The 144,179-nt window shown below is 37.0% G+C and overlaps 1 protein-coding gene across 1 annotated transcript; it reads left to right on the top strand.

Moving 5' to 3' along the window:
• The first annotated feature begins 106,165 nt into the window (after window positions 1-106,165).
• On the top strand, window positions 106,166-107,829 carry sna (snail). The gene has a single exon (XM_067770134.1). The coding sequence runs from the start codon at window positions 106,296-106,298 to the stop codon at window positions 107,622-107,624; it is 1,329 nt and encodes a 442-aa protein (XP_067626235.1). The 5' UTR covers window positions 106,166-106,295; the 3' UTR covers window positions 107,625-107,829.
• Window positions 107,830-144,179: the final 36,350 nt, after the last annotated feature.

The following is a 144,179-nucleotide window of genomic DNA, read 5'->3' as shown; positions in this document are numbered from 1 at the left end:
AAGGTGTTAATGAGTATTTTAAAAGGGAGTGGGCCTTAGTTCTATATGTGGACGCCTTTTCGAGATTTCGCCATAAACGTGGACCGGGGGTGACTCTAGAATGTGTTTGTACAATATGAGTATCAAATGAAAGGTGTTAATGAGTATTTTAAAAGGGAGTGGCCTTAGTTCTATATGTGGACGGCTTTTCGAGATATCGCCATAAAGGTGGACCAGGGGTGACTCTAGAATTTGTTTGTACGATATGGGTATCAAATGAAAGGTGTTAATGAGTATTTTAAAAGGGAGTGGCCTTAGTTCTATAGGTGGACTCCTTTTCGAGATATCGCCATAAAGGTGGACCAGGGGTGACTCTAGAATTTGTTTGTACGATATGGGTATTAAATTAAAGGTATTAGGGAGGGTTTTAAAAGGCAGTGGTTGTAGTTGTATATGTGAAGGCGTTTTCCAAATATCGACCAAAATGTGGACCAGGGTGACCCAGAACATCATCTGTCGGGTACCGCTAATTTATTTATATATGTAATACCACGAACAGTATTCCTTCCAAGATTCCAAGGGCTTTTGATTTCGCCCTGCAAAACTTTCTCATTTTCTTCTACTTAATATGGTAGGTGTCACACCCATTTTACCAAGTTTTTTTCTAAAGTTATATTATGCGTCAATAGACCAATACAACTACAATGTTTCATCCCTTTTTTCGTATTTGGTATATAATTATGGCATTTTTTTCATTTTTGGTAATTTTCGATATCGAAAAAGTGGGCGTGGTCATAGTCGGATTTCGGCCATTTTTTACATTACAAAGTAAGTTCAGATAAGTACGTGAACTACGTTTAGTAAAGATACATCGATTCTTGCTCAAGTTATCGTGTTAACGGCCGAGCGGAAGGACAGACGGTCGACTGTGTATAAAAACTGGGCGTGGCTTCAACCGATTTCGCCCTCTTTCACAGAAAACAGTTATCATCCTAGAATCTAAGCCTCTACCAAATTTCACAAGGATTGGTAAATTTTTGTTCGACTTATGGCATTAAAAGTATCCTAAACAAATTAAATGAAAAAGGGCGGGCCACGCCTATTTTGAAATTGTCTTTTATTTTTGTATTTTGTTGCACCATATTATTACTGGAGTTAAATGTCGACATAATTTACTTATATACTGTAAAGGTATTAACTTTTCTTTTAAAATTTGACTTTAAAAAAATTGTTTTTTAAAAGTGGACGTGGTCGTTCTCCGATTTTGATAATTTTTATTAAGCATACATATAGTAACAAGAGTAACGTTCCTGCCAAATTTCATTCTGATATCTTCAACGACTGCCAAATTACAGCTTGCAAAACTTCTAAATTACCTTCTTTTAAAAGTGGGCGGTGCCACGCCCATTGTCCAAAATTTTACTAGTTTTCTATTCTGCGTCACATGTTAAACTCAACTACCAAGTTTCATCGCTTAATCCGTATTTGTTAATGAATTATCGCACTTTTTCGATTTTTCGAGATTTCCGATATCGAAAAAGTGGGCGTGGTTATAGTCCGATATCGTTCATTTTAAACAGCGATCTGAGATGAGTGCCCAGGAACCTACATACCAAATTTCATCAAGTTATCGTGTTAACGGACATACGGACGGACAGACGGACGGACGGACGGACGTGGCTCAATCGAATTTTTTTTCGATAGTGATGATTTTTATATATGGAAGTCTATATCTATCTCGATTCCTTTATACCTGTACAACCAGCCGTTATCCAATCAAAGTTAATATACTCTGTGAGCTCTACTCAACTGAGTATAAAAACGATCTGATTTGAGTGCCCAAGAACTTACATACCAAATTTCATTAAGATACCTCAATATTTACTCAAGCTATCGTGTTTACGGACAGAAGGGCGGAATAGGTAGGTACTTTGTGTGGGGATACAAAGCTTCACGTTTATTGTGGTCTGCATGTAAAAACTACGACCACGAATCACTTATCTCAACAATATATGACGTAAGCGTAAGTATTTGATGAAATTTGAAGCTTCTAGCCGTAAAAAGAGGGCAGAAATGACAGTTTTATTGGGTATATATTACCTATATATACAACCGATCTCTCTAATTTTTTTCAGATAACAATGAATGCTTTATTCGAAAGTATATGGTGAAGTTTGAAGCTTTAATCTGATACGACATAAATCCTCTTTCTGAAAAATCGGTTGTATGGGGGATATATGTTATAGTGGTCCGATCCGGCCGGCTCCCACAAATGTATAATCGGACACCTAAACATACCCGATCACCAAATTTTATCAAGACATCTGAAAAATTGAGGGACTAGTTTGCATACAAACAGACAGACGGACAGACGGACACGGCTAAATCAACTCAGCTCGTCATCCTGATCATTTCGGTATACTTATTGGTGGATCTATCTTTTATCCTTTAATGACTTACAATTTTGAGCTTCTTGACAAAATTAATATGCCATTTCATTTTCATGAAAGGTATAAAAATTGAATATTTTTCGTCCATTGCCTTACAAAAACGGTAAGTTTCTTTTTCTGAACTCTTTTGCTGAGAAGTGAATCACATTTATGAATGATGTAAGACCTGCACATCCGAAGGCGATTCTGCTCTTACTTGTTTTATTTTCCGGTTGTTTTTTGTTTCCGCAAACAAGTTTGACGTAATTCATACTAATTGTGGGAGCACTTTAGAACTAGTTGGTTCGACTGCTGGTGAGAGGCACGTTAGATGCAATTACATGTATTATATTGTATGTAAATGTGTTTTTGTGGTGTAGAGTATTTGAAACTTTTGTTCACTTGTTGCATGCAACTTTCAAAGTAAAGGCTACTTTGGACGCGGTATATTATTTGCACTTTATTATCACGTTAGTAAAATTAAGGAAACGTGCAAAAATAATCAACTGACAAAGAGCCGAAACTTAAGCAAATGTTGAATCCATCTATGCATACACACAAACATAAATCGATACATATATATATTTTTGCTGAAACCGAAAAATAGCTGTGAAAATGCTGGTAAGAATGTGAGGGAGTTAAGTTTTCTTTGCATATTTTCAAAATTTATTCACAACAACAATCGGCTCAACTGAACTCAGCAACTAAGTATGTTGTAATCTATTAAATTTTGGCTCGCTGCAGGTATAGATATTTGGGCATACTAATACAGAATACATATAATGCAGATCATATTCATATTATCTCAGTTTCAAATAGTTATTTATTGTATATGTAGTAAATATGTATATTAAGCCATTGGTAACACCCAAACTTCTTGGTTGGGCGGATATAAATGGTTCAACCTTGATGATGATTGCTTATGCCGTTCATGACTTCAACTACTGTTATAGCTTTTATGTTATGTATGAATGTATTTGTGTATAATTGTTGTTGTACATTATTCACTGATCAATCTCATTACTAGCAACATTTTTTACCTTTAACCTCACCGCATTAGTATCTAAGCGATTTGTTCGTTTTGAAATTTTGATTCTAAATTAATTAGTTAGTTTGCTTTTGGTGCATAGCAATTTTTTTATGCTATTGTAATAAAGATCATTCAAGCATAAATTTTATTGTCAAAACTTGTATGATTTTGGATAATTGGATAATTGGATTCGTTATCAAACATAAGAGCTTAGCAAGCCAATTATATATTGGCGAACCTTAACTTTTACTTCTATCCCCTGCTCCCCTCTCCTCCACTCGATCTTCCCTCTTCTCTACAATTTTTCTTCCTTTCGCAATCAATCTTTCTCCCTTTTTCCATCACCACCTTTCTCTTTATTTCTCGCCCCTTCCACTCGCTCTTTCAATCCTATTCCAGAATTTGTTTTATAAATTTCCTATCTCAGCTGAAATGCGTACAATTTATATTGAGATACCGTTTGTTTTTTAACAATTCGGCGAATCTGGTACTAGTACTTTTGCTACAAGATTATTGCCTCGGGAACGATCACTCTTATCGTGAAAAAAATTCTCAGACGATTAATTCACTGGGGTCTTTACTCGTGTCTATTATAATTCTTTCGCTAATTGCTGTTCTGACGCCGTTAAAATCCACCTTTCTATCACAATCATAAAATATGCGTAACAAGTTACTAAAAGTTAGGCGTAACTGGCTAGATTCGAAAAAAGGCGGAGATGTCCACTTATCACCAAAGACCGGTCTTGAGTTAGAGTTTAAACTTTCCTCTGCCTGAGCAAGGAGAACTATTCAAACTCGCACGCAAAATCTGAGCCTAAAAGTTAAGTAAGAAGTCAACTATGTACTTAAGTGATACAACATACAGGGCCCATATTACGTTTTACAATCAGTGACTGAAAACTATTCTTGTTCCAATGTTACTAAGCTCTTGAGAGCGCGCCTATAAGTATTCCACACAATTAGGATTCAAAACATATAGAAATAGTATGTATTTAATGGTGTATAAAGAAATAGCAACAAAAAGGCAATACTTAGAAAACAATTGCAAAGCGAGCAGGGGGCATTCATATGGCTGAGTCGATAAGAGCATTTGCTCTTACATTAGTATAAAGTATGAATGTTGGATCTAATGCGTACTAATTGTCGTTAGTTATCATATGTATATCATTAATCTGATTCACTATTTTAAAACCATTGTGATTTAAAAAATCAGTCTCAATCACGTATCGTAAACCGTAATACGGGGTCAGTATATCTATGTATATAAAAACATCAACTTATACCCAGAGTTCAAAAAGTTCATGGCAGTCAAATTCATTCTCCCTTTATTACAGTTTTACAATCCAAGGTTGCTTTAAATTTGGCATAATTTTATTGCATCAAAATAAGCATTTAAATATACACATACATATTAGGCCGGGTCGATTTGTGGGGAGGCAAAAAAATCGCCCATTGCTCTGTGAAAATCATATTCTAGGGATCAAAATAAGAAACTTTCCCGAAGGAATCATACCTATAAAACGAATTCTGATGTCCCCCCCTTTGGGTCGTAGGGCAAATTTTGAAAAATCCCACTTTGAAATGCCTATCTTTTTTCTTTTTGGAGTTTATTTTTCTCTTTAGAAATTTATTTAGTCAGAACATATGTAAATGAAAAAATGAATTTAACTTAGTGATAGAAAAGAAATTAAAAAAAATTATTAGAAATTAGCGTTTTTACAAACCCCTTTTAAAACCAAGGCATCAATGTGATGCATTTGCATGTTGTAAACATAGTTGTGTGGGTTTTTTATTCAACCGTTTTAAAAAATGAAGGTATCACTGTGACACAATTGCAGATTGTAAAATTGCTTGTGTTGTTTTTTTAAGCCACCACAAGACACAGCAGGTAGAATTGAAATTGCTCCTACCCAAAAGTTGGACCCAAAGGGGGGACATCAGAATTCGTTTTAGAGGTATGGTTCCTTCGGTAAAGTTTCTTATTTGGATCCCTAGAATACGATTTTCACAGAGCAATGAGCGATTTTTAAATCGACCCGCCCTAATACATATGTATTTATGCAGTTAATTTGAGAACCGAAAAAAGCAACAATAACTTACACATTCACTGACCCATAATTAACCAGTAAGCAAAACAAGTTGTAAATTTAGCCAACAGGTACACCCACCGTACAACCCACAATCACCAAACAAAACAAGGAAACAAAGCCAAAAGGCACATGCAATGCCACAACTATACTTACTTACATATTTACGATTATAAATAGACACATATGCAGTTGTAATTGCTTGCAACATTTTGCTACCAAATATAATCGATATGTTTTTTCTAGCGCATAATTTCGCAATTAGCCATTGAGCAAATTAACCCAAAAACGAACAAAACCAAATTACCGAAATTAACTTAAAAACATTTGTCTGCGCATTTACAAACGAAGTCAAAAACAAAGAAACATTAAAAAATCACATTTGCAATCACAACTTGCAACAAAAAACAGCAACAAAGCAATCATACTTTGCAAGCTTTTACTTTGACCATTTAATCGGTCAATTACGATCATAACATTTATAAGTTTGTACTTACTTACTTACTTACAACTTGCCTTGATGCAATTGATATGACATACATACATACATATGTACGTACATATGTATATCCATGGTGCATAATATGTAGGTGATATCGCATTAAAATAAAGCGAATTTAGAGCAATTTAATAAATACAATCTACATACGTACAAGTGATATGAGCTCAAGTGCTGTGCACTTATGGAAATTTTCAGCGAAAAGTTTGGCAAATTTGTGCTAAAGTCTCCGAAAATATTGAATATTTTATAAACAATTTTTGTTTTTTTCAAAGTGAACGCAAGTCATATAATTCTTTAAATTGCTTGCCATTTGATCCCGGATATCAAAGCAATAAAGGCAAAATAAACTTTTTCATTCAGTTAAAATCAAGGTGGAGCCTAGTGCTAATCGCACATTTGGCATCAAATTGCAGGAATTCATTGACTATGGGTACAATAATTACGTAATAATAATAAACCCAACGGATTACCCACCAAAGCCCGCCCAACCGACACGAGGGGCGCATATGCACGACGCACGGATTTGTTATTTTTGATTGCCGAGTCGTTGAAAGGCGGAGGTTTGTTAAGCGTCGGGATCTAAAACTACTCAGCTACAGAGAAAGACTCATCAGCTAAGCAAAATATTTGTAAGACTTATAGATAAATATGAAAACATTGTAAAATGAAGAACAGTTAAGTATTGGAATAGTTATGTGTATGACTCCGAAGACTACTAATTATAAAGCGAGGAAAGAACCCCCAGCGGGTTAGAGGGCTTAGAATATACCCGCGGCAGGTATGCCTGTCGTAAAAGTAGAATAAAATACCAAATTGTTTCAAGGAGTTGTGTAGCGCAATATATAGCTTCTCCAACCCAACTGGCAAACTCACCTATTAGTGGCGAATCATGTTTATTTAACAGCCGAGGCTCTGGCGACCCCAAGTTCCTTATGGATCTAGGGGGTGGGAGGGCGGAATGGCCTAGAAGGTTTGAAGTAGTAATTTCAAATTGTTCTCGAGATAGTGGGGCTAGTAACTTAATGCTGCTTGTTACCGGAACGTACCGCATCTGCATCCGGCAAAGTACCTTGAACATCGATAAAACTCCCCAAGGCCTTCGGGGAGTGTCCTTATCGCTACAACAACAACCACAATGGAGGAAAGAACAGTTTTCTTAATTATGAAAAGAGAGTCCGAAATATCAAATCTGGCGTAGTGAGAGTTATAATTCTGACACAAACAGCGGAAAAGCTCATTTAATTCAAAATTAGTTCGACAGTGCTTTAGAAAAGAGGTTTGAATTATCTTCATGGGCGGGAGGGAACGTTAAAGTTCACTTCGCTCAGGAGAAATGAGCTAAAAATCAAACCGCTAAGTAACTTGATAATAAAAAAATTTCAAGCATTTCCCTTCAGATTAGTAAAAGTAAGAATTGTCTCTGGACTGATTCAATTCGATCTGTATGGAACTGGTACTTTGGGTTTCAAATTATTGAACCGTGACAAACGCTAGAACACCTCCTCTGCTTTATTGAGTGTTGCATAAATATGAAGGTTGAAACTAAGATTGCAGTCCATAGTAACTCCCAGGATAAAAAAATCAATCACTTGTTCAAAACAGTGGTTACTAATGAAATTATCTACGTGAAAAAAATATAAATTTACGTATTTTAAGATTCAGAGGCGTATATTTTGTGTCACACCAAGTATCCATTGGGTCTATCGTCGATCGATTTGTAAGAAATACAAATTTTTATGTCATCAGCATACATTAAAATATTTGAAAATTTTATTGAAGTAGAGATATCGCTTATGAATAGCAAAAACAGAATCGGACCGAGATGGATGCCTTGAGGAACTCCAGAACTCCAGACCTCAATGATATAAGATAAAGCATTTTTAAAAACCACTCTTTGTTTCTGTCAAGAAGGTAAGAAGAGTAACATAGGATTAGGTCCGGCGGAAAACCCAGCAAATCAAGCTTGTGAATGAGTAGCGAGTGACATATTTTGTCGAATACTTTACTGAAATCGGTGTATACAACATCGGTGCACATATTTTCTCTAAACCCATTTGTAACATGAGTTGTAAATTCAAGTAAGTTCGTAATAGTTGATAGTTGTAGAAAGTGGAAAGTGTATGCGACAAAAAAGGAGTAGGAGGGAAGAGTTAAATGAGGAGGAGAGGAAAATAAAAGACAAAATCAACTGAAGAAAGTAATGACGATTACTAAGAAATAGTAAAACACGTCGACGAAAGCACGAACGAAGCCGAAATCCATATATAAGGGGCTGTATAGTGTAACGCTTTAGAAGTGTTGCAAGCGCAATTTTTCCTTATCGAACTCAGTTGTTAGCCACGCCTACCTCTGATGAATCCTGTTTATTTAGCAGTCGTGGCTCTATTAACCCCAAGTTCCTGACGAAAGGAGGGGGTCCTATGACTCAGAAGGTTCTATGTATTCATATAAAAACGTTCCCGCGATGGTCGGACTAGTACCTTAGTGATGCTATTTCCCGTAACGTCTCTGATCAATATCCTGCAAAAGACTATTAACATCGATATAATTTCCCCAACCTTCGGGGATTCTCCTTAAAAGGATAAGCCGAAATCCAAAAATTAAACATGTTACCCTTAAATCTAAAAGGTACTGGGCTTAGGCTTTGGTTATGGTTGGGGTTGCGGTGATGACTATGGTTGTGGTATGATTATGGTCTGGTTTTGTTACGGTTATGGTTATGGTGATGGTAATGGTTTAAGTTATGGTTATCGCTGTAGCTATAATTTGGTTATGGTCATGTTTATGGTTATGGTTACGGTTATGGTTATGGTCATATTTATGGTTATGGTTACAGTTATGGTTATGGCTATAGTTGTGGCTATCGTTAGGTTGTTTTTATGGTTATGGTTGTTGTTGGAGCGTGATCCGCTTACCAAACCGAAGATCCTGCCCTCGGCAGTGATTTGGCAAGCACTTCAAGTGTATTTCTGCCATGAAAAGCTTTCCAGTGAAAATTCATCTGCCTTGCAAACTCCATTCTTAGTCGGTGTAAAACATGTAGGTCCCCTCCCGCCGATTTGTACGAAAAATAAAAGGAGTAAAACACAAATTGGAAGAGAAGCTCGGCTAAAATATCTTAGGAGGTTATCGCTCCTTGCATTATTTTATGGTCATAAGGAAGCATACAAAGTATCACAAAATTTCGATGCCTTAAAAGTTTTGGAGATATAGAGCAAAGTATGGACCCAGATAGGGCAACAATTTTGTTTGTCCAAAATGGGTATCGAAGAAAAGGTCACAAAGGGCATTGTGAGCGGTGGCTTTTACTTGGCTATCTTAAACGATTTCTGAGGTGGCCAAAATATGGACCCACAGAAGGTCAAATCTAGTTTTGCAATGTGAAAGTTAGAAACTCCCCAGTATTTTCTACAGAAAGCTAAGAGTTGTTTGGGTATTTCATCCTGTTTCGAAGATCATTAAAGTATTAAAAATTATTGAACAACGAAAATTGGGTACATTTTTGCAAAATTAGGGTAGTCGAATGCTATGACGCCATGAAATTCATTGTCACTGTAGAAGATTGTTTGAAATCATATAGCCTTAGCTTATAATCACACACCACGACTACGGAATACCATTACTTCAACTGGCAATATAAATACGTATACAGATACACATATGTTTGAATATGTGTATATATGTATGAATATGTGTATATGTATGCACAAAAAACGGCCATCAATCATTATATTTGTCTCTGAAATCAAAAGCAAAAAGCATCTAAGTAATTAGGCAAACAGCAAAAGCAGCAAAGTGCAAAAATGTCAAAGTTCAAGTAGACTAAAATATTTTCAACTTCAAAACAAGCAGCGAAGCGAATAATTGCATGCGTTTATATGCAAGTGTGTATGTGTGTATGAATAGAATTAAGAAAAGAGCAAAAATAAAACACCAACAACTCAGTCATGGCTTAGAAAGGATAAAGTTCACGATAGAAAGATTTTGGCAGCGAGCCAAAAAGTCCGCGGCGCGAAGATTACGTAACGCAACTCCATACAGCAACAAAAACCGAATTGAAGTGAAAGGTATATATAGGCGACAAGGTCGCGAATGAGTATAAGAAATAAAAAAAAAAGAAAGGTGGAACTGCGTGTGGAATATGGGTTACAGATGCAATGTGTATCCAGAGTTGGTGTACATACAATTAGATGAGTTTTAGATACTACAGACCACAGGAAGGTAATACAAAAGTGTTACGTATACGCCATGTACAACCAGGGAGGCAATTGTGTGCTAACAATATTTGAGTGCATTATTTGTGTGTATCTCTTAAGAGCGTGCAAGGGATGCTGCGTGTTACAGAGAAATAGAGCACGCGCAGATGAATGTAGGGAAGCAGCTCTGTATGACGTGCTACTTTGGAGAGGGGTGGTAATGGCAGCGATAGCTAATTTTCACCCCCTAATAGTTGGTATCTACTCACAAATATGTATACAAAACTACAGTACGCCCTCGGTAATGGCAACCAGTAATAATTTGGCCAGTTAGGTTGATTGAGGTTGTGAAATAGCTAAGTAAAAAATTTAATTTGATCATTTAATTCTAAAACAGGAAAATTACATAGTTACACAAAGAAAAAAGTGGCGGATGTTACGGCGCGACACATGTACTCGCATGCATTTTGATGTCTTAAATCCATATTCGCTATGGAAATTCACCTAAAAAGGCCAGACTCGCCCCTTACCACATAAAAATTGGGAAACCACTAGTGAATGGGCTTAAATTGAGGTAAGAGAAGAAGCAGTACCTATTCTGATAGTGGACTAGGATTCAGCGCCACCTATCTTAGTGCTTTTGCCACTTACAAAGCGTTATCAAGGTGCTAATCGAAAGTGATACTGAAAAAGTAAATAAAGTGAGAATCGAGACCGAAAGCAAGTTCGTTATCAAAATGTGGATCAAGATTGAAAGAGAAGTAAAAATTTGATTATGATTTGGTTTGATTTGATTGAAACTGGACCGATTTCGAAAAGGTAACCAAAATGTGAATGGCGAAGGAAACCGAAACCGTAAACTTAACGTGAAACGATTGAATTTGGAATGAAGAAGTTCGACAAAGCCGAAATCGATATCGAAACCAGAACTTAAATATGAATTGAGATCGAAATATGAACTACAATTTTAACCAAAGCCGAAAAGAATTATCGAATCAGAAATCATACACAAAATGTCGAGTCGATACGGAAACCAAAATATAAATCACGATTGAGCATAAAACCAAACTTAAGATTAAAATGAAGGACAAAACCGAATTCGAAAACAACCGACGAACAAATAAACGAAACTGCTAACCAAAACTCGATTCGTGACTCATTCCAAAACAGATACAAACATTTTAATCAATAACGAGCCCCAAACCGATTTTAGGAGCAAAACATCAAAAATTGATTCCATGTCGAAAATGACCACAGATCAAATATTAAATCTTCTTGTACTTCTTCTTGTAACGATAAAGACACTAACCGAAATATTTGGGGAGCGTTATCGATGTTGATAGATATATAGATAGGACATAGATCCGGTACGTTCTGGTGACAAGCATCAAAAAGTAGTCCGACCATCTCGGTTACGAATTTATATTACCAAATTGAACCTACTTGGCTATCCCGCTCTCCACCTCCTAGATCCATGAGGATTCAAAGCTTCGCCAGGCTACAAGTTAAAATTGCTAAAAGGATTCGGCTCTGGAAGGTGAGTTCGGAAACTGGGTTGGGAAGCTGTAAGACTATAAAGCTTTGGATTGCGCTTGGCAACCCTTTAAATTTTTTCTTAAATAAAATCGAAATCGAAGCTAAATCTAGTAACTAAACCGAAAACGGGATTGAAAATAGAAACCAAGATTAGAATCAGTGGAACAATTCGCGTTCCTTAAAGTAATAAAATGAAAGAAAAAAAAAAAAAAAATTTATTCAAACAAAAATTTTTTTTTGCGTGGATAACCATTATTTTTCATTTTAGTACTTCACACAACGTGAATAGGGGCCTACAAGAAATTGTTCAAAAGTACGAAAATTCGTTTTCATTTTATCACTTCACTGAACGTGAATTCGACCCCACGATCGCAATCGAAACAAAAACTTCAATTAAGACTGAAACTGAAACCATAATTTAGAGTGGAGTCCAGACAATGACTGACATCGGAAACAATATTTAAATCGAGGTACAAATTGCCACCAGATTCAAACAATTTAGCTCAAAATGAAAATAAAGCTAAAATCTATATCAGAATTGGAATCAAAAAAAAAACCTGAGGGAACAAAAAACTGGAGTCAATGCCAAACTTTAAACTGAGAGCAGAACTACAACTGGAATAAAGACCGAAATAAAAGTTTTAGCCCGAACCGTAGCTGAGGGGAAAAACTGGATTGGCAATCAATATCTACACCAACACGAGAGTAAAATGTAACAGCTACTACCGGTCAAGGCCAGCGTCGCCTCTGCGTCGATTCCAAAACCTAAGCTATCAACTAACCAGAAATGGCATACAACTGGAATCGCCACCGAGTCGGAAACCGCATTTATTGAATGTTGTTTTAATCGAGGGCGTACTGTACTTAGATATACCTAAGTAATTTTATGTGATACACACAGCGCGCTCAGCTGAAGCAAATGCGAAAACGAATACCGCATACCAACAGAAAATGTGCTCATCGTGAGTCATGTGACTCTTCCTCGATAAACAAATAACGCACTACAGCTGCATATTGCCGGCGCATGGCCAATGCAACAAACCTCAAAGGATGCGTTAGTTCAGCTACAAAAATGTTTGTGCGCCTGGTAGTTGAAGGCGCCAAAAATTCAACATTTTCACTTGTGAATGTTTCACGATTATACTTATTTGTGAGGATGCACGATGATATGGCAAGTATTGTGCCAGCAGGCTGAGAGAATGAAGAAAAGGTGAAACAAGTTGCTGAAGCTAAGGGTGGTGGTTGTTCGTATGGTATGCAAGTTTGTGTGTGTGTGTGAGTTATGAAAATTATGAAAAAATAAAAATGGCTTTTCGATATCTGGAAGCTGACTTAACGTGGTACTTCAGCTACAAATTATTATGTAGAAAATAAAATTAGATAAGCGAGTGGAAGCATATAAATGTAAGTGAATGGGAGTGTGTGTATGTTTGCATTCGGGCCGCCATATGCAGAGGTGAGTGGGTTCTACTACTTTTGCGATAATTTCAAGTTGATTTTCAATGCATGTAAGTAAGTTTGCGGATAATCTCTTGTTTACATGATTTAACTCAATTTGTGGCCTTTCCTTTTTTTCAGTGTCACTCAAGTGGCTCAACGTAGATTTCTCTTCTCAATTGTAGCAGGCGACCAGTAGCCTAAAGAGGTAGTACCAGCTGTGGTGAGTGAGTCACACAACATTCAAGTATGATTTTCGTTAGTGCAATGACCTATGTTTAGTGTTCGTATGAATAGTGGCGGCAAAAATTGCGACGAAACATTGGATGGTGGTCATGGTATTGTCGTAAGTGTTTTGATTTTATATGGCGCGATGGCGCGATTGCTATAGTTAGCAAATCCGCTACTATGGAATGCGGAAGTATGGTTTGAAGCATTTTTTCGTTGAAAATATTATGCCCAGACCTGCTAAATTTGAATTAGCATTAGTAATACATTAATTAGATGCCTATTTTAATGGACAACGATTATTTCAATGGTTTTCCGAAAAAAGCAATTACTAATTGATTACCATTAGAAAAAAAAAACGATTTTTTCCGATTATTGAAAAAAATCAAAAAAAAAAAAAATATCAAAAATAATCAAAAGTTTTTGATTACTTTTGATTATTTTTGATTTTTTCGATTTTTTTTTGATTTTTTGTTGATTATTTTTGATTATTTTTCGGCTTTGTTGAAAGAAAAGTTCTCGTTTGTTGCATGCACGATATAGTGGCGATGATATGAAACCAATATTACTAAAATAAAGCGAACAATATGATAAACTTTATTACAAAACAATCAGTGCATAGCCATAACTTAATCCAAAATAGCGGATATATTAATTTTGGATACAAAACAAAATTGGGTTGACTTAAGGATGAAACAATTATTATTTTATATAATGATTTTAACAAATAATGCACATGTGTATGTACTTACCTTGGAATATGTTTGAATCAACGCTCATATACTATTCGCCCTATATGTTGCATGTATATATTCGCTTCGATAAGCGCTAACGACTTACTATTCCATCCTAAAATGTACTTGTATGTATGCAACAAACGAGAATTTTTCTTTCAAAAAAGCGGAAAATAATCAAAAAAAAAATTAAAAAAAAAACCAAAAAAAAAAAACAATTACTTTTGATTATTTTTTATTTATTTTTTTTTTATTTTTGATTACTATTGATTATTTCTGATCTTTTTTTGATTTTTTAAATAATCGTAAAAAATCATGATTTTTTTGATTATTATTTTAATGAATTGAAAAGTAATCATTAAAAATAGAAAATAATGGCAAGTAATTATTAAATGGTGTTTAAAGAAAATAATCAAAGGAACGACTAAGCATTACCATTGGTAATCATTATTTAACAGGTCTGATTATGCGCCATGCTTGATTTTTGAAAATACATAATTTATTACACATTTGTAGAACAATTCGGTTAAGTTGTTTGTTTTAGGGTTTCTAAAACCTTGACCTTAACTACCCTCTTTAGGGTATGCTGACGGTGATGTATCATGGTCTGAAAAGCACGATGTATCAAGGCCTCTGCAGAGGGGTAAAGAACTCAGCGTGATACGAAACAATTGACTTGATGTCGGCCCCGCATTCTCTGATGGGGATACGTCATATAGTAGGACCTTTGGAGGGGACCTTTTTTTTTACGCGCTAGATGGCCACAACTAATTTCTCAGTGCTGAAATTGGACTACATCAATGAGTAGAGGTGCTTCGTATAAAATAAAACAAAATAAAATGAAATAAAATAAAGTAAAATAAAATAAAGTAAAATAAAATAAAATAAAATAAAATAAAACAAAATTAAAATAAATAAAATAAAAAAAATGAAATAAAAGAAAATAAAATAAAATAATATAAAATAATTGATGTTGTTTTTATTTTTATTTATTTTTATATATTATTTTTTTATATTTAAATAAATACAACATATATGGTATAATTAATTGCATTTTTATTATTAATATATATGTGTGGCCTAGAGCTCGGAAATTCTTCTTGATATAATATAAAATAAAATAAAATAAATTAAAATAAAATAAAATAAAATAAAATAAAATAAAACAAAATAAAATAAAATAAAATTGAATTAAATAAAATAAACTAAAATTAAACAAAATTAAATAAAATGAAGTAAAAAAATGGAACCAAATAAAATAAAATAAATCAAAAAATAATGAAATGACACAAAATTTAACAAAAAATTTAATAATAGAAAATAGAATAGAATAACATAAAATTTAATAAAAATATAAAATAAAGTCAAATAAAATAAAAGCCGAATCGTCTTGCGCTGAGACCAAAAACCTAAACCCCTAGATAAGAGCTATGGCTCCTGGATGTGCCACGTCAAATGAACTTTCCGCAAAAGTTGGAAAGAGCTCACTCAACGGCACTTTACTGTGTTAAAGGTTTATTAGTATGATCTGCGAAATCCGTTTGGTGTTTGTGTCCAATACTTCGTCGTTAGTCATATGCCTTCGTATAATGGAATTGATTTCAGGTTTTCAATTTTTCTTACTTCGCCAGATTCTAGCGGGCTATGATTGTTACATTTACTTTTTAATTTTACTTTTCTATTCGTGATGCGCATGCCCAGGGTAGATTCCCTTTAATGTACAACATATCTTTCGAATGCTAACTTATTCGGAGAACTTAGTACTAGCCCTCTTCCGTCGATTGAGATACACGAAGTACCTTTCGGAGAGGATTACAAATATAAATCTAGCAGCATGCGGGCTCTGACGATCCTGGAACTAGAGGGTGAAAAATATCCCGCCAAGAAGGTTCATACCAAATCGTTACATAGATGGGGTTGGTCCAATAATGTTGCTTGTTACTGGAGCGTACCGGGTCTATATCCGGAAAAGTTCCGTCAACTTCGATAAACTTCTCCAAACCATCGGCTAGTGTCTTTATCGCTACAAGAAGCAGAAAGGCTGCGTTGCTTAAACCTTGAATTTATAGCATTCATATTTTGGGATCCAAACCTTAAACCGTGCTCCTCTTTACCTTTACAAGTTTGAAATTACTCCATTTAGCCATCTCAATGTTGCAATATTGTAGTACTCTTTTTTATATTACTGCGTTCATCGAAGGATTACAGCCGTTTACTCGGTTCGTCCCGTAACATCTTGATAATAAAGATAAGTGTTTTTTTCTACATATCTCCATATTTCGATGTATGTTTGCACTTCGGGACTACGACGATAAATTTTCGTACAGGACAAGAACTATTTCGCAGCGTTAATCACAATCGGATTTAAGGGGTTACCTCACATTGACTTCTTCGAGAAAGCCGGAGTTATTTTAGCTTATCAAGGACTTCCTCCTGCTCTCTATTTTGGATATATTGTCATTATGTTTCAACTATCTGCTTTGCAGCTGTCGAAAGAGCTGCTTCCGCTAACCTCCAATTTTAGATCTTATCTAGCTTAGCTCACGGACCACTGCCCTTTATTCACTTCTACCGATTCACGGACCCACGCCAAGCACTTTTGTGGTCGACTGAGACGACCACACCTTCCAAGCGCTGGACAATTTTTATTGTTACCTGATACTAGTAGAGGTCCCTCTTATTCGCCTTTCTTCGTATCATACCCATGTACCCTCACAATTTACACGTTGGGTATAAGAAACGTATAGTCGAAAAAATACAAACTTTCACGTTTTAGTAGGGGGTCTTGTTATCTTTTTTTTTATTCTCATTGTTTGCTTCTAAATTTTTTCTAAACCCGTGCAAATCACATTACAAATTATCAGTTATCAATTCCCAGAAACCTGGCTTACCCCTCCTCGCCTTTATTCCTGTTACGCGTATGTATGCGTACAAATCAACGTGACCACACACAATGACGCGTTTATCACACTGACACGCATTCATTGGGAACAGGATTACAAAATGATGTGAAAGTGTTTTGTTAGATAAAAAAATGTGAAATAGAAAATAAAATTCGCTATTCCCTAGTTTTCTGCGCGGAAAACCGCGAATACTCGTGGGTAATAGGATACACACCAGCAAAACACAATAACAATGTGCAATGAGAACGAAACTGTAAAATGGGGAAAAAAACAAAAACTAATAAAAGGAGAAATGCATCATGATAAACTACAACAACAATTCTTACATATATGCGAAGGCACACAAGCGAAAAAACCACCACTTACTAAGTTACAATTTCTTTATGCATACTAACGAGAATGTACAAAGTAATCAATATGTTGTTTAATTGTACATTGCGATATGGTGGGTAGAGTTCTTCGCATGCTAGCCAAAGAACTTAACGTTCAAAAGGGGCATCGGAATTATATGACATAAGCTGCGCCTAAAAGTATATTATATTAAAAAAAACATCGATAATAGTCTGATATGCGCTCTTATTTTGCCAGGACCAAAGAGGGCAAATATAATAAGAGCCACCAGTCTGCTACGAGTGGCGAGTAACTCCTGGAAATTAAAAAAATTGATGCGTAATATTTTCTATGAGGGACATTTTTAATTATCTTGCATTTATCCATGTCGTGCAGGCACCTTATGCAAATGTGATTTTTGGAAAGAGAATTAATTAATTAATTAAATACAGTCGAAAAAATAAACACAAATGCTCCACGAAAATGTATAAAGACATTTATGCACATCTCGCCCAAAAAAAAAACCTGCGATTACCCTAACTAAAAACATTATGCAGAGTAACGAGTGACGTCTCTTGTTATATTTATCCTCTTTGTCAGGACCACATTAATATAATATTCTAACGAATTTAGGGAAATTCCGCTTATTCCAAATCCTCGACTAACGTTCGAATCATTAAACTGTTGAATAAATAACTCCCCTATTCAATAATTCAAAATGGCCTTTATTAAAGTACTTCACAATAAAACTTAGCGTGCTTAAATCAAACTGAATACTGCTTACTCAGCTTTAACTCCTATTATACTCTGTGATGTCTCGTTTGCATACTTCTAGGCATTTCTATTTCTAGAATTTACTACTCGTTTACCAGCTATACATTTCTTAGCTATAACTACAGATGCACGATTATTACAGCTCCTCGCATAGCCATATGCGCGTGTATATGTGAGTGATACTTCCACAGATGATTGCCTCCTTTTGGGAGTATCTCAGATATATGCATGTGTTTGCGTACTTGGCGCGATATCATTCTGAGGAGGCATGGACCGAGCTTCTCTTCGTGATACCACCTTCTAATTGTTTCCTACAAATTGGCAGGCAGAACGGAACCTACATACTTTTTGCCGACTCCAAACTGTTTCTGCAAGTAGATGAATTTTCGCTGAGAAGCATTTTTTTGACAGAAATACACCCGGAGTGTTTGCAAATTATTGCCAAGAGGACACCTCCTTTGTAAAGTATTTCGAGGTTGCTGGCATGGGACTTGAATTCCTGACCTTTCGTGCGGTAGACGAGCATGCTGCCATCATTATTTCATCAATTACATTCACCATAACTCACATACAACGTATAAAAATCGAACTGATCTTCTCCCTCGCATTAAAGCTGACTTTTGTAGTCTGTCAGTGCACCGGTTTCTGAAGCAAAAAGTCTTTGGTTGTGATCTTATTATCCTTTTTATTACAATCGTTAACTGTATTGGTGTCGCATTTGGGTGACGAAGTAGCTAGCGCGCCAAATCGTTCAGTACAATTATTCCTGTCTAAAAGTGTTCTCTCTGATTTATCGACAAACAATATTTCAGGAGCACTTGATCCAAGCTTCGACGATCCGACACGCACAACGTGTTCCAATCAAACACACTCCCTTAATCGCCTGAAAATAGTCTGCTAGTACCACAGTTTAAGCTCCAAGCAGTCTCTACACTTCGCTTGAATCTTTGGACGTGTGGTCAAAGAGGATAAATATAATAAGAGCCATCAGTCTACTACGAGTGGCGAGTAACTCGCTGAAAATCAAAAAATTGATGCCGAATGTTTTCTAAGAAGAACTTTTTTGAATTGTCTCGCATTTATCCATGCGGTGTAGGTACCTTGTGCAACTGTGCATTTTGGAAATAGAATTAATTAGTTAATTAAATACAGTCGGAAAAATAAACGCAAATACTCTACGAAAATGTATAGAAGACATTTTAGGCACATCTCGCCCAAAAAAACCAGCGCCTACCTCTTAGAAAACATTGAGCAAATGTAACGAGTGACGTCTCTTATCACAATCTATGCTCTTTGGCGTGGTTATTAAATTAAATATGGTCATTTAAATTGAGGTGGAAATTGAAATCACATCATAATCTTTCTTTCTATTCTCTACCATTATATCTTGTTAATCTCTGCATGGCCTTTTCTCCGAGGAGTGGCAGTGGAACCCGCACCCTTAAGGATATATTGTAATTTGCTTTGATTGGTATAAAGAGTATTAAAATTGAATCTAACCGTTTACAGTCTCCTCCTCTCAAAGTTCCTCTCTTAAAATAATCAGTTTCTGAGATAGGAATAGTTTGAAGAAAACAAAAATGGCAAAAGTTTCGTTTGATTCAAAAAAGTTATTTGATTCGAATAAAGTTTTATTTGATTTCAGAAAAATTACATTTTTGAAAAAAGTTTTATTTTAGTTTAACGAAATTTAATTTGAAATGGAAAAAAGTTTCATTTTATTTGACAAAAGTTTCATTTGATTCGAATAAAGTTTTATTTGATTTTAGAAAAATTTCATTTTTGAAAAAAGTTTTATTTTATTTAAACGAAGTTTAATTTGAAATGAAAAAAAGTTTCATTTGATTTGATAAAATTTTCATTTGTTTCAAATAGAGTTTTATTTGATTTGAGAAAAATTATATTTTTTAAAAAAGTTTTATTTTATTTAAACGAAGTTTAATTTGAAATGGAAAAGAGTTTCATTTGATATGACAAAATTTTCATTTGACTCGAATAAAGAATTACATTTTCGAACGAAATTTAACTTGAAGAGGGAAAAAGTTTTATTTGATTTGACAAAGGTTTCATTTGATTCCAATAAAGTTTTATTTGATTTGAGAAAAATTATATTTTTTAAAAAAGTTTATTTTACTTCAACGAAGTTTAATTAGAAATGGAAAAAAGTTTCATTTGATTTGAAAAAAATTTTTTTTTAATCTGAAAATTCTGTTTCAACTCCGTTTATCGAAAAATGTACCATGCAAATTACCCTACCCTAATGTATGTAGATATTCGTATCATATTAATCACTTTATATAATTACAGTTTGTTCTTTGCCTCTTTTCAACAGGTTTTTGTTTTAATTCCTGCAAATATATTTACCAAAACGTGCGCGTTCCTTCCAGTTCTCCCATGAAATTTCTATACCAACGTCCATACACCAAAGTAATTCTGTGTAGCTAGAAGTTTGCATTAAAAACGATAAGAATGTTTTATGTTTCAGGCTGGCATAATTTTAGGGAAGCTGTGTGTTTTGGTGGCCTAGTGCCCGACTGATTTTAGATATCAATATTTCGTTTCACGTGTACCGACCTATGTATGGATATATGTATGAAGGTGTATATTTGTGGGTATATGCAAGTTTTTCTTTTCCTTTCCTTTTTAAAAGAAAATCAATGAAAATTGTTTACACAAAAAACAAAAAAATTGATAAGGATAATTGACTGTTTTTTGTTGTTCTCTACATTGCTTTTGTAGTTGGTATTTGAAGCTAAAGAACTGTTAAATGAATGTTTGTATACATAATTGGGGAAACAATGTCACGGTTTCCTGGTTGAATAAAAAAAAGGTAGATATGTTTGACTAAATTGACATGTACATGAATGTATGTATGTTGGTATATGTATGCTGTGTAGCAACATTATTTGCTGATAAATAAATATAAAAGTACATATGTAGATATGTATGTATTCCAAGTTCACTTGCTGCTGCTGGGAGTATGAGTGTTTTTTTATTCTTCCCTTAAAAGAAAAGTATCGAGTGGATTAGAAATGTTTTGATAGCATTGGTGTCTGGAATAGGGTAACAAATGATATAACAAGTTGCGTTTCTAAATATTATCGTGAGTTTGAAGAGAATATTTGTTTTAATTTTGTGCCTGTGCATATGTATATACATATATAAATAACCTTTATTATAAATTTTTTTATATATAAGCCATTTTAAAGAAGCTACATTCGTTTTAATAAATATTCAAACTGTATCGTGAATAACACAGGTGGACGAAATTTGGAAAGATTCTTTTTATGGTCGCCAAGCGTAAAGGTTACTTACTGGAAGAAAATATAGGCCAGCCAAAGCACTACCCTCAAAACCGTTACGTGATGTATTCTTATGTCCCCACAACACAACCCACTCAATGAAGCGAGAGTACTCCCCATTAGAGAGAGAAATGAAATACTGAACAAACACATGACACCAACCAAATCTTCAATTGTAATTCGGAACCAACGCCTCTAACACCCCTCTCATTATGGTGCACTCCTGTTGAAACTGCATGTTTCCTTGGACTCCCGTTAGAGGATATTTATGACAATTTGTCATCGGTCGCGCCTATTGGATGGGGCGAAGCACTGCTACAAGAACAACGAAGTTTGGTAAAGTAAATACCTTGAAATAACCTAAAACATTTCGTCTTCGTTCGCTAAATCCTAATCCCAAATCAACTACACCTTCTAGCGGATGGGATTTCTTGTAAAACTTGTGCTGCCGCTCATCTTTGGAACACCCACACATATAAAGAAGGACTGATTCACAACTTATTGTTTAAATAAATATGACAGCTGCGTCTAGTAACCAAAGGTCGATTAGCGTTATAGCAGCTTTTGCAAAAGTGTGTGAGTCCTTGATGGTGGCACTAGTTTCAGTATGTTTAAAGAAAACAATCTGTTGAGTGCATTGCGTGTTTGGTAATTAGGTAGCCTCAGGACTACCTATAAGAAGAAATCGTATTTACAGTTCGTGCTGTGCAGGAACGGAAATAAGAGATAGAGGGAAAGGGAGAGTAGGAGGAAGAATGGGAGTGAGAGCGAAAGGGAGAGGGTGAAGAGGAGGTGGAAGGGTTGAATATGAAAAGCTCGAGGAATAGTAGTACATTCAGGAAAGAGAAATAGGAAGAACTTTCTGAAACTATTTTCAAATATGCAAGTAAACCCAAGTTGAGCCAGGGTAATTAATACTTTATTTCAAGGAAAGCAATGCCAGAAGAAAAGGGAAAAGGAAAGGAGACCGATAGGGATAGAAAAGTGAGATGTAGGTAAACGGAAATGGAGGGTGCGATTTGGCGAGATTAGGAGATAGAAGAATAGAAAAAAGAAAGAATAAAGTGAGGGAAACAAGAAGGAGAGAGTAATATACGATAAGGAAAGTAGCTTAGTAGTTTTCTCGGCGACAGAACTGAAAAAAGAACCCCGTTCTCGTGGCAAATCCAAGAAGCTTTCTAAGGTCAATGCTACTTGCTGCTTCTAGATCTGATAGCTTTGCTACTCCTAAGGGAGTGGAAGTAAAAAATGCAAGTTCTCATCACAAGATATAACTACACAAAATGACCTTTTTCATATTAGATTAACAGGCAGCACATTTTTTTCTTTACACTGTTTGGGTCATCACTTTCGCACAGCACATATTTTCATATTTTCGGAAGCAATTACAATTTTGCGATCAGATATTATTTAAACAAACAAATTTCATAAAATTTTATATTCCTTTTTTGCACTGCCTTCAAATTCTGCAATGTTTCTCAATTCGGGTCGTTTTTGATGTTGCTCAAAATAAAGCCCACTTGTTCAGGAGGAAATAGGCAAATTTCGAAATTTTCCGTTCATATTTCGATACCTCCTTTAGTGTACCCTACAATAACAACTGCACCACCAACTTGCGTGGGTATTGGAGATATTAAGTTTTTCATATAGGTACACTTCACGTGTAAAGACCTATATTTTGTATTATTATATAGCATTTGTCTGGATTGTGTCTTGTAAGGATTCTGAGCTTTCAGTGTTTGGCTTTGTTGGAATATTGTTATACTCAGCTGAGCAGAGCTCACAGAGTATATTAACTTTGTTCGCATAACGGTAATCCGTAACGGCATAAACTAATAGAGATAGATATAGACTTCTATATATCAAAATGATCTGGGTGAAAAAAGAAATTCATTTAGCCATGTCCGTCCGTCTGTAAACACGATAACTTGAGTAAATTTTGAGGTGTCTTGATGAAATTTGGTGTGTAGGTTCCTGGGCGCTCATCTCAGATCACTATTTAAAATGAACGAAATCGGACTACAACCACGCCCACTTTTTCGATATCGAAAATTTCGAAAAACCAAAAAAGTGCGATAATTCATTACCAAAGACGGATAAAGCGATAAAACTTGGTACGTACGTTGACCTTATGACGCAAAATAGAAAATTAGAAAAATTTTGGACAATGGGCGTAGCACCGCCCACTTTTAAAAGATGGTAATTTAAAAGTTTTGCAAGTTGTAATTTGGCAGTTGTTGAATATATCACGATGAAATTTGGTAGGAACGTTACTCCTATTACTATATGTGTACTAAATCAAAATTAGCGAAATCGGATGACGAACACGCCCACTTTAAAAAAAAATTTTTTTTAAAGTCAAATTTACATACAAAATTTAACATCTTTACAGTATAAAAGTAAATATGTCAACATTCGACTCCAGTAATGATATGGTGCACCAAATACAAAGATAAAAGAAAATTTTAAAATGGGCGTAACTCCGCCCTTTTTCATTCAATTCGTCTAGAACACTTTTAATGCCATAAGTCGAACAAAAATTTACCAATTCTTGTGAAATTTGTTAGGTGCATAGATTCTATGACGTTAACTGCTTTCAGTGAAAATGGGCGAAATCGGTTGAAGCCACGCCCAGTTTTTATACACAGTCGACCGTCTGTCCTTCCGCTCGGCCGTTAACACGACAACTTGAGCAAAAATTGATATATCTTTACTAAACTCAGTTCACGTACTTATCTGAAGTCACTTTATCTTGGTATAAAATATGGCCGAAACCGACTATGACCATGCCCACTTTTCCGGTATCGAAAATTACGAAAATGAAAAAAATGCCATAATTCTGTACCAAGTATGAAAAAAGAGATGAAACATGGTAATTGGATTGGTTTATTGACGCAAAATATAACTTTAGAAAAAACTTTGTAAAATGAGTGTGACACCTACCATATTAAGTAGAAGAAAATGAAAAAGTTCTGCAAGGCGAAATCAAAAGCCCTTGGAATCTTGGCAGGAATACTGTTCGTGGTATGACATATACAAATAAATTAGCGGTACTGGACAGAAGATGTTCTGGGTCACCCTGGTCCACATTTTGGTCGATATTTCGAAAACGCCTTCACATATACAACTAAGGGCTACTCCTTTTTAAACCCTGATTAATACTTTTAATTTGATACCCATATCGTACAAACACATTCCAGAGTCACCCCTGGTCCAACCTTATTGCCATATCTCGAAAAGGCGTCCACCTATAGAACTAAGGTCCACTACGTTTTAAATAATCATTAACACCTTTCATTTTATACACATGTCATACAAACACATTCCAGGGTTCCCTCGGTTCATTTTGCTAAATGGTGACTTTCCCTTATTTGTCTCCAAAGCTCTCAGCTGAGTATGTAATATTCGGTTACACCCGAACTTAGCCTTCCTTACTTGTTATCACTTTACTTTGAATAGTCTGAATATTGTCTTAGAGGGATTTCTACGAATTTTCTAGATTATATCTCTTGGCGAATCTGAAAAATGGAACCATGACCAGGGATTTAATTTCATGGCAAATATAAACTTTTAAGTAGTTATTCACTTTCATCCCATGGTTGCTCAGTTACCACGAGTCATTTGAAAAAGCGCAATAGCTTCCACCAGCACTTTTATATGCCGGCAATGCAAAGTCCAATGCCCTTACAGATATAAGAGTGAGTGCATATGAATTTATATGTAAATAGAAAAATGTATATAAAAAAAAACAATTGTACGTACATATACATATATATATTAATATTTTATGTAAATAAATATGTAAACTTATAGCAGAATGTGGCATGCAACGGTTGCTTGAAGAAAATGTTTACAAAAGCCAGCCACTTGAGCCTTTTTACTAAAGTTTAATGCTTCCTCTATTTTATTGTTACCTTTGCTATTGTTGTTGCTCATGCTCTTGTAACTACACCTCGGAATCGTGACAACCCATCAAAATTTTGTCATTAAAATATTTCGACAATAATCTGTGCATTTGGATGTTGCTGTTGTTGTTGTTGTCGTTGCTGATATTGTTATTGTGCTGATATTGTTTGTTAATATTAATATTGTTAATGTTGCTCTCATTGTTTGTGTAATTTTTTCATTATTATTTTTATATACTAGCAATTGTAGCTGTAACTGGAGACTACTGGCGAGCTACTTGCCGCAGCGTATTAAAAATGAAGGTTTTTTTGTGGATAAAAAATAAAATAAATGGTTTCGAAAGCGGAACTTGTTCGTGTCGAAGAAAATTAGATTATGCAAATATTGCCTGTGATTTTGCCGCAGCGACTGAAAGTTCCATGTACATTGCAGCAAGAAGTAAGAAAAAATCACCGTGATTGACTGACAAGCCGTTCGCAATCATGCTTACAAATAATGGCAAAATGTCTTATCCAATAACAGCTCCCGGTACAGTCAGCACTAATTATAGTAATAACTTACCGTGACATGCCTCCTAGGAGATCAAAAATTCTCATAAATTGGCGGAAATGACTCCTAACGGCATCTGCCGAAACTGAAAAGCTTTTTGTTGCCGAAATACCCTCGAAAGGCTTGTCAAACCAGCGTCGAATGTGACCACGTTCTAGAAGAATGTTTGATAGCATCTTTGATGGTAGTTGTACCGTCACCACGGTGACCGCAGTCAAAACTAGCTTCGATTATATGATAAAAACAAATAGGCGTGTGATTCGTGCTTCAACTACGTAGCAGAAGATGTCGCAACACACTGCAACTATGCCATGTACTACCAAATTTAGGAGATAGCAGCGAACTATGGTATCTAGAAATATCCATTTTGTCGCAGTTAATTGCTCTGCTGTGACAAGAGCTGTGATTAGATTCATGACTGTGTGTATTAGTAAACGTGATTGTGAAATACAATTTAGATCATAGTGCTATTATATCCCTGCTCAGTCAAAGTTACCGATAAAAATCGCTGCGACTAAGAAGTCACAAGTGCAAATGACGTTCTTCCTTAAAAATGACGGGATAAGCTAACTGTAAAAAAATATCCGAGAATTACTCTTAAAAGAGATGAGCCTCAAACTTTGACCGGATATTAGTATTTGCCTATTTAACTACATGCACACACGGGCACGGGTGCGATTTCACCAACAAAATCAACGTAATTTGGTCACAGAAACCCACATATGTATGTCTCCAGGTAAACCTGTGGCAAGAATTAGATTAAAGTACCAAATGACAGTACTCAACAGCTCAAAAATTAATATTCGATTGCCTTTTACTGATATGTTATGGTGTGATAATGATGTGATTTGACCGAATTCCACATAAACCAATTTAGAGCATAGAGTTAAGCAAGTTTTCAGAATCTGATCATACTTTACTTTGATATAAATTGATATGATTTTATTCGATACAAGCCTATACCAAACCAATTTGTATCCGACTCGAGTCTTAAATTAAAAGTAGCTGAGGTGATGATACTAAGAAGTAAATTCAGATATGGTAAAATTTTGTGATAAGATGTGATGTGATATCTGCTTGATCTGACATGTTTGCGATATGATATGATGCGTCGATATGATATTTTCGAGTTACATCATTGATCCTTCGAATACTTTAACGTAGTTACAATGACAGCATTGAACAAAGCTGGGCTCCGAACCCTTGACGAAACCTGAAATATTTCCTGCCGACATGTCGTTATTTGGAGAAGGTTGGTATATACAAATTATGAAATTTACAGAAACAATGGCTACTTGTGATCCATGATTTTCTTTATTTACAATTACAAAATGATTCATAATTTCAAGAGAACAAAAACACAACCCAAATATTAAGTTAATAATGCAAAACTACAAGAAGTCGTTCTTATCATAAAAAAGTCAGATGGCGATCTTCCCCAGCATGGCAACTAACCCTGACCTGCTTACAGTGCAATAGCGGCTACTCATCAGAACATCGATTAGCTCAACAGCCAACATAAAGTCAAATGCATGAAAAACAACAACCGTTAAGAAAACAACAACCGTTGTCTAGGCAATAATACAACTGAGTGCAAAAGATTTCCGCTCCAACTGGTTAGTTGAACGTCAAACGATGATGTACAAATCAATAAAAAATATAAACTAACAATAAAACTAACAGCAGTTGGGCCGCCTGTATTGTTATATGCGGGACTATAAAACGAACACCCACATTTGCAGACGTTACAGCCACCAAAGAGTAAAAAAGGTTTGGAGGCCTACATATTTGCCATTAATTAGCCATCATGCCATCAAAGCCAACACAATCGTAATCAGATGCTGCTTCAGCTCCGGCTTTGGTTGCATCTGCAGTTGCTGGCAATCACGAAAGCTTGCCAACTGGTCGTCCGTTATCTTATCAGCAGTCATCATCGGTGGCGTGGCAGTGGCCATCAGACGCTTACAGTAATATCAAACGATTTGGCTTATTCAATACGCTCAAGTACATACTTATTTGAACAATGGATTTGTATTAGCAGCAGCAAGGAAGCTGTCGAAATGAGGCAAATGTTGTTGTCGCCGCCGGTGGTTTGGAAGCAGCAGCAGCAGCAGCTGTTATTGTTGCAGCAATAGTTGTACTTTTTTTGGCTTTCCATCTTTTGCGTCTCTATTAGCCTGACAGTGAGTAATTTGCTATTTGGCCGGATTTCACTACGATTGGCCGCCGACTGACAATTGCATGAGTCAGGCAATCAAAAAGTACTGACTGACGGCTATGATTTGTGAGGGAAATTAACATTTTTCAGTAAAAAATTTCGTTCACCATGATTTGTCATTTGTAGATGTTAATAAACATAAATATTTTGATATTGTTTGACAAGTTGTGCTCGGGCTTGGTAAGATTGAATCACACTGATTGTTCCTTCTCTGCGCTTAAGTGACAAGAGCGGCAGTATATTTCAATACAAACCATCGAGAATACAGTAGAGATATTATATTGCGGGGCTTTCTAATTTGGTGCCAAGGTTACTAAATCTCCCTCTATATCTATCTCCTCGTCTACCACTTTTTTAAATTTAATCGGCACGGCCCATGTGAGCCATTTCTCTGTGCTCTATTTCAGCATGCATCAATCGTGTCATAACTTCAAACGCCATTTTGCTCACAGGAGTTCAACAAACTTTGTGTCTACCGATATGAAACAAGGATCGTAAAACACCATCGAATAAGCAGTTGCTATTCGCAAACTGTAAGGCGGTAGGCTGCTAGTATACATAAATTTTTGTTGGGTCAGTTTAGAACCAAGCCACACTGGTGCAGTGTATAATATTACCTTACGATGGACCATAGCTGACGGGTAGCTTCGTTTGGGTTGGCAGTAATGGGCGCTATGGGCATAAAGACTCCACTAACTTCAGAAACTTTCTTTTCCACCGCCCTGAAGTGCTCCCTAAAAAATGTTTTGTGTCAACTTTTAGTAAGGCTTTGAATTTATTTGATTTTCCAAGATGGTAAGAACTATTTCGTGCACAGTCCGTTTTAAGCTCACCAAAATCACTTCTGCCTAATTGTTAGCTATCTCCAACCCCATATTCGTCCGCCATTCCTTTATTCTTCCTACAGCGTCATTACGTAACGCTTGAAGCAGATCAAGTTTCTTGGTCACTTCGACGAAGTACGAGAATATTATCGGCATAGACGAAAATTTGCGTGTCTACGGAAAAATCGGTCTGAGGCATACCCTCATTGCATTCAATAGCGTTGGTCCTAGAAGCGATCCTTGAGGGAAGCCGCCGGTGAGGTTGTGCTTAATTTGTACCTCATCCGTATCAAAGTGAAGTACTCTGTCGCTAAAACTGCTACCAGTGACTTTTCGCTGGTAAGCAGCTGTGCCAAAGTTTCGTAGCGCTGTCATTATCTGCAACCAGTGCGCAATGTTAGAAGCATTTCCAATATATAATGCAATCAGTGCATTTTGAACTTCAGTCATGGCTTCATGGACTACATTGACAACTGTTTGTACTACATCTATCATAGAGCATGAGTTTCGAAATCGAAAATAATTATTTAAACTTCCACCTGAGCTTTCCAGGGTTTGCTATAGGCGCTCACTAATAACAACTCGAGGATCTTTTCTAGCCCATTTTTTGTGGTTTCAATGAGCGGACGAAGGCGCCTTCTTGCATATGGGTATTGATGACATACGTAAATAATGATGTTCTAGATCTTATCGCTGCTTTAAGAGCACTCCAATTGCCAAATCTGTGTTGCATTCAGTACCTCCTGCTCTGTTATTCGTGGGATTCTCATACTTTCGAGGTCCTTGGTTTGATAACTTCAGTAATCATGTAGTAGACAAAAAGTTTCTTCTTATAAGTATCGGATATATAGGTTGCTCTGATGTCTTCATTTTACCAAACGCTGTTTTATACGCTAACCCTAAAGGATTTAGGTCGATAATATCCATTAGTTCTTTCTTTCCTGCTCTTATTCATAGCATTTCTAAATGGTTTTATTTAGCTTGACTTGAGCGGCGGTCCGAACAGAATTTTTTAATTAAAATTTAAGTAACTTACCGATAAGCTACAAGCTTGAAACTTGGAATATAGTTTAGAGCCCGATGATAATGCATAATAAGAAAAAAATTCCGATAGGTGGCGCATGGATCGAAATATTTCAAAAAATCGTATTTGTGATCCGATTTGGCTCATATTTGGAACAAATATTACATACAGTCCGGTAGAAGTCACATGAAAATAGTTTGAAGTTCGAGGAGAGACAAGCATACGTGGCGCTGAGTCGAGTAAAGTCTTTGGAAGCATTATGTATTGAGGACTTAGATTGTAACACATTGTCAGGAAAGAGTCCTTGTAATAATGAGTTACTAAATGAAATAAATATAATGTAAAAATAAATAAAAAAAATAAATAAATGTAAGGCGCGATAACCTCCGAAGAGATCCAAGGCCGAGCTACCCTTCCAATTTGCGTCGTGCTCTTCTTGATTTTCCCTACAAATTGGCCAGACGGGACCTACATGTTTTATGCTGACTCCGAACGGCATCTGCAAGGCAGGTGAGTTTTCAATTAGAGCTTTTCGTGGCAGAAATACACCCGGAGCGCTTGCCAAACTCTGCCGACGGGCGATCCCGCTTAGAAAAATTGTCTTCTAATTGAAAAATTTTATTTCTAAACTTTTGATGTTGCTTTGCCCGGGGTGTGAGCCCAGGGCATACGGTGTGATAGGTGGAGCACGCTACCATCACACCACGATGGCCCCTGTGAGAAATAATAGGCAATTAAATAAAGACTAAAAACTTGAAAAAAAAAATTAAAAAAAATGTGTTAAACGGTTACTCTGAAGTAATAATAATACTAAAAGCTAGAAAATAATTATGTAGGTCCTAAGTACTAGTCATCAACCCCTCATCAATCTAGGGCGTTGATCAGAAAATTAAAGCGTCGGGCGCTGTGTAGCTCATCATTGCGTGATTTCTAGGCATGACAGCATCACACGCTTTACTTCTACATCTACCTCTCTCTCCCCCCTTCTTCCTCCTTGAAGTAAGAACCATGTCTTATCATATTTGGTCGTTGTGGCTTGTTGTGTGATAATATTTTACCAAATTAAAAACTTCTCTTTTATTTGCATTCCATTGAATGAGCAAAGCAATTAAATATTTAAAATTGCAGTTATCAGATAAACCTTTGTATTCCTACCACTAGTATCAATTTAGCGAAGTAGTCAAAATATTTGAGTAAATCCCAAGTAAAGTACACATTGACGTTTAAATCCGCCTTAGAATCAAAGGCACACACAATACAACCTTAGCAGATCTTCAAGCAAGGGATTTTCCTCAACTAAATAACAACAAACTTGGTCCATCGAGTAAACAAAATTTACGGAAACTTAAACATAGCAGAGGCTCTTCAGTGTTAATGCAATTTACCCAGCTTAAACAATCAACAACTCATACTCAGTCATAGTAAAATAAGTAGAAACACGAATAACAATCCTACTAAATACCCACATATGAATGACAAACTCTCACATATGTTATTAGTTTTGTGTTAAGGCATTTTTACTAAAAACAAAGTGTGATTTTGACGTTAAGTCAAAGGGAAATCCTGTTTAGCGCCATGTGTTCTGTGATATTTCTATATATATGTATATGTTCGTATATATGTACATATTTGCCTTCATGGAAACAGTCATCCAGAGTTATCAGTTCTTTTTGTTTGACAGCGCTTGTTGTTTTTTCATGGCATGGTCTATTTGAAAATGTTGTTTGCACGTTAAGGCCATACAGTGGGAAAATTCGTTAAGTCTAAGGCGCGCATGTTATGAAATAATTTGTTTAAGATTCATTTATATGTATGTACATGTTTACATTTATGCACGTTTACGCATGCGCACATGTGGTTTTTTTTTTGGTAGCCTTGCTGACACGTGCTGAAATCTGTCAATAAAAGTGGGAAATGTTGACACCGAATATGGTTGGCAGAAGGTGCGAAAAATACTCACAAGAATATAAGCAACATGTCGGGTAGTGATGGAAAAAAGTAGAATTGGAGAGAACACTATTAATTACAAGCGTTCTTGGGCTTATATGACACTTTGTTTCAAATTTTCTCAAGTAATCTCGGTATCTGCTCAAGTTATCATTTGTTTGGATAGATGGACAACATAAAAACGAATATTAAAAAAAAAAGCCAAATAAAGCTGCTCACTCATACATCCACCATACGCTCAGTTTTTGCAATTGCTACTCTAGAGTAGTTGTAGCAACGGAAAGTACTGCAACTTCTCCGAATATAACAGAGCATAGAGCGGAACCGAGCCTAAAAAATATAAATATAGTTTAAAAACACTAAAAAAACTGATAGCACCGTAACACAGAGATTCGTGTCTCCGCTATTAAGCACAACTTATGTAACGTTATGTTACTTAATCACTGCTGCGAGTCTTCAATAATTGCCGCTAGATGGGTCTAACTTTCCTTTGCGCGCCTAGCCTAGAGAGTTACAAACAAGCATATATACAAGTGAAGCTAATATAAGCGTGTTAAAAAACAGAAAGCATTTCTTAGGATTTACCAGAAACTACGTCGCGTTTCTGAGCGAAGCAAATAGCAAGACCGATATGCTATATGTACTAGAGCTACAGCAAAATAAAACTTGATTGCTGCTTACTGTTATTAGCTTCGTTAAACTTTGTCGTTTCTCTTGTTTATGTTACTAGAGCTGATAAAGCGTTGTGAAGTTGTTGTTTTTGTACAAGTGGTTCTAAACCAGTGGCTACGAAAATTGAAACTGTGGTCGTGTTGGTGAGAGTAATATCAGCCGTGTTTTTTTTACACGCGTATACGTTTCGTTTGCGCGTGAAAAAAACGCCTATCCTCGCTTAGATAATGCTTAGAAGACCCATCTAGCGGCAACTAGCTACAGCACAGGGTGTACCGAAAAGCGGAGACACAACCCTCTGTTGTATTTCTGTGTATAACATATAGCTGAGTCAGTTGTGATTAATAGTGGACGCGCATAGAATACATCGATTTAGTGCAGAGGGTGAAACATGGACACATATTTCAGTTACATGTGAGCATAATGCGTATTGAAATTTTGTAGTACTAATTTTATGTGTAGCAATTTCAGAGGTGTATTTAAAGTTTGTCGCTTAGCAGTCTATATTAAGTTTAATACTGTTTTCACACAGAAACTTAATGATCTCATTTCACCTGCTAATGAAATCGTAAATTTTTTGCTTTCACACAGAAGTAACTGCTCGATTAGTATGAAGGATGAGACAGACAATCATGGCGGAACGATACAAGGTGGGAGCATGGTGACATACCTACAAACAAAAAAAATTCCATGTACTTGTAAATTCGATGGACAAATGTCAAAATCGTACTGCGCCGGTAGTTGATGTATCAAATCAAATAAAAAAGGTTATAATCAGCTGTTCGATGCGGCCACCTTGTATCGTTCCGCCATGCAGACAATGACATTTGCTTTGAAAACTAAGAAACGGAAACGGAAGCGGAACGCTGCCAACAGAGTTGCATTGTGCTTTTGACTTTATTAGGCATTCGATTAGCTACTAATGAAATAATAATAGATTCGAATTTTGTAGGGAAGATTGAGCTCAATAAGCGTCTTAATGTAGAAAATTGCCTTTATTATTCAATAAGGGAAAGTGAAATTAGTATAAGCGTAAACGTATATAGAATTGAAAAAAAACACAGCTATCATCATACTGGTTTAGTCGTTGATTTACGAGCAAAGAGGCAGGACGAATGCACGGCTTTTTTTTTAACACTCAAAAAATAATTCGTAAATGTGCTACACAAATATTACTTTAATGCTTTTTTTTAAATATTGCTAACATTAAACAATTAAAACGTTTTGCACATGAGGGCTTGTTCGCAAAATATGTTTTTCAATTGCCCAAATAATGGCGGAACCATACAGGGTCACAGGACGGTGACATACATACAAACATAAATAAAAATTGCATGTACTTTGCTTTCGTATATGGAAATACTAATGCCAAAATCATACTGCGCTGGAAGTTGAAGTGTCAAATGCTATTAAAAAAGAACTAATCAGCTGATTTCCGGCACCTGTTCGTGACTGCGCCATAGTTCGAATAAACAGTGGCCCCGCTCGATGCTGCTACCCTGCTTGTTCAGCGACTAGGCCTGATCAATTCTGATCAAATTTCGTAACAGTCTGTTATTTAGTCTATAGAATAGTTTTTATCTCATTTTGACCAAAATAAGCATTGCCTCCGGGGAGTGTCTTCAACGCTAATACAACAACAAGACGGAGCTTCAATTTGCCATTAGTCCGGGTCTGTTGGATTCAAAGTATTATAACTGTAAAGCATTCATGAAAAGCAAAAATCTATATGTCTCCTACTAGAAAAAACTTAGCTTGCGAAATGTTCAAGATTTTACTCAAAAAAGTAAAATATTTAAATTATACTAAGAATTTTTTTTAGAATTTTTCTGAGTATTTTGTTTTGTATATCATTGAATTTGAGTAAAAAAAGTGTTAATCTTAATCGCCTAAAAAAAATTTCTGATTTTTAGAAATTTTTTTTTTGTCAACCGAGTTGAGCATTTACTTCCTTTTAAAAAGATTACTATCAAAAGCTTATACGAAAGAAAACGCTCAACTTAAGCAAAACGAGGGGAAAATTGCGAAAAGTCTTTGTGCCAATAATTTTTCCGTGAGTGTATGCGTGCGATTTAAATAAATTTTTTCATAAGTTTGGGATCCCGCCACAGCTTCTCCGGCCACAAAATTCTAAATGTTATGCCTGGTCTGCAAAATTTAAGCGGATAACTTTCTTTTATCGTTGTGGAACCATGAAACGTAGCCATGGGCGAAACTGCATATTTAAAATTAAAAAACGGCAGCTCATCCGTTAGGAAAGTTCCTATTATTCGCTTAATAAATAAACATTAGCAGAGTTTTTGTTTACATGTATATATATATACAGTTAAACTTTATATGGACTGGTAAGTGTATAGCTTTATCGACACTTATGAAATTGTTGCGCAGAAAATTAGTACTGCTATATTTCATTATGCATTATACTCAGTTTCAACTGAAATGTGTCACCATTTTATCTCTCCACTATTCTCCACTTCTATGACCGAATGTGTGTTTCTACGATTCATCGCAATTGATTCAGCTATAGGTTATACACTATGACGAGCTTGTCTCCGCGCTATTAAGCAAAACCTGTTTTGTAGCGAGCTATTTAACCACTTCCGCGAGTCTTCAATAATTGCCACTAGATGGGTCTCCTAAACATTATCTAAGTGACGATAGGCGTTTTTTTAACCGCAAATGTAGATGTATATACATGTAAAAAAAACACGGTTTTAATAATTTCTTTGTAGGACATGGAGTACCTATGGCCAACAGCAGTATAAGTACAAATTCGGACCAAAATACGCCACATTCGAATATCGAAGCTATTGTCCTGCAGAACTAAGGATGGGTTAATTTAAAGCTTTGTGTAAACAAGAAAGTAAGTAAAGATACAAATTCTAAGTCCTACGCTTGTTTTTTTTCTTATTCGCCTTATGTTGCTAATTCTGACACGCTCCAATTGTAACACTCTATACATAAAATACATTGTTTCTCCAGACTATTTTTTGTTGCTTTCACAATCACCTGACCAACTCTACAATCCATTCCTGGATCATCCATAATAAATTCATCAAATAAACAAAAAGATTCCACAAGAGTCTGATGCAGTATTTAACCCTCTGCAACTGACGCCGTAGTCTGATTGATACCGCAAATCAAAACTCAGAGCATGTTTTTGAAAAAATTTAACCTATGCTCTCTATACTCTTTTTACCTTTCGTATTCATATTTCTACCTCGTTCAGTACGAAAAGAGCTATCGAAGGCGCAACACGTGTGTAGCTACGCGAAAAAGTGTATGTGATACCTCCACGTCAGTATTTGTGTAAGGATTTGGCAGACCACCAGGTCAGTATAATTGTGATATTTAATAGTGTCCTACAGACCTCATATCAGCTACATCGTAAAATTATCATAGTGTCTCTGAGACCTCTCGACAGTAAAATTGTAAAAAATGCGGATATATCATCGTTTTTAATTTTTCAGTCAATAAGTTCAGACGCAATGAGTTCCTTCAAAAGAACTTCAGGCGTAACGTTTAAAAGCAGCGAGGAGCAAATAACTGCGTGACTCGAGCAGATACATGAAGAAGAGGAATTTATCGAGGACAATGATATACAAGATCGAAACAGAACAAGTAACATTTTATGACGACGCAATTTCTTAGGAAGCAGAAACTCAAGAAGAATCTAATGAATTAACGGAAGAATCTATGGGAGATCATTGCATATATTTGTATATTACAGTATATTCGTGCAGTCGCAAAACTCGACATGGACCGATGGAAATTTCCAATAGAATGTTGGATATCATAAGGATTAAGTGTTATGTTGCATACCAAGCTTGTGAAAACATGGATCCCAAAATGCGGAGTGAATTTTTATTAAATATGGCTCGAAAAATGGTGCCAGATCACTTATTATTTATTCGCGCGTGTATAACGACAGACTACCAAAGGAATTGCGAATGACTATAAGTCGAGCCTTGGGAAAAGATTTGCCCTCTCCACCTCCAAAAATTCATCAGTGGTAGGAAATTATGCCATATATGTATACCCACCTAAAATTAAAAAGAAAACGAAATACAGCTGCTGTTATTGCGTAAACCCTATTTGTTTGCAGTGTTCTAGTCCTTTCTGAGAAAATTGCCAACAAAAAATATAAAATTTCCAGACTGCATAAAAGGAAATCTAACCACAACATTTGGCTAAAATGGAGCCTGAATTTATTTAATAAGTATTTTTAAAGAGACGGGGAATAGTTTCTCAATTTTTTGAGAACTTTGTTTTTGTTGAGTGCATTGTATTGTTTTGTTGTTTTTATGAAACTGAATGAAATATGTAAATCGCATTTGTTAAAATAATTGATAAAACGCCGATTTTTAGACTTAGATTTAGAGTATACAACCAAGTATTTTATTTTAGATTAAAAAATTGAATGAAAAAATCATAATTCAGATAGCAAATAGCTCAAATACTCAGAGATAGATAAGTTTAAAATTAACAAGTTACAAAAGTTACAGTTCAACAATATTCATTAAAATCATGTTTTTATAGTTGAACTGCTTTGATGCTTTAAAGTAGTGAGACTATATGTCCTTGTTGAATTGATTTCCAATACCGACACCTAATGCTGCTCTGCACTTAGTATGTTTTATTTGTTGTACACACTTTGTGAGAAAATCTGCTGGTATATCTGCAGTTGGCATATAGCATAGTGACACTGTACCACGTAGCTGACACTCTCGTATATAATGATGACGAACGTCAATGTGTTTATTGCGTGAACGATAACGAATGCATTGAATAAGTTTTTGTGCACTTTGGCTGTCGTTATATAACTGCACGTATTCACATGAAACACTTAATCGCCTAGAATACCACGAAGGTATATTGGCTTCTTTGGTACTCTCGGTTATTGCCATATATTCAGCTTCAGTATTAGATAATGCCACGGTACGTTGCTTTCGTGCTTTCCAACTACCCTGCAAAAATTGTTGGATTACGTGTTCCATTTTCTTCATGTTAGAGTACTCTAACAATACTCCTTTACAATGCGTTTGCGGACCACCATCAGCCGATCATTGCTCGTGTTTTAACGACAGTGATCACGACACGATGACGATCGAACAGAGTTGCAAAAAGAAAAATATTGCATGCAAATAACTAATAATAAAATTTTACTTTGGCAACTCTGATAAAATGCAACAGCGCACTGGTTTTATGTATACATACTATAGTATGTATAGAGAAATATTAGTTTCTTTATTCACGCAAATCTAAATAATATAAGAATATTCGTAGTATAAAATATAAAAGTTGTATGACCCCTCTTCATTTACTTTCATTTTAAATAAAATTCACTTCGATAATTCTTTCCGACACAATTCCTCTTTAGTACTTTGGCATATGATCCTCTGTGGGTGCTCCATAGAGTACTACAGTGAAAGTACTTTGGAAAGTACTCTCACGTATGTACTCTATGGAATACTCACAAACAAAGCGAGAGTGGGATCACCTACTCCTCTCCTAGGACGTCGCAATGTTAATTGGAACACATTTTTTGTATGAATACAGATTAGATTTGGAGCAGTTCTATACTCCCAAAGGAGTATTCCTTACATTATTTATAGAGTACTCGCGTTTTTTGAAGGGTAATTGCTGCACCAGCTAGTAAAAATGCATAATAACCACTGTATGAACGCCTATCGGTAAGATTTGCACCCCAATCGGCGTCAGCAACTTCAAATAACTTTTTACCACTTTTAGTATAGATAAGACCAAAATCCTTCTTTCCATTCAAATAACGTAAAATTCGTTTTGCAGCCTTCCAATGCTCTTTATTATAATTAGTATTAAATTGACTTAAACAGTTTAGAGCAAATGCAATATATGGACGGGTTGTTACTGCAAGAAACATAAGCACTCCGATCAAACTTCGATGAGGATACATTGTCATTACTTTTTCGTCAGCCTTGTCAGGTTTCATAAACTTGATGTTACTTTCCATTGGTGTCGAGGCAGGCTTACATTGCGCCATATTAAAACGTTCCCATAGTGCCTCAGTATAATGTTGCTGTGTTAGGAACACTTGACGGGTATTTAAATTTTGTTTAAAATTAACTCCTACACAGCGTTTAACAATACCCATATCCTTCATTTCAAAAGAATCAGCCAAAGCCCGCTTGACAGTTTTTATCCACGTACTGTCGTTCGATGCTAATAAAATGTCATCTACATAAATAGATAATAATAAAAACTGCTTACCCTTTCGCTTTGAAAATAGACATGGATCATATTTAGATGCATTTAATCCAAGCCCGTTAAGCATTTTTCTAAGCCTGTTATACCACATTAATCCAGATTGGCGGAGACTATACAACGCCATCTTTAGCATACATACGGGGTTTTTGATATGTTGAAGTTGTTTAAGCCATCGACCAACTGTCTCCTCAACTTGTTGACTACGTTTTGTTAACTCTTTTCTACCGATTGGCTCACCTGATTTAATTTTTTCAAGAACTGCAGTTAGTTTTTCTGGAATCTCCATGTAGATAGTCTCTTTGAGCTCTCCATTAAGATAAGCCGTAACTACATCCATTTGATGTATCTCGAGATCCATTTCTGCTGATAAAGCTGATAGAAGCCGTATAGATGTCGAATGCACCACTGGTGCATATGTTTCGTGAAAGTCCTCCCCTTTACCTTGTGCAAACCCCTTAGCCACTAACAGAGCTTTCTTCTTTCCGTCATCTTTAACACGAAGCAATAAACGGTTTCTAATAACTTTACGTTCAGTAGGACGTTCACAGATTTCCCAAGTATTGTTTTTAATTTGCGCCAGGTATTCGTCTTCTATTGCTTTCTTACATACCTCAGCATTTGGTGCATAATCGGCTTCAAGCCAAGTTAATGGATCAAAACTTCCTACAAAGTTAGCCATCTCACATTCTTCAAACACATCTTCTTCTGAATTCACTTCATACAGCTCGTCACTCTGTGACGAATCATCTGGAATCTCAGCTTGCGAATACATTTTTCGGTCTTCCGCGTTGACCATGTTGCAACTGTGGTCGACCTCGTCCACGTTTTACGTTTACAATAGATGTGTTACTGCCACTGCGTATTTCACTATCGCTTGTAATTACTACTTGCGAATAACTTAAATTCACTGGGATTTCGACCTTATTGTCATTTTCAAAAGTATATATTTCTTCATATTCGTTATAAAAACCGGGTTCATTAATAAATTTAACATCGCGACTTATTAAAACATTTCGTTTTTCTTTCGACCACAACCGATAATCCTTTGATTCGTCTGAATAGCCTACCATTACGCATGGGAAAGAACGGGACTGCATTTTGTCTTTCGACTTGTCCTTATTCAGTTCATATACTTTTGACCCAAAAATTCTTAAATGTGTCACAGTTGGAGTTTTATTTGACCACATTTTATACGGCACTTCAAATGTTGCTTTTGTTATACACCTATTTCGCAAATAACATGCCGTATTAATGGCTTCAGCCCAAAAACTTGGAGGTACACCTGCCTGCTTCATCATACACCTGGCCATCTCGACGAGTGTTCGATTTTTACGTTCGGCCTTACCATTTTGTTGTGGTGTATACGGCGTAGACAAACGACGCTTTATGCCGAACTTTTGTAGAAGCTCACCAAACTCGCTATTGCAATATTCTCGACCATTGTCCGATTGCAGCGCTTTAATTTTCCGACCCGTAAATGTCTCCGCTGCCACTTTAAACTTTTTGAATGCCTCAAACACATCCGATTTGGTTTTCAATGAAATGCATTTCGCACCACCTCAAGTATTCATCAATAAAACTTACGAAATACTTTGCACCTGAATTTGATGCACAACGCACCGGACCACACACATCGCTATGGACAATTTCGAGAACAACATTTGTACGATTCGTTATACTTTTAGAGATAGCCGTGCGCGTTTGCTTTTCACTTACACATACTTCGCATATTGAACAATTTTGCTTGAGTTCTATATCAAGACCGTAAACGGAGTTGCTCTTTACCATCTCCTTCAAATCGCGCTCATTTAAATGACCCATTCGATGATGCCACAAATCAATATTGCCCTTCGGTTGAACTATGGACGAATTATTTTCGATCTGATTTTTCATAAAATATAGATTTACATCTCTTTTCGCGGTAAAAAGTAGACTTTTGTTTTTGTCAATTACCACAGCATCACATTTACGAAAGTGGACTTCATAACCTTTATCCACTTTCTTAGATACAGATAATAAATTTGTACGTAGACCAGACACATACAGCACATCATTAAGTGTTATACATATGTTTCTCGCAACCATTTTCGTCTACAACCACTTTCACATCACCGATACCTGTTATTTTTGTAGAGTTATTGTTGGCTAAGTTAAGCAATTGATTTAATTCAGACAATTGCTCAAAACTATTTTTATCTGCACTCATATGAGAAGTACAACCACTATCCAAGTGGTGCTTTCCACCAGGGCACAAGAAACCCGGATTCAGCTGCATTTAAAGATGCATTTTGCATTTCACGGCACTTATTTTCGTCCTTCTTTACACTTTGTTTACATTGGTGTTTTTTTTTTTGCAAGCGAGCTTGAAAAAATGCTTCAACTAGCTAAACAGTTTCATTATGGCAAAACCATACAGATGGTTACTTTTTTTTACCTGCTTTGACATTTCTACTTCTAGCGCAGTATGTTTTTAACACTCAACCAGAGAATTACAAAAACAAAATACATGAAATGCGTGTGTTTGTTTGTATGTATGTTACCCTGCCGCCATGCTGTTATTTTGTTATTTTTGTTTATCTGCACATTCGTATGTTCATTTCATTCGCTCGTTCATAATAGTGCCCTATTTTTGAATATGCAACACTAAACAACACTATCAATCAGGTCGACAATTACATAATGAAACCGCTTAGCCAACTCAACTCGATTACTTTTTATTGTTGCTTTCCATGCAATTCGGTAAGCTAGCTAGTGTTTTAATTGTAATAGTTTGCAACGAACAACAGCTAATGTTCTATTTTCGTTTTACAGTCTCTCGCTTAATGACCAAAACTCCCACATCGATAATATTTTATTCGCTTTTGACCACGTTTCGCGTCAGAATTATTGTAATTTTTTTTATTACAAATATTTCTTTTTGATTCTGATTTCTTTTGACATATAATGCATCATTTTCGTTTCTTTCCTGTTTCACTTTTCGCGATTCCGATTCTTCTAAAACCTTTACGCAAAGTATTTCGGGCTTAGGCAAACCATCACGCGTCTCTAGAGCACAACGAAACGTCTCGTAAGAGTCTGACAAATTATAAGGAAGCAAAATTGCTAACAGCTCATCGCCTATTTCAACTTTAATGTCTTTTAGTTTCGCGACTGCATTAAAAAAATCGTTTAAATTCTTTCTCACGTTTTCACCATCTTTCATACGGACAAAGGAAACTTTCTTTAATAAAGTCGCTTTCCGAGCAGGCCCTTTCGACTGATATGTAGCCTCAAGCTTTGCTCATATTTTCTGTGCATTTTCACATTCTACCACTAGTCCCAGCTCAGATGGACTCATAGCTGGCATAATGACCGCACATGCTTTCTGGTCATTTATTTTCCACAAAACTGCTTCTTCAGCAGCCATAGAACATTCCTTGCTACCTTCCGTATAGGACCACAAATCGTTTTTGACCAAAATCGAACGCATTTGCATTTTCCACGTATCGTAGTTTTCCGCGTTTAGCGGCTCGATACGAAAATTTGACATATTGCACGAACTTGCAAAATTCTTTAAGATCCCGTTACCGCAAAAGAAACTAAATAATATTTAATTCGCGTATTCGCGTGGCTCTGGGCCCATAACTTGATAAAACGCCGATTTTATAGTATACGACCAAGTATTTTATTTTACAGTAAAATACTGAATGAAAAAATTATAATTCAGTAGTTGAGTTCACTAATTTTTAACGATGCGATTTGTCGAGATTTTAATTAACGATTTTGTCGCTTGCCTTATCGATTGTACTATTCACTTACTTAGTTTTACCGACTCGAAATAAATGATATTTAAATTTCGTTTTAATAGTATAATGGTGGCAGCACAGCTTTACGAAACCTAAAAAATGCGAAAATCACAAAAGGAATGCCAAAAATAAATAAATTCCGTATACTAACTGCTTTTAAAAGTTATTATTGTGAAGTTTTAACCTATTTTAACAAAAGGTAAGTAAATGCGGTATATTTTTGTACCCCTTAATTGACCATCAAGTTGAGAAATAATATCATGAGCCAAGTATGGGGTTAGTCGGTATAGCTTTCGATACTCCGTTGCATTCAATTGGAATGGATTATCTACTTCTCTAAGAAGGTGTCTGTCCACTGGCGATGGACTTGGTAATTCTTCATCTTGTGACAAAACGTACGCCAAGTACTCAACTGCCATTTGATTTATAAATAAAGCAGCTTTTCCTGTTCCGATTTTCTCTTTTTAACTAAAATTGCAAGAAATATTAAATTCGTGATTTTTAACGCAGCCAATTTATTTGCCGTTTAATTAACAACAGAGCTGATCGTCGATAAACAAATATCGATACAAAATAGTTACTGAATAACGAAATCGTTAATAAAGCGATGACAAATGTTGTTAAAAAAGTTAGTGAATTCCACTACAGATGGCAAATAGCTCAAATACTCAGAGGTAGATAAGTTTAAAATTAACAAGTTACAAAGGTTACAGTTGAAAAATATTCATTAAAATCATGTTTTTATAGTTGAACTGCTTTGATGCTTTAACAATAATTATTTTCTTTAAAAATTTAATATTAGGTTGGATTAACAAATATTTTTTGTTCAAGAAAATATAACCATGAAAACTGCCAACAGAATTTTTAATAAATGCAAACATTTTAAAGTTGAGGTTTGATGGACCTCACGTCAGTTAAATTGTTAAAATTTGATCACGTCAGCTGCAGAGGGTTAAGTCAATCCGATCATTCCAATTTTTCAGGATGAAACCAGCTCAACTTTGTGTGCATAAATGCATGAAGCCAAAAACGCAAAAATTAGCTGAGCTCGTGTTCGTGCAAGTGTCAATGTCAAGCATTGAACCCAAAAACGTGTTGAATATGTGAATTGCGCCGTCTCTATGGCACCTCGCAACGCATTTTGGCGCCAATGAAGCGAAATTTGCCGGCCAGTCGCCAGTGCGACAAACGCATACAAAAAATCATCACATCAAAGTCAAATGCTAAAACATAACCTCATTTGCACTTGAAAATATTTGCAATTTTTGGCGCAATTTTTATTTGTTTTTGGTTTTAAAAACGCGACTGTCACAGCATGTAGTAGCGTGTGGTGAGTGGGAAGAGGTCGCATGATAGCCGTTATCTGTGGATATAAAATTCGTTAGCGAAAATATTTATCATTGCATACAATCGTGTTTATTATATTTTTTTTCTAATCTTGGGTGCTATGGCCCGTACGATTTGGATGGTTAGCTTCAGCAGCACTGAGAATATTTAAGTCGATTTAAAATTGTATGTTTAAAGGTAATTTTGTAGTATGCAGTCGATCCAAAAGATTTTAAATTTTGCCGATATATGGATCCATGGAATTTGCGCATCACATTTTACATTTTAGCATTTTTTATGAGAGCATTCACATATGTATGTATGCATTTTAGAATGTTGTATGCTAATAAAAAGTTGAGATGTACTTTTCTCATAGGTTCAAGGTGACGTTCTAGAATTATTTTACTTTGACTCATAAAACGATAATATTCTTAGAATTAGATACAGGGTGCTCAAAACGTTTTCTGGAATTCAAAATTGTTTTCCTAAAATGGGATCGATTTCTGCATTGAAACACTTCTGAGCAATAATCAAACATATATGCACAACTTTAAATACTTCCTTTATGTAAATGGATCAAAATGCAGCGGAAAATTTGTTCTTAAATACAGAGATAATGTTGATGAGTATATTTTAACAATACCAGTTGTCAATGCCTTATTAGAGACAAAGGTAGAGCGCAATTATCTAATTAAGTGAGCAGTTACTTAAAGCCCATATAGATTGGAAACTTCGCTGTAACGAAGTTATTGAACGTCTATAAACTGTGTCTTTACCCAGCAAACACAGTTTCTAACGTTAGAGAAATATTGCAATTTTACATTAGAATTCTAATGTAGTTCTCAAATGCATTTCGAATCGTAAACTAGGTTAGAGAACTAGGTTAGAATTCGACTGTGAAACGATTCGAATAATACTAGAAATGCGATGCTATGATTATTGTCACAGTTATCGATTATTTGCACGACATGATCACCCATCCTTCGTGTTATACAAACAAAATAAAAATAGTGAAAAGTCGTGTGGAAGTATTATAATTTGCGAAATAAGTTTTTTTTTATATAATAATAAATACTAGTAAGTGGAAATGAATAAAAAAAAGTTAAACAAGGGAAGCGAGCAGATTACTGAAGTGCTATTTGAATGGCAACGCTCAGATCAATCTTTAAGTACGGTTTTAATTTATTATAATTGAAATATGTTCATTTTTTATACATAAGCTTATAACCAAATAAAAGTATTTGATATAATGAAACAAATGTCGCTGATTTTAAATAATTGAACTTAATTGCGCATCACTTCAAAATTCTCATTAGAAGCTCATTAGAAATTTACGTTAGAATTCGATTAGAATTCGATTAGAATTCTAACCCTTTTCTCAATATCGAGAACGAATTCCCCTTTATGTCGAGAAGGCTATACGTATTTCGCTACAGTTTCGCAAATCGTCCTCTAACCTTCTACCTTAGAGGAATTCATTAGAATTCGAGTCGTCTTCTAATCGTTTTGTGACTTAAATGTTTGTTGGTTAACTGCATAATTCATCAACATTATATTTGTATTTAAAAGAAAATTTATAGTTTTGATCCATTTATACAAACTTATGGTTTAAGTTTTCCGCCAGCGGGTTAGAATATACCCGTACGGTAGGTATGTCTGTCGTAAGAGGCGACTAAAATACCAAATTGATTCAAGGGGTTGTGTAGCGTAATCCTCTCAAGGGGTTGCCAGCGCAATATATAGCTTCTCCAACCCTTCTCACGGAAGTAGGGGGTGGGGAGGGCGGGATGGCGTGATGGCCTAGAAGGTTTAATGTGCTGATATAAATCGTTCCCGAGAGGGTCGGGCTAGTACCTTAATGGTGCTTTGTAGAGTTGGGTCGTTTCGTTCTGAACTTGTTCAATTGACCGGGTCTCTCAACTGAATAAGTGAACTAGATCTTCGATTTCGGTTCTATTTGTACTTTTATTTCGTTTTATCTAATGTTATTATTGCTCTCTTCTCGTTCGCGAACATTGTAAATTCATACATATGTACCATAGTGGAATAACCAGGTGAAGTAAGCCGTCAATTGTATCGCTCTAAATTCTTCTTTGTTCTGTCATTCGGCTATCTGAAAATTTTTCACCAATGTTGTCCCCGAAAAGTGTTGCTTTTTGCATTTTTCAAGAGTAAAATATGCCACATTTAGTACTTTTTTGACATAAACTATGAGGTGAATATCGATGGACCTTTACTGGATTTAATTACAAAAATTCATCAGTTAGGTTATCTTTGGTGTTCTCTTCCATAAGTAGGGCCGTGCTAAACTAATACTTCCATATTTTTGATATTATCATTATATACATATGTTTAATTTGTTCCCAAAAAAACACATTTCATAACACATTTAAATATACCTACACAAAGCATTGCTGCATACACACCCCTATCTATACTTGTTGACTTTTTTCGTGGGTGTGAGCAGCAGTGAACAAATTTGCTTGAAAAAAGGAACAGATGAACAAAAAGAACAACTTGTTCGTTCATTAGAAACAAAATGAAAGAACCGAATCTCTGAAATGAACGAAAAAGCACAACTCTAGTGCTTTGTTACCGGAACGTACCGGAACTATATCCAGCAAGGAACCATCAACATCGATAACACTCCCCAAAGCTTCGGCGAGTGTCTTTATCGTTAATACAACAACAACAGCAACAAGGGTTTAAGCTTTTTTTTCTCTTTTTGTTGCATTGTTTCATTGTGGAGTTTCAAGTTTCTTACTCAACGGCAAGTCTCTTGAAAATTGATCGGAAGTTTTTTCCCCTCGATCAGACCGTCCCCTAGCAGTACATTTTGTGATAGGCATTATCCTCCCTTTGGTTCCTGAAATACGTTTCAAATAAATATAATTAAAATATCAGTTTCTAGCTTACAGGTAATTTATTTAAAAATAGATTGCAAGATTAGAACTAATACATACGAATTTTCTGATTGTTTTACCTATGCGCCACCAAGAGGATTTTTTTTTTGTTTTGTTGCATTACCTTTTTGCTCTTAACTATGTGTGAAGTTTCAAGTTTTAAGCTCAAACGCAAAACTCTTAAATTGTATCGTAAGAATCCCTCTGACTCCCATTCCGTACAATTTTTCTAAATAACTCGAACTTGTCGCCTCCTAGTGGAACGTTTTTGAAAAGTATTGCAGTCACTTGACCCTTGAAATTAGTTTAAAATCTCAAGTCTTTGGCTTTTCTGGCAGCTACATAAAATTCAACCGAAAGATTTCAAATCTTGTATGATTTTTTTTGTTCTCTCGACCGTAATTGTTTGCTTACTTTTGTTGCACTGTCTTGGTATACGGAACTATGAATGAAGCTTAAATTTCGCAGCTAACTGGCATTTTTAAAGCTTTATCGCAAAACTCTCCCGTTTGGTACGAAATTTCTAAATACCTCCTATCGGAATTTCCCTCTCTTTAATGAATTGTCATCGGGCTCTCAACCGCGTATCAGGTACTTAGTTTGTAGGTCAAAGTTTCTCAAAAATTGATCGCAAGGTTCAATCCCATACGTACGATTTTCCGACATATCTAGAAACCTAACGAACCGTTTTTGTCACGTGTTACGATTTAAACTTCAGGTCTCTGGTTCACCGGGAAGTTACTCATTTGACTTTTTAAATTTTCTCGACTCGTGTGCCATCTGGCGGAATTTCCTGAACAAAGTGCAATGTTTCATGTTTCTAACTCAATTAAAAGTGACTTGGAACTTGATTGCAAAGTTCCATATGCACCAAATGATGTTAATTTTCACTATCCTTGCGAGACCAGACGAAAATTTGTTACTTATGTTGCATTCTAATCGGGTTCTGAAGTATGCTCCGGGTTTCAAGACTCCAGCTGCACGGGATGCTCCTCAGAAAGTACAATATTCTCCAATTTTGTACTGCAAATTTTGCGGAAAAACATAAAACAAACTTAATAAGAAGTAAGTAATACAAATCATCTCCAGAGTAGACATAGGCATGTAAATACGCTAGTTTTTAGGAAAAATTAAGAAATAGTGCAATCAAAATTGCAGAGAAGCTCATACTTATACTCCTCATAGAAATATTGCTATTCATTGCTAGAAAATTCAAAACAAGTTAAACAATGATGAAGTTTTCACAATCATATAGCCATTATCGTATATGAGTCGATATATATCAAAACTGTCTAAGTCCACATATGACATTTTTCGAGATTTTTACTGCGGTATATACTAACAGGACAAATCTCTATACTGAAATAAACAAATATGAAGAAGTCATATTGACTAGACAAAAAATGCATTCTAGTTTAGCCCTTTTTTTTCAAAACTGACTAAGTCCTACTATACCTGTAAATCAAAATTACTTAAGTTCATTTCAGCCAATCATAGTGCGCTCTGCTATTGTATTTTCAGATATAATTTACGAATTTTTTAAGCTGAACGGTTAACAGGTGAGTATGTTTAAAGAAAAATGGATGAAAATAGCGAGTGTATTCAAATTTGCCATTGAATAAAGCAAAAAGGAAAATAATATTAATATGCTACTTCACTTATAAACCCGACGTTTCGCCAAGCTCCTTGGCATCCTCAGGGGCTGGACATCTTTATTTAAAAACAATAACAATAACAAAGACAAATTTGTAAAAACAAGTTGGAACATAAACATTGTAAAATCATGACACAAACATTAAATGCGGAAAAAAAGAAACTCACATGAAATAATAATTAAAATAAAATATCACAAAACTCATAGGAGTATATAATACCATGCATGTTTGGTATATTTGTCAAAACTAAGTTCAAATCATAAGCATAATAGATATGCTGCCGCAATTTGATCAGTATCTTCTCGTCTATTTACTGTTTTCTCTCTATTTTTTAGTATGTGAAGACTCTCTAGTGTGTACCGCTTTTTCTCTTTCCTCTCTTTGTCTATTATTTTTGTATTTTGTAAATCAGCGGTGTGTCCATGTGTTAGAATATGTTGAGCAAGTGCCGTGCCGCTTTTCTTTTTGTTTATGTCCGCTTCGTGCTCTGCTAGTCGAACTCCCAATTTTCTTTTCATCGTCCCTATGTATATTTTGTCGTATTGTGTGTTTTCTCCACCTTTGCATTGTACTTGGTAGATTACATTGTTTTGTTGGTGTGGTTCTACTGGGCTTTTTGTCTTGGTAAATATAGTGGAGAGAGTGCAGTTGGATTTGTATGCTAGAGAAATATTTCGTTTTTGTTCTCTTATGTTTGCGTGAGCTTTTTCTGTGAACTTTGGTATGTAGGTGATGCTGTGGTATTGTTTTGTTTCGGTAGGTGTTTGTGTGGTTGTTGTATGATGTTGCTTTTTGTTAGTCTCTTTAAGGAGCTTGGCGAAACGTCGGGTTTATAAGTGAAGTTTAATCTTGCACTGAAGTTTTATCTGACCATCCAAGCCTATAATAATTCTGAATTTAATAAAATCAAATTGGTCAGCAAAAATCGATCACACATTAATATGCTACCTTTCAATTAATAATACCATTTTCAAAACTGCTTAAGTCCATACCAATTTTCTTTTAAAACCAACTAAGCCCATACGGTTTATTTCAAACGCACTAAAGGCCAACGTTAAAACTGCTTTATTTCAAACACGGATTAATTGTTCATTGTTTTTTCTTCGCTAAATGGTTCTAATATTTATTAAGTAAACATTTAAACAATTTTGCAATAGCTACATAAATTATATTACGCAGAAAGAAAGAACCGTCGTTTTCCACAATTGGCTTATGGTGGACTTAGGCAGGTTCAATATGTATCGACTCACATGTAATACACCTATATTGTTAATACCATATGCTCGCAATGAGTTTTGAATTCGAAATCAGAAAAGACAGCCTAAAAATTTTTGTGATTGTAGCAGCATAAGTGTGACAAAAAAAATTTTAATTTAGATACATTCGATCAGGGATGTGTTTAATTACATTGAAGTGCAAATGACAAAACATATACAAAATTATTTTAAATGCTTAAAGAACTTTGATGGTCTCCTTAATGAATAAATTTTGAATTAAAATTTTTCTCAGTGCTACAATGTTTTTGAAAAATTTTTTGTTGTAAATTTTTTAGTGGAAATTGTAATATCATACCGAAGTGCCTTCGCTTCATATAGAAGTGCTTTTTCTTTGCACTTTCATATGGAACTCAGGCACTTTCATATGAATCGAATTGAGTGGGCATATGGGATTGCTATGAATTTTTTTTATGTTCAAATTGTGAATTTTTAACTGTGCCAAGGCGAATTCATACAAGCTGATGGCAAAGCAAATTCAACAATTCGCCGCGCAGAAAAATGTCAAGTCAAAGGAAAATTTTCATTCATTTCGATTAACTGACTTATTGTTGTACAAGGCGTTGTATAGAAAATAAGCAAGAATAAGCAATCAGCTGTTGAGATAACAACACTTGGTACTGAGTTCGCCTTGATCTGTGCCAGAGAACTGCATAAATCACAATTTTCTTGATATAATCAAACACTAAAACTTGCATTCACATTCAATCATGCGAATAAACTCATAATTGAATAAACATCAGCATCTGTCTTTACTAGACTCCGTTAGCATGATTGCGATCGAATGACCGAACAGGTTTTGCGTGCGATTGTATTGATCAAACGAAGGCAAGCGGAGAATAAAATCAAAGCACGAGAATTAGTATTAAATAAACAGAATCGTAAGCAATGTTTATATGTACCTTGTCGCCATGACGTAAGGGCAGAAGAATCATGCAAATATTCAGACGCATTGAACTTTCATATTTGCCTCGCTTTTGAGGCAAATGAGTAAACGCCTGCATTGATTATATCCACGCATGCAATAAGTTGGTTGATTTTAAATCAATGTCGATTATGTTCGTTTAAGCAAGTTGGATCATTGAGCACGATCATGTTGCGGAATGTAATCGAACGTTGTTGTGTTCGATTTTTTCTGTTCTCTGATCTGTGCCTATTCTTCAGGGCAAAGTGCACTTAAAGCACTTTTGAGCATCTCTGCATTCGTTTATTGAATACAAAAACAAAATTATTTAAACAGCAATATATCGGCACTCTGATATTTGTGCGTGCATCTAGCCTGTAGTAGCAACAATATACATAGGAGTATTACATATACGACCATTACAGATCTATCCATATGCTCTAACTTAGTTATACCATATATTTGTTTTGAGTGCCAAATTCTCAGTATACCAATGACTCCAAATAGTTAACTCAATTTGATTTCCTTTCACTTTTGGATTTAGACCTCGTAGTGCGTACTTTTTATTTTTATTTTACAGTATAAAACTTTCTTAAATTTTTTTTTTAACTTTTTCTGATATCTATCCTTAGAATAAGATTGCTCATTTAATAAGTACCCCTGTTAAATTTATCAATGACCGTGAAATAACTAAATGGCCATTGCACTGAAAATTGTGCAAAATAGGAAACAACACGAGTATACTCAACTAGTAGAAATTGCATTAGATTTGCATGAAATTTGATTATTTTTAAAAACTATGCTTTATTGAAATACACATTTATTTAGATTTGCATTTAGCATAGCAAAAATGTATAGGAAATTCGGCTCATCGACATTTGAGGAATATGCTGCATAAAGACGATGCATGTACATAAATACATATCATTAATATAAATAGATTAACTTAATATATATGTAAATATTCGCATATATAAAAACTGGAATGAGTGAATTTTAAGTTAAGATTTATATTAATTTGAAGCATGCAAAATTTATTCTGTCTTCCTCCAGTTGCTGACAAAGATGAATTCAAGCGATCAATACGATTACCAAACACTCAAACTTAGGACCGAGCCGAATCCGAATAACGATTTTGCACAGACCTTTATACTTTCAACGATGTGACTTGCGGAAATTTTAATTAAAATTTTTATTTTGCTCTATTATAGCTAATGCGATATTTGGTGATCACTCGGTAAAATGCAGACGTGCATGTAAAATAATCAGCGATCATAACGGTTACGACAATAGACGTTCTAATCCGTTAGAGAGAAAGCAAAAGAAGACAGGAGCTGCATATGATCCATCAAGCAGGAAAGGTGTGGATAAAAGCGCGGGGTTGCAAAATTTCTAAGATCGTGTGCAAAGCTTACGATATTAGACTCACAAATTGGCGCATATCACTGAAGAGATAGGTAAGTCTTCTCTGGCACACGATAGGCATACTAACTGGACACAGACTTCTGGCGTCACATGCTTATAAGTTTGGTCTCGTCAGTAACAGCAGTTGTAGGAAGTCCGAGCTGCAAGCAGAAACGGTTGAGCACGTTCTGTGTTCATGTCCTGCGCTCCCCAGGTCAAGGCTCCAGTTATTAGGGGCGGCAGAGTTGCCAGATATCGAGGCAGAAATTAAGTTAGGTCCGAAAAAACTTCTGGTATTTGCAAACTACAAAAAAATTTTTAAATCAAGTTACCGGTGGGCAAGTAACATACAGTTGTCGGTGCGTACAATCACGGAAAACTCCTCACATGTACTTGAAATTGGATCTTTGCATAGGAGTATGTTTATGCCTCTTATAAGGACTCAACAACGTTTACTTCTATGACAATATATCGCAGTTTTGTCCATTTAAGACTTGTACCATTGCGTAAAATACCTCATCTGTATAAACTTTTTCCGTCGTACTATAGATCATACTAGCGTAGGTATAGCTCGCTGACACAACCAAGACATTTTGTTGCGCTAATCATAAAAAGAAGAAATAAGGTTTGGAACTGAAGGAATAATTTTACGTTGAGTATATGGTAGAGATGGGTACTAACTAGTTTAACTCTAAACCCTGACAGATTCCAAGCAGAACTTCCTAAGACTTTCACACATAATGCACATATAAAAGTTGTGCACTGCTTATGGTATATATCTACATTAGACTGGGTCGATTTATTAACCAATATCGCGCCATCGATTTTTCGATAGGACTTGGGCTCAGGAAAAAAAGTTCCATTACGCATACCCAAAAAAGGGTAGGTGAACTGCCCGGTCCATGAGGACCTCACATAGACTGATTGAGTCCGTAGTGTTATCAGAAGTTTGTTTTAACGACCAAACTGTAAAACCCTATCAAAAACCAGGGCCTATGTTATAAAATAACTCCGTCCTCTTGGCAAATACTAGAAGCTTCCTAGGACTTAAGCCACTTGCTGCTTCTAGATCTGACAGCTGTATCACTCCTCATAGCTGGAGTCTTAGCCTGGCAAGTACAGGGCACGAGCACAGAACGTGCTCGATCGTTTCCTCCTCCAACCCGCACTTCCTACATCTGCTATCACTGACCAAGCCTAATTTAAAGGCATGTGACGCCAGAAGGCAATGTCCAGTTAGAATACCCGTCATGAGTCTACAGTCCTCTCTTTTTAATGATAGAAGCAACTGTGTTAGTCTAATGTTGTAAGACCTACACATAATCTTCGACACTTTACAGCCCGCGCTTGAACCTACGCCTTTCCCGCTTGGTCGATCATTTCCACCTCTCGCATTCGCTTAATCTCGCCCAATCTAATTGGGACATCTACGGAGCAAGCTTCAAGGGATGCGCTCTTTTTAGCTAGTTCGTCCGCTTTTTCATTCCCATCTATTCCCATATGCCCTGGGACCCAATATAGATGTATGCTTCTCCCTGTCCCGATTCTCTCCAGAGACTGTTTACACTCTAAGAAGCACTTAGATGCTGTGCTATGTGATATTATTGCCTTAATTGCTGCTTGACTGCCAATATAAAAGTTAACACGGTTGCAGCTTAAGCTATTCTCTTCCAGAGTTTCTACTGCTTTGGTTACGGCTAATATTTCCGCTTGGAAAACGCTACTCTATCCCGGAAGCCTGTAGGATCTGTTTATTTCCACTACTTTGGAACCATCGGTGTACACATGTATCGCCTCGTCCGCCATTTGCGCACCCTTGCGCCAACCGTCCACCTCTATTGTGGCCTTAAGATCTCCCTCGAAGCGCAGATAGGGAATCATGTAGTCTGTTCGTCTTGTGATTGATGACGCTATACTACTATGGCCATATGTTCGGCGCTCAAGCTGCCCCGAAGCACCGAGCCTGGATGCGGTCGTTAACGCTTTGTTCTTTGCTACCAGGTCTACAGGTGGGATGTGCAAAATGGCATACAGTGCAGCCGTCGGGATTGTTTTCAGGGCTCCCGTAATGCTAAGCATCGATAGTCTGCATACCCCCTCTAATTTTTTTATGTATGTTGTTTTTTGTGTGGCTTTCCACCAAACAAGAACTCCATAGTATAGAATAGGGCTTACAATCGCTGTAAAAACCCAATGAGAAAGAGAGGGCGATAGGCCCCATGTACACTCCAGCATTCTTTTATATGCATAGAGTGCCGTTGAGGCTTTCTTGACCCTCTCCTCCACGTTGAGCTTCCATGACAGGATGATTCCTAGATACTTTGTACAAGGTTTCTCCTGTAAGGTTACCCCTCCTAACTTAGGCCTGGTCCAATTTGGGACCTTGTACCTCTTTGTAAACAAGACCATATCCGTGTTCTCCGCATTGACTTTCAACCCGATTTTAAATGCCCAGGTATGAATATCCCGAAGCGCCCGATCCATCAAAGAACTAATCGTTGGAAGGCACTTTCCACTTATGACAATTGCAACGTCATCTGCGTAAGCCGTAAGTTTTACGGGTCCCTCATCGAATTGTCTGAGCAGTTGGTTGATGACCAGCGTCCACAGCAGAGGTGATAGCACCCCTCCCTGCGGCGTGCCCCTGTCCACTGATTTTGTGGCCTCGTACAATCCCATTGTGATGTAATCTTTCTGCAATTTAACATGCAGCCGATCCATCTGATTAAGGCAAGATGTACTTTAATGTAATTAAGACCATCCATAATCGCCCATTTTGCAACATTATTGAAAGCCCCGGTAATGTCCGAGAAGACCCCTAGAGCATACTCCTTATATTCCAGGGATTTCTCTATGCTTATTACCACCCTATGCAATGCGGTGTCTACCGACTTGCCTTTGGTGTACGCATGCTGTGTTGTGGAAATCAGCTTTCCATCCACGTTGGACTTTATGTACACATCTATCAGCCTCTCAAAGGTTTTGAGCAGAAATGATGTTAAGCTTATGTGTCTATAGTCTTTGGGATACACGTGACCGATCTTCCCCGCCTTTGGTAGAAAAGCTACACGAGCAGTTCTCTTTATGCACCCATCGAATATTATTTTAAGCTATTCCACGACCGCCCTACTTGAGACTTGTAGCATGGCCGGAAATATACCATCTGGGCCCGGCGATTTAAACTTAGAAAACGTCTTCACTGCCCACTCGATCTTGGTATCGGTCACCAAGCCCGGCACTACTAGCTCCGTGATCGAAGTGTGAGTGATGTCTGCTGGTTCTTCTAAATCGTCTCCCGGTGGGAAATGTGTATCGAGAAGCACCTCAAGGGATTCCTCACTATTACGCGACCATTCCCCGTTCTCTTTCTTTATTAGTCCCTGTACTATGTTTCCCTTTGCTAGGACTTTTTTCAACCGTGCTGTTTCGCTGGAGCACTCTATGTCCGTACAGAAACTTTTCCATGAGTTTCTCTTCGCCCTGGTAATTTCACGCTTGTAGATCCTCAGTAGATCCCTGTACTCGTCCCGACACGCTTCCCTTTCCGCGGTCTTTGCGAGCGAGCCCAAATCCTATCGAAAAATCGATGGCGCGATATCAGTTAATTTTCGTAAATAATAATCGACCCATCCTAATATACATACATATTGTCGAAACGTGGTTGTATAGAAAAGTTCGAGCTAACTTCTTTATATGGATTTAAATAATCGACAAATTTGGTACGGCTGGATCTTTAATATATATTCTCTTAAGTTTTTATGATTAAAATACAGTCATAGTCGTTCATCAAATTTACCCCTTAAATGCACCACAGAAGGATTTTGTTTGGTTTGGTTTGGTTTTTTTCGTGGGTCCGAAATCCAAATTGCTTCCGAGGTACTAATGTATCTCATTTATAGTTTTATTTATAATAATACCCCACGTTTTGGCCAACATCTCTGAAATGGGTCAAAATGTATCAAAAATTAAAAAAATATGTTAAAGTCAAGCAGCTTTCATTTGATGTCCATATTGTACATCGACATTTGAAAAATACCCGGGTGCATGTTTTGGGTTTCAAGACCCTAGAGATGTAGGGGTTCGAAATGTATCCTAAAATTTAAGTTAGACCTCGGCTGATGCAACAGTGAAAGTTGCACTCACTTGGGTTCCGGGGGTCCAATAGGAACCTGTGCTATACATTTTTCTGAAATATCTTCAATGTACAGACATCGATCGACCTGTTAGAGTTTTATTATATGTATGTATAGATTACTTGCTCATGACCTCATGTACGATTGAATTTCGTGGATGTTCGCCTTTAAAAAAGTCATAATAATATTTTTGAAGTTTCCTATATGTATATTCATTTGGTTTAAATTGAAAATGTTCTTGAAGAGATGTCATCAAACTTGTATAAATATATTCTTCATACGTCTCGTCTATGTGGTGACTGACGCTTTGCAGTTGAATAACCTAACAGACTGCAAACCTTCAAATTTTGTGAATCGTAAATATTTTGAGGGCAATCAATTGGGCAATGAATATTTTTAGTAAAATAACTTTATTCCATTAACGACAATTGACTTGTCACGCCAAAAAAAAAAAAAAACTGTATGTTTAGTACTAAGTAAACTTGCGCGTTTAATATGCATTTTTTGATTAAGACAGGTGAAGCACATTAAAGCCTGCGGTGGTTTTTATGCCCTTACATACATATGTACGTAGAGATCGCTCCAAAAGTATTACTACAATAAATTCGAGCAAATATGCTAGTTCTCTACGAATCAAATTCTATATATGTATTTTTTGTTTTAGCAAAGATGAAATAATTATTTATACCGAAGCAGGAAAAAAGGACGATTTCGTAGTCCCATCCGTCACTCTTTAAAAGTATTGTACTTCATTAGTTACTTATTAAAAAAATATTCGCCTTTATGTGGTAAAATTTACTTAAAACTTGAATCAAAGTCGAGTCAAAATGTTCCACCCGTCACTTTTGAAAACTCCAAACTTGAATCATACTTGGAACACAGAAATTTTGTGGTTTTAAAAGATACAGAGCCGTTACATACATTTGCCGAGTCACGTCCGAAGAACTCTTTTTTCAAAGGCCAATACCCAATTCTTGCAGACTCCTCAGGAAATCGCACGTTTCACTTGTTCGACTTAAATCTGGAAACTATAACAGATTTAGATAAAATATTGTATGAGGTTGTTCTTAGGCTGAGGGCATAGTTTATAGCGCTATGATAAGCCTGAAGTGATATTTTTTCATATATTTTATAAGCCTGAAACTTTGCTAATACGGCCCATACATGACACAAAAACCTTGCGCAAATATAAAACGACGAAATTTGTGCTAATGAAAATTTTTACATACACGGCTCAAAAACACTGCGCAATATTCATTTTTAAAGTAGCGCAACAAATGAAACATGTATTTTAATTGTATAAAAGAGGCATTAATTTTATAAAAATTCACTATTTATTTTCCCCAGTGCTGGTAATTCACGGTATTAGTCGAAAAACTCGCACAGAAGCATTTATTTTCCATTGTATTTATAAAATATATATTTTAATTGCAAGACCAGCTCAACTCATTGCAGCACTGCGCAATATTCATTTTTCAACTAACTCAACAAATGAAACATATGTTCTAATTGTATAAAAAATTATTTCGTATTATTAAATTTGTGTGAATTCCTGTTACAAGCTAGAGATGGTCCTTGCGCCTTCGATATTAACATTTTTAAGCAATAATTACTGATGTTATATTATCAGGAACCACAGGTAAACTGTGTAAGATTCACCACACACGAAGAAAAAAGCATGTGCAATATTTGCAGACATGCGTAAATATCAAAATCGTTTTGATTTTAGCGCAGTTTTCTGCGCAAATAGCGCAACCAGTGCACACACCGGGCAAATCCTTGTGCAAATTGGTAATTGGCACAAGGATACTTGAGCCGTGTAATTGGCGTATAACTGTTTTGAGCTTCACTCTTAAAAAAAGCTTAGGCCTATGTTTATCCCTATTTTGCAGCATCATTTCCGGAGCGTTTCTGGACTAATTTTGGAAAATGTTAGGATTATTTTCAAGACTATCTCGACGTTGTTGTGGGAATTATGGAACAGGATAACTATTCTGAGATCATTTCGAGATTTTTTTTTTATTTCATGGTTATATTAAGAATGATGTCAGAACTATTTCCGGAAGATTTCAGGACTATTTTCGGTATAATATCACGACTATCTCCAAGCCATTTTGGAGTGGCATTCGACATAGTTTTGGGGATACTTCAAGGTGACTTCGGCACGATTTATGAATAATTTCGTATCTTACTGCTACCAGGGAAAAAGTATGCGAACAATTTAGGGTTTTCGGGATCACTTCCGAAATATTTTGAGATATTTCTCCTGATCATTTCAGGACTCTCTCCAGATTTTTCCGCGCTGTTTCTGAGCAAGATACCTATTTTAGATATAATTTCGGTATAATTTCAGAACGATATCCTTATCAATTTGGAATTTTTTTCGGGATAATTTAGGAGCTGTTTGGAGATCACCTTGGGGAAATCTCGGGATAATTTCGGAATTGTTTGCGCCCTATCATATTGCGGCTATTTCAGAATAGATTTGGGATTGTTCTCTAGACTGCCTTCACCGGTTCGAGCGTTCAAAACGTTCCCTCCACAACTGGAACCATTTGCTAAAATGGTTACGAATCTGACAAAGATCAAGAATATTTGGCCTGTGGGTTTTAGATTCAAGTACAAGCATTTTTGAAAAAGTGGACGCAGTGGAGCTGGACGCAATTATATGTTTTATTTTTCATATTTGGACAAAACCGCGTGTAGAGGCTAGTTTTATAAAAGCATAGATGAAAAATAACAATAAAACTTCTTAATTAAGTATAATATTGTTTTAATTTACAGTAAAATAGTTACTAATATATTACTAATTGTTTTCCGGAGGTTAAAGGTCATATTAAATAGTTTCGGTCGGATTTTTCACATAAGTGATCTCATTCAATAATATTTTTCTTAATTTAAGTTCATTAACTTTGATTCATAAGAAATATTACTTGCATACAAAATATGTGAAGCCCCCGTGGTGCGTAAGAAGGTTCCCACTTCTCAAAACAATATTTAGGTTTTCAACTCGCATATGTGAGCAATCAAAAGCCACGGGTGATCAACAGCAGGATCGTCGATAGGCGATTTGAATGAAACAAAAACTTATTGATTGCTGCTGATAAGCGAAAAGTCCAAAAGCACACGGAATTCAATCAAATGCAGGAGTTGGGAAAAGATCAGTCAATCACAAAACCACAGGAGGAGTGAGAAAAAGACGGTGATATATGAAGCTAATGTGTGCGTATGAGATAGAAGTACACAGTTTTTTCTGCGATCATTTTGTCGATTTCACGCGCATTTTTGCTTACACAAACTTTAAATGACCGTCCTTTCATATATTGAGCTCGTACATGCACGTGTGGAACAAATATTGCATTTCAAATTGTTTTGGAAATTTTTGAAAAAATTTCATTCATCACTTGGCCATGCGAAAATTGAAATATCGAGTAAGTTGCACACCTTAAGAACATATGTTTACACATTTTTACATATTTTTAAACGAAAATATGTGTGTAGTAGCATTGGAACGCCGTGAGCCGTGTCAGACAGCATGGCGCCCTTAATGGACTATTGGAAATTCCTTCAACTTCTATACCACACCAGGACTCACAGCATAACGACGCTGGTGATGGCCAACTACGCAGGCGCCTGACGTGCATTTTGTATGGCTCATTGCACATGAGTGCCTGAGATAGCACTCGAAACGCGAAGATGTTGATGAAGCAACACAAGACGAATTCGCAGTTTTAGGCTTTTTAAGTGCTTGCCACGTACGTTTGAATGTATTTGCATAGGAAGGTGTGTGTGTGTGTGTGTGTGTAAGTTAACAATGCAATTTTGTGGCATATTTGGTAGTACGCGCCATAGACGCAGCATGCCATTTCTCACTATTGATTCTGCCTTTTCTTCTACTTTCTTGCTTTTATCGCCATTTAGTGTGGGAAAATTTTAGAAATTGCTGCTGTTCATTTTCTGTTACAGAACAATTTAGCGAATTAAGGCTGGATCTTGGCACAATTTTTTCGTCGTTGATACCATGAAACTAGCGCAAAGGGCGGCGTTAGCGCTCCACTATTTTGGCAGTTTTTTGGGTACAAGAACGAATAGGATCTCAGTTGCCAATGATGTGGTGTGAAACACATGGTGCACGAATGGTGCGAAAGAGTAATTTTGATCAATTGTAAAGCGGCCGAATCTCCACATACCGTTGGAAGGCAATGATACGGCCAACCTCAACGGGTGTTGACACAAGGTACCATTATGACCAACTCAGAAAACCCACACGCTTCTATATTCGACAAACTCCGATGAGCACTATAGCTGGCTTGCTGAGTCACGTCGAGCAGTGGACCACTAGGGCTTGGTCCTTTGGCGTGAGGTGAACTCTGCTGCAGTTTTCTTATTGCGAAAGCTGGAATTTAAAAAAAAACGTAAAAAGAAAGTATTTGATAGATACTGACAATATAATAGGAAAGATCTCCAAAGGCTGAATAAATTTGCCACCGCACAAGGGCTCAACTGCCGCTCTATAAATGAAAGGGGTGTTTACTACCTTGGCCATGGGTCACACATTTAGAATGCCGGCCTTTAAAGAACATTTGGTCTAGCGATATCATTACTACTGCAAGACAGAGAGACAGCATCTCAAAAAGGCATAGGGACATAGGTCGAATAAATTACTTCACGTCTCAAAACGCTTCGCAAAATATTGGTCCAAAGTACCGAAGTTTTCACGGTGACAACGAAAGCCTTGATCTACCTCAGGAACGGGAGAAAAAACAGCACATTGCAGGGCATCTACTTGACGGAGTTAGCCGGTGGTTCTCCCTGCAAGAGAAGAAGGCAAGCTGAAGGCGCTTGCCTACAAAGTTGAAATGCAGGCATTCGTAGTGAGTGGATCCAATGATATCTCGCGCTATTTTACTAGGCGCTTCTGATTTCGATTACTGAGTCGCTCGCTTTATAAAGCCTTTAGCATATGTAAGTGAGATCCGTGCCCCATTGAAGTGCGTCGTTGAGCTTGTACTTGTTTACCGGCGTCATTGCACCACGGTGTCACGATCTCTGGTGTAAGTACCAATGGCGCCAGCCTTGGTATCAACGCAATAGCCCGACGCAGCACAGAGCTAAACAGCGATAAAGTCAATCTTAAAAGCGACCATTCATGCCTTAAATGTAAAATTTTGTAGTTTGTTTTCACACAGCATGGCCCTCAGAGGGTCCTTAAAACGCCTGCAAATGGTACGCTGGCACTCCTGTGACTAAAGCTGAAATATGGTTGCCGTTAAAACAAATTACTAGAGGTAGATGAGCATTTAGCATGTGGCACATTATTACACCTAAGACTTCTACAAAGATCACATGTAAGGTTTGTGGTACACATGTGACGGAAAAGGTTTTCTCAATCGCCACACATGTGTCCATGTGATTTCTTCGTTAAAACGATCTAACTGTTGATTGTAGCACGTACCTCTAGGACACGTGTGCTCGTTGCTTTGATTTAAAACATTCCAACATTTGCTTTTCCCAATTAAGGTACTTTATACGCCGCATGAAGGTGAATGCAATTTGTCCCAGCAAGTCCTTGCATATTCCAAATAATAAACAGCGAAGGTATCTTCACATGCCGAGATTTCCAACGAGTTGCCATGTGTCGGAAACGTGTACAACATAAGGAAACATCGAGCTAACATATGTAAGAAAGAAATATATCGAGGTGCTCATGAACACTTGAGCTGAGCATATTTCGCATGTTCATACAAAAGATCATAATTGGCTAGTTGATTGGGTTGAGTACAAGAAAAGTTTTTTGTTAGCAGAGGAGAAAGAGTCTTCCTCCACTTGAATTTTCCAAAAGCCCCGCTTATCATCTGCTTCTCTGACGGTCGGAAAGAATATTTTCTGGCGCAGTATATTTGATTTTTTTCAGAGGTGAAAACATCAAAAGTCTCAAAGTCAGTGTGGGACTTTGAACTGCACCGAAACTCATACCGTCTAATTATCATATCCCGCTAGTACTACCCGCAAATATTTCGGAAGAAGGTGATTTTTGACAAGGCTCTATGTCTCTTGGGGTCACAGCATGATATCATATTAGCGGACAATTTCCAATACGCGCCTTCGCTTCGGTTGAAGAACGCCGTATATTAGAATTTTTTCATAAATCCTCCAGATAATGTCAAAATGTATTGAATTCGAGCTCAGATAGGGAACTTTTAAAACAAATTCTGAGATAGGGCGTTTTGAAACGGCATCTGAGATAGGGTGATATTCCACTCAGCAGTTGATAAAGAAGTATCCGCGTAATCACTCCGACGTCGTAATTTCTACGGTTTTAGAGTTCTTCTCTCCAATTTGTTCCCATGCCTTTACTACTTGCCTTCCTCCTAACTTCTTCTGCGATTATAAACGTTTTAATCCGATTCGCCCCTTGGATCTCTTTTCGTTGCCCTGTCGGCGCTTCCTTTTTAAGCTTCACTATATCTGCGATGACGTCGCATGCCCCCGTCCATTTCTCGTTACTTTCTAGCAGCTGCCTTACGAATATTTCGGGTGTGTTCTCTTCCTCAAAAATACTACTTAACGCCCCTTGGTACTCACAGCCCCCCAAAGGTCCATACATTTTCCAAAAAACTGTTCTCTAGAGTATTTCTAGGACTTACTCATCGCGGTATGATAACAGCAAATAATTTTTCTTTCTCGAGAGAAGAGATCAACAAAACTCCTTGACATTCCTGTTTTTCTTCGATAGCTGAAGCCAGTAAGAAATATCAACGGAGTGAAAATCGCTCTCTTCTCGACCACCAGATCCCCCTTCTCTTGTTGTTACTTATGAGTTTTTAGAGAAATAGCTTCCAGCTCAGAGCATCTTCATTCCATAGAAGAAGATGGTCAAGTCAAAACAGTGGTTGCACTTTTATATGTTCAACTAAGCCAACCCAGCGGGTTAAGGGACTTGGGATGTACCCACAGTAAGGATTCCCTATCACAAGAGCCGACTTAAATCCAAATGGCGTACCAAGGTTGAAAGCTGGACTTGGAGCCCACCAGAGGGCCCACTTGCAGGAGAAGGAAGAATTACGCGGCTGGTAGATGCGCTCGTGAAGTGGAAGGCTGACATCCCCGCGATCCGCGGCATGACGACGTTTTTCACGGACAAAAGGGACGTCACATGATGCACTGGATACATACTACCGCGTGGATGGAGACGGTAAACGGGCACCCTAAACTTTTAGCTGACTCCGTGCTCTTGCCAGAGTACCTTCAACTACTATATAGCAAATATTCATCATGTTTTATGGTTCGCCCAACAGGAAAAATCGAAACCACTTTAAAGTTGTAATTATGAACTTCATGTCAACTCATATCAATTTTTGATACTTGAAGTGTAGTCGCGTGCTTTATGGTCTAAAAGCATATTTTCCGCTTACAAAATTTCCCACAATAACTGCAACTGTTTTTTGTGCCTACCAACCATTTCAACTACCACCCGCCAAAGATTCGCACAAGCACAACTCATTATTCGCAATACAACCAATACTACAAACCACGGGATGCCCAGAGTAACGCACTTGAGACGTACAAGATGTCAACACGTGACACGAGCTCTTCAACCATCATCCCACAAACTAATAATCAATACCTCTTACGATGTACCACCAAAAGTCCACTTGCGTACATTCAAAACTCTCAAGCCTCAATACACAATTCTAATGCGTCATGCTGCCTTCATTCGTTTGGCTGTCACAAACAAAAACCAATTAAACAAAAGTCTAGAAAGTCATAGTAGTACTTACTAAGAATTATTTAAACACCGGCACTAATGTCGCTTAAAGTACACAAACAAATTTTGTTTGAGAATTGTGGTAATTTAATGTGAAACAGGTACTTGAAAAGCGGACGTTTAAGTTGGCACTTAACGCCTACTTAGTGACTAACAAGCCAGCTCAAGCGAAAGTCAAGTTAGTACAACAACAAATGCCCAACGCTACTCGTATATTACCTGTCGTATTTGGTTGTACGCAAGCAGCAGCCAGCCTTCAACATCATTATTGCCTTCATAACAACCTGACCATTTGTGATGTGACCAAGTAGCGGCGTGAGTAGTGTGGCTGCGCATGCGTAGCTACTGCTTACTAAGTATATGTATTATTGTTTGTGTGTGTTTACCACTAAACGCCTCGCCGTCATGGCATCTTGACAGGTAAATATTTGCTAATTCTAACTAAGCAGCAGCCACAGCAGCGACTTCAGATCGGCTTTGGTCTTTTGTTTGCTTTCAGCGTGATGTCTCTCTTAGGCTCAATGCTTGTGTGTCAAATGTTTGCTTTTGTCTTAGCACTTGTGTATTTGATTTTGTAGTTGTTACCTTTTGTGAAAATACATGCATGCGCATAAAGAGCTACCTGTTGTTATTTGAGTTTTGTCTGTACGCCTGCGCAATTCTCAAAATTGTATGCTTCTTCTTGTTTGCTAACGATCTAGTGCTTGGTAAACTGTGACGAAATGTGCTTATATAGTTGGAAGTGTTTGTCAAGTGCTGTCATCCGGAAACTTGCTAATATGTCAAGTAATTGTTGGTAATTGTTAGTAATTGATGACGATAATAAAATGCTGAGACAAAATAAACTTAACTTCTTCATAAAAACCTCATTTGAAGCTATATAATTATTATGATAGTAATCGCACTCTTAAGTCGCGCTTATTCCCCGGATATTGACGTCAAAAACATTGTTGACCAGCGCAAGATACTTTGGCGGCGGGACCGGATGAAGGGATACCGGCCTTGTAGCAACCCACGGACCACAAATGGATACAAAATCTACATACGTACAAGGCATATTTTCAAGATGCCTATAAGATGGTTTTGTTCCCGAAGCCTGGCGAAGTGTACGGGTGTTGTTCATTTCTAAAGCAGGGAAACTAAGCCTAAGACTACAGGCCATCAAGCATCTATTCCCTTACCTTCACTGGAGAGACTTATTGACATGCACATACGAGAAAACGCTAATTCCTGGATGGATGCAGCTCAACAAGCATACCGGGAAGGCAAATCGATTGAAATCGTTTTTTAGGAGGTAATCAGCATCATCGAAAAATCACTGAGCTGCAAAGGGTTCACCCTAGCAGACTTTCAAGAGGAGGTCATCTGCAGGACCCTTGTATGTCATAGAACCAAATGCTCTAAGTATAGTTGCATGGATCGATTTTATGCTAGGTAAGGTCGTCAACGCAACTTTAGGAGCAGGCGCAGTGTGTGTAATGGCAACCAGTGGTACCCCTCAGAGAGGCGTGCTATTGCTTATTCTATGTATAATATTACTTAATCAATTTTGGAAACCTTCAGGGGAGAAGGAGCGAGTGTAGCTGAATACGTTGATGACTTAGTAAATCTGGAAAGGAGCTGGGGACTGTCATCGTGTATCACAGATGGTATGTACAACACAGCACTCGATAGAGGGTTCAGAGTGTGTAAAGGCTAGAATGCCTCTGAATATCAGGAGTAGTGAACAGCGCACCTCAGGCAGGATTAAATGTAATTTTTTCCCTTGATACATTTACAAGTGATTGTGGAAGCTTTGGCTACGTAAACGGCTCTAGAACTAAAGGAATTCAACAATTGGAAAATATCCGCTTTTGAGCACGCAGCATGACAATGCAAGGGGACAATTAAATGGGATAATAACTGACCTAACGTGCGACAGGGACCATATTACGCCAGTGGCCGACTTCCAGGTGCAGCGCATAAGACATCCTTCGAGGGAGGAATGAAAGGAGTGCCTAGACAATGTTCGTGGCATTATAATCTACGCAGATTGCTCGACAGAGGAAAACTGAACTGGAGCTGGATCGCCCCATAGCATATAGAGGTAAATACTGACTGCAACGACTCAACTACCCACAAGCGCTCAAAAGACATTTAGGTTCAGTATTTATTGTATTGTTATTCCTAAGTCTGCCGCCACCGATAACTGTATTAATAAACACTTTTTAAGCCAGCATTGTTATTGATTATTTTCCTTTTTCTTGGCTAGAATATGCTGAGATTACGACAGTACTAAAGGCTTACTTTATATGTCTAGTTCCATATATCGCTTCTGCTAAGTAGCTTATGCTGTTGTTGTTGTTGTAGCGATAAGGGTGCTCCCCGAAGGATTTGGGGAGTGTTATCGATGTGATGGTGGATACAGATCCGGTACGCTCCGGTAACACAGCTCCATTAAGGTGCTAGCCTGACCATCTCGGGAACGATTTATATGGCCACATTTAACCTTCAGGCCATCCCTCCTTCCCCACCCTCAAGTTCCATGAGGAGCTTGGGGTCCTCAGAGCCTCGTCTGTTGACGGAACGGGATTCGCCGCTCGAAGGTGATGTTGACAGTTGGGTTTGGAGAAGCTATATATTGCGCTGGAAACCTGAAATTGCGCTACACAACCCCTTGAATCTGGTATTTTAGTCGGCTCTTACGACAGACATACCTACCGCGGGTATATTCTAACCCCCTAACCCGCTGGGGGTAGTAGCTTATCTTCTTTTGCTTACATATTCACTTTGAAAAGTAACTTATCATCCAATATTCATATACACATCAGGTCTGAAGTGCACTAGTTTCCCGGGCATAACTTTGATCTGCAAGATTTCCACCCAAACAAATATTTGGGTATTTGAACATATTTTTTTTTTGATTTAACTTTATTTTCAGTCAGTCAGTCCGCGATTTGTAATAGTATCTATTGCTAGATGTCGCAGTAAACTGCTTCATAGGCGGCAATGCCATCACTGCTATAGTGCTACTTAGTCATCATTGTACAAGTCGCAGTCTTATGCATTCATATTATCGCAGCTGTGATTGGGATTGTGATCTTCTTTATTAGCATAAGACGTAGGTTACGTCACGATTAATCCCTGCGATTTACTGTCAACTTTCTATCGCTGTTTCAAAATCACAAGAAAGTGAGTATTTGCCTTTCTGTAAAATCCCAGTTCTGCTTAAAACATTCTAATTCTTTTTATTTATTTATCATTTTCATATTTGTATATGACATAGGACCAGCGCTGTAGGAACTTTATCCAATCCGTAGTTCCTAAGCTGCTAATGTCGATCTTATTCTCTTTAGCCGCAGCACAAATCAAAGATTCAAAATGTCTTTTTAGCGTAAAATTTTTCTGTGACGAGTACTGTGATTTCTCCTGTGACTGCGATTCTTAGTAGCTCTCAGCGTGAACCAGGCGCTGATACTGACACGGTCATTCCGTCGCAGTGATTTCCATCCAAGTGGCCATTTCGACTAATCCCCAACCTTTAAGTCGCTGTGACAAAATGACAAGAACATGAATAATTTCCAACTTAATTTAAATATATTCCATCATTGTTTAGAAAGTAACGCATTTTACTGATGATGATTAGGGCGAGAGCAGTTGTGCGAGACTATGACGTAATCGTTGATCGAACAAAAAAAAAAAAAAAAAAAAAATGATGAAATCATATTATTTTTTATTTTTAGTTCATATAAAATCATAATGCCATTATCGGAGTTTCACATCACAAAGTATATAATTTTCCATTTTTTTTTTAACAATTTAATGTTGTCAGTTCTACCAAATCCTTCATAATTAAATACTTCCAAAGAAAATACTAATCACAAAATCACTACAATTAGCTGCCAAATGAAATGCAATCATTTTTTATTCCGAGGAAGTTTTGGAAAAAATTTAAATACAAACTATGCACGTGTGTGGTCTGTTCGAGCTTGTCAAGAAAGCATAATCCTTACATAAACATTTGTTTGATTGGTTTTGACAAATTTCCCAAACAAAGAATGAATAATGAATGGTTCAATGAAATATTAAGGGAAAAATCTTAATCTTATAATGTGCGCACATTAACAACTTTTTTTAACGCCTGTGAGAGTGGCGCTTAAATGCTACCATACAACTTCTAGAAACTTTCCCTTTCTTCCTTTGAATGCTAAAGAAAATTTCCGAGAAAATTGAGATTTCAAAAGAAATCATTAAAACTGAAAAGAAATTGCTGGGCATGTGATGACCCGGCAAAGATTTCAGTGAAATTAATGGGAACAAAATAGGTAAAATACACGAAAATCTGACACAATAAACAATAACCAATTTACGTGGTCAAATTTATAAATGAAACAATCAAAATGACTAATTGAATAACATCAATTTTGAAATGGTAAAGCGCCAAAACAAAAGAACATGCTGTGTTAACATTGCAACTTTAATGCTAAGATTCTTGTGAGATTGTGTTGCCCTATAGGAAAAACGCAAAACCACTTAAAATGATAAACACAATCAACCATTTTCAAACTAACTAGTTAGTAGCTAGTTGTTACGTAATTACTTGAAGATATTTCATAGTGACTATTATGTATTTTGTACCAAAAAAAGTTGTTCTATATTAAAATTTAATTGCAATCACAAGGTGTAAGAAATTTCACAGTCATATAAATTGTAATCATTTGTAATTGTATTTTTTATGATTGTCCAAATTACGATCCACAATCACATCTGAGTATTTATTTGGAATCATGTATTGTATTGTATATTGTATTTGATTTCCATCTCTAAATTCATTGCAATTACCGGTTTTAAATGTAAACGAAGTGATTGTAATCAAGTTTATTATAGATTGTAAAAGCAATCAAATTTGATTGCAACATTTCATTTCAAATAGATTTTAGATTAAAAACATAAAAAATTTACTGCAACCAAATAAGCAGAGCAATCATTGAGAACCGCCTCAATCAGATTTGATTGATCGAGTTTAGATTAAAATTTTTACAACAAAACAAACAAAGTTGACTGCAATCAAATAAGCAGAGCAATCGTTGATTGTAAATTCAAATTATTGTCAATTTTACAGCTCTTATAAGTCGAGAGTAGAAGTCAAGTTATTATTATTGATTTTCCTACAGGGTTTTTAGATTACAAAGCAAAGCGTAGATTGTCACATTGTATGTGTGATTGTTATCCATCAATCAATAAATATCAAAGCGTGGAAAACAATCAAATGAAAGCAAAAGTGGCGCATATATAAGCAACAAAAACAAGAGCATTTACATATCCCTCTGTGTTGTTGGCTATTCTGTCTTTCCTAGCTTGAAGTTTTTACGCATTGTGTTACATTGACATCAACAAAAACGTCGCTGGACTTTTTGGAACTGAGGGGGTCATCGTGGTTGATGTATTTAATTTGATGATGATTTTTAGGTGATAACGATGATTGTGTGTCAGTTTTTTTGGTTTTTGTCGTCGTAAGTAGTTTCTTTTTTTTTTTTGATGAAGGTGTGTGTGTAGACAGTTGTAAATTTCACTTTCGTTAGCCCTATTTGACACCTGGTTTTACACACATATTTTTGGTTTATTTATCTATTTATTTGTGTAACCCTATCGTAGCAATGTTTTCGTTGCGACCCATATCTGTTTTGTTTTTAACGCCGTTAAAATTAATGAAAGCTAGAAAATGATTTTTAATAAATTAGTTTAACTCAAAAATGAACTGGGCTCATTTGATCTGTTAAATTTACAATATTTCCACAGAACATAATAGGCGCATAGATTAGAAAAGTGATATTCATAAATGTCGCTAGCGGATGCAGATCAGCAGCTTTTTCAGAAGAATATATACCAAGGAACCTAGTTCAACAATACTAGTACTACATATTCAGATAATACATTCTAACAGTTCCTAGAAAATTTAGAAAATGTGAACAAACTCGTGAAAACTTACAAGTAATGGATAAAAAAATAAGTCAAAAATTAAGGAATCATGTTATATCAACATTGGTTAAAAAACAGAGGCTAAGATGATGATATCAGATATTGGAGTTCGGAAAGCGATCACTTCAGATAGGAGATCAATGATGGATATTGGAAGCTACGACTTCTCAATAGGACAACTGGCGTCATAAAAAAAAGTCAATGTTCTAGAACTGTAAGGACAACCATCATTACGTATTATATATGTATTTAAAATCATAGGCCAGAAAATCCAAAGAAATGAATTCAGAAATCAAATATAATATACTCAGAATCAGGGGGGTAGGCTAAAAACTTTGGACAACTTATTATCGAAACGAAAAGGATTTTGGAATCACCGACATAATAGAACAGATTATAAATTAATAACGTCACGCATATAAGAAAGAAATTTAAGATACTTTGATTATTGAAGTCGGGAATTAGAGATTGGAATTCTTTGATAATAATAAAAATTTTAAATCGAAAAACAGTAATAACGGTTCAGAAATCTCAAACAGAGACCAAAAGGGCTTTGGCGTTTGTTAAACGTTGGTCTAAAGAATTAAATGATCTATATATTACGAAAACTCTCTTTATATCTTTGGTGTGGCAATATATGCTGGAACACATGTTTTCAGGCACACTGCAACAAATTAGAAACGGTTCAAAAGCCGTTTGAACTTTTCGTGCTAAGGAACTTACTATGGGATCTATACAGGGTGCTTTCTCCCTAATCGAGCCGCTTGAAACTTATACAGCTTCTTACGTTACATAATCGTAGACAGATGTTAGGTGTGTTATTTTTAATCGTTCATTTTTAATCGTAGATAGATGATAGGTGTGTTATTTTCAGTAAAATTTATTAAAGGGATGGTAAATAGCCCGTTTCTGCTGGGTGAAATTATATTTAATGTTCCCATTAGACCATCTAGACAGTTGCATCCACTTCATATAAGCACATGCAAATCGAATTTCAAAATGCACGAACCTGTCCGTTATCTGTGTAGCGATTTCAGAGAGCACTGTAAAAATATTGACACCTGCGAATCACTGTTCGTAGTAAAAGTATCTACTGAATACCTGCAATACGCAATGAATTGGGTGTGTGGCTTGGAATAACGTCCTTAACAACTTTCCACACTAATTCCCCGTTCTAGTGTTTTGGGCGGGCGGCTTGGAATCACATCCTTTCCAACCAGACAATGCAGCTCTAATTAATATGCGATAAATATGCATCAACTAGCTGCTCGAAATCATGTCCATTCCGGCAGCATTAATAATAATCAGTTACAGCTGCTCGGCATCACAGTCCATCCCGACAATTTATCATATTCTTTAGATATATTCTATAGTATAAATTGTGAAAATTTGTACATTATATTTTTAATCATATTTAGGGCTTCATTCTGTATTGCGAACGATAGCTCAGAGGAACGATTCGCCTCCAAACGATTTCGTCTAGCAATGGTATTCTCTCTCATTTTCGTTCGACCTTTACGTTTCTTACTTTATGTCAAACAGGAAGGCGAAAGCAAATGCCAAAAGATATCTTGCCATCGTTTAACATAGTGCAAATACACTAGCAATTCGTTTCTGAGGCGAAAAGAACGTTCGTGTAGTAATAGAGAATGAGGCCCTTAGTCTGAAGAATTGGTGAATTTGTGAACTAATAAAAAAAAAAAAAATTATAAATAAAGACTCGAAATATTAAAAAAAAGATATAGGTCATAGGATTGTAAGACTGCTTCTATTTATAGAGAAAGACGTGAGCACCAAGGACTGGTGAATTTCGGCGGTTAAAGTTAAAACACAACCGATACCGAAAACTTCTTGTTTAATATCGGCTTATTGTTGAAAGCGAAATTATAGTCAAGTTATCGGTTTATTACTACCGAGTAATCGGCTTCCTATAGGGTTTCTTATCGGCTTGTTTTCGATGGGTTACAGATATGTCATCGAATATACATTAAAGTTGTATGGCTATCTGTCTCATAACGAACCGTTAGCACGCCGATAACAAATCGCTAATGCGCCGATAACAAATCGGCGAAACTCCGATAAAACACGGATAATTTTTCGATAAATAATCGACAACTTCTCTTCAAAGTACTACGCAGATGCTTACACTTACCACTTGAATAACTTTTTGTCACATCATTGAACCCTGCAAGAATCTTGATCATATGATATATGTAAATATAATCATTGTGACGGGAAGCACTGAAATCCAGCGAAGAATCAATCTTGCCAATAAATGCTACTTTGGACTAGGTAGGCAATTGAAAGGTAAATACCTCTCTCGGCGAACGAAAATCATACTCTACAAGTCACTTATCGTACCCGTCCTGCTATATGGGGCAGAAGCATGGACCATGACAACAGTAGATGAAGCGGCTTTGGGAGTTCGAGATAAAAGTTTTTCGAAAGATTTATGGACCTCTACGCGTTGGCGATGGCGAGTACCGAAGAAGATTTAATGATGAGCTGTACCAGCTGTACGCAGACATCAACATAGTCCAGCGAATTAAAAAGCAGCGGCTGCGCTGGCTAGGCCATGTTATGCGAATGAAAGATGATGCTCCGGCCAAGAAAGTGTTTCTATCTGGACTCGCCTATAGAAGCAGAGGTGGAGGGCGGCCCCCACTCCGTTGGAAGGACCACGTGGAAAACGATTTAAACTCCCTTGGTGTGACCAATTGGCGCCGGTTGGCGGAGCGAAGGAACGACTGGCGCACCTTGTTGGACGGCCATAACCGTTTAGACGGTTAAGCGCCAATTAAGTAAGTAAGTAAGTGACGGGAAGTATTGCAAAAAGGTCCATTAATGCGTGAACAGGATCCATTATATACATAGGTAGAATCAATATTGAAAATCTGATGTACCGACAAATATGTTCCGTTCTGTTGTCAGCGCCATATTGTAGGGAAGAGATATTAATGTGACGAGTATGAGTGACACTAAGTGATACTGGCGGCCACCGTGGTGTGATGGTATCGTGCTCCGCCTATCACACCGTATGCCCTGGGTTCAACTCCCGGGCAAACCAACATCAAAATTTTAGAAATAAGATTTTTCAATTAGAAGAAAATTTTTCTAAGCTGGGTCGCCCCTCGGCAGTGTCTGGCAAGCGCTCCGATTGTATTTCTGCCATGAAAAGCTCTCAGTGAAAACTCATCTGCCTTGCAGATGCCGTTCGGAGTCGGCATAAAACATGTAGGTCCCGTCCGGCCAATTTGTAGGGAAAAATCAAGAGGAGCACGACGCAAATTGGAAGAGAAGCTCGCCCTTAGATCTCTTCGGAGGTTATCGCGCCTTACATTTATTTATTTTATAAGTGATATTCACATCCCTAGTCTGATGCTAAGTAAATGAAGTCACAACAACAATAAAGCAGACAGTAACTTGTATCTACATAAACTAAACGAATCAATCATTATGTCTACACATATGTACGTATACGCAGCTGAGAAGCAACACACAACCACATGCATATATCTGAGATACTCCCGAAAGTATGCAATTAAAGAAGCTATAACATCGTGCATCTGTAGTTACAGCTGAGAAATTTGATAGCTGATTTCCAATTAGTAGATTCTGGAAATGGAAGCGCCTAGAAGATGCGAACGAGGAAATCAGAGAGTATAAAAGGCAACAATGGTAAAGGCGCAATAATTCAGTTTTGATTAAGCGCGCAATCTGTCGGGCAATAGTAGAGTTATTTATTTTTAAGTACTTTAATAAATGCCATTTTTAAATATTGGAGTTATTTATATTTTTTTTATTTTTTTTATTTTTAAGTAAATTTGTTACATTAATTTAATATTCAAACGATTTTTGCTCAAAGCTGATTAATTTTTGTAAACAGTTTTATGCAGAAGTTTGCTGCAACGATCGCTATTGGAGAAACCATTTTTATATACAACCCATAAGGTTCGAACCTGAAAACTCTCATAAATAACTGCAGCACTCAATTTACTGTTCAACTGCGACTACGTAGATATGCATATACATATGCACAAATGTTCTTATGTTTAAAAAAAGTCTAAGACCAAACCATTATCCATATCAGTTGACGACAATCAGTCTCATTGTTTTTTCCCACCACCACTGCATGGTATGGTTGACCGAGTTCAATCACGATAGAAGAAGTTTGTTGCAAGCCGTACTTCTTGACTTTTTGTTTTACGTTCAATAAACTGCGTTTAAACGCTTATCAATCGCACATCCAGGTGTGTGCATTCACGGTGCGGGTAATGGATGTAAACTTTTTTTAAGCTTACAAGAACTCGTGAGACCTTTGGGGTGGAAAGTTATAATGAGCGCACGCAATTGTGCAGAAAGAATTCTAAGAGGGAAATAAGAAATAATAATCAGGGCATAAATAAAAAGATAAAACGTGAATAAAAACTAAAGTGTATATGCACCGGTTCAAATTTACATACATAGGTAGGCACATACTCGTATAACAGTTATTTGTTCCTGTGGTCATATATTATTGGAGTATTTTTTTATAAAAGCCTTTGTAGGGGTGACATCCACTTCGGAAGTTTGATGTTTTGTATGGCAATATCTGATAAAATTCTGTGACTTGTTGGTTTGTAAAATATCAAGTGTTCAGTTAACGAGGGGATTTGTTGTTGTTGAGTGTGAACCGATTGTATTTTTGAATTGCGCAAACTCGTGGTTCTATGTACGTTAGCGCTAATAAAAAATTTACGATTTTTTACAGTCCAATCTTGTGTCGCTCAACGTCAGGAAAGGTTCGACGTAGGACATCTAAAACTCTTCAATGTTGATCGCCTTAAGCAGCTACCTTCATCGGCATCTATGCCACTAGGGAACCGGAAGCTGCGGTGAACCAAGAGAAACATCTCTCATTTCTAACATCCGTGGGAGATGTTTCTTATCTTCTTTTCCCGCCCAGTAAAGCCAATTGGAAGATGATAGCACCATAGCGGCCCTAATCCAAGATATCAAGGTATCCGTGTCGATGGAAGAATGCTCAAGGAGTGAGTGACCTTGACCGGTTCCATCCGACTTCAGGAAACCATGACCCTAGTAGAGTGCAGGTAGTCCAAGCAGTAAATCCAGTCAGAAGCACTTGCCATATTGCACTAAATATAACAGGGAAAGGGGGAAAATTTGAAGAAGAAAGGAAGAAGAAGAAAGGAAGAAGAAGAAAAGGAAAGAGAAATAGTAAAGAAAGAAGAATGGGAGGAAGAATAATGAGAGGAAGATGAAGGAGAAGAGGATGGAGGAGCAGAAGAAGAATAATGAGAATGAAAAACAAAAGAAGGCGAAGGAGAGTAAGAAGTAAAAGATAAGGTAGAAGAAGAAGGAGCTGAACATGTGAATATGATAAAAGCAATGCAGGAAGAAGCAGAGTAAAGATCAGGACGAAAGTAGAAGGATAAGAAGAAAATGAAGTACGAGAAGCGGTAAAAAAAAGAAAGAAGAATAAGAGAATGAAAAAGAAAAAGAAAACGAAAGAAAAAAGTGAAAGAAGAACGAAAAAAGAGAACAAGAATAAAGGAGGAATTGAGAGAGAATGGGAATAAAAAGTAGAGGAAGAATAATGGAAAGAATAAGAATAAGAAGGAGCTGAACATGAGAATAAAGAAATGCAAGAAGAAGAAGAGTAAAAAACAGGACGAAAACAGAAGGATAAGAAGAAAATGAAGTACGAGAAGCGGTATAAGAAAAGGAAGAAGGGAAAGAGAATGAAAAAGAAAAAGAAAACGAAAGAAAAAAGTGAAAGAAGAACGAAAAAAGAGAACAAGAGCAAAGGAGAAATTGAGGGAGAAGAGGAATAAAAAGCAGAGAAAGAATAATGGGAAGAATAAGAATAAGAAAGAGCTGAACATGTGAATATGAGAAAAGCAAGAAGAAGCAGAGTAAAAAACAGAACGAAGGTAGAAGGATAGGAAGAAAGTGAAGTACGAGAAGCGGTAAAAAAAAGGAAGAAGAATAAGAGAATGAAATAGAAAAAGAAAACGAAAGAAAAAATTGAAAGAAGAACGAAAAAAGAGAACAGGAACAAAGGAGAAATTTGGGGAGGAGAGGAATAAAAAGCAGAGGAAGAACAACGGAAAGAATAAGAATAAGAAGAATATGGCAAAAAGTAATGGTAGAAGAAGAAGAATAGGAAACAAGACTTTCGTCTTCGTAGAAGGACAAGAAGAAAATTAAGTACAAAAAGCGGTGGAAGAGAAAGACGAAGAATAATGAAAGAAAAAAGAAAACGAAAAAAGTGAAAAAAGAACAAAAAACAAACAATAAGAAGAGGGGAAAAAGTGAGGGAGAAGAGGAAACAAATGCACTGATTATACCTTGTTGAAGTTTCTCACTGACAGTATATCTCAAATAAGCTACAGACTGCATAGCCTGTGCTAAAGTGAAATCTGAACTGACTGAAATTCCAAAGAGACCCAGAGGATGTAATTGCGTACAGTCTAATTATAATAATCTTTTCTTTTTAATCACTGCTAGATTTCCAATGACGTAAACTACAAGCTGCACAGCTATTCGCTATCCTAAAATATATTTCCCCAAAAGGTAGCCTATGTATGTATGTATTTGAATTTGATTTGTGGCCTTGTTGAACTAGAGCATGCAGTTATAGGTTTCATCAACAATTAAAATTGATCTTGTAGGGTAGATAAACACAAATAACCGAATTCAATTTGAATTCCGATTTGTCGGTAAAGCCTGCCTAAGGTTGCACGCTTGTTAGCGAACCGTTATAAACGTCATTATTTGCATTCAAAATAACACTAGCAAGTATGCACTTACAAACACATATATATATATGTGTCATGCACACACTCATACGAACAAGTCATAAAATGCTTCCAATTTGAGTCCCCTCCAAGGAATTCACTTCACCTCATCACTTGTGCAGGAACTTGTCGTTTATGTCTACATCAAAACCGCTTATTGTTTGCTATTTATTTTTTCATATTTTTCTCATTTTGTCGATTTCATATGCGTAGATATGTTTTTTCGGTGCATTTTTTTTGTTGAAAAACAATTCGTATTCATCATAATGTACGCCAGGTGATTGACGTTTTGATTAATCGGTGCGCTTAACAATTCATATGCCTAGGTGAACTTGCGCATGCGTAACCCTCCATAAATACATACATATCGTACATACTCAGCTTGCACAGTGAGGGGTTGTTTGATTGCATTTGTCGCTTATAGGTTTATTTAAACTCTTCTGGATTCAATGATAAAAATGAAAATTAAAAGAAACTCTTTGTTGTTGGCAATTGCATTTTTTTACTTAAACGTACATATTTACTTTTGCATTAATTCCAAGTTTTTATATATATATTTTTTTGCTTTGCAACTCGTGCATTTTGCAATATTTGCAATCGATGATTATACTTACCTCATTAGAATATATTTGGGGAATTTCATTTTGTCAGTGTTTGTATTACGTATGGAAAAAATTCTTGAATCAATAAAAGACAGGATACACTCCAGAATTGATAAAGAACTAAATGTTTTGTTAACTCAAATTTTTCATAAAATCAATAACCTCAAGGTAAGAATGTGTGACGTTGGTTAGAAATATTAAAACAGTATCGAAATGACTATGAAATAGTACCGATTTGCACCTTAAAAATTTCGAAATATCCCGAAATTATCACAAAGAACATCAAAATGATCATAGAATAATTCTTTCCCCATTACGGAATAGTCCCGAAATAATCTGGATTCCGATCACTATACTGGATAAAAAGATAGACCCAAAACGGTCCGTGAATGGATCTTAAAAACAGCCTAAAAATCTTTCGGAAATAGTGCCAAATTATCGAGAAACAATCTCGAAACTATGCAGCTGAACTTGTTCGGAGCTAGCCACTATGTGATTCTTAAAACCATAGCTGGGCACAGTGCACTAAATTTTCAATTTCACTACCGCTAAAATTCTAGCGTTGCCCAACAATAATTGGCAGATGCCGTTGCCTAGGCGGAATAAAACATGTAGTTCCGTCATTAAATTTTTAGTGGTAAGTTGTATTAAAAATTAAGTGCACTGTGCCCAACTATGCCTCAAACATTATCGAAATGGTTCAGATAATATTCCCAAAGGTTTTCGAAATAGTTCGAAATCATAATCCAAGCAATTTTCAAATGATCTCGTAATAGAAGAGATATTCTCGAAATAGTAAGAATTTTGTTAGCTGTTGATCTATATGAGCCATATTCCAAAAATCAAACAGATTTAGAGAAGGCGAGTAAGCCAGTTTTCTTTTTCAAAATTTATCAAACCTGGTTCTATATGACCTTCATGTCTTATATCATTGGACTAAGTGTAACAGGTGGGAGGAGGTGACACTGCCCAGTTTTCCCTAATTTTACCTATATGAGAGTAATGAAAAATGCATGGCGCGATTTACCTACGAGGAGATCTAGGCCGAGCTTCTCTACCACTTTGCAATGTGGTCCTTTTGGCAGATGAATTTTCAACATTGCCAAGGGGCGTCCCCGCTTAGAGTATATCTTCTCTAAATGATAAAAATTAATTTCCAAATTTGATGTTGGCTTGATCGGTGCTTGTTTGATACAAACAAATATGATATTTGCGATGCGCAAGCTAACTTATCGGATACTATATCGCATTTTTCCCCCTTAATGTGACTTATAAATAAACAAATGTAGGGCGCCATAACCTCCGAAGAGATCTTAGGCCGAGCTTCTCTTCCAATTTGCGTCGTGCTCCTTTTAATTGTTCCTACAAATTGGCCGGACGGGACCTACCTGTTTTATGCCGACCCCGAACGGAATCTGCAAGGCAGATGAGTTTTCACTGAGAGCTTTTCATGGCAGAAATACACTCGGTGTGCTTGCCAAATACTGCCGAGGTGCAACCCCGTAAATGTACGCTTGTGGTCAGGACCAGCCTTCGCATTTGCCAGCCAAATATCTACGCAAATACCTCCACGAATGTAAAGTGAAAGAGTTATGTTAGTACTAAAGACATAACTAAAGGAAAAGTAAGAGGGATAAGGCAAAGAGAAGTACGTTGGAATGGGTGAGTTAGGGAAGGGGAAGCAAAGGTAGAAATACTTACAGTGAAGATACAGAAAACGTAAGAAGCAGAGAACCGAAACTTGGCATGAGGCATATGACTTTTGAACAATTATTTTAAATTTTCTGGGTAAACGTAATTAATGTTTCGAACTCTTTCTGTAGTTTACTAAAATCTATTGCATTTTCTCTTAATATTGCTGTTGTTGTATTAATGACAAATACACTCGCCGAAGGTTTTGGGGAGTGTTATCGATATTTATGGTCCTTTGCCGGCTTATTTTATTATCATAAGGCGGATCAGAACAACCTTTTTTGAACATGATAAAAAGTGAATGAAATACCTCAAAAGCTCCAAAAGATCAAATCAACCGAACTCAAGATATGCACGTTGTATAGGAAAAGGTACACGCCATGTTCAATACAAAATTCGTTACTAATGCACATCAAATTTTTATGCACTTTAAAAAATTTCCTTAATAATTAATAGTTTTTTTGTATTTTCAAAAGGATATCACTCATCCTTTTAAATAAAAAAAATACAAATTGTAACGAAGGAAAAAACAAAAAAAAAAATCGAGTGTTCTTTACAAGGGAATGCACAAATGAAAACTCAGCTGCTGTGTATGATTTTTTTTGCAATTATTTGCATACCTGTTTGACATATCGCCTACAGTTTCTTATTTCAGTTATTCTTCTTTTCTTTAAATATTAAAGTATTTTTTTTATTCACAGAAACATCTGCGCTTGGCGATGCATCAACGACGTTCTACAATAGGCAACAGCAACCTGGTTTGAAGGATGTGATGCAAGATCCGTGCTAATTGTTTCTTGGCTGGTGGTTGAAGGCACATGTCGTGATTTATGCATATGTATAGAAATTAAATTTTTTCAAATACCTACTTATGCATACTCACTACCAGAGGTGGAACGATAAGGAGGCGAACTGATTAAAAAAAACAAAAAACATTTACACATGTAAAAATAAAGTGCGAATAATAAAAACTTGGGGCGATCAACCTCCGTGGGCCGAGTTTCTATTACAACTTGAGTCTTGTTCATTTTTAATTATTCATACACATTGGCATGATGAGAACTACATATTTTATGTTGACTCCGAACGACAGCTGCAATGCAGATGCATTTTCAGCGAGAAGTCTTTGATGGCAGCAATGCACTCAGAGTGTTTGCCAAACTGCTGCTGCGGGATGACCCCGATTAGAAAGTCTTGAGATGTCAAAAACCTTCCAGTTTCCAGGCTGAAATGGGCTTACCGCCCTCTAAATCTTACTAAAACAAGTAAGGAAGGCTAAGTGAGGGTGTAACCGAACATTGCATATTCAGCTGAGAGCTTTGGAGACAAAATGAGGGGAAATTATCATGTAGGAGTATGAACCTAGAGTAAACCTGGAATGTGTTTGTACGGTATGGGTATCAAATTAAAGGTATTAAAAGGGTTTTAAAAGGGAGTGGCCCTTAGTTGTATATGTGCAGGCGTTTTCGAGATATCGACCAAAATGTGGACCAGGTTGACCCAGAACATCATCTGTCCGGTACCGTTAGTTTATTTATATATGCAATACCACGAACAGTATTTCTGCCAATATTCCAAGGGCTTTTGATTTCGCCCTGCAGAACTTTTTCATTTTCTTCTACTTAATATGGCAGGTGTCACGCCCATATTGCAAAGTTTCTTCTAAAGTTATATTTCGCGTCAATAAACCAATCCAATTACCATGTTTCATCCCTTTTTTCGTATTTGGTATAGAATTATGGCATTTTTTTCATTTTTCGTAATTTTCGATATCGATAAAGTGGGCGTGGTTATGGTCGGATTTCGGCCATTTTTTATACCAAGATAAAGTGAGTTCAGATAAGTACGTGAACTAAGTTTAGTAAAGATATATCGGATTGTGCTCAAGTTATTGTGTTAATGGCCGAGCGGAAGGACAGACGGTGGACTGTGTATAAAAACTGGGCGTGGCTTCCACCGATTTCGCCCATTTTCACAGAGAACAGTTACCGTCATAGAATCTATGCACCTACCAAATTTCACAAGAATTGGTAAATTTTTGTTCGACTTATGGCCTTAAAGGTATTCCAGGCGAATTAAATGAAAAAGGGCGGAGCCACGCCCATTTTGAAATTTTCTTTTACTTTTGTATTTGGTGCACCATATCATTACTGGAGTTTAATGTTGACATACATAATTTACTTATATATTGTAAAGATATTAAATTTTTTGTTCAAATTTGACTTAAATTTTTTTTTTTAAATGGGCGTGTTCGTCATCCGATTTTGCTGTTTATACTCAGTTGAGCAGAGCTCACAGAGTATATTAACTTTGATTGGATAACGGTTGGTTGTACAGGTATAAAGGAATCGAGATAGATATAGACTTCCATATATCAAAATCATCAGTATCGAAAAAAAATTCGATTGAGCCATGTCCGTCCGGCCGTCCGTCTGTCCGTTAACACGATAACTTGAGTAAATTTTGAGGTATCTTGATGAAATTTGGTATGTAGGTTCCCGGGCACTCATCTCAGATCGCTATTTAAAATGAACGATATCGGACTATAACCACGCCCATTTTTTGGATATCGAAAATTTCGAAAAACCGAAAAAATGCGATAATTCATTGCCACATACGAATAAAGCGATGAAACTTGGTAGGTGAGTTGAACTTGTGACGCAGAATAGAAAACTAGTAAAATTTTGGACAATGGGCGTGGCACCACCCACTTTTAAAAGAAGGTAATTTAGAAGTTTTGCAAGCTGTAATTTGGCAGTCGTTGAAGATATCATGATGAAATTTGGCAGGAACGTTACACTTATTACTATATGCCTGTTTAATTAAAATTAGCAAAATCGGAGAACGACCACGCCCGCTTTTAAAAAAATTTTAAAAAATCTTTACAGTATATAAGTAAATTATGTCAACATTCAATTCCAAAAATCATGTGGTGCAACAAAATACAAAAATAAAAGAAAATTTCAAAATGGGCTTGGCTCCGCCCTTTTTCATTTAATTTGTCTAGGATACTTTTAATGCCATAAGTCGAACAAAAATTTACCAATCCTTCTTAAATTTGGTAGGGGCTTAGATTCTAGGACGATAACTGTTTTCTGTGAAAAAGGGCGAAATCGGTTGAAGCCACGACCAGTTTTTATACACAGTCGACCGTCTGTCCTTCCGCTCGGCCGTTAACACGATAACTTGAGCAAAAATCGACATATCTTTACTAAACTTAGTTCACGTACTTATCTGAACTCACTTTGTATTGGTGTAAAAAATGGCCGAAATCCGACTATGAACACGCCCACTTTTTCGATATCGAAAATTACGAAAAATGAAAAAAATGCCATAATTATATACCAAATACGAAAAAAGGGATGAAACATGGTAATTGTATTAGTCTATTGACGCAAAATATAACTTTAGAAAAAAACTTGGTAAAATGGGTGTGACACCTACCATATTAAGTAGAAGAAAATGAAAAAGTTTTGCAGGGCGAAATCAAAAGCCCTTGGAATCTTGGAAGGAATACTGTTCGTGGTATTACATATATAAAAAAATTAGCGGTACCCGACAGATGATGTTCTGGATCACCCTGGTCCACATTTTGGTCGATATCCTGAAAACGCCTTCACGTATACAGCTAAGAGCCACTCCCTTTTAAAACCCTCATTAATACCTTTAATTTGATACCCATATCGTACAAACAAATTCTATAGTCACCCCTGGTCCACGTTTATGGCGATATCTCGAAAAGGCATCCACCTATAGAACTAAGGCCCACGCCCTTTTAAAATACTCATTAACACCTTTCATTTGATTCCCATACAGTACAAACAAATTCTAGAGTCACCCCTGGTCCACGTTTATGGCGATATCTCGAAAAGGCGTCCACACAAAGAATTAAGGCCTACTCCTTTTTAAAATACTCATTAACACCTTTCATTTGATACCCATATCGTACAAACAAATTCTAGATTCAGGCCTGGTCCACCTTTATGGCGATATCCCTAAATGGCGTCCATCTATAGAACTATGGTCCACTTCCTCTTAAAATACTCTTTAATACCTTCCATTTGATACACATGTCAAACAAACACATTCCAGGGTTACCCTAGGTTCTTTTTACAACATAGTGATTTTCCCTTACTTTGTCTCCACAGCTCTCAACTGAGTATGTAATGTTCAGTTACACCCGAACTTAGCCTTCCTTACTTGTTTTTATTTAGCATACATATAGTAATAGGAGTAACGTTCCTACGAAATTTCATCATGATATCTTCAACGACTTCCAAATTACAGCTTGCAAAACTTCTAAACTACCTTCATTTAAAAGTAGGCGGTGCCACACCCATTGTCCAAAATTTTACTAATTTTCTATTTTGTGTTATAAGGTCAATCCATCTTCAAGGGATGCGCTCTTTTTAGCTAGTTCGTCCGATTTTTCATTCCCATAATTCCCATATGCCCTGAGACCCAATATATATGTATGTTTCTCCCTGTCCCGATTCTCTCCAGAGACTGCTTACACTCTAACACGCATTTAGATGCTGTGCTATGCGAGATTATTGCCTTAATTGCTGCTTCACTGTCAATATAAAAGTTAATACGGTTGCAGCTTAAGCTATTCTCTTCCAGGGTTTCCACTGCTTTGGTTACGGCTAATATTTCCGCTTGAAAAACTCTACATTATTTCCGGATCAGCACAATATACCGCAGACCCTACTCCTTCCACTACTTTGGCACCATCTGTGTACACATGTACCGCCTCGTCCGCCATTTGCGCACCCTTGCGCCAACCGTCCACCTCTATTGAGGCCTTAAGATCTCCCTCGAAGCGCAGATTGGGAATCAGGTACTAAATTGCAATTCAGTACTTAAGTAAAACGAATTATTTTTTAACTAGTTTCTTATAAAAGGGTGTCCAACTGTGGTAAAAAGCAATGTTGGGTAATAATCGAAAAAAATTAAATAAACCTTTTATTCAAGAATATTTTAGAAATGATATCTTGCTGACTTGGATGCTTGATTTAGCAGCAACTTTTTAGTCTTTCGTAATTTTTGAATTAATTTTTCTATCTAATACGGACGTGGCGCTTCCAAAAAATTGTGTTAACAATGCTGCGACACATTCAAAGGGTGCGACCACTCACAAAGTGTCATCAAAGTACTCTTACGGATCTCCATAGGGAAATTGGTGTTAGAGGCGTAGGTTCTACATTACAATTGAAAAGTTGGATGTTGGTATGTGGGAACACATCGCATGCAGGACACACAATACGTATGTCGGAGCTAATCGCAGACAAGTAAGAGTTTGTAACAATATCCAGAAAAGATAGTGTAGATTAATAGTTTACCGATTGGCAGGAGCTGGATCTCATCACAGTGTTTACGGAGATCTTCCCTCAACCCTCTGGGAAATGGACCAAGCAGTTAATTGCTAGGGAATTACAATTACAATCTGTTATAATTAAGTAAAAACTGTCTGTTCAGCATTTCGTTATGCTCCTTATTGTTGAGCTCTTTGGCCTACAAATATTTCTCTGAAGAACCACCCTTGTAAATCATTTTAATATACATGATATAGATATATGTAGTTTTTTTTATTTAAATTAAAAAAAAGGTTACCTAGATCTGCTTGTTATGCAATACCAAAACCGGAACCATGTTACACGTGGCACAAGGAGAAGGGAATGAAATTTTAAAATTTGCAAACTCTGAATAGGGAAACAAATTACACATGCCAAGGCGACGAGCTAAAAGGAATCATAAACATAAAGAAATGAATAACAATTGCGGTTACATTGCGACGGCGATGTTTTCTTTTTGAAACAAAAAAATATAAAAATTAGAGCATATAGAAATAAAAGGATCTTTTTGAAACGAGACATTGCACATGCGCATGGCGCAATCATTTTTTTTTTGTCTATTGTGCATTATGCTCTCCCTTATTGCTAAAGCAACTTTCTTGTTATTACTGCGGAACAGAGTCAACAATATATCTGAACAATAATTAAAAGTAAAAAAATCATAAATAAAGAAAAATTAATGTAACAAAGTCGCAGATGCAAGTCAACGGCCGAAATAACATAAATTTTGCTTAAAAGAACAATGGGCACATGAGGCGCACTGGCAGTCAACGGCCGGCAGCCGGCACTAAACACACACACACAGACTTCTTTATAATCAAAATCAACAGAGTTTGCAATTGCAATAAAAGGACATTCTTTAGCCAGTGCAATAAGGCACGCTCAGTAAACGTCTGGAGCAACGTCTTGCCAATGTGACAGTTAAGGGATGAAGAGTGCTGATGCTGTGGTTGATGGGTTTTGGCGTTGCCACCGGTGCAGCTGCGTCAAGTAAAACATAATAATATAGAATTAAAAAAAAAAAAACAATTTCTTAAGAAATCAAAGTAGGGCTGCTGTAGATGAAAAAAAAAACCAGGAAAGAAAATATTAGCAACAGCAGTAAGACGAAATGCAATATGTGCATATACTTTCATACATACTTCTACCCCTGTCTCCGTGTATTAGTTTAATTGTCGCGGCAGTTTTCATTAGCACCAACATCGTCAACAACCGATCAGCTGTGACTCTTTATGGTTTGGATATGCGCAGGCGCACATGCTTGCTCGCTTTTGATTTTTCGCGCAGGCTTGCATATAAACACATGTTCTTATAGATTTTATGCTACATACATATATACATTTATACTCTTTTGTAAATTTCTTGGCTTCTAGGAAATGTCCTTTCAGCAGCGTAACGTAATAACATCATTGCGTAAAGTGCGTTTGCAATTGTTCCAAGTTTGTTGTTGGTGTGTCTCAGCCTATGCAGCTGCACGTTGCCAACGGAAGTATTTGCTATGTAATGGTGAATATGATTTGTAATGTTGCATGCATCATTATTTATTTTCATTTGATTGTGTTGCAAGCGGAAAGGTGACAAACTTAATTTTTTTAATGACAAGGTTTTTTGCTTTCGTTTTGGCGCTTAACGCGGAAGTGTTTATTTTTGACGGAGGATTATGTTTCATACCTGTTTCACAAGAGAAATATCATATACTAGCTCTTACTCTCGGCTCTGTTCACAAGCATGGAATAAATCTTTAACCTATAAGCTTTCTTAAAATAAACGATTTCAAAATAGTCAGAAGATAGTCCCGAAATCGTGTCGAGCTAGTCCCGAAACAATCCTAAAAATCAGTACGACATTGTTTTTGAAGAGTTCGGAATAGTCGCTAAACGAAACCGAAAACAGTCCTACTTTACTCTGAACATAGTCTAAAAAACTTTTGCCGATAGTCCGGAAATTGTCCCCAAAATAAGAGAGAGCCCCGAATTGATGCCGAAACAGTTGTAATATAGTGTGTTGATAGTTCCAAAACTATGCCGAAATGAACTGGAGACAAGGTGCCGAAATAGTCTGGAAACAATCCGAAAATAATCCCGAACAATAACGAAAGGCTGGTAAAATGAAATGAAATGTTACTGAAATGGTTGCGAAATACTCTTGAAATGATTCCGAAATTATTCAATTCACACTTTTCCCAAAATATCTGAGACCTCGATCATTATGACTTACTTATATATCAAATAGGAATCGTCTTATTTAAAAAAATTCCCTGTTACAACGAGGCCTGGCTCTATATGACCCAGATACCAAGAGTTAAATTTGAGGCTTACTTGAGTACTTATGTCATGAGTGTGCAATATCGGAGTGTTGGAAGGCAGTCGTGAATAAGCATTGGGAATGAGGTCGCTCCAAATTCCAGTTTTGTCGGACGGAGCTGATATGGTGTTTTCTTTCGAAGCGGAAATAATGGCCAGACTGGCAGAGACATGCATGGGGCTCTCGAATTCGACATGCTTCAATTAGAACTTTTTTTTTTTTTAATAAGGAGGCATTACAGTCACGTAGCTTCGGAATCTTAGATTTGCAACGATGAAATTGATTTGTTATTACAGACAGTGGACCATGGTGACCCCCGGGTACCGCAGTTTCGCATCTTAGAAGGAAATTGATAGTTGAGATAGCTTTGCGTGGATCATGTTACAGGAGAAAGTAGAGTTTTTGCGCCCCTGGGATTTGTCAAGGATAATATCTCTAAGTACTGGTTTAAAAAAATAACGCATGCAAGATCTTGCAAGTGCGGCAGGGTCTCTAGAAGTTAGGAAGCGAAGTTAACTATGAAATCACAACACCACTGGTATGCAATCTAATTAATTTAAGTCATATTTAGAGTGATTGCCGTACTGACACATATGGGATAATTATAAAAAGCCACATGAATGCTAGCTAGAGTAAGATGAGACACATCACATCACAAAGCAAATCTTGGAGTTGAAGGCCAATATTTTGCTAACATAAAACACTCAACTTCGGAGGTAATAATTCAAATTTGAAAGACTGCGATTATCTAGGTTGGACATAAACACAGGCCTTTGTAGACGGAACATGTTGGAGCGAAAAACGAAACGTTTTTGTTGTATCGCCACTTTTATGTCGCTTCTGTTAGTGCGAACAGCACGCTTTATGGATGTAAGTTATTTCGTACTGTTTCCTTTTTTTCTGTGGGCACCCAAAAGTTCTACTCTATCCAGATGTCCTCGATTCGCCTAAAGTGTCCCTATTTTGAAGAAGCTTTAAGTGAAAGTCCTTCTCTTAGATAAATAAATAAATAAATATAAGGCGAAGAGATTTTGGGCCGAGCTTCTCTTCCCATTTGCATCGTGCTCCTCTTAAGTTTCCTTCAGGGGACCCACATGTTTTTTGTGGACTCTGAACGGCTTCTTCAAGGCAGAGGAATTACCGGGATCTGGGTATTCATTTTGTGTAGCAAACACAAAAAAGCATTGGTTTGTTAAGCTTTTCTTTAGGTTTAGAGGTATGTAAGATAAATCATAACTTAAACTACTGGAATTTATTTCATGCGAAACTGAAATTCGTACTAAACAAAATGCGCACGGATCACTTTCACAAAACAAAACCCCACACAAAAGACGTTTCGGGTATCATCTCTTTAGTAAAACAAACGCGCGTGTCCAAGTCAAATTCCATGAAAATCAGCATTGATGACAACAATAATTACAACGCATTGACAGGATAATATGGCATGCAAAGGCAAGTCATCACCATCAAAGGCCACAAAAATTTTATATTCAAAGCAAAAACAACATGTTTTATTGTGCTCAAAAAAGAACAAATACAAACTAACTAACCAACAACGTAAATCATAAAAATTTTATTTATAATTTGATTTTTTGGTGATTTTTATAAAAACGGAGAAAGGAGATATCAAAGCGGCAGCTGCTTGAATGCGCACAATAGTCGAAATGTCCTTTTGTGTTTTTTTTGTGGCGGCTGGCCAAACGATCTCGTACTACTTGCTTCGATTAATAAATATGATCCGTTTGCTAAAGCACAATTCACGAAGATTGCTGTCTGAGGGGTCCACAAACAATAGCAAAGTCAGTCAGATAGACCGCCAGACATTTTAGGGGAACCTGACATACAGGTAGCACTGTTTTGTGTTGTTGATGTTGATGTTGGCGGCGCGCATATGCGCATGCGCATTCAACCATTGCATAATTCACAAAAGCAAGTCAGTTTAACAGCCATTCAGCACGTTTCACAATGTACGAGTATGTTGTATGTATGTGTGTGTTTGTATATAAATCGACAGGCTCACTTACGCGCCACCTACACTATTCAGTCGTTGGCCAGGTGCTCCATTATGTAAGCATCTCTCAGTGATTTTGATTGCGCCAACACATCTCTCATTTCGTCTTCGTATCATTCTTTATTTTTATTATACTAACACATAAATACGCACATACTATGTATTACTATATTGAATGTTGTTGACAATTCCAGGAAGCAATTCCTTTTGCTGGCTTTTCAAAACATTTACTTCACTGTTTCGTTTCTTTAACATTTTATTTTTTGCCTTTGGCTTGGTGTTTATTTATTTATTGCTGTGGTTGTAGTTGTTGTGCGTTGCGATCATTTGCGTTATGTCATATTATGTCCTTTGGCGTATAATGTTGTTGTTTATGTAGTGTTTTTTCCTTCAATTTTATCAATCTGCTATTTATTGTTGTTCTACACCGGCCCGTGGCAGTGATTTTTCCTTTCATCATCAGCAAAAACCAAAAAAATTATTTGACGTAATTTTACTGTGCATTCTTTCAATATGTATTTGTAAAGGATCTTTGATTGTTGGGATCCTTTTGTCCTCGAGCTAAAAGGCAGCAAGGCAAAAATAATAAAATTGAACGAAATAAGCAAAAAATACAAGTAAAGAAATTTTTATTGAATTTTGTCGATTTACTTGCAGCTGCACAGTGGGCCTGGTTTGTAAATAATAAAAACAATTGTTTTAGATTGTTTGCATGCATAAAGTAAACCTCAAACTGGAAAACGTTTTCGTCTTCTGCGCTTACATCTAAACGTTTGCGAGAATTTCGAAATGATGCAGTTTAAAGGAGATGCAGCAAAAAGCAAAAGAGGAAAATGGAAAAGGGTAGAGAAAGGGGGGGGGGGGATCGGTAGGGGAAGGGAAGATAGAAAGACACTGAAGGAAGAAAGAAAAGCAACAAAAACTATTGGGAATGGGAGCCGGACAGCAAGAAGAGGAAGTGGGAAAATTGAAAGAAGAAAGAGATTACAAAATGGTGATAGAGTAGAAAAGGAAGGTGTAAGGCGAGTGAAACGGACTGGAAGTAGAAGGGAAATAAGGAGTTCTCGCGAACAGATTAAGCAAGAAGGGAGGGTGACAGAATGTAGAAGGAAAAATTAAAGCGAAAAGGATTGAAATGAGAAAAGAATTGTGCAGGGGTGGCGTGAAAGAAGTCGGATATGAAAAGGGAAAGAGGTAAAGAAATGAGAGGGTCGAATAGTGGTGAAGAGAAAAGTAGAAACAAGAGGCGATGTGACAAAGGGTTGAAAAATTTGAATAATTAACCAGGAACAAAAGGGAGAAAACCCATGATAGAAAAAAAGAGGAGAGGAAGAAGCCGTAAGTATAAAATTAAAACGAACAGTGGGAACAAAAGGAAAGCTAGGACTGCTGCGAAAAGAAAATCTAGGGAGATCGTAAGGAGGAAGGGATGAATAGTACATATATTTGTGTCGTGTTGCAGTGTATTACCACGATAGATTCTGAAGCCTCGTCAGCAACGTTATATGGTGGAGTACCCGAGAGGCCAGCACTCGTCTATTTGGGTCGACCAGTCCGCGGAGTAGATATGCCCGAAGACATCTCCTCCAGCGGACTGGGCGGGTGAGGGAATCGACGCTTCGATATAGCTTGATCATTTTTGTATACAAAGTATGCACAAGTACTAACTCTAATAACCCTCTATGTCCCAAAACAACGGCATGCACATTTCATGCAAACGGCACAACAACCGATCGCATTCGGAATCAAATTTCATCGCCAAAATCCGAAAACTGATTACAGGTGTAGCGAAAACTGTATGGAGAAAATATAAATAAATAGCTAGTATATCCCCCTAAAAGGGCTTTGTAATTTGATGAAATACAAATTTTCACTTACTTTATAACTTAGCCCACCGTGCAGCTGCATAAAGTGCTGGTGAATGTGCGAGAAGGGTGGGGCAGTATAATCACAATCGCCCATTGTCAACGGCATCACACATCGTATATTATTTTGGGATATTGTGCAAAGAGCGGCTGATGGCTGGCGGCTGATCGATTTAAGTTGATTGTGTGGCCGATGGTAAAAAAAAAATGCACGAAGAAACAGCAAACAGCAAGAATGATGATGATGGTGGTCTTATCCGCTAGCGTTGAACATCTATGTGAATGATATGGCAAGGTGCGCGAATCGACAAAATTCGGGTGCAATATCTATAGTGAATATGAGGGGGAAAAAAGAAGTAGAAGTATTTGAAGGATCCTAACATTTTGCCAGATTTTTGCAAGAAAAGCTATATGTATGTACATATGTATGCAAAGGTGACTCAGTTGAAGGAATTACAAAGCAGCCTGGAGCAATCGATGGAACGCGTTCATCGTGAGGGCATTTGCGATTTCTTTTCTTTATATTATTTCAGGGATTGAAAATAAATTTTATTAGTCAACATATAAACAAAAAAAATCCTTCTAAGGAGCTCATTACACCGATATGAGAAGTATACCTAAACTATAGATATTTGCGTATGCTCCTGAGCAAAAAGAAAACAAAATTGAAAAATTATTTTTATGTATTGAGAGAGCAACTCGAGAAATAATTGTTATTTTCCGAGCGAAATAAAAAAATAACTGTTATTTTCCGAGCGAAACAAAAAACTCAAAAACAAACAAGTAAGGAAGGTTAAGTTCAGGTGTAACCGAACATTACATACTCAGTTGAGCGCTATGGTGGCAACATAAGGGAAAATAACCATGTAGGAAAATGAACCGAGGGTAACCCTGGAATGTGTTTGTATGACATGTGTATCAAATGGAAGGTATTAAAGAGTATTTTAAGAGGGAGTGGGCCATAATTTTATAGGTGGACGCCATTTAGGGATATCGCCATAAAGGTGGATCAGGGTTGACTCTAGAATCTGTTTGTACGATATGGGTATCAAATTAAAGGTGTTAATGGGTATTTTAAAACGAAGTGGGGTTTAGTTCTACAGGTGGACGCCTTTTCGAGATATCGCCATAAAGGTGGACCAGGGGTGACTCTAGAATGCGTTTGTACAATATGGGTATCAAACGAAAGGTGCTAATAAGTATTTCAAAAGGGAGTGGGGTTTAGTTCTACAGGTGGACGCCTTTTCGAGATATCGCCATACAGGTGGACCAGGGGTGACTATAGAATGTGTTTGTACGATATGAGTATCAAAATAAAGGGGTTAATGAATGTTTTAAAAGGGAGTGGGCCTTAGTTCTACAGGTGGACGCCTTTTCGATATAGCGCCATAAAGGTGGACCAGGGGTGACTCTAGAATGTGTTTGTACGATATGGGTATCAAAATAAAGGGGTTAATGAATGTTTTAAAAGGGAGTGGGCCTTAGTTCTACAGGTGGACGCCTTTTCGATATAGCGCCATAAAGGTGGACAAGGGGTGACTCTAGAATGTGTTTGTACGATATGGGTATCAAATTAAAAGTAGTAATGAAGGTTTTAAAAGGGAGTGGTGGTAGTTGTACAGGTGGTCGCCTTTTCCAGATATCGCCATAAAGGTGGACCAGAGGTGACTCTAGAATGCGTTTGTACAATATGGGTATCAAACGAAAGGTGTTAATGGGTATTTTAAAAGGGCGTGTGGCTTAGTTCTATAGGTGGACGCCTTTTCGAGATATCGCCATAAAGATGGACCAGGGGTGACTCTAGAATGTGTTTGTACGATATGGGTATCAAATTAAAGATATTAATGAGGGTTTTAAAAGGGAGTGGGCCATAGTTCTATAGGTGGACGCCTTTTCGACATATCGCCATAAAGGTGGACCAGGGGTGACTCGAATATGTTTGTACGATATGGGTATCAAACGAAAGGTGTTAATGAGTATTTTAAAAGGGAGTGGGCCTTAGTTCTATTTTCGATATATCGCCATAAAGATGGACCAGGGGTGACTCTAGAATGTGTTTGTACGATATGGGTATCAAATTAAAGGTATTAATGAGGGTTTTAAAAGGGAGTGGTGGTAGTTGTATATGTGAAGGCGTTTTCGAGATATCGAACAAAATGTTGTTCAGGGTGAGCCAGAACATAATATGTCGGGTACCGCTAATTTACTTAGATATGTAATACCACGAACAGTATTCCTGTCAAGATTCCAAGGGCTTTTGATTTCGCTCTGCAGAACTGGTTCATTTTCTTCTACTTAATATGAAAGTTGTCACACCCATTTTACAAAGTTTTTTTCTAAAGTTATATTTTGCGTCAATAAACCAATCCAGTTACCATGTTTCATCCCTTTTTTCGTATTTGGTATAGAAGTATGACATTTTTCGTTTTTCGTAATTTTCGATATCGAAAAAGTGGGCGTGGTCATAGTCCGATTTCGGCCATTTTTTATACCAATATAAAGTGAGTTCAGATAAGTACGTGAACTGAGTTTAGTAAAGATATATCTTTTTTTGCTCAAGTTATCGTTTTAACGGCCGAGCGGAAGGACAGACGGTCGACTGTGTATAAAAACTGGGCGTGGCTTCAACCGATTTCACCCTTTTTCACAGAAATAAGTTATCGTCCCAGAATCTAAGCCCCTATCAAATTTCACAAGGATTGGTAAATTTGTGTTCGACTTATGGCATTAAAAGTATCCTAGACAAATTAAATGAAAAAGGGCGGAGCCACGCCCATTTTGACATTTTCTTTTATTTTTGCATTTTTTTTCATCATATCATTACTGTAGTTGAATGTTGACATAATTTACTTATATACTGTAAAGATATTAAATTTTTTGTTAAAATTTGACTTTGAAAAAATTTTTTTTTTTAAAGTGGGCGTGGTCGTTCTCCGATTTTGTTAATTTTTATTAAGCATATATACAGTAATAGGAGTAACGTTCCTGCCAAATTTCATCATGATATCTTTAACGACTGCCAAATTACAGCTTGTAAAACTTTTAAATTACCTTCTTTTAAAAGTGGGCGGTGCCACGCCCGTTGTTCAAAATTTTACTAATTTTCGATTCTGCGTCATAAGTTCAACTCACCTACCAAGTTTCATCGCTTTATTCGTTTTTGGTAATGAATTATCGCACTTTTTTGGTTTTTCGAAATTTTCGATAACGAAAAAGTGGGCGTGGTTATAGTCCGATATTGTTCATTTTAAATGGCGATCTGAGATGGGTGCTCAGGAACCTACATACCAAATTTCATCAAGATACCTCAAAATTTACTCAAGTTATCGTGTTAACGGGCAGACGGACGGACGGACGGACGGGCATGGCTCGATCAAATTTTTTTTCGATCCTGATGATTTTGATATATGGAAGTCTATATCTATCTCGATTCCTTTATACCTGTACAACCAACCGTTATCCAATCAAAGTTAATATACTCTGTGAGCTCTGCTCAACTGAGTATAAAAACTGTTATATTCCCAGGCCGCTTCAATGCAGGCCATATGGCCATAGCAGTATAGCGGTATCTAATATCGGGCAAAAGCAATATGTGTTCCTGTGCCTGAGCTTTCAAAGAGATCTTGGCCACAATTGAGCCGGGTGGTTGGTGCCATTGTGCAGAAATAGCAGAAAATTCTATAAATGTGTATACGGGTGATTTCAAATTAATGAAAGGGGCTGGGTTTGCTGTTTAAGGTGTCTATCCAGAAATAAGTAGGTCCTACAGGGTGCCAGATTACTTCGGGGGGAAATTATAGCCGTATAGAAAGCAGTAGAAATTCTGAAGGAAGCTGCAGTCGCGTCAATATATATATATTTGTAGTCAGGAGGTGACTAAGGCAATAATCTCACACAGTGTCAAGTGTTCTGATATGCAAAGAAGCACTGAAAAATCTTCGTTAAGGCCGGACTATACATCTATACTAGGTACCCGGTCATAAAGGGATAGAAGGTCACAAAAATGATGATGTGTTTGCAAAGGAGGGTGCGACACATGCTAGAACGACAATAGACGTCCCAATCCACGTGGGGGAAATTGAAAGAAGACAGGAGCTGCATATGATTCATCAAGCAAGAAAGGCATGGGCAAAAGTTCGGGGCTGTAAAATGTTTAAGATAATGTTCAAAGCCTACGATATTAGACTCACAAAATGGTTCATATCTCTAAAGAGAGAAGACTTAAGGCTCAGGTTGGACACTGCCTTCTGGCGTCACATGCTTATAAGTTTGTTCTCTTTAGTAACAGCAGACTTCTAGTATTTACCAAGAGGATGGAATTATTCTATAACATAAGTCCTGGTACCTGATTGGATTTCTTCCGTTTACTCGTTAAACAAAATATTGTCACGAGTATTAGCATCACTAAGCTGTTAGCAAATAATCACGCAACAACAAAAACATGAACCAGCCACTCTTATGTACATGTACATATTAAATCTAGCAACACTTATGTAGAAGGCGACGAAGAGCTATCTAACACACACACATGTGGTCATCAGCCGAAGTAGTTACTCACGCATACACCCGCATGTGGCTATAAACTACAAATATGCATGTACTCATAAACGTAATTACAAAGGAAGTTCTAGAAAGTGAAACGTCTAGACCTTTGGAGAAATATGCGAAAGAAGCAACTGAGAGTATAAAAGCAGCGCAAGCTGAACAATCAGTAATCAGTTTGATTTAAACACGCTGTTGTGAAGTACGTGATATTGAAGTATAATTATACTACTCCCAAGTAGACTAAATAAAGACCATATTGCAATACTGAATATTAGAGTGATTTATTCAACAGTTTAGCGATTCGAACGTTAGCAGAAGGTTTGGAATAAGCGGATTTTCCCTAAATTCGTTACAGTATGGTAACACTATGCACACATTCAGTCTATGCGAGGTCTTTATTGACCGGCCAGTTCAACCTAACCTTCCGAGTGAAAAATAAAACTCAAATTAAATTATTGAAAACTTATGTTTTAATAAAATTTGTACCTTTGACGATCCCTGTTGGTTTCTTCTTAAAAATTGCTTGAGCTATTTTTTATGCTGCTATGCACACATACATACATAACGTATCTCACAAGAGCTATAGTGAGGTAGTGTACATGTATGTATGTAGCTGTAACAATGGCATGAGGCAAGGTGCAAAAATAGGACGAACCCATTGTATGACGCAGTCAGCAGTCAGGCAGCCCGATGTCAAAATCTATTCAAATGTCAAATACCGTAAAAGCAAGCAAAATTTTCAATAAAGACTAGTAGTTTAATGGTACCTGTGAGTAGGGATTTTTTTTTTGTGCAAATCCGTACATATACACATGCATACGTAAATACATTCGCACGTAAAAGGCGTTAGCACACCTGCCACAATCACAACCAAAAACAACAATTGTAACTGAAAACCGTACATCACTAGAAGACAAAAGCATTTACTGCTTCTACTGCGCAGTTGATCCTTTCTTAATTTTGGAATTCCCGCCACTTGAGTTTGAGACGCGTGCTTAGGGATTTTCTTGCAAAATACCCGCGTTCACTTGCGCTAATGAGCACTAAAACAGGTTGCTAAGCTTACCGCGCGCCGTTTGGCTGGGTTTTCCCCACAACTCATTTTCATGGTCGGCAAGTTTCCGTCGTCGTTGATGCGTTTTAGGTAGATGCTCTTTGTCTGTCTCTCTATCGTTAGTCGCGTCAGCTGCACTTATTAATTTAGTTAATTTGTAAACAAATATTCTGTCATCTTTTGTGTAGACAAAAACATATTTACATATGAATAGAAATTAGCTGTACAAGGATTTTTGTCCGCGTTTGTCGCGACGTCGCCGCGCCGTATTTGTCTGTATTTTAGGTAGCTTACGCGCTTTGAGCGTTTTCTTCATATCCTTGTCGTATAGTACATGGGGAATTTTATTGCGACGTATTTTACGCGTTGCTGCGTGTTTACTTTGGGTTTTCTGTCGTCTGCGTCTGGCAGGTTTTCCTCGTTCATTTACGTGCATTACGCATTTGTTGGTCTCTTAACTACCTTGACCGCGTAATTGGATAATTTCAGCTAAATCTGTTTAGTCAAATTCTTGATACGCATATACATACCAACGTATGTTTGTTCACCGATATCCTTCTGCCTATGTATATACATATGTATATTTTCCACATTTATGGCGGGGTTTTTGTGTGTCTAGACCAAGTATGTAGGAAATTTTGCTATTCTTGGGCGGCTATTTTTTCCCAGCAACATGGGGAATACCTCGTTTGCTGCTGCTGGTTCACTACTTTGGCTAAATGCACCTATATATACATTCATACATACATGCGCATTTGTTCTGCTAGCCGTTTCTGTTGCAATATTTTGGGAAAAAATAAAATACTGCGTTTTCTGTATTTTTACCATCGCTCATTTGAAAGTTGTTTCTATACTTTGCTGAGTATATTGAATACATATGTACATATGACTTACATCTGACTCGCTTCTTTGTCGCTCTTCACCATATTGATATATGTATGCTGGATATTTTGCTTGATTTGTGGATTTTTTCTTAATTTGGAAATTTTGTAAACATATTTAGCATTTGGTCTCATGTGTTATTTGTAGGCCAGTCTTTGGCCGAGTTTGTTTGATAATGACACGCCTTTTAATAATGGGAATGGACGTTTGTTACCTGTGGAAAAAATCAAAGCGTTAATGGAATTACATATCTGACATACCTACAAATGTGTAATACACATTCTTAGTAAAAATATAGGTTTACACATACATATGTATGTACATGAAAAAACCCAAACTTTGATAAATGATACCTATGGAAGTATAAGAAACTACCTCTTGGGTCTAGACAGGCTCCAGTAATTGACAAATGTTCCATACATTCTCGCATTTCTAGATTATTCAATGAGCCTAGAGGCAATATGAGGACTGTCAAGTTTTTTCTGTTCTTGGTAAATAAAAAATTCTATCTGGGTACTGTAAGGGAGCTCTCTTGTTTCCCCTATATGCTACTGTACGCTGCCTGTATAGAAAATATATCCGCACTTGGTTTCAAGCTGCGCTCGTATTTAATCACTTGTGAACAATAGTGAGCTCGTATTTAAACATCCCTGTTTAACATGTAAATGAGGCTGCTATACCAACCTTGTTAGAACCGCCCATGGCGGCGGGTCAAATCAGTATATGCCGAAAACTCACCTCAGTATGACAGAAATATATTTATTTTAAGACGCCATAATCGAACTTTAATTGCATCCCTGAAAAGCTCAGGACACAATGGCAGAATGGACGAGCTACTCGCCTTTAAAGACTTTCAACGAAAGTTTGCAAACCCCTCCGCCTTTCTCGTCAACTTAAACAGTCAAGGGTCCAGCTGAACTTTTTAATCAGGCGCCACTTAGGAAAAACTCTACTGTGGCTAGTGAGGAAAAAACTTGCTCACACCATCTGTAAAAAGCGAAGTCTCAACTACATAGCTTTACTTTCGTTGAAGGGCCCATAATATAAAAAGAGAAATTTTGCAAAATTGTCCCACACTTCCTTACCTGGTTAAAACTTTGAAAAGAGGAGGATTTATCTCTTTATTTGCATGCTTTTTCATTTAAACAGTTATAAAACAAATTGAAACTCCAGAAATGCACGAGAGACTATCTGTAGAATTCCGCCTTTGGGTTTATACAGAACATCGCTAAATTTCTTTCGACACACAACGTTATGTAACTCAATGCATCATAAATCCTCCGAAAAATGTTTCTCTCGTACAAACCAAGGAGCAACTCATTTCTTTGCGACATTATTCATAGGTATCAGCCATGCAGTGCTTTTTCGGAGTTTTTTGTTCGTCTATAACCGACTTTATTATACCTTTCATGAACATGAAATGGTATATTAACTTTTGTCCGATGTTTGTAACGTTGAGAAATATAGAAGGTAGACTCATCATTAAGTATACCGAAGTGATCAGGGCGACGAACTGAGTTGATATAGCCATGTCCGTCTGTCCGTCCGTCTGTCTGTTTGAACGCAATCTAGTCCCTCAAATTTTGAGATATCTCAATGACATTTGGCACAAGGATGTATTTTGGTATTATATTAGACATTTGTCGGATCCGGTAGGATCGGACCCCTATAACATATATCTCCCATACAACCGATTGTTCATATAAGACGATTTTGGTCATTCCTGTCGCAATTTAGAAAGTATAAGCGTGAAACTCGGTGATATATATTCTAATATATCATAGAAGATATCCTGAAAAAATAGCTTTGATCGGAGCTATATATAGTATATATCCCCTATAACAGATCGTTCAGATAGAAAATTTTTTGGCAATTTCTCCCTTAATTTTTAATATAAAAACGTTAAACTTGGTGATATTTATTCTAATATACATAGAAGATTTCATGAAAAAATCATTTCGATCGGAGCTATATATAATATATATCCCATACAACCGATCGTTCAGATAAGGGGGTTTTTTGCAATTTTTTATTTTATATTTATCTTAAAAATCGTTTAGGTGTGTACATCTGTTCGCTATATATTTCTTATCTTATACATCCGATTATTTGGATATTACGAACGGGATAAGATTATTGTTCAGCCCCATTCATGAAAGGCATGAAGTCTTCGGCACAGCCGAAGACTGTCCCGTCCTTACTTTTTTTAAATTAATCTTGGGTATATCCTCCTTATACTCCTTCTTATTGCCCTATTTTTTATTTAAGATGTGTAGTATTTCTCTATGTGTGCCATTGTGTCACATTTTTAATGTTTCTCTATCGACTAGAGTTTTTGTTGATCGTTGGAAGCTGGCGTCTATCACCCCATCTCTAAGTCTGGCAATACAAATGAAGTAATGAATTACAAACCAATATCTAAACTGTCAACCTCTTCAAAAACTTTTTGAAAAGGTAGTTAAAAACAATTTATCATTCGCTATCAATAGAATAGTCGATACATGTCAGCATCGTTTTATTGCAGGACGTTCGACTGTCACAAATCTGGCTGTTTTCTCTCAGTTTTGGGTCTCTGCGTTTAAGGATGGATGTCAGGTTGACAAGATATAAACGGATTTTTCTAAGGCTTTTGACATAGTTTCGCAAAAACTACTTCTGTGGGAACTTGCAAACTTGGGCTTTCACTCAAGCTTCTTGTCGTGACTGAACTCCTATTTGGAAAATAGGATCTCCTTTGTTGAAATCGAGAAAACTAAGTCTTATGAGTTCTCAGCAACCTCGGGTGTACCACAAGGTAGCATATTTGGTCTTATTTTGTTCTTAATGTTTATTAATGACGCTGGCTCATGCATAAACAATTCGAATTATTCGCTTTATGCTGAAACCTTAAAACTGTTTCAGAGGATCTCCTGTACTTCTGATGCATTGCGTCTGTAAGAAGATCTGAACGATATCAATAATTGGGCTTTTCAAAATAATCTGCTACTCAATAGTAGTAAATGCTGACACATAACGTATACTAAGTCTATGAATGTGTTTTCGTTTCTTTCTTAATGAGTTTCGCGGTCTTGGCGTAATTTTTTACTCATATTATACTTCTGGTAATCTTGTAAACTTTCTCATACCAAAGGCTTATACCAACTTAGCTTTCTTGCGACGATATGTTAAGGATTTCAAGGACCATATACCAGGAAAATTTTATACAATGCTTTAGTACGTTCTAAGCTAAAGTATGCTTCAGTCATCTTGAATCCGATATACTCTTCAGACTCTTTAAGAATTGAAAGAATTCAGTGCAAATTCATACGATTTGCTCTTCAACCTCTACACTGTGTTAATCTACAGCCACCATACAATGCTAGATACATGCTTATCAATATCTTACCACTTGAAGTTAGACGTTTTATTCAAAACGTAATGTTTATTTTTGACATAATATCCGGTGCCATTGACTGCTCAGAACTACTTGGGCAGTTGAGTTTCAATGTCCCTAACAGAGCTCTCCGCTTTCACAGTACATTCCGCGTTGAAGTTCTGCGTTCGATTTACTTCAGTTTTCAGTTTTTCAGAGGTATTGTAGAATTTAATCGCCTATCCAGAAGCCTTTACCTAGACTTTGCCATGCCAAGGTCTCTGTTTAAGGCACGCATTGAGTCTTATTACTTATATCTTACTTTAAAATTTTTAAACTAGTACTAAGTTAACCTGTAATTTGGTCAGTACCTAAGGTTGTTACCATTTGACTTAATGAAGATATATGAAATTGTCTATTTAGTCCCAAAAAGTTTCTATTTGGAAGATTTATTCTACGTTAGAAACTTCTCCAAATATTGTTTATATTCTTAAAGTAAGTTTCTAATTTAAATCTTATAGATCTGATACTCGAACTATCTTTTTCACCTTCGGCTTGGACTCCATTTTCCAGGACAGCTGTGAGCTTTGCATTTTTGCTAGAGATCAAACTTATATTCTTTCGGGTAGAAAGTTGTGTTTGTAGGGAATTAATTTTTTGTTAAACTGCCAATTAGGTCGTGAAAATTTCAAATTGTAGGAGGATTAAAATTGTCCAGTTCATCAGAAATAAATAAAAATAGTTGTACGCAATAAAATCCAATACTTACCATTACGTGAAGACATATATCATGATTTCAGGCTATTATAATAGAAAGGTTACAATTTGAAGGTTATACTGACAGGGACGTATTTCAGCGAAGTCATTTAAGTTACGGATTTATATTAGGATAGTTCGTCGCCATTCATTATGTCTTCACGTTGTGAGAAGTACTGTTGTATTTTATTGTCTAAAACTTGTGTTTATTATCTCCTTTATATTAGGTCGGCTGAATGTTTTTACGCATATTTAGTACAAATCTTGTAATCGGGTTTTTAAGTAACTTCTCATTAAGCTACGAACGTGAAACTTCACATATAAGTTAAGAGACCGAGACATTGCAACAAAAGGGGACACAAATCCGTTAGGTGGCGCACGGATCGAAATAATTAGATAAAAACGTCAACCTGCTTTTAGATAATTCTCGATGAGCTAGAGACTTGAAATTTCAAACCTGATTCAGAGGTCTATGACAGTTCAAAACGCATAATTAAAAGTTTCGCTAAAGGGCACACGGATCGAGATATGTAGAAACGGAACGGAGGAAATCTTGCGATCGATTTTTAAGTAACTTTCCATTGAGCTACAAACGTGAAACTTCGTAGATAAGTTAAGACACCGGGACAATGCAACACAAAGTAAAAAAAATTCCATTAGGTGGCGCACGGATCGAAATCATTAGATAAGAATTTGGAAATTTTGAGTTTGGTTTAAAGGTAACTTCTACGTGAGCTAGATACTTTAAATTTCAAACTTAATTCACAGACCGAAGACAGTATAAAGCGCATAATAAAAAGTTTCGCTAAAGGGCACACGGATCAAGATATTTAGAAAAATCGTACTGAACGGATGGAATCTTGCGATCGCTTTTTAAGTAACAAATAATTGATAATTATATTACAAAAATTTTTTCTGCCAACTTTCCAATCCAAGTAATGTGCGCTCCTTTTTTATATTTTTATATCTCATAAATATTTTTACAATTTCTATGTCAACATTTTAAAATCAAAGTTCAGCAATAATATATCTTTATATAAGGATAAATTTTCGCTGATTTTGTCTATTTATATAAAGGAAATGCTTAAAATTTTTTATTTTATTTTTATTTATTATAAGCTTGAAGCTCAATTATGCATTTGTTTTCCATGTTTTGAAGTTAAATTGCCTATTTGATAATGGTAAGAAATTTAAGTAAGGTGTGAGAACCCCAAAGCTTCGACGATATTTGGCTAAATACCAGAAGATGCTAGCATCCAACTGAACTGCAATCACATGCGCCACAAGACCCTCGGAACACCGACACACCAAAATAAGTGATAAGTTCTGCAACAAACATGCACAACACAGCGATAGGTATTTTCCCACCAGAAAATTTGGAAACTTTACGTGGACATGAAAATTTTCAGATCATTAAAAACAGATGTTGCATGACAATACTTTTGAAGCGCAGTAGCAGCGCAAGAAGTGGCAGCAGCGAAATAATGCACCAACACAGCAGAAGACTCACTCAAGTGACAGTGCCGTGGTGTGTGAGGGCCGAATATTTGGATGCATTTCGAATGAGGCACCACAAAGCCATCATATTTCACGGCAAAGCAACCCCAAATAATATATGACATTATGGATATATGTAGGTATGTAAGTATGATTGTGAAATTTAAAGGTGTGCGCTTGTATGGTGCATGCGTCCCGTTTCTATTTCGTATATGGTGAAATTGGAAAATTTATATAACGAAATATTGTGAAGGTGGAAACTGAAGTATCAAACTACTCATTACTGCAGTGGGGGAAACAAATTGAAAATGGAATGGAATTATTTTGTTATTTGAGTTTTCTTATTTTTTTGAGGTCACGTATAAGACTTGCGAGGGGAAATTAGGTGATGTGTATTAAACACAGACGTTGGTGCAAGTTTCACGATTACAACAACTATACGCATATTCCCTGCAATCACAACAACACGTGAAGTCTTTTTGGTTCTCTCCACTTAAATTATGAATATTGCCGTGCAATGAATTTGGGTAGCCAACACTTGGTTATATCATTTTCTGCTTCAACACCGATCCATACACACGAGGGACACATTTTTGACAAGTTATTACAGTCAGCCGCCAAAGTGCAGCACAAAACTGTATTCGAACACGATAAGAGAGAACTGTAATGAAGATGAAAAATTGTCAAGAACGAAATATTCGAGCACAATCAATCGATTTTATCGAGTTCGAAATGTTAGATGGCTCACAAGGGAGGCACAGATGGATATGCAGCGGAAAATAGAGGTGTTACGGAAATGCCTAAATTTCACACCAAAGTTGACTAGAGTGAAAACGCTGTCAGCATGATTGGACCTAATATGAGCACGTAGACAGCGCGCAGGATCACGGTTGCCACATTGATTTATTTACAACAAAAGTGGTACGTTTTGGGTAAGTCTGACCTTGAGAGCAGTTATCGGCATTGAAACAAGCCTATGTTAAAGCTAGGTAATCTGAAAAAGATCTACATCCGGTTGTCAAAGTAATAGAAATATCACTCCTGTGCAAAGATTTCGTACTGGATGCTTTCAAATTTTTCACACCAATGGGGTTTAAATCGTTTTCCACCTGGTCCTTCCAGTGGAGTGGGGGCCGCTCTCTTCCTCTGCTTCCATAGACGGGTTCCGATAGAAATACTTTCTTAGCCGGAGCGTCATCTTTCATTCGCATAACATGGCCTAGCCAGCGCAGCCGATACATTTTAATTCGTTGGGCCTTTTTGATGTCTGCGTTAAGCTCGTACAGCTGATCGTTAAATCATCTACGGTACTCGCCATCGCCAACGCATAGAGGTCCATCAATCTTTCGAAGAACTTTTTACTCGAACTCTCCCAGGGCCGGTACATCCGGTTTTTTCATGGTTCATGCATCTGCACCATATAGCAGCATGTGTACAATAAGTGACTTGTAGGGTATGATTTTCGTTTGCCGAGAGAGGACTTTGCTTTCCAATTGCCTACCTAGTCCAAGGTAGTATTTATTGGCTAGTAATATGGTTCGTAGCTATTAGCTTCACAACTCATACACCCTCGAGTAAGTAGTTTTATTGGGGACTTATCAGGAGGTATCGAAAAATTATTTATACCCCTGGTGGCATGCCTTTCATTAGAGGCCACAAAATTTCAAATCTCCAAGGTTCGAGGGCGAAAGAAATCGTTCTCAAAGCAGTCGAGTGAGTAACGAAACCATGCTGAAACTGTAGCGTATCAGATTCAGTCCGCTACATAACAGTCGCTTAGGGTATGTGGGAAGTCTTGATACTGTTACGTGATCTCATAGACCTAGCTGGTACGTATATATCGAAGGTGTATGCAAGTATGGACAGCGCTGGGTATCTTTTACCACATTCAAAATTTTTCGGTTTGTAATGACCATGTAACAACTACCGCGCAGTGCATCTCCGTATTCTGAAAAACACCAGCTTTTTAAGTTTCGTGGGGAATGACAAAGTGGAGTTATCTAGTGACTTCTTGTGAAACCACATAACTTTTGCAAGAACAAGACTTAAGTATTGTGGTATTTATGTTTATGAGACCCGAAGGATATTTGGAGTGTGTTTAGGTATGGATGTGGACGAGCCTCGCTAGGTAATTTCGAAGTTTCACGAACTTTCTTTAGATCAGCCTTATTTTAAGGTTAAGGAATGTCGATTAGTAAATTTGCCATTAGTTAATGTGGTATCGCAACGTACCGTGAAAGTATTCAAGTGAGCTGCTAACATAGTTGGGCATAATGCACTAAAATTTCAAATCCACTACCTTTCAATTTTTAGTGCTGCCCAACCATGCCGTCGTCGGGCTAGAATACAACATGTAGGTTTGCCACTAAATTTTAAGTGGTAGGCGGAATTTAAAATTAAGTGAACTGTGCTCAATTATGGCGTTTACCTTCTTGATGCAAGAAAAATTAGATTAGACTATCTGGAGATATTCATTTTCCACATTCATATTTATGGTCCCTTTTTATAATGAATTGCGGCACAGAAAAATGTTTTAGTGGCAACTGTGTGCAGGATATCAAATGAGCCTTGATCGTATTTGGGTGAGTGACCTAGAGGACGGGAGAAATTAATAAAGAGGGTTGAAAAAATAAATGAGTGAGATGACTTTGGTGTGAGTGAGTAAAATTTTGTAGACTCAGTAAGATTGAGACTATTTTCCAAGGATATTTTGGTTCAGAGCAAATTCGACTCACTAAAGGGATCAGTACGATAAGTGTGATCTTCCCAGATAGAGGGTTGTTCAATTCGAAATCACTCAAAATATATTTACAATGAGTTTTTTCGCCTAATACGAATTGTGTATAAAAGAAAACGCTCAAGAACTCATAAAGCACATACACACAAACATATGCACAGGTATTTAGAGAGTCTTTAGCGATGCTGCTGTTGTTGCCTGCTTAATTATACAGCGCGCCCGATGGTGGTGGTTGGCTGGCTGTGCATGCATTAAGGGATTCCGGCCGTAAATTCCCAATGAATGGGAACGTGTGTGGTTGTGTGTGTGTTTATGCATGCTTGATAGGTAGCAACTGTGTGACATTTTTTGTATATATGTATGTAAATGGAAAATACGCAATAAGGGGAAAACTATTATTGTTTTGAATTTTTAATGCAAAGGTAGCAACAAAAAAAAACTAAAGAATGAGAAATACGCTCGAGTGAATTAAAAATTGGGTAAAGTACTGTGTGTATGTGTACATGTGTGTAATTTATTTTGGACAGCAGAAGCACCACCACAACGATTCATATGCGCTGGCCATGGCCGTGGCAATCAATTGAGTAGAATCTGCCTGTTAAACTCACACCAGACATATAAAAGACCGTCTGTGCCGTCGAACCTGTCATAACAGCAGCAGTGCTTGAAGAGTGAGGATAACTGAAATTCTAAAAATAAAATAAAATTAATTGTTTATTTAAAAATCTGAAAACATTGAATAAAGTGCTCGTGTGTGCATTAATTTAGCTAGACAAATTAATAACAAGGAACACAGAAAAAAAACTTTGCTACAAAGAAGCTCTAGCTTACACAGAAAAAAATTAGTTTTGAAAATTGAAAAATAAGTGCAGCGCCCAAAAATGGCATTACAAGAAACAACAACAAAATACAAGAGCTGTCCGCTCAAGAAGCGTCCTATCATTTACGAAGAAGAAACATTACCAGCAGTTGATACCATACCCACAACCGTGCTGGCCAATCATTACTACAACCCAAACGCAGTCAATGCTATCACAATTAAGCAGGAACCGGAGCTGGAGATCATACATGAAGAGCTGCCACAAGATCTATCGCTCAAACGCAAAGCTAGCATAGATTTTGAAGATTATGCCTTGCCAGCTAAGCGCGAATTTGTGCTAAATCTCTCAAAGGATAAATATGAGGCACCACAACCAACTATACTATATCGTCCTGTTTCACCAGCGGTGTCGGTAGAGTCCCAACATTCTGAATTGGCTATGAGTTCTGCAATGCTTTCGCCTCAAGCAGATTATGAAAACGAGTATTATCAACAACAACAAGCGCCCGCAGATATACATTTACGTGGATTAACCGCAGCTACAAGCGGTTATACTACCGCCTCCATTAATTACAAGTCAGCTTTTATGGTTGCTGCAGGCGCTACGCCAATGACAGCGCTTTGGAGCGCCTATCAACCGGGAGTTGGCGCTAATTTCAGCGCCATATTTCCATCACCCGCTTCATCGATAGCTACCTCACCACGCTCGGCTTACAGTTATCAGCATATAACACCACCATCCAGTCCGGGTTCGGATGCGGGTTCAGAACCTGAAGATTTAACTATACGCAATGATATACCACTGCCAGCGTTATATCACAACTCGAGTGCTTACTACAATCACGTGCAGAAGAGTTCAAACTCGTCCAGCAATCGCGCTGCAGACTCCAATATGAGCGCCAACACCAATCACACTACCGCCGCAGCCAACAAACATGCTAACTACCGTTACAAATGCGATAAATGCAATAAAATGTACTCCACATCGATTGGTTTGTCTAAGCATCAACAATTTCATTGCCCTGCCGCCGAATGCAATCAAGATAAGAAGCAACATTCGTGCCATGAATGTGGTAAGCTCTATACGACGATTGGTGCTCTCAAAATGCACATACGAACCCATACGCTGCCTTGCAAGTGCCCCATTTGTGGTAAAGCTTTCTCACGTCCGTGGTTGCTACAGGGACACATACGCACACACACCGGCGAGAAACCGTTCCAATGCAGTGATTGTCCGCGCTCATTTGCCGATCGCTCTAATTTGCGTGCTCATCAGCAGACGCATGTGGATGTGAAGAAATACGCCTGCAAGGTATGCAACAAATCCTTTTCGCGCATGTCATTGCTCAACAAGCACGTTAGCTCCAATTGTACAATAACAATTGCGTAGATTAGCGTGCGACGAGTGTAGGAGAGCGCAAACAGAGTGAAGGACAATAAATGACGTACAAATCAAGCTTTTTTGGGACATGTGTCAACAGCAAGAATAGAATTATGTGGCATATTCTGTATTTTTGATTTAAAATTTCTCGAGTTTCTTATTTTTTTTAAATATTTTAATTTAGCAGTTAAAATAATTTTTTAGTGAATTTAATTTAAGGCGGCATTTGTAAAAGCATTGAGGTTATGTTTTTTGAGTTCTAGTCGATTTAGTTTCTTGAAGATATGTATGAATTTTAAACATTTTTTTGTTCGAAAAAAAAAGTTATGTAAAAAAATTATTTTTAATTCAAAAAAATATTTTTGTTTTAAAAAATTTAGCTCTCTCTTTGTTTTTGATTTTTCTTTAAATATGTACAAAACTAATTTTTAATTGCTAATTTTATTTATAATTTGTGCTCGGTATTTATGTGTGAATATTTTTAACTTTTTTTAATCATAACAGCCAGCGGCAGCTCATTACCAAATTTGCTCTTAAGGAAAATGAAGAATAATAATGTATATACTGAATTTGTTATAAATTATTTTTATATAATTAAAATGTGTATGAACTATTATAATATTTTTATCTTTAAGTATTTTTAAGATATGTTTTACTTCTAAGGAGGACACTAAACTTAAATAAATTACTCAAGCAAACAAACAAACTAATTTAAAAATTAGATTTTTTTCATCAAAAAACATAAATGTGGCAATCGGATTATTTGGTTATGTGGTTATGTTTCTAACACTGTTTTTGAAAACTAAATGCACTGTGGAACATTATTATTTAATTAAATATCTTGATAAACAAGATGTCTTGAGTACTTCAGTAGCAGCAGAACTGGAAAACTCAGTTTGGATGGTGAGTACAAGAACATTTTCAAAAGGTTTGTGTGCCAAATCATCAAACACCATTCTAAAAATCAACATTTTTTCCCCAAAACAAAAACAAAACAAATTGAAATTTTCGTTCACACCATATCATTTTTTATGGAGCTTTGAGTAATAGTGAGCTTTCGCTGACCTTTGCTGCTATTATGGCAACTATCGCCAAGAGCAACGAGTGAATGGAATCTTTGATAGTCCATAACTCTGCGCGAACTCCTGCTAAAACATTGAAATTCTGTTCAGAGTTATATGAGGTATGATATTTTTGGTTTAAATTCTCGTCTGTATTAGTTAGCGGCCACCGTGGTGTGATGGTAGCGTGCTCCGTCTATCACACCGTATGCCCTGGGTTCGCACCCCGGGCAAAGCAACATCAAAATTTTAGAAATAAGGTTTTTCAATTAGAAGAAAAATTTTCTAAGCGGGGTCGCCCCTCGGCAATGTTTGGCAAGCGCTCCGGGTGTATTTCTGCGCCTCGCAGATGCCGTACGGAGTCGGCATAAAACATGTAGGTCCCGTCCGGCCAATTTGTAGGGAAAATCAAGAGGAGCACGACGCAAATTGGAAGAGAAGCTCGGCCTTAGATCTCTTCGGAGGTTATCGCGCCTTACATTTATTTATTTATTTTATTAGTTATTTTGAATCGCTGTTATTTTTACTACAGAACCCCAATTATAAGACTGTTAAGTTTGTAAGTCCCTAAAATTTCTATTAACAGCCAGACCGCCAGGGAATTACAGTACAAACAAAATATTTTTTTGCATGTTACTTTTCTTAAAGACCAATTCACACTTATCAAAGGTGTTAATGAAATACTCGAACTCGTAGCGATGTTTTTCACTCTATTTAAAATATTTTCTTTCCGGTTTGCATAAGTGGAGCCGTCCTTATAAATCAAACACACGATTTTTTGTCTCACCCCTTCAGACCCAGATCAGTACTAGTACTATATATAGCGCAGACCGCCTTATGCACACTTATGCCTGGTTTTTCAGTGCGAATTTTAACTCTAGTTAAAGTTGACTAGAGTTTAACCTTGCCACTTTGTTCGATACCATAAAATTTGGCTGCTCATCTTAGCGAAAGCAACCGAGGTGGCAGGGTTAAACTAAAATCAACTTTAATTGGAGTTTAAACTGGCACTGAAAAACCTGGCTTAATATACTAAATAAAATCTGTAGTTTGTTTAATCACTGTGCAACAGCACTTAAGCGCTTCTTATCGGCACCAAAATGTATATACATATGTTACATTTGATCTAGGTATTACTGTCTGAATAAGGAGCAACAGTAGGTCAACACTTTTTAGGAAGTTCATAATTTGTTATTCTTTGATTGGATCCGGATTTTTAAAGCATCCAAAAATAATTTCAAAACGAAGTCAACGTGCCAATTTCTCAATCCCATTTAAGGACGCTACATCCATTATAAGTTACCAAGATAGCTACGGAGTAATATGAGCCCAGTGAAACTCAAAGCGGTAACGAAAAATAGGCGACATTGCGAACCTGCTTATTGAAAACCAATTTTTTTCTTTTTTGAAAACAAACGTTTTTTTATAGGGAGGCCTTTATAAAACAAACAAGTAAAGGTGTCTAAGGTCGTGTGTAACCGAACATTATATACTCAGCGTGAGCTTCAATTGTACATTTCATTTCAGATAAGTTACTTTTCTACATAACACGTGGCACCGCTCGTTAAAAAAAAATGTCTCCCATTTCCTCTTACTCTAAAACTTGATAAGTGAAATACCATTGATTCAAAATTATTTTTTGCTAAGTTAAAGCTTATTATTCTAGTCTACGACCCTTTTAAATTTGTTTTATATCTAAGTTGCCGTGGTCCTTAACCGATCCCATCAATTTTTACTAGAAATATTTTCTACTATAAAGAAAATATGTGTACCCAATTTTATTATGATCCGTTAATTTTTCTTCGAGTTATGGCTACCGAAATATAGAAAATTGCTTAGTCAAAAAAGGGGCGGTGACACGCCCATTTTTTAAAATTTGAAGTCTTTCCTATTTATTGTTACAAATACACTTGGGAAGTGAAATACCATTGATATAAAGCTCGTTTTTGCAAAGATATAGCTTATTTTATTCGTCCACGACCCTTTTAAAAATCTTGTATATAAAAGTGGGAGTGGTCCTTAAGCGATTTCGTTAATTTTTGTTCAAGGCATTCCCTACAGTAAAGGCAACCTCTCTGCTGAATTTTGTTACGATAGGATTAACGATTTTTGATTTATGATTAATAATATTTGTTGATTGATTTTTTCACAAGTGGGCGGCGCCACGCCCGTTTTAAACAAATTTTTCAAATTTTTATCATGAGTCTCAATATCAGTCCACACGTCAAATTTCAACATTCTAGATATATTATTTACTAAATAATCAGGTTTTTTGTGTTTTCCAAAATGTTATATATATAAAAAGTGGGCGTGGTTATCATCCGATTTCACCCATTTTCAATACCAATCTATTCTGGGTCCAGATAAGCTCGTGTACCAAATCTGGTGAAGATACCTCAATATTTACTCAATTTATCGTGTAACTGACAGACGGACGGACGGACGGACATGGCTCAATAAATTTTTTTTCGATACTGATGATTTTGATATATGGAAGTCTATATCTATCAAATTTCACATTGTAATCCATGAAAGTCACAATGATTAATTATTTCTGTCTACACTGTTTCCGTCACATATAAATGCGAAAGCGTCATATGGAAATGAGAATAGTCAATTGTAAATGCGAAAGCGTTACTTCGATATGAGAATAGTTACTTGTAAATGAGAAGGTGTCAAATGAAATTTCGAAAACGTCATTTGTAATTGAGAATAGTCAGCTGTAAATAAGAATAGTCAAATGCAAATGCGAAAGCGTCATATGAAAATGGGATAAGTCAATTGTAAATACGAAAGTGTCACATCGAAATGAGAATAATCACTTGTATATGAGAAACCGTCATTCGGAAATGCGCAAGCGCCAATTGTAATTGAGAATAGTCAGTTGTAAATGAGAAAGGCCAATTGTAAATGTGAAGTCGTCATATGGAAATGGGATGAGTCAATCGCAAATGCGAAAGCGTCATATCGAAATGAGAATCCGTTATTTGAAAATTTTAAAGCGCCAACTGTAATTGAGAATAGTCAGTTGTATATGAGAATAGCAATTGTAAATGTGAAAGTGTCATATGAAAATGGGCTGTGTCAATTGTAAATGCGAAAGCGTCATATAAAAATGGGGTAAGTCAATTGTAAATGCGAAAGCGTCATATCGAAATGAGAATCATCACTTGTAAATGAGAAACCATCATTTGAAAACTCGAAAGCGCCAATTTTAATTGAGAATTGTTAGTTGTAAATGAGAATCGTGAAAATGAGAATAAGTGCGAAAGCGTCATATGAAAAAAGGATGAGTCAATTTTAAATGCGTAAGCGTTACATGAAAATAAAAATAGTCACTTGTAAATGAGAAATAGTCATTTGAAAATTCGAAAGCGCGAATTGTAATTGAGAATAGTCAGTTGTAAATGAGAATAGCCAATTGTAAATGCGAAAGCGTCATATGAAAATGGGATGAGTCAATTGTAAATGAGAAAGCGTTACATGGAAATGAGAATAGTCACTTGCAAATAAGGAAGCATCAAATGAAAATGCGAAAACGTAATTTGTAATTGAGAATATGAAATTCGTAGAAAAGATAAGCTATGTATGTGGCAACGAGCATATCTAAGCATAATAAAACTTTATGGAAAAAAGCCTATGCTCCATCTGACATATTTTGAAGGCATTTCCATAGAACGATGTTGCATGCTGGATGGCTGTAGCGCACTCTCCTTCAGTTGCTGATCTGTTCTCTACCTGTACATAAATATTGCAACTGTCGCTCTACATTCAATCTAAGTATGTCAGTGATATTTTAATGTGTCCCTGCACCTATATTTCTTACTTTTCCCTAGAGATTTTCGTTGGGGATCACCATTGGCGTGCACTGTGCTGAATGCAGCACTTCTGTTTGGTCATTTTAAGCATTTACTTGATTATCGACCCTTCTCTCGGAGGATCGACGACACTTCAGACACTAATATCGCGTTTGAGCTTCTTGCAATTACATGTGAGAGTTTCGCATATTTATTTCTCATTTACGCCCGATTATTCTCATTTCCATATGACGGTTTCTTATTTACATTGCTTGTTATTATTTTCAAGACACACTTTCTTTATATTTTTGTATTAAATAAAAAATAAAGACACATAAGCAGATAACCTGAAAAGAACGCCTACGTGTACAGTCCGAGTCTCTTGTGGATAGCTCAAATATTGAGGGATTACCTTTATTTATTTTCAGAATTATGTGAAATTGAGTATTATTTTTTTAAATCTTATGGGCCGCCAATAAATATACATAAATCTATAACAAATATCTTTAAACTATCTTTGTCAAAAAAATTACATAATAATTTCAGGATAGCTTTCAAAATCTTATTGGGAATGTACCAGGATTGTTTCTGAGAGGTCTATAAACCATAGAGTGCATTCAACTCGTGGGTTTAAAGGAAATACTTATATTTAAATACAGGTGGTAAATTAATGGTAATGTGTGAGTCTAAAGACTGTGGTTCCCTAATTTTAATCTAGTGCCTCATTCAGCAAGGAACTCAGCGTAATTTCCTTTCTCCACAACCCATGCAATAAGTATTTCACCAGACTTCCATGCCTTTCAACCAAGTCAAATTTTTGAAATCATAACCATGAACAGCACCTGCTCTTACGTCAATATAGAATGAGCGAGTGCACAATATCCTCTTTACCTCGTTCTGTTTTTGTTTTTTTTTTTTGTTCACAGAAATCATCTCCTATGACATGTTGAATAAAGCCTTTTGTATAAATATTAAATAAAAAAAAAAACATTAAATAATAAAAAAATTTAGTGTACATACACACACTTACATACATATATCAGTAATAAGTATTGCAATAGAAATGAAAAAAAAAAAGGATTGCATTGCTGAATGCAATATGTAAACCAATGACAGGAAATGTGCGCGCGCATGCGCTGAAAGGATTTTCGGTAGTTGAATATCCATAAATAAATAAGTATTTGTATGTTTGTACACTTTCTTAAGTCTGTATGTATTGCATGTTTGTTTTGTATGATCCTCATTTTGAGTGCAAAGTGTTGAGTTGCGGTGGAATGATGGATATTGTGGTGGCAATGAGTGGCACCTACGCAAACAATAAAATATGAATTTCTTGCAGGTGAAGGTGAAAGTGAAAGGTGCAAGGATGCGATGGTGCAAAAGGGTTCATGTACGCTAGCAAATAATGGGGATAAGTTATATAAAGGAATATAAGAAGGATAATAACGTGAGGATAATGAGCTAAACAGTGAATCAATTGAAGAAATGATGAAAAGGATGAATATGAGTAATAGATGGAGAAGAGTGAACAAATAAGTGAATTTTAAGATATATCAAAACTTCTCCAAGGTGTTGTCTATGTAAAGAATTTGCGCTCGTTTATGGGATCGCTAAGTCCTCAGCCGATCTTTTCAACATTTTTAAGAAAAAAAAATATAAAAATACTTGGCGCAATATAACTGCAAGAATATTAAGGCTGAGCTTCCACAGAATCGCTGCAAGGCAGACGATACATTTTTGATGAGGCTTTCATAGCAGAAATAAAACCCGGACTGTTTGCCAACCGACTGTGGACAGACAATCCCTCTTAAAATATATTGTCATCCATATCTATCTATTTTGGAAAAGTGGGGCGGGCGGTTATGCGCTCCTAATATAGACAAGCTATAATCGCTTTTACTTCATCGGCATTTGTACCAGCTACCCAATATTTGTGTTTGAGTTCCAATATTTAAGGAGCTAAGTGTGTGATAGTACGAGGGAGAGGGGAAGTAGGCGGGAAGGAATAGCAGTAGCAAAATTGACTGGAAAAATTGGAAGAGAAGAAGGCTGAGGTAGAGATATGAGAATAGAATTAGGAAGAGGAAGAAAAAAGAAAACTACAGAAAAACGGGAGGAATGAGAATAGGATGAGCAGAGGAATATAAGGATGAGGGTGAATTAGACAAAATTTGGAGAAGGAGAAAATGAAAATGAAGATCGAGAAGAACAGGAAGTGGAAAGGATGAATTAAAAATTAAAATGAAGATGAGTATCAGGAAGACGGTGCAGTAGATGGCTAAGATGGAAAGAGAGATTGGGGGTTGGAAGTGAAGAGATTTGAGACGTCACTTTAGTTACCACGGAACTGTTGATCAAGCTAGATATCTGAAACCCTTCTTCTTTGAACATCAAAACTTTCCATTCTCTCTTGAAGAATTCTTTTTTGGTAAAACGTGTATTATAGGGGGATAGTTAATATATTTTAGTTTGTAAAAGGACGTCTAAATAGTTTTGCGCATTAAAAAAGTACAGGTGGAATAGAAAACCCTAGCCACAGAAGTAACGAAACTCTTCCTGTAGCTGGGAGCCAGCATTAACACCGAAATCAATACCAGCTCAAAAGTTCAAGGGAGACCAACTTGAGCCAACAAGGACTGCTTTAGACTGAGTTGGCTGGACACTTGGCTAGTGGAAATCGGTGTAAAGCACTTGCCTGTAGGCTGTAGAATGCTTAGCTCTTAGAACAATGGTGGTGCATAAGGAGCAGTGCATTCTTCGTTTTCACAACAAATGTGATATGAACCTTGTGTTTTGTTATCATGAGGACCCACGCTCGATCTATCAACTCAAACCGTTGCAATACTATTGCACCCTCATAAATATACCACCCCGCTGAATCGAATCATGGAAGTGGTTTACTCAGTTCGTCTCTATATATCCTGATCGTGAATAAAATAAGCTTCCTTTATAGGGATCTCTGTATAATTTTCGCTCAATGTACGCCGCATTCGGAGAATGCTTCAATATGAATTGATTCTATCGTGGATACTTATGTCACGTTGTAACTGTGCCTTTGGCTCTCTGAGGGCGACTGAGTTTAAATTTAACTTAGCTGTAGCTTATTATTATAAAGAAAACAGCTGTCCATATGGCTAGTTTTCTACACGGGCCTTTTGCAAAGTCAATAGCGCCTCTTAAGGGCAGTCTGGTTGCCTTAAGACGTTCGCTGCATTTTTAGATTCATCCTTCTTTCCCTCTAAAATTCTTCCCCTTCATAATGGTTGCAGTTACGAGTGCTTATCGCGGTGAAGTTCTAGTCAGCAAACTGACAAGCCCTTGCTCGTTGGGTCGGTTGAAACTCCAACAACTTCCAAGCACTTGATAATAAGTCTGCATGGTTCACTTAGGTGCTCTGTTACGCTCTTTCCTCTTAACTTTTTCCGCTTTCCTTTCCGTTGGGACGTGACTGTAGACACTTTGTCATTTATCTTATGAAGTTCGCCAGAAGCCTTCGCACTACCAACAAGTTATCCGCCCCGGCGAAGGCATTTAGGTAAACTGCTCCTTTAAAGTTGGGCCATTCAGTTAGTAGTCTTTAAAATCCCTTCAACCGATCTCTCCTTTTCACGAGCCTCCTATGCGTTTTCTCTGCCTTGAAATAAGGAGTGGTGATCACGGAGTTAGTTCTCGACAATGCCTTCAAAAAAATAAAGGATTTGGGATCATCTCCCATGCTTGAATACACTACAAAAGTCTGCGTTCCCTGGTAGAGGAGCCTTTTCTGGTAGCACCATCTATCGGTTACTTTTTCAGGTATTAAATTCTGTGTGGCTGGAACATATCCGATTGCTTGAACCAAATTCCTACAAAGAATGCCTTGGCATTTGGCGATATATGAATGTTGTTGATATGTACATGTGAATGCATGTAAGTCCCGAAAACACCTTACACCTCATCCTTTTATTCATATCTCTTTTACAGTTACAACCATGCAATAATCAATGATGCCTACAAGGAAATCGGAATTGTCTTTTGGCTAAAAAGGATTCTAGGAATTGCTAAATATCTTTTGGTCTTAAGAAAAAATTTACTGAAGAATTCCATATAAATTTCGAATAGCTTAAGAACATACTGCAGAAAAAACAGCAAACAAAAAGAACAATAGAAATTGCAACACAATAATCAGCAGGATTTTCGTTGCACCTTGTGCAACATTCATTCAATTCAGAACAATGTGAGGCAACCTGTCTGTCGTCTATTTGTCTCGGTTAAGACAGACAAGTTGTCCTGATTTGGCGCGCTTGCGTACAAATCAGAGCAGCAATAACAATAAAAAGACATTTAACAACAATAACAACAAGGCATCTAACGAACTGAGGTGACATAAAAAAAATGAAAATTTTGGCTGGTAATGTGTTGCAAGGCGGCTGCTGTCGCCACAGAGTCACCGTCAAGTCATCGTCTACTTCTAATGCTGGCTGAGCTTAGTGCAAATAATTTTGTCTAAATTCTGTGCATGTGTGCGTATTTGTTTTTTTTTTTACCTTAATTCCTTCATTTGTTGTTGCTTCCCGTCTGAAGTGCATCATTTAGCAATGGTTTATCAATTTTGTCCTGCAACTACAAATGCATACCGCCGCCGCTCCAATTGACAGCAAATGAAAACGCAACTAATATTTTCGGTTTTCTTCTCAATTTTTTCAGTTCAGCTGCGCCAACTGGTCTTCGCTGCCTTGCAATCTACTTTGATTTACCTTCTTACAACTTGCACTCTTTATTTTCTATTATTTTGTGCAAACAATTGCGGCCCGCTGTCAAACCAATCTAACCTTTTTGGTTTGTTGTTGTTTTCTTTTCTTGCTGTGGACTCCTTCCCTTCGATTCTGTAGAAGTTAATCAGTGCACGCATCAATGATTCAGTTTCGTTTGGCGGCATTTGCGAGCGGCTTCTGTTGTGAAGTCGGGCGTTAAATGCAGCCAGCCTTTGTTGGTGTAATTTTGGAAGAACTATTTTTTTATGGTGGCGCATCTGCATTTGAGATTTGCTGCTTGCGGTTGCGTTTGGCGCGCTGTTATCTTGATTAGCTTACGAAACACCACTTTCTTCTGCAGAAGCGCTTTATCTATTTCACTTGATTTGTTATTCGGTGTCCTTGGTTATCTACAATCAAGAAATAGATACGCATACATTGAAAGAAAAAGATTGGTAAAATCAACCGAAATTTGTGTAAATTTTTATCCATCGCAACAAGATGTTGAATCAACTGCGCACAAATCGTTGATTTGTAATTGACCGTTTTAGTAGTCAAATGAACAAAAAAAGTTGTTTCGATAGCTTTGTACGAAAGTACCTATGATGCGTGATTTTCAAGGCAGATGAATTTTCACTGAGATATTTTTATGGCAGAAATACACTCGGAGTGCTTGCCGAACAGTGCCGAGGGGCGACCCCGCTTAGAAAATTTTCTTCTAATTTAACAACCTTATTTCCAAAATTTGTATGTTGCTGGTTTGCCCGGGGTGTGAACCCAGGGTCTTCGGTGTGGTAGGCGGAGCACGCTACCATCACACCACGGCGGCCGCCATATACATACGTAAATATGTGCATACATATAGTACACAGCATACATAAGTACAAAGTAGAGAGCGCAGTGAGCGTAAAATTCTCTTTTATCGCTGTTGAAATGACCAGTGAGATCAGTTGTGTAAAAAAAAAATCAGTTAGATTGATTATGAATCTGTCAATTTTACAGAATTTTGTTAATTTAAGAGCCACAATTTCTCTTCTGTTTAAATGACTAAACTGATTTTTTAGCTTGACAAAGAACTCGGTCGAATTAACCATAATTCGGTCAATTTCACCGAATCTCCTTTAAGTCAAGAACAACAGAACCGATTTTTTGATTTTACTAGCACCATTTCTTTCAGTGTAGTATATGAATGAATGTATGAATGATTTTCGTATGTGGTATTTTATTTTGTTATTAACAGCAGTGTTTGATTCCTTATGAATTAGAATGCAGACACCCTTAATAAACAAGACAGTATCCCAGAAAAATGAAATAGTCTTCTTCATACCCAAGAAGAAAATTCCAAGCTATATCTCTTTATTTTAGAAGCGACAAAGTTGAGCTCTAAGGAGCCCTGTCAACGTGATATGTATCGTACCCCAGATTTTTCTTTTTTATCCAGAATACAGCATCACAGGTTTTCCTTAATCTGTAGGAGTGGGAGCTTCAGAGGCTTTCATAAGCATCAAAGGGGCTACATCTTTACAATGACAGTCCGCAAGGTTAGCTATAGGATTATAATTATAATTATAGGAAGATGGTCTACTAGCTCAGAAATTCAACATTTCAGTTTTTACGGAAAAAAATGACATCTTGAGCTAAATCATATTATTCCATAGCTAATATGGTACCGGATTCGCAGTACTTATTTGTTATAATACAAAACCTTCGTTATTCAAGAGACAGGCAAGCTATTATTACTGTATATAAGGGTATGGTCGAACTCGTCTGAACGTTAACTAATATTTCATCAAAACAAAAATAGATCACATCCACTATATGGCACCATTCTATCCAAATTATAAGGCTATAATTCCTGTCAGAAGAAAAGGAATGGACCCAAAAAAGCTAGTTGTGTAATAGCGGAAGTTTTCTAAAAGTCTACGGTCAGTTCCATATACTACTTACATATACGCAGTTTCCTCAATCTGTGAAAGTGTATGAATCAATGACATCCATATATAGCGAAAAATAGGCCGCACTTAAGGCAGCATCCTCAATTGAGGCAAAACTCTTAATAGTCCTTAAATGTGTCGCGAGAGGGAAATGCTTAACGGCAAGTAGCACAATTTCTTTGATCTGGTATCCGATACACTGAGACGTAGGTGAGACTTGAACATTGAAGCAGGCATACTCAGAGGGAATAAAAACTAAAAACACATAGCCATATGGTCTAGCAGTTCTGTTCTACGACCGCATCGTTTATGGTAAGGTTTAAGATGTGCAAATGCACTCGTTGAAGCAGAATATAATACTGAACTTCCTGAGCGTTATCGATCCGAGTGAAGACTGTGGAAAGAATGAGGCACAACAGAGCTAAGTATTATTGGCTTCCTAAAGCAATGCAATGGTAACTTAACCGTAATTTTGTGATGTCGCTGGACGACTATTTAGTTTTATGGATCAACTGCGATAAAACCTAGATTCGTTAGGGATGTAGAGACAGGATCATAGACTAATAACGCCGGTATAGTTGTTTCTTCACACCAGGCTCAGGGTCATGATAATAAATATACAAATGAAATGGAATCCGAGCTTATACGGAGTGTTCCAGGAAGTTAAGCATAAACTCAATACACCTTCACGTGAGATAGTGCAATTTTGAATTGGCATGCGTAAGGTCAAATTCCACTGAGCGGACAATTTATGATATTACACTAGCACCAAGTTTTAAATACATTTTCCAGAAATCAATTGCAATAAAAATTTAAAATTTCCAAATTGCTGTTTGATTTGCGTACCATTTGTGATTAGCGTCAGAGGCATGATCTCCCTTGCTCTTTGTGTTAAGGGACTTTTCATAAGATCTAGCATTTATCATACCCACGTTACAGAGTTGGAGAAAAATGCTTGCAAAATTAACCATAAGCATGGTGAATAGTGTTTTTGCGACTATGGAGATTATTTTTACCGTTCCCTTTAGGATGTCGAAAGAATTTCAAAGCATGAACCTTCCCATTGTTTTTTTCATAATTTCAAAACATAGTAATCATTTTGATAGCTAGGGGTCCTTCTTGCTAATTATAAGACACATACATACACATTGTATTAAATAATTAAATCGATCACTCGGGAAGGTAGCTTGAAAACGTATTTTTTCCGACCTCCTATACAGTGCAGCCTTAATTGTTGTTTGGGTGATATACCCTAAGAGCAAAATAAATCACTGTCAACGATAATTAACTAAAAAGTGATAAGACCTTATACTTAAGTTCAACCCAAACAATACGGACTCATTCAGTCTATGTCAGGTCCTCATGGACCGGCCAGTTCAACCTAAGGTCACCCCAGGAATCGGTTTGTAGCTCAAAATCCGCAAAATAATCTTGCCTTATCTCTTCCGTTTATTAGATATGGTCCTTTATAAGTATTAGGGTGGGTCGATTTGTATGGACGAAAGTTAACCGATATCGCGCCATCGATTTTTCGATAGGATTTGGGCTCAGGAAAAAAAGTTCCACTACGCATACCAAAAATATAATAATAATAATAATTTTCGGGCATGCGAAATTTCATTTTTTTGACTTTTTTTCGACTTTGATTTTTAAGGTTTTTTTCATGACCCACTAAAAAACTGTTATCGACAACGTTTTGGCGGACATTTTTGGGTTGGACCGGGTATACATAAAAATTTTACAATCAAATTAAACTTTTTTTAGTAGGTCATGAAAATACCTTAAAAATCAAAGTCGAAAAAATGTAAAAAAAAAAATGAAATTTTGCAGGCTCGAAAATAATTTTTTTGGGTATGCGTAGTGGAACTCTTTTTTCTTGAGCCCAAATCTCATCGAAATATCGATGACGCGATATCGGTTAAAAAATCGACCCAGTCTAATAAGTATATTGTAACGAATTTTAGCAAATTCCTGATAATTATACACCTTCTACTGACGTCCGAATCGCTGAGCTGTCGAAAAAATAACTCCAATATTCAGTATTGCAAAATGATCTTTATTGGGACTACTTTGGGAATAGTACTTCACAATTATACTTCACTTAATGGCGTGTTTCAATCAAAGTGATTAGATATTCTTAAGCTTGCGCTGCTGTTATACTCTCTGTTGCCGCGTTAGCATCTTTCTCCCAAGGTCTAGACTTTTCACGAACATGGAACAGTTGTATCACATACTTGGTTATTTAACTATAAGCGTGTGTATGTCTGAGTAACAAGTTCGGCTCTTAGGTGATGATTACATGTGTATATGTGAGATATCTCTTCACATCGAGGTGCTGGTTTTGTGTGTGGAATATTCTTCTTTGCCTTGTACATAATTGTGGCTGCTTGCTGTTTTTGTTGGTGTGATTATTTACTAACAGCATAGTGATGTCAACATTCGCCACAATATGATTTTAGTTAAAAGATGTTTAGGTACATATTTTTTCCACCCCATGTTCTATGATCCAATGTCGGTTTGAGAAGCAGGCAAACAAAGCACCCCCTAATGCGCATAATGAATACACAGCAAAAAGCATACACGCGTTGTTCATAATACTAAATATTTCCTGTCAATGCTTTAACAAGACACTGCTCGTTCATTGAAACCCCTGAACTGAATTGTAGATCTCTAGCACAGGTGCTCTGGCGCATTTCTATTCATTGCTCCATTCGTCAACTCCTTTCGTAATTTGAAATTTTTATTTCATTGTAGTTGCTAGTTGCTCGTATTTGTAGCAAGTGCTGCTTTCCTACCACCAACATGTTGCAGTGTAGTAACGTAAAATGTGTTATTGTTGTTTTGCATTCCCAATGATATGCAGTGATATGTGATATTACCGTTGGTGGTGGCAAACAATATACCTTAGTACGTTCATAAAGATCTATACATATATATATATAAATAAGCAATATTCAAGTAGGCATTGAAAATTAAAACCGATTAATGCATTTCTATTTTGTTAGAAAATTGATTTGGCTTCCTTGATTTCACTTTAGTTGCACCAACATTAATATATATACAAGTTATAAATATACATATCTACACATGTGAATGTGTACTTGTTGCTAGTTTGTATTGCTGTTCGGGGCATTGTGCGGTTAATTATACAACCACTGCAAAAATGTCTTTGCTTGTTGTGTGGTTGTTTGTGGACCTGACACCGATTTGCATATTCATGGTAATTAAAATTCCTCTTGAACACACGCACACTTGTTGCATACATACATATGACTATTTACAACGTACTTTCTAACTAATAGTTCGTTTATTAAATTGATATCCATTTTCAAGGGTGGAGTTTGAGCTTTTTTTTTAAATGTTTAGCGTTCGCTTTAGCAAGAATGGACGGCGAAGAAATATAAAAATCGGAGGGGGGCGGGGGTTCTGATATTATTTGCATTAATTCAAGGGAGTGGGATCTGAGTTTAAACCGTAAGTAAGTACGGTGTACCTAGATTACATAGCCTAGGTTTATACAGAATAAAATTCCAAACCTCTTGCCAAACCTCAATGAGTTAATTTTTAGCGTCTTTTTCTCTCTAAGACAGCAAATTGAGATTATTATTTGTAGGTCTTTGTTGAAACCAGTAAGTTTCACTTTAAAACCTACCTTCTTTATCGCTCTCTCTCTTTCTATTACTAGCCCCTGTTTTTCTCCTTTATTCCCCCTTTTATCCCTATTGCCTTAATTACCACTCCCATCCTTTTTTTAATTTCCTTGCCCTTTCCTATCCCCTTTATTTTCATCTTGCTATAGACCTTTTTCAACTTTTTCTCCGCCTCTCTATCGCTTTCCAACTTCATGACCCTATCCCTTCTCCATCCTACTCTCACTCCCATCCCTTTCACCTCACTCACTTCCTTTCGATTTCTCTCTTCGTTTCATTCTCCCCAAGCCACTCTCTTTTCGTTTCCCGTCACCTCTGTCTTGTTGTTCTCCGAATCCTCTTCTTCTTTTCCTCTTACCCTTCTTTTCTTCTCCTGCCTCACTTTCTTTCTCTCCCTTTTCCTCTTTTCATTTGTCATCTATCTCTACCCAATTTCCCACTATCCCTTTCCGTTCTCCTCCCTGTTCCTAATTATCTTCTATTTCCTCATATCAACCTTCTTAATTATTTTTCCATTTGCTTTTTTCGCTTCTTCTCCCACTCATCCCCCTCATGTATATGACCACTATACACTTGAGCAGAGTAAGCGCACCTTAGCACAGCCTAATGGGCGGGTTAAGAAGTTGAGGGTATTCCCGCCCGTCGTAAGAGGATACTAAAATCTACAAATTCAAAAGTTCGGGGAGTCAAAAAAATTGTTCCCCAGGCAGTCGGGCTAGTACCAGAAGGTGCTGGTACCTAAGCATATCTGATTGATACAGGATGAAGGACTGCCCACATCCGCTATACTCCTCCTAACTTTCGAAGAGGGTTTTTGCGGTAAAAAGAATAGCAGCATCAACAACAAAGGATAACATTTTTTCATCTTGGTTTTGATATTAGATTGCATGCAAAAGGCAGGTCTGAACAGCATTTAAACAAACTTTTCTTCAAAGGTATTTGAGCAGGGTTTCAACAGTGGAAGGGAGGCTTAAACTGGAAAAACGGAACTGATGCTGGGTTTTGCTAAAAGAAATATCAGGCTATCTCGTTGACTTCCTGACTGCTGCAGCGTCTTCCAAGCCGAGTTCTAAAGTAAGAGCAACTGCATATCTGTAGAATAGTACTACTCTGGCTGGCAACATACCGGGGTCTGTGGACAACCAGTTTGCCTAAAAGCATTGAAATCTAACTTGATCAAATCAAAAATTGTACAGAAATATCTAGCCCACTCAAAACATCTCAACATATCTTATTACTAGGTTTCTGGGCACATCAATTTCAAAGGGAACAAAATTGAGGTTAAGGGCACATCCCTTTCATCTTTTACTTAAGTTTATACGGGAGAAAATATTTTTTTAAAGGGATTAATATGGGATCTCTGTTTGCACGAATATATCTCACTCGGAGCGAACAGAGAATATTCACAAGGAACAAACATGTCGCCGAGTGAAAGTATGTCACGCGCTCTAGACCTAATCTAGTTATACTCAGTTGAGCAGAGCTCACAGAGTATATTAAGTTTGATTGGATAACGGTTGGTTGTACATATATAAAGGAATCGAGATAGATATAGACTTCCATATATCAAAATAATCAGGATCGAAAAAAAATTTGATTGAGCCATGTCCGTCCGTACGTCCGTCCGTCCGTCCGTCCGTCCGTTAACACGATAACTTGAGTAAATTTTGAGGTAACTTGATGAAATTTGGTACGTAGGTTCCTGAGCACTCATCTCAGATCGCTATTTAAAAGGAACGATATCGGACTATAACCACGCCCACTTTTTCGATATCGAAAATTTCGTAAAACCAAAAAAGTGCGATAATTCATTACCAAAGACAGATCAAGTGACGAAACTTGGTAGATGAGTTGAATTTATGACGCAGAACAGAAAATTAGTAAAATTTTGGACAATGGGCGTGGCACCGCCCACTTTTAAAAGAAGGTAATTTATAAATTTTGCAAGCTGTAATTTGTCAGTCGTTGAAGATATCATGATGAAATTTGGCAGGGACGTTACTCCTATTACTGTATGTACGCCTAATAAAAATTAGCAAAATCGGAGAAGGACCACGCCCACTTTTAAAAAAATTTTTTTTTTAAAGTAAAATTTTAACAAAAAATTTAATATCTTTACAGTATATAAGTAAATTATGTCAACATTCAACTCCAGTAATGACATGGTGCAACAAAATACAAAACTAAAAGAACATTTCAAAATGGGCGTGGCTCCGCCCTTTTTCATTTAATTTGTCTAGGATACTTTTAACGCCATAAGTCGAACAAAAATTAACCAATCCTTTTGAAATTTGGTAGGGGCATAGATTTTATGATGTTAACGGTTTTCTGTGAAAACGGGCGAAATCGGTTTATGCCACGCCCAGTTTTTATACACAGTCTTTCGTCTGTCCTTCCGCATGGCCGTTAACACGATAACTTGAGCAAAAATCGACATATCTTTACTAAACTAAGCCCACTTACTTATCTGAACTCACTTTATTTTGGTATGAAAAATGAACGAAATCCGACAATGACCACGCCCACTTTTTCGATATCGAAAATTACGAAAAATGAAAAAAATGCCATAATTCTATACCAAATACGAAAAAAGGGATGAAACGTGGTGAGGTAATTGGATTGGTTTATTGACACGAAATATAACTTTAGAAAAAACTTTATAAAATGGCTGTTACACCTACCATATTAAGTAGAAGAAAATGAAAAGTTCTGCAGGGCGAAATAAAAAACCCTTAAAATCTTGGCAGGTATTACATATATAAATAAATTAGCGGTATCCAACAAATGATGTTCTGGGTCACCCTGGTCCACATTTTGGTCGATATCTGGAAAACGCCTTCACATATACAACTACCACCACTCCCTTTTAAAACTCTCATTAATACCTTTAATTTGATACCCATATCGTACAAACACATTCTAGAGTCACCCCTGGTCCACCTTTATGGCGATATTTCGAAACGGCGTCCACCTATAGAACTAAGGCCCACTCCCTTTTAAAATACTCATTAACACCATTCGTTTGATGCCCATATTGTACAAACAAATTCTAGGGTCACCCCTGGTCCACCTTTGTGGCGATATCTCGAAACGGCGTCCACCTATGGAGGATTACTCCCTTTTAAAATACTCATTAACACCTTTCTTTTGATACCCATATTGTACAAACAAATTCTAGGGTCACCCCTGGTCCACCTTTATGGCGATATCTCGAAACTGCGTCCACCTATGGAACTAAGGATAACTCCCTTTTAAAATACTCATTAACACCTTTCATTTGATACCCATATCGTACAAACGCATTCTAGAGTCACGCCTGGTCCACCTTTATGGCGATATCTCGAAAAGGCGACCACCTATACAACTACCACCTCTCCCTTTTAAAACCCTCATTAATACCTTTAATTTGATGCCCATATCGTACAAACAAATTCTGGGGTCACACCTGGTCCACCTTTATGGCGATATCTCGAAACGGTGTCCACCTCTGGAACTAAGCATCACTCCCTTTTAAAATACTCATTAACACCTTTCTTTTGATACCCATATTGTACAAACAAATTCTAGGGTCACCCCTGGTCCACCTTTGTGGCCATATCTCGAAACGGCGTCCACCTATGGAACTAAGGATTACTCCCTTTTAAAATACTCATTAACACCTTTCTTTTGATACCCATATCGTACAAACGCATTCTAGAGTCACGCCTGGTCCACCTTTATGGCGATATCTCGAAAAGGCGACCACCTCTGGAACTAAGCATCACTCCCTTTTAAAATACTCATTAACACCTTTCTTTTGATACCCATATTGTACAAACAAATTCTAGGGTCACCCCTGGTCCACCTTTATGGCGATATCTCGAAACTGCGGCCACCTATGGAACTAAGGATAACTCCCTTTTAAAATACTCATTAACACCTTTCTTTTGATACCCATATCGTACAAACGCATTCTAGAGTCACGCCTGGTCCACCTTTATGGCGATATCTCGAAAAGGCGACCACCTCTGGAACTAAGCATCACTCCCTTTTAAAATACTCATTAACACCTTTCTTTTGATACCCATATTGTACAAACAAATTCTAGGGTCACCCCTGGTCCACCTTTATGGCGATATCTCGAAACTGCGGCCACCTATGGAACTAAGGATAACTCCCTTTTAAAATACTCATTAACACCTTTCATTTGATACCCATATCGTACAAACGCATTCTAGAGTCACGCCTGGTCCACCTTTATGGCCATATCTCGAAAAGGCGACCACCTATACAACTACCACCTCTCCCTTTTAAAACCCTCATTAATACCTTTAATTTGATACCCATATCGTACAAACAAATTCTGGGGTCACACCTGGTCCACCTTTATGGCGATATCTCGAAACGGTGTCCACCTCTGGAACTAAGCATCACTCCCTTTTAAAATACTCATTAACACCTTTCTTTTGATACCCATATTGTACAAACAAATTCTAGGGTCACCCCTGGTCCACCTTTGTGGCGATATCTCGAAACGGCGTCCACCTATGGAACTAAGGATTACTCCCTTTTAAAATACTCATTAACACCTTTCTTTTGATACCCATATTGTACAAACAAATTCTAGGGTCACACCTGGTCCACCTTTGTGGCGATATCTCGAAACGGCGTCTACCTGTGGAACTAAGGATTACTCCCTTTTAAAATACTCATTAACACCTTTCTTTTGATACCCATATTGTACAAACAAATTCTAGGGTCACACCTGGTCCACCTTTATGGCGATATCTCGAAACGGCGTCCACCTATGGAACTAAGGATAACTCCCTTTTAAAATACTCATTAACACCTTTAATTTGATACCCATATCGTACAAACGCATTCTAGAGTCACGCCTGGTCCACCTTTATGGCGATATCTCGAAAAGGCGACCACCTATACAACTACCACCTCTCCCTTTTAAAACCCTCATTAATACCTTTAATTTGATGCCCATATCGTACAAACAAATTCTGGGGTCACACCTGGTCCACCTTTATGGCGATATCTCGAAACGGTGTCCACCTCTGGAACTAAGCATCACTCCCTTTTAAAATACTCATTAACACCTTTCTTTTGATACCCATATTGTACAAACAAATTCTAGGGTCACCCCTGGTCCACCTTTGTGGCGATATCTCGAAACGGCGTCCACCTATGGAACTAAGGATTACTCCCTTTTAAAATACTCATTAACACCTTTCTTTTGATACCCATATCGTACAAACGCATTCTAGAGTCACGCCTGGTCCACCTTTATGGCGATATCTCGAAAAGGCGACCACCTCTGGAACTAAGCATCACTCCCTTTTAAAATACTCATTAACACCTTTCTTTTGATACCCATATTGTACAAACAAATTCTAGGGTCACCCCTGGTCCACCTTTATGGCGATATCTCGAAACTGCGGCCACCTATGGAACTAAGGATAACTCCCTTTTAAAATACTCATTAACACCTTTCATTTGATACCCATATCGTACAAACGCATTCTAGAGTCACGCCTGGTCCACCTTTATGGCCATATCTCGAAAAGGCGACCACCTATACAACTACCACCTCTCCCTTTTAAAACCCTCATTAATACCTTTAATTTGATACCCATATCGTACAAACAAATTCTGGGGTCACACCTGGTCCACCTTTATGGCGATATCTCGAAACGGTGTCCACCTCTGGAACTAAGCATCACTCCCTTTTAAAATACTCATTAACACCTTTCTTTTGATACCCATATTGTACAAACAAATTCTAGGGTCACCCCTGGTTCACCTTTATGGCGATATCTCGAAACTGCGTCCACCTATGGAACTAAGGATAACTCCCTTTTAAAATACTCATTAACACCTTTCTTTTGATACCCATATTGTACAAACAAATTCTAGGGTCACACCTGGTCCACCTTTGTGGCGATATCTCGAAACGGCGTCTACCTGTGGAACTAAGGATTACTCCCTTTTAAAATACTCATTAACACCTTTCTTTTGATACCCATATTGTACAAACAAATTCTAGGGTCACACCTGGTCCACCTTTATGGCGATATCTCGAAACGGCGTCCACCTATGGAACTAAGGGTTACTCCCTTTTAAAATACTCATTAACACCTTTCATTTGATACCCATATCGAACAAACGCATTCTAGAGTCACCCCTGGTCCACCTTTATGGCGATATCTCGAAACGGCGTCCACCTATGGAACTAAGGGTTACTCCCTTTTAAAATACTCATTAACACCTTTCATTTGATACCCATAGCGAACAAACGCATTCTAGAGTCAACCTGATCCACCTTTATGGCTATATCCCTAAATGGCGTCCACCTATATAACTATGGCCCACTCCCTCATAAAATACTCTTTAATGCCTTTCATTTGATACACATGTCATACAAACACATTCCAGGGTTTCCCTCGGTTCATTTTCCTACATGGTTATTTTCCCTTATGTTGTCACCGTAGCTCTGAACTGAGTATGTAATGTTCGGTTACACCCGAACTTAACCTTCCTTACTTGTTTTTAGTATAAATCTTTCTTGTTCGCAGCAACAGTGACTGAAACTTTCAATAATATGCAAAACTGCCTTAACCTTTAGGTTAAAAAATTAATCTTGTTTTGTTGACCGACAGTATGGCCAATTCATGTATATTGGAACTATTTACCGGCATCCTTTGTCAAATTTGCCTTATTTAGTGTAATCTTTTGTACTGTAACCTCTCATTGCCCAATGCGAAATCTCGTTTGTCTCAAAATCCAATTTGATAAAACAGGTTGTGTCATCTTCAATGAAATTTCTCGTTATAGAACTGAAAGATGAAACCGAAGATAGCACAACGACGAAACCGATACAGAAAGATCAAGCAATATGTGACTGATTCTTAATCTTATGCGGGTTTCAATCGATGAAAACTTTTTCATCAAAGTGATTCTTTACGGGTCTTCAGGGCTCAGTGTATATTTTCTAAAAAGAAGTTTAAACTACCAAGATTAAATAAATAAATGTTAGGCGCGATAAATTCCAAACAGATTTTAGCCGAGCTGCTCTACCGATTTGCATCGGGACGGAAGCTACTTGTTTTATGCCCACTCCGAATGGCATCTGCACGAAAGATGAGTTTTCACTGAGGGTTTTTCATGGCAGAAATACACTCGGAGAGCTTGCCAAACACTGCCGAGGGGCGATCATGCTTAGACAAATTTTCTTCTAATTGAAAAAACTTGTTTCCAAAATTTTGATGTTGCTTTGCCCGGGGCGTGAACCCAGGATCTTCGATGTGTGGTAGGCGGAGCGCGCTACCATCACACCACGGCGGCCGCCTCCCAAAACAATGTTTTATATTTTGCGAATATAGAAATTATATAACAATTTTATAGAGAGCCAACGAAGCAAAATTTTGGCCAAAATTTGTTTCTGAGATACGGAGTAGTGCTTTAACATTTCTTGTACGAAAATTTCCTGAGGAATTTTGGTCTTAAGTTTAGTGAAAGTTCAAGACTCCCACTCTTGACTCTACTCTCACCTAATAGACGTATTGGCTTCGGTCTGGCTGTTTGTATTAAGAGGACCCCTATCCAATATTTCTTCGACTACCCACCCCTGCACACTTGGTGCCACTGTCACTGAAGCTAATGGTGCACTGAATGCACTGCTGATGGTGATGCAATTTGATATTCCGTCGTGTGGATAGAAAATCAAAACAAGCTATAACACATGAACTCACAGTGCCACGCCAAACCATGCCACATCAAACCAAAGGCGGGCAATGCTAGGCCACACCGATTGGGACCGATCGCAAACCGCAATAAACAGTTGCAACAGGCACAGGAAGGAAAATTTGTTTGCGATTGAGGTGAGGTGACAGTTTGCCAATACGAACGAGCACTAATATACATACTTACAGCATATTTTATGAATACCGCAAATATGGAAGAGAAAATGGAAGGCGTAAAGGAGTATTTGAGGTTTTAGTTAATGAGCAAAAAGACGAGGCTAGCGTTATGAAGCGTCTGGTAAGCCGCTGATGGAAAGCAGCAGCATGTCGAAAATGATCATAGGGAAAGCGCTGAAGTGTAAATATATATATGAAGTATGTTCGTGTGTGTGTGTGCATACATGCTGTGCTATATGTTGCATGCAACATTTGCGACATGTACAAGAGAGTATGAAAACTGAAACATGTCAGCCATAACCACCCATCGATCGCGTTAGCTGCTGTTGCTGCCGCGCAGAGATTGACAACCCAAGTAGAGGAAGCAACGAACGCTGGAGGTATTTGCTGTGCGGTGTGTGTGGTGTCGTTAGCATAAGAACAATCGATCCAAAGCGTTAGGGATAAAGAAGCTCGTCACAAATCAAATCGTAGAACATGAGCGTGGCTACAACAAGCAAGCGAAAAAGCTAATGCTAATATTATAACAACGATGAATAATACCACGAAAAATAAATACTGCCGATGAGGCGCTTGCGCAGCTATTATCATAACTTCAAAATCTAGAAAGAAACACATGAGTTTTTGATGCCAAACATCCATGCTCGCAAAAAAAAAAAATAATAAAATTAATGCATGTTAAAAGCAACAATAACCAATACCTAGAAACTCAAATAAACCACACAAGTCTGACCAAGCGAGGCGCCTTTTCTTCGTGGTAACAATCACATTGACAATGTTTCGCGTGTGACTAAATGAGACCAAAGCAGGCCGACGAAGCAACCGACTGACCAAACACAGCCAACTGAATCACTGCCTAATCATTTGCGATCAGCCGGAAGAAGACGGTGGAATCACTGACCTACCAGTCAATAAACCCAACAATGCGCCAGCTTTTGGACCCAAGTGAACTTTGTAAGTTGCGATATGCAAATGCATTGTTGGTGTTTCTAAAGTTTTTTGTTGTTGTTGTGGCTAACCATAGTCGCATGTATATTGTAATTCTATACGTTATATTCTACGACATTGTTCCTTACAAACATTTTTTATGTTGATCTGCACATGAAGCCTTTTGCCTAGTAGCTGGTTAAATCATTACTTTGTACTATGCACCGTTAAGGTCGTAACCGCAAAAGATGAGGCAAGTATTGTTGACAGGTTGTTTGTTGTTAAGTCTATAATATGAGCATCCAAATATATGGATGACTTGGTTTTTAGTTCCGCATAATAGGAAAAGGTGTAAATAATGGTAGAAGAATGCGACTGAAGAGACTGATGAGCTCGTGGTTGTAAGGGAAGAGAGGCGGGTAGGAAAGGTTTTTATTGGAATTATATAAGAAGTGGAAAAAGTTGAAGGGAAGCAAGAATTTATTAAATAAGGGTATTATCTTTTAGGACTGGGTTAGGTTACGTTAGGTTAGGTTAAGAGGTAGCCATCCTTTTTTTTTTTCTCGGACGTTGTGGCAGCGCACTGCCCTCAAGTGGCCCGATGAAACCACGCTAATCCTGTTATTTTTGTTTTTGTTTTTGTTTTTGTTCTTTAATTCATAAATAGTTTTTTTTCTTTTTTTTTGTTTGTATCCTAATTCTTATTTATATGTTATTTATAATTTATAATTTTTTATTGTTACAGAGTCTTTGAGAGGCAGTGGCTGCTTAAGCGTCGAGATCTAAAACCGGTTAGCTGAGAAATATAGATTCACAAAATACAATAGATTAAAAGTATAAATATAATTTTTTAATTATTAAGAGAAGATAGAGCCGCTCTTTATGGCAAAGAACGAGTCCAAAACATCAATTATTCTCTAGTGAGAGTTATAATCTTCACACAAACATAGAAAAGGTTCGTGTAGTTGGAAATTGCTTCTGCATTGTTTAAGAATTATAGGTTTATAATGCCTTGAAACTAGGCATGGAACATTCAAGTTTACTTCGTTCAAAAGAAATGGGCTTGAAGTCGATCCATTTAAAGGTCTAGCCATAAATATTACACCTAGCATTTCTCTACGATATGCAAGGATAGGAAGATTTATTAGTTTTAACCGATTAGTGTAAGAAGGAAGATTATACGGAGAGTCCCATTGAAGATATCTCAAGGCGAAAAGTAAAAACTGTTTTTGAATTGATTCTAGTCTATCCATATGAACTTGATACCGCGGATTTCAAATTATCGATCCATATTCTAATATCGGCCTCACCAATGATATAAAAAGGGTTTTTGTAACGTAAGGATCACCAAACTCTTTTGCCCATCCTTTCACAAAGGCTAAAACTCCTCTCGCTTTATTGACTGTGTCATTAATATGGGGGTTGAAACTAAGTTTGCAATTCATTGTAACTCCCAAGTGGACAAAAACATCAACGCTTTCCAGAGTTTGGCCATTAATTGTGTAAGAAGCTGGCTGTACGTTCCCACATGAAAAACACATGAATTTACATACCCCTGATGATGCTAAAAAGTTATTAGCGAAACGTTGGGTTAGAAAAGTGGAATAATTTAATTTTATTTCGCACTTAAAAACAAAAACTTAGACCGGAAAAGCCTAATAATATACCTTCAGATTCAATAAGAACTGGTCGGAAATACATAATATTTAAACTCGGAAGGCCTGCCGAATAATCTGTTTGTTTTTTCTGCTACGAACAACATTTACAAAGCCAACCAAAATGAAGCATTTTTCCAAGCATATAAGCTATAAGCATGGAAATTTAGCATGCATATCCCTCAAACACTACAGCAAACAAATACAGAAACTCTCTAAGCATAAAGCAAAATTTCTCTTAGAATGCAAACGATACGGACTTATCCCTTATCACCTAACAAATTCAATCAGACACGTTGAAATTAACACCACTTCTGAAAAGATAAGACAACAGATTGATAAGTCAAAACAAAGTTTTCTAATGAAAATATTAAATTTAGAAATTACGCAAACCAACATTAACATCAAGCTTACAAAAGATCTATTAAATCAGGCTCAACAGCAATTAAAATATACTTTAAATGAGGTAGAATTTAACACATTTGTCAATAAGCAAGGTTTCCTCAGTCACAGGATCGCAGAAAGAAAGATATTTACGTCGAAAATAAATAAACTTAAGAACGAAAAAATGAAGAAGCTTAAAATAACAACAAACGATAACTGGTTCGTAAATAAAACAACGATTGATTTCCCTAACGAAGTTAAATGGATATTGTCACTTGGTAAAAAATTCACAGTACCAACAACAAAATCAAATTTTTCACCTATACACATCATAGGTGAAATTGAACAAATTATACAATCATAAGAAAACGAAAAGGATAAGGAAATTGCGCGTAACAAAGTGAGCAATAGAATTCTTCAATTTAAGCATAACATTAAGAATAATGAAGCCCAAAAATTTATATTAGCGGCATTTTATAAGGCGAAAGCGTTCGTCGGAAAATACAAGAACGAAATTGTTTTAACAGAGGCTGACAAGGGAAAGAAAACAGTAGCAATGTATAAAACTGAGTATATAGAGATAATGAGTAAGCTAATCGAAGACAAAAGCACTTATAAAGCAACAAGAACTGATCCTACAAATACTTTACAAAAAAAAAAAACAACAGAATAGTGGACGAGCTTTACAAAAACAAACATATCAATTATAGAGAGAAACAAAAACTCACTTGCTCTGCGGCTTTGGCACCTAGAATATATGGATTGCCAAAAATACATAAGCCTGAAATGCCTTTGCGTCCTATTGTTTCTTCAGTTATGGTCCCCTGCTACAAATTGTCAAATTACGTTGGAGATATTCTACAAGCTTTAATATCGGAAAAATACAATGTTAAGAATTCGTTCAACCTAAAAGATAGATTAGCCAATATAAGGTTATGTGATGATGAAGTTCTAGTGTCCTTTGATGTCGTTTCATTGTTCACAAACATACCAACAATGTTAGCCCCGAAAATAATTCTAGGAAAATGGAACCAAATAAAAGAAAAAACAAATATTCCAAAGCCGAAATTCCAGGAGATACTAGATTTCTGCCTTAAAGATAATAATTATTTTATGTTTGATAATAAGCTTTATACGCAAACGTTTGGAATGCCTATGGGCAATCCAATTTCACCTACAATAGCTGACATTGTTATGGATGACTTACTTGACAATGCTATTTTGGAACTTAAGAAACGATTTGATATAGACATAAAATTTATATGTAAATATGTAGACGATCTCTTAGCGATAATTAAACGTAACGACGCGAACATTATTCTAGATATTCTGAATAAATATCACAAAAAACTGCAATTTACAATGGAAATAGAAGCCAACTCCATAGGGAGAAACACAACCATTTTCTTGACTGGTATTCAAAACCTACCTCTTCAGGACGCCTAATAAACTATCTTTCCTCGCAGCCGACCAAATATAAGATTAATACAGCAAAAAATTTCATACATAAAATTTTGACCTTAAGCCACAAAACTTTTTATAATGCCAATATACAAAAAATTTATAATATTTTACGCAGCAACAATTATCCTAATAATTTAATGCGAGAGCTAATAAACCAAGAAATCATGAAATCCAGCAACCAACCTAACATAAGAACAAATTTAGAAACGAAAGCAGCGAAAAAGTTTTACAGCGTCACATGCATACCCAAGCTTACCGAAAATATTGATCACAGCATAATAAAAACAACTAACACAACACTTGCCTATAAGTCAAACCGCACTTTGTCAACGATATTTACAAATAAAAAGTTATTTAGCGAAACATTGGGTTAGAAAAGTGGAATAATTTAATTTTATTTCGCACTTAAAAACAAAAACTGAGGCCGGAAAAGCCTAATAATATACCTTCAGATTCAATAAGAACTGGTGGGAAATACATAATACATGAATTTACATTTTTCTATGTTGAGCGGCATAAAATTCGCATTAAGTAACTAGACAATTTGAATCCGCCTGGAGTACAGAACTTTCTTCAACCGACGCGTATGACTTAAAAAGTTTTACGTCGCCGGCATACATTAAAATTTTAGAATTTTTTATAGTTGTGGAAATATCGTTTATAAAGAGCAAGAACAGAATAGGGCCGAGATGGTTGCCCTGAGGCACACCGGAGGGAACATCGATGACATTCAAACAAATGTTTTTAAAAATGACCCTTTGAGTTCTACCGCAAAGATAGGAGGAGATCCAGCGAGTTTGGCCAGGTTGAAAGCCAAGCAATTCGAGTTTATAAGCAAGTAATGAGTGGCGTACTTTGTCGAATGCTTTGCTGAAATCAGTGCATATAACGTCGGTATGATGATTGTTTCTAAACCCAGTAAAGACGTGAGTTGTAAATTCAAGCAAATTGATTGTGGTTGATTTGGCTCTACAAAAGCCATGCCGAGAACTATCTATCAATGTAGAAATCGAAATTGTAAGGTGATTAGTAACGATTGCTTCGAAAAGCTTATCAAGGAAAGCTCACTTGGACAACATGATGATCGGTTGTGATACCACATAAGACAACAGTAACATAATCTGTAGCTACTAAAAGAACCAAAGTGTAGCATTGCTATAGTTTTGAATAAGAGAGATCCCCAAGGCAATCCTCCTTAGATCAATGTAAGGTGACACCAAAATTATTGCTTCTAGTTCTGGCAAAAGCTGGACATCAGTCATGCAGTCACTCGATGATTCCAATTTATTATCTTCCGTACAGCTCTAGCAGGAAAGGTTATCCAGTATAATACAGCATATAGTACCTGTGGACAAAAGCCCATCAAATCTCTAATCATCATTGATATATGAGCATTGGTACATCCAACAATCTACGCTAGCCTGCAAGAGGTATGATCCGCCCAGCGTTTGCTAAACTGACTAGAGGCTCATCTATACAGGAGCAGGCTATGCAGGAGCAAGTCACAGGGCCGAGCGAAAATTTGATGTAAGAGATCCACATGCCGAACTTCGTAGAGCGGAAATTTGCTTGATAACGCTTTCATAAAGCTAGTGTAATATCTTCGGGAAGAGTTCCCAGGCTGGTACTGATGTCTCCTCTGCCGCAATACAAAGCGTTCGGCTCACTGGGATAACAAGGCAAGTTCAAGTCCAAAACAAACCATAAATAGTTAGGCCTATCAGATGTCAATAGCTGTACTCTTCCAGCTAAGCGAGTCTTAACAGCGGAGACATAATATTCTTGTCGAAAGAGTCAGTTCCATTTTAGCATGGCTGACATCCAACCAGAAGCTCTTTTACTAACACAAGCCAGAATAGAGGAGATATAACACCCCCTGTGACATGCCTCCGCTTATATCTGTAATCCGTTTCGAGCTCACTCGACTTCTACGCGAAGCCGATGGCCCCAAACAGAGAGATGTCGCCCTTAAACTGACAATAGCAATCTTCGTGGAATCTTCCGATTAATCAGTCACTCCAACTTTTGTAATAAAAAGGTTAAGAGGCTGATTGCCTGCCTGATATCATTAGGTGACGTGAGAGCTCCTACTGGCCATTGAAGCGGTTTCAAGACTTTCATAAGTTGCCCAGGGCATTTGGTGTAAATGTTGGCTAAACAGCGGCAGGAAACGCCCTATAAACTTGGTAGTTGCAGAGGAATAATGCCAAACGGCATGAAGACTTCTAGGGCTTGAAGAATTAAAAGCCCACATAAGTTGGACTTCTCGCAGAGCCAATAATGACCAACGATGCAGGCAGAGGTTCGTGTGCTACTGGATCACATTCATTAGGTGCCGCAAAGGGAGAAGATATATACAACCTCTTATAAGCATTTAGCAGACTGAGCTCAGGGAAACAATTTCGTTGAACGTATTAAGTTGAATTAACAAAAAATCACGGCCTTAAAACTTGTCAAGCTAAATTTGTACAAACGTATGCAACTCTTGGGCAATGCAATTCTTTTGGATAACTCCCACCACAATGGAGGAAATGTCAGTTGATTTTGAATTTCGGTAGGCAACCACATTCGCCATCGCGACTGACACAATCTCCCAATTTTCCAGCGACGATTTGTTACAGTTCTTGACATAATCTAAAAACCGTATCGCTCCTGCATTGAAGATCGTGACAAAAGCAGCAACAGCAGCAGCGCACAATTAAACAGCAGCGGCATTGTTCGCTTAGTTGAAACGCCACCAAACCCACCGCTGCTTACGACAAACTGAGTGTACCTGTTGCAGGCATTTTAGTTGGAATTTTGGACAGATGTAGAGCAATGGGTAGGACTGTGCAACATATGAAGCTAATTTTTGTTGTAAAACTATTTGTATTATTGTTGGGTTTAGTTGCCTCTTACAAATGCGAATTGCAGTTTACGTTATTTCAAATAAGTTTAACTGAATGTGTCCAACATGCCTGATCTTCGCGTTTCTCCTCCAACCCCCATTTCCTTGATCTCATCCACATCCTTCGCTTCCGTCTAATGCTTGCAGGCATGGGGTATGCATGTATGTATGTATGAATCATATGTTCACTAGATCAATCGCTCGCTTGCATCGTTTGCATATCGAAATCTCTGAATCACTGCTAAATCATTGAGCTAAAGTGCCAATCAGTTTTGTAGATTTTTTTGTTAGCGACTTCCAAGAAATAAACCCGTTTAGACGTTAAGAGTGAGCAGAGTTCTCGGAATAGAGGGCCTTATCTTGATCTTACGAAATTTCAGCGTAACAAAGATTAATGTTGATGCTTTTTCATTTACAACAGTGTAACAATTACAACAAATATCGAAATATTTATCATAGATTTTCACATACATACCAACATAAATATGTATGTATGTAGTCAGAAAGGTGCGATTGTTAGCAATTGGCAGCCGTTGAAAAATTTGGACTAAATCTGAGCGCCAACATCCTCGACGTCATCATCGTCAGCGGCTGCCTGGGTGCATATTTGTGTGTTAACATGTATATTTAGTTTCCTCGCTTATGCTGGAGCTTATTTTTTTCCATTCAATTCATTGGCATATTGAATTTCCTAATGTTGTTGAACATTCAAATTCGATCTCGGCAGAATTGCAAGCTCGAATGACAAGCACAGCATATCTACATACACACATGTATATTATTATCAAATGACTTCACAAACTATTTATCTATATAGTCAAGAGAGTATGCGATATATGCATGTTGGTAGTGTAACTCTATCAAGAGTTGCCAGATCCATAAGAATAGCGTAGAGAGAGAGAGGATCTTTTCGTAGGATTTTCTAAATCTAGAATTTTTTCTTCGACTGAAAAAAAGTTTTTCTGAAGATTTTAATGTTGGTTTTCCCGGTCCTTCAATTCAGTACCTTCGTTCTGCACAAAGCTTGTACAAATCATTCTTAAACCTTCACCAGAAACGATGTTGGGTGCTATTCCGTGGCCGCCAAGAGCTGCATTGTACCAGCCACTCTCCTTACAAACATCCCCGATAGGAACTCTTTCGTATCGAAATACTGTATTGGCATGGATGTGTGGAATTCTCGATCCAACTCCACACAGATTTTTGCGATATTTCCTGAAATCTGAACAGTAGAACCGATGAGTCAGGGCAACATCTTTCTGATCTCACTCGGAGAGTTAGTCCTGCTAATTGTATCAAAGGCCCATGCCGATGACGATACCTAACTTATAAGCATGTTATGCCAGAAGGCAGTGCCCAGTTAGTATTTCCATCGTGAGCCTTGAGAGAGAAGACCTCTTCAGAGATAAGAGCCATTTTGTTGGTCTAATATCGTATCGGCTTTGCACATGATCTTAGAAATTTTGCAGCCCCGCTTCAGGGTAACGATTACGGGAAGGCTTCTCTGCCGCTCTGGTGCCCGTACCAAGATATCGATTAATCGATTAATTGAATTATTCAAATTGTGTTACTCTCTATATGCCCGCTTCATTCCCAACTACTCCACCAAAGTTTTTTATTGATTGAAAAGCGTATTCCAATCCTGGCATCTTCAGAACTTCCCAAAAAATATTGTGCAATACTCCTTTACCTAGAAATTTTTACAATGCAAGCAATTTACAATTGGATATTACCAACATGCCGATCTGGCAACTCTGATACCACTTCTACTTAACCACCTCAAATAGTCAATTTGTTTCTGCTCTACATGCAGTTGTTGTTATTGTTATGGTGTGTACCTGCACATTATCATTTCATGCAATCGATTTGCTGTGATTTTGTATCGATCGTTTACAAATTTGATCGCATCTTGTTTTGCAGTGCTGTAATGTTTTATCCCCTCCCAGCCACTTCTTACTAGTATGACAATCACGAGCTAAAATGTTGTTGTTGGCTATTGGTTCTGCTGAACTAAGCGTTTAAACTGTTGTGTGCTTGACTTGATTGTCATTTGCAATTTGTTATGTGTTGAGGCTATTTAATGGCTTAAATATCTCAAAGAGGTCTATAAATATACGAACACACGCACACACACACATGCAGTACACGGTGCATGCAACTTACACATTAGACAACATTAATGTGGCAGTAAGCGCGTAATTTCTTTGCAATCTTTGGCTCCACTTACTAACTGGGAGTTCACTACGACCGATATTGCTATTAGTTTGAAGTTTGTTGTCGTCAATCGATATATTTTTTCTTCACTTACTTTTCTTTTAGTCCTTCTAATTTTCCTCTGCTTCCTTGATTCTAGAAAGGTTTATTTTGTTTAATTGGTGGCTTTGGCTCTCAATGGCTTTTGTTTGTTTATCTTTTCATTTGTAATTTTCTAGCGATGCAACACGCTGATTTGATTGCAAATATCGAACACGAGATCGGATATCTCTGTGTCAATGTTTAAATGTATCTTTTGAATATTTGTACCAATTTTTGTGGAATTTGTTGTAAGAACAAATTGTTATGTTTATTAGTTGTGTGCAAATAGAATAAAAATAATATACAAATTTATTAGCAAAACGAAATAACTAAGAACGGGCAGAGCTGAAGAGCTCATACCCTACATGAATAGATCAGAACAATAATCTGAACATTCGCTTCCTCGGGATAGGTATGTATTTCATATACTGTAACGAATTTTGAGGAAATTGTGCGCCTTCTGATAACGTTCGAATCCCTGAACTGTCGAATAAATACCTCCAATAATCAGTATTGCAAAATGGTTCTTATTTAGATTATTTTGGGAGTGTTTAAATCAACTTGCGATGCTTTTACACTGTCTGCTGCTTCGTTCACATATTTCTCCCAAGGTCTGAACTTTTCACGAAGATGGAACAGTTGTGTGGCATATTGGTTATTTAGCTATACGCGTGTGTATGTGTGAGTAACAAGTTCTGCTCTTAGCAGATGACTACATGTGTGTATGTTAGATATGTCTTCACTTCGAGCTGCTGGTTATGTTTGTGGACTATTCGTCGTTGCCTTGTACATAAGTGTGGCTGCTTGCCGTTTTTGTTATTGTGATTATTTACTAACAGCATAGTGATGTCAATATTCGCCTACAATACGATCGATGCAAACGATTTTTAGACAATAAAATATTAAAAAAAAAGTAAGACAAAAATCCTCTTACCGGAAAAAATAAGTCGTATGGGAGCTATACTTATATTATAGTGTGGTACTCAAAATCGGCAGTAGACTCCCACATATTTCCAGCAATGTCTATTTTCCTTTACCCCAGCTGCTACCACCAAGTGAAAAACATTTTTGTTGAGGCTCTAAACTTTGATCACCGGGCTTGTATAAAAATTAAAATCTTTTAGAGGAATGAAAACTCGATATATATGAAGAGCTTTCGGCATCCCGTTTGCCTAACTTTTTCTGCTGCTTCTTGACTACTCATTTACTCCAATATATGGTTTTAAGGAGAGTTTTCTTCTTTCAAGCTCTTGATGAAAGGATATTAGGGCCATGATTGACATTGCCCAAATCTTTCAAAGGTGGAGTCCTAATCGTCTGGGCTTATTATGCCGGTCAGCATCTTTTAAGCCACCCTTATTCAAGTGCCTTCGCTACAGGATAAAGGAGAGTAACCAGTTGATTTTCTTTGAAATTTGTCCTAATTGCGATAGTAATGCCATCGTTTTGTCATCGCCCACAAATTGCTTTGCTTGGTAAGTAAGTGCACACAGCTTCACCTTGATGGGGTATCTTAAACCTTTTCCAATCTATCATAGCAACCGTTATTTTAACCCACCAAACCACCAACTACGAATTCGTATATCAATCACATCCATGACGATGCTCCCGAAGGGCCTTTTCCAAATAAGCAGAAATTGGACAAGCTCGGTGGGTTATTTGCTATCCGTGATATCGACTTGTTTGTCTTTTCATTTGGTCAGACTTTCGTTGACGAAGCTTCTTCTGGTTGAGTATCCACCTACTCCGGGGCGGTGACCTGAAAAAATAATAATAAAAATGGAAATGAAAATAAAAAGAGAATTGAGATGGAGGTAGAAGCCCTGAAATGCCCTAAACACTCTGACCCTCTGTTATCATCCTCCGTATAAAGACATCCAAAGCATACCTATTCAACAATTCAATCTACCGGCTAGTGGAAAGAGCCCCACTATCATCGTACCCAATCATCATGCATTGCCTCCCACACACATCCACTCGTTTCTCTCATAATCATCTTATGAAAAAAAGAATGGAGATTACCATGACCTGTTAGCAGAAAACTTACACTCAGATAAAATTTGATGTCTGGGCTTCATACTACAAACAAAACGTCCCGGATGTTCTCGAACTCGACCCTTAAAACAATCAGCAATCAGACCCTCTAATCTCCTTTTTATTAATTAAAGGTCCTCTTTCCGCATCAATGCCGTTTATCCAATCATTCCACAACCACGGCATCTCAACCTCCTTTTCAACAAGAGGATAATAGCTCTATGCATTACCAGCAGGACAAGAGGTGGTTCGCCTTCTTGGGAAGCTATATATCTCCCTCCTACTACTAAGCTGATCAGAGAAAGCAAGTGGCTTGTTGGGAACCACTAGAAAGTTATCTGGTTGGACGTATTTGCCGCCACGCTGTACTCACTGAGGGCGCAGTAAGTAAAATTCAGTGACCACCATTAACAAAATTTCGAAACATTTTTAGTATCAACTCATTTTCTACCAGCTTTCGTACGTATGGATTGAAAACAAGAAAAAGTCATGGATACTCACCGGAAGACAGCTAAAAATAGTTTTGTTATCCATTTTACAATGAAGCTGAATAAAATTTTACACATTTCCTGATCACTAAATTGCGAAATATTCACTTACAGCAACAGCAAAAACAAACCAAATGCACAATTTACGTCATCGGGCGTCAAAAGTCTGTCAGATGACAAAGAAAGCACGTGGTACATAACAAAGCTACAACAATGGAACACCAGAATTTACAACACCATATCCAACAACTACGACTGCGCGTGCGACTCATCTTCAACATCATTTGTAATTCCTATGAGCGAAAACAAAAAAACTGGATGGATGGAGACACTGTTGACCAGTAAGTGGTCCAGAAGAGAGACACACAAGGTATGTAAGTACAATAATATCAAATCAAAGATTAAGGAGAAAGCAATTATGCGTAAGTGCAGGGTGAAAGAGGAAACAATTTGTAACCGAGCTGCTGAATCATATAGACGACAGATTACTTTGCATTGGTGAGTGTTACTTTACAAGCAAATTGATTCCATCATTTCTGCATCTACTTGACACATATTGCTGAAACAGCTGTAGTAGCGTTGGACTGGTGGAGTTGTAGCCTCATCCAACCGCACTTGGTCAGTGGCGTAGTGACCGTGCGGGTGGAGCAAACACCGCACGTGAACTCACCACGAGGCTGTAATTTTGCGAAAGCTCAACGTCCGACCATCAAAATCATTCGAATCAATTAAAGATAGACATTTGGTCATTGGACTTGCGTGACGTCGCACCATCGCATAGAAGTTAGTTTTAATTTGAATTGATTTGATTGCGCAGCTGTGAAGAGTTGGCGAAATGGAGAGTTTTAATATGGGCTTGCAACAATGCGTAGCACGGTTTTGTATGGCATTATTTTCGACTTAGTGTTTCTGCTAATGTTCTGTAAAGTTTGTTTTGTTTTTGTTTTGGGATGAATGAACAAGCCTTGTAGATGCTCTGAGTCTCACCGGCGTTTGCAACGTAAATTTTATGGAAATGTATGCAATTTTTGTAGCTAACAAATGACAAATTCGAAATGGATTCACATGTCGCGCATGCGATTTAGTTACTCAACTACTCGATATCGCTTGATATTATTCTTTTTGTCTTCCAAGTGTTCGGGTGTTTTTTGCATTCATTATGTGGAAGAAAAATTATTTTGCATTTAGTGGGCTTGATTCCCCGCTAATTAGGTATCTATACAAATATGATAAAATTTTTATGAGCCTTAAATATATTTTAAATTTCTCTCACTTTATTTTCTTCCTTTACTCCGCTTCATGCTTATACCTTTTTCAGACGCCCTTTCTACTCTCCCTTGCACACGAT

Source organism: Eurosta solidaginis, chromosome 2 (assembly GCF_040869045.1).
Source record: "Eurosta solidaginis isolate ZX-2024a chromosome 2, ASM4086904v1, whole genome shotgun sequence".
NCBI classification, from domain to species: domain Eukaryota; kingdom Metazoa; phylum Arthropoda; class Insecta; order Diptera; family Tephritidae; genus Eurosta; species Eurosta solidaginis.
This window is presented reverse-complemented; position numbering and strand designations above follow the sequence as displayed.

What these genes read in the sequence shown, in the direction of transcription:
- sna (XM_067770134.1), top strand. Translation starts at nt 106,296, where the DNA reads ATGGCATTACAAGAAACAACAACAAAATACAAGAGCTGTCCGCTCAAG.